Source organism: Papilio machaon, chromosome 13, assembly GCF_912999745.1.
Source record: "Papilio machaon chromosome 13, ilPapMach1.1, whole genome shotgun sequence".
Classification (NCBI taxonomy): domain Eukaryota; kingdom Metazoa; phylum Arthropoda; class Insecta; order Lepidoptera; family Papilionidae; genus Papilio; species Papilio machaon.
Window position 1 is genome coordinate 6,034,648 of NC_059998.1, and position 144,179 is coordinate 6,178,826.

General features: G+C 32.4%; 9 protein-coding genes across 9 annotated transcripts; 5 read left to right on the forward strand and 4 right to left on the reverse strand.

Moving 5' to 3' along the window:
- Nucleotides 1–1,840: 1,840 nt before the first annotated feature.
- LOC106712022 (cuticle protein CP14.6) lies at nucleotides 1,841–3,767 on the reverse strand. Its single transcript, XM_014504462.2, has 4 exons — nucleotides 3,673–3,767; nucleotides 3,133–3,324; nucleotides 2,297–2,401; nucleotides 1,841–2,075 (listed from the first exon to the last, which is right to left on the reverse strand). The coding sequence occupies exons 1-4, from the start codon at nucleotides 3,673–3,675 to the stop codon at nucleotides 1,962–1,964; spliced, it is 414 nt and encodes a 137-aa protein (XP_014359948.1). The 5' UTR covers nucleotides 3,676–3,767; the 3' UTR covers nucleotides 1,841–1,961.
- Nucleotides 3,768–10,429: 6,662 nt separating this feature from the next.
- On the reverse strand, nucleotides 10,430–19,392 carry LOC106712023 (larval cuticle protein LCP-17). Its single transcript, XM_014504463.2, has 8 exons — nucleotides 19,309–19,392; nucleotides 17,693–17,869; nucleotides 17,307–17,411; nucleotides 15,382–15,482; nucleotides 11,713–11,740; nucleotides 11,399–11,593; nucleotides 11,073–11,177; nucleotides 10,430–10,685 (listed from the first exon to the last, which is right to left on the reverse strand). Exons 1-8 carry the CDS (start codon nucleotides 19,309–19,311, stop codon nucleotides 10,575–10,577), a joined length of 825 nt encoding a protein of 274 aa, XP_014359949.2. The 5' UTR covers nucleotides 19,312–19,392; the 3' UTR covers nucleotides 10,430–10,574.
- An 11,463-nt stretch (nucleotides 19,393–30,855) lies between these two features.
- On the forward strand, nucleotides 30,856–31,611 carry LOC106712020 (uncharacterized oxidoreductase TM_0325). Its single transcript, XM_014504460.2, has one exon. The coding sequence runs from the start codon at nucleotides 30,856–30,858 to the stop codon at nucleotides 31,609–31,611; it is 756 nt and encodes a 251-aa protein (XP_014359946.1).
- A 4,975-nt stretch (nucleotides 31,612–36,586) lies between these two features.
- On the forward strand, nucleotides 36,587–45,677 carry LOC106712024. Its single transcript, XM_045680548.1, has 4 exons — nucleotides 36,587–37,696; nucleotides 44,429–44,579; nucleotides 44,907–45,470; nucleotides 45,543–45,677. The coding sequence occupies exons 1-4, from the start codon at nucleotides 36,994–36,996 to the stop codon at nucleotides 45,667–45,669; spliced, it is 1,545 nt and encodes a 514-aa protein (XP_045536504.1). The 5' UTR covers nucleotides 36,587–36,993; the 3' UTR covers nucleotides 45,670–45,677.
- Nucleotides 45,678–45,896: 219 nt separating this feature from the next.
- On the forward strand, nucleotides 45,897–50,598 carry LOC106712019 (potassium channel KAT1-like). The gene is made up of 8 exons (XM_014504459.2): nucleotides 45,897–46,137; nucleotides 46,377–46,548; nucleotides 47,457–47,762; nucleotides 48,149–48,350; nucleotides 48,860–48,951; nucleotides 49,074–49,259; nucleotides 49,575–49,764; nucleotides 50,273–50,598. The coding sequence occupies exons 1-8, from the start codon at nucleotides 45,929–45,931 to the stop codon at nucleotides 50,596–50,598; spliced, it is 1,683 nt and encodes a 560-aa protein (XP_014359945.2). The 5' UTR covers nucleotides 45,897–45,928.
- A 1,300-nt stretch (nucleotides 50,599–51,898) lies between these two features.
- On the reverse strand, nucleotides 51,899–64,145 carry LOC106712018 (PAN2-PAN3 deadenylation complex catalytic subunit PAN2). The gene is made up of 21 exons (XM_045680490.1): nucleotides 63,976–64,145; nucleotides 63,684–63,844; nucleotides 63,331–63,500; nucleotides 63,031–63,151; nucleotides 62,495–62,694; nucleotides 61,706–61,931; nucleotides 60,702–60,838; nucleotides 59,168–59,317; nucleotides 58,534–58,630; nucleotides 58,370–58,465; nucleotides 57,993–58,109; nucleotides 57,413–57,494; nucleotides 56,512–56,666; nucleotides 55,906–56,143; nucleotides 55,268–55,410; nucleotides 54,593–54,819; nucleotides 53,943–54,024; nucleotides 53,221–53,312; nucleotides 53,020–53,134; nucleotides 52,407–52,597; nucleotides 51,899–52,210 (listed from the first exon to the last, which is right to left on the reverse strand). Exons 1-21 carry the CDS (start codon nucleotides 64,025–64,027, stop codon nucleotides 52,084–52,086), a joined length of 2,979 nt encoding a protein of 992 aa, XP_045536446.1. The 5' UTR covers nucleotides 64,028–64,145; the 3' UTR covers nucleotides 51,899–52,083.
- Nucleotides 64,146–64,776: 631 nt separating this feature from the next.
- Nucleotides 64,777–66,381, reverse strand: LOC106713263 (dynactin subunit 5). Its single transcript, XM_045680659.1, has 4 exons — nucleotides 66,225–66,381; nucleotides 65,963–66,150; nucleotides 65,617–65,728; nucleotides 64,777–65,045 (listed from the first exon to the last, which is right to left on the reverse strand). Exons 1-4 carry the CDS (start codon nucleotides 66,270–66,272, stop codon nucleotides 64,842–64,844), a joined length of 552 nt encoding a protein of 183 aa, XP_045536615.1. The 5' UTR covers nucleotides 66,273–66,381; the 3' UTR covers nucleotides 64,777–64,841.
- A 1,597-nt stretch (nucleotides 66,382–67,978) lies between these two features.
- LOC106713262 (alpha/beta-gliadin MM1-like) lies at nucleotides 67,979–71,649 on the forward strand. The gene is made up of 7 exons (XM_045680739.1): nucleotides 67,979–68,073; nucleotides 68,455–69,144; nucleotides 69,361–69,474; nucleotides 69,685–69,767; nucleotides 70,231–70,339; nucleotides 70,455–70,593; nucleotides 71,446–71,649. The coding sequence occupies exons 2-7, from the start codon at nucleotides 68,490–68,492 to the stop codon at nucleotides 71,591–71,593; spliced, it is 1,248 nt and encodes a 415-aa protein (XP_045536695.1). The 5' UTR covers nucleotides 67,979–68,073; nucleotides 68,455–68,489; the 3' UTR covers nucleotides 71,594–71,649.
- Nucleotides 71,650–72,076: 427 nt separating this feature from the next.
- Nucleotides 72,077–84,951, forward strand: LOC106714457. The gene is given in 28 exon segments (XM_045680709.1): nucleotides 72,077–72,735; nucleotides 72,848–72,990; nucleotides 73,299–73,463; nucleotides 73,733–73,931; nucleotides 74,191–76,353; nucleotides 76,446–76,586; nucleotides 76,811–76,951; nucleotides 77,110–77,231; nucleotides 77,479–77,549; nucleotides 77,655–77,746; nucleotides 78,224–78,484; nucleotides 78,848–79,036; nucleotides 79,133–79,257; nucleotides 79,338–79,499; nucleotides 79,580–79,666; nucleotides 79,747–79,945; nucleotides 80,075–80,200; nucleotides 80,437–80,559; nucleotides 80,667–80,870; nucleotides 81,223–81,429; nucleotides 81,699–81,801; nucleotides 81,916–81,993; nucleotides 82,500–82,639; nucleotides 82,929–83,169; nucleotides 83,848–84,015; nucleotides 84,242–84,329; nucleotides 84,418–84,523; nucleotides 84,823–84,951. Coding segments are annotated over 28 exon segments (6,156 nt in total). The 5' UTR covers nucleotides 72,077–72,552.
- The last annotated feature ends 59,228 nt before the right edge of the window (nucleotides 84,952–144,179 follow it).

A 144,179-nucleotide genomic window follows, 5' to 3' on the forward strand; every position in this document is an offset into this window, starting at 1 on the left:
AGTACCTAATACCCTGTTACTGAATACTTGGGTGTTGTACTGGAAACCAAACTTAAAAAAATACCTAAAATTACATCATAACGGATTTTCCTTTTTAATTTGTATTCACCTTATGTTCCGTGAGGACGTAATCAGAACGACTGCGACGGTCTTAAAATAACTATTAGCACACTATAATTATTATTAATAATATTTATATAAATTCAAATAACATAAGTTAAATATGAATTTTAGTAATCACGCAAGACAGACAAAAAGTTTACATAGAAATATAGGTGATTACGGTACATATATTTTTTTAAGTTTTTTAATATTTCACTTTTCGCTTCACGCAAATCTTTATCGCACTTCCTTATTTATTTTTATCTCATTGTTTAAGATACTAAAAAAACATAAAAAAGGTCTTAGCAGCTTCGTTGGAAACTAACTAGGTGTTAGTAATATTAATAAATAATGATGTCCTTCGCAACGTAGTTTGTCAATGGCGAGCCTTGGTATCGCCCTGAGTACGACGAAATTGTGTGATTAACTTTTAATAAGTTCTAATTAATTAAACGAATGTGTTATATAACAGCGGTAGACGCCAGAAACAACAATTTCTGTTGCATGAATGGACAAGCTCGCCCGGTGCAATACGACAACCACACAGAAGACAGGCGTCAAGTGGAAATCATTCCGCGTTTCATCTGATGAGTGTGCGTTCCGGAAGCCTAATTTTAATCCTCTTTCCCGTCTCAACCTTTTCTTATAACGAAGAGATGGTAAGGGGAAGTGGTTTTGGCTAAGGATGAGTCGCATAAGAAGGTGTAATATTCTCTTTGTGTACGTCGTCTCCTCCGTCGATTAAAGGTAGACAACACACCTGCAGTTGCGGATGTTTATGGGCAGCGGTCGCTTTGCCTTTTCGGCGAATTCAGTAGACCGCTCGCTTTTTTGCCACCTTATAATATATAAAAATTCGTCGGTGGCTCAGGGATTAAGCACTTGACTTGCAATATGCAGGTCCAGGGTTCGAATCCCGCCATGTACCAATGTGTTTTTCGATTTTCGATTTACATACATATGTACATATATCCGACATTCTTACGGTGAAGGTAAAACATCGTGATGCAACCTGCACATATCTGAGAAGAAATTCAATGATATGTGTGAAGTCAACCAACACCCGCAATTGGCCAGCGTTATTGACTATGGCCTAGTCATCCCTAACTTAGGGTAGGCTCTCCCCCCTCAGTGGGACATAAACTGAGCTGATGATATGAATATATAAAATGTATATATGTTTATTATAGTATACATAATCTCAACGTATAAAGTGAAAAATAAATGGAGGCGCAAGAAATGTCTCCCTAATATCCCGACGTATTATCCAATTCAAAACGACGGAAATAAATTGAACAGGTGCCGCTAAAATTCCATTTCTATTAATTTCCGTTCATTCGATGTATCGACGAAATCTCATTCCAAGAATAAGACAAGGTTTTCTTTTAATATTCGATTTAATATCGTAGGTACAAAATACTTTACGGTGTTCTTTTAATAAAGATGTTTTTCTTCTTGATACTTCTACTATTGCTTAATATACTTTTGTCTATCCATTTCATAAGGTATTCTAGCAGCCAATGACAATCTATATTTTTTAATTGTTTTAAATTTTTCTAACGTTAAAGTTTCGTAAACGTAATAGATAAATGAATGTTCGTAATATAGGTATGTCCAGAACAACTGCATGAAGAACACATAGACTACTAATTAAGTAGTTAATTCCGCGCGGACGAAGTCGCTACCTTGTAAAAAGGAAAACACAAAACTGGTTAATAGTAAAAAAAAAAACAAAGAATAAATTGTGGAACTTTTTTCTTATTAAACTCTTACGGAACGACTAGACATATATTTAATAGGCAGTGTAATTAACAAGATTATAGTATTGAGTATTGTAGAAGGTAGAGTTCATATTGTTCTTAACGTCTTTGGCCGTCAATTGTTTTTGGGGCATGAACACGGTTGTATTCAATAGAGCGGAGGATGTAGTCGGGGATTGGTTGAGGTTCGGGAGCGACGGGAAGGTGAGCACCCTGGAACAAAACAAAAATCATTAATTAATGATAATCTTGATAATATTAATAATTCGCAATAAAATTTTCTTAAGTGAAATTAAAAAGTTTGTTGTAAAAAGACTTTAGCAAATGGAAAGTCATGACTACCGATGCATATTTTTCTTTGTATGATTTACTGAAGGAAAAGTACGGATCAGAGTAAGAAATAAAATGAAAGTAGTTATATACATGTAACGTACCTGAGGTTGGTATCCGTTCTCGTTGGCGATGTAAGTCAATGTGTAGACGGTACCGTCAGGTGCCTGGTATCTGTTTTGGCCTTCGACTTCCAAAGCTTCGTCCTCCTACGAGACAATCAAATTAATGAATTCAAAATTGCATGCATTTGTCTCTAGTGGTGCTAAACTTGACGATAAATTAAAAATTGTACATAAATAAACTACGAAATTATACATATATCAAAATGATTTCAAATACTTGAATATTAAAACAGTTTTTGAAACAAGTTACGTTATTTGAAGTATATTTGAATATTTATTAAAGCAAATTGAATACAGATGAGACTTTTTATTATCATGCTAGGATAATCGGAATTCGTATTTAACCGCACCTATAAGTTAAAAGATTTTAACCTTGAAGAAATAACAAGGTCTTTAATTTAAGAGGAAAATGTGTTAAAAACTATTTTTTTATTGTCATTTTTTTCCAATTTTTGATCATCGTTAAAACATTAAAATCCTCAATAAGTTTCACAGTTAAAATTAATGCTCTGCAGTGTAAGTCTGAATAAAAGACAAAATTTTGATGATTTCGGAGAACACCAAAGGGTTTCAGATAATACAAACGACGATGCACCTTCAATAAAATACTTTTCAAAGATACGTTGATGTCTTTCTCCTATCGGCTATAATTTCTTGTCTTGTTTGTAAGAGCAATTGTAATTCACTGTCATAACACTGCTTTGAGCATCTGACAAACATGGGTAAATGCCTTTCATAATAGGGTTTAAATACTTAATTAAATCTATATGTAACCGCAAATACTAGTTGAAACTTTAAAAGAATTCTTTACTTACGCGACCAGCGTTCTTCAGTACTCCAGATTCAGAAGCGGAAATACCGTTACCGGTCTCATAACGGTACTGGTATTTGTCAGGGAAGACATCAGCGTCTTGGCTGATGATGGGAGCGTCGGCTTCGGGAGACCGGAGCACGGGACCGTCGGCAACCACCACTGCCACAAGGGCGAAGAGAGCGATGAAGGTCCTCTGTAATAGAAAATTTGAGATTATTATTTCATCTATTTTTATGTGAAGATCTTTTCACACTATCGGGAGAAGCAATGCGACTATTTCGTGCAGCTAGACGCGCTAGTGGAATAAGTCTTCAGGTCAACGCAACAGTGTGGTTATGATAATGTGGATGGATAAAAGACATGTTAGAACTTGTAAAAAATATATAAAAGTGTATGAAATCTATTTAGTAACGCAGTTAAATATGATCGTTACAAAAACGAATTTCTTAAGGCGATTGCCCTTTAAGTTTGATTAGGACACTGACTATCGCTGGAGGCTGAATCTCAATTATGGCTGACGCAACTACTGGCTCGGACTCACCATGCTTGTGTCAAAGTTAACGTATTGCGTGTAACTGTACGTTAGACGAACGAGCCGACGTTTTTATACTCCCGTCTAAACTCGACGGCTCGACGGATCTTAATTTGCATGATTTGGCAACAAAGCTCTGATCTTTAATATGGCTTGTGGCTTTTCGCAAGGTGATTACAGTTAGTAAGTTAGATTTTTTGTCTGATTGACAGGAGGGTTATGTTTTCGGGTTCATTTGTGTATTTTTGCAAGTGCACAATGATTTGTTTCTGTTCCCTTAATCTATTTTAAAGTGAGCATTGTTCATTCATTCGATTTTTATTCTTGGTTCAGTGTACTATAGGGGTACACTGAGTCAAGCTTTTTCATGTTTTTTTTTTTTAAATTAACTACCACTTGCACCTTTAATAGACTTAAAATTTAAATAAAGACTTAGGCAAATCACGTGCGTTAAATATCCTTGACCTTTGACATTGGTCGTCCGTTGATGTTAGGTTATTCTTGATATAACTAGCGATGGTCAAAAACTGGTCCCATATTTCTTATCATTTAAACATTTTTATGTTACTGAAACTTCGTTGAATTATAATGGCCATGGTTTAATTTTTAAATAAAATTTATTGGAACTATTTATTTTTATTCTTAATTTATTTAACGAGAAAAAAATCTTTTATTTTGAAAAGGTAAGAAGTTACCGCCTATCTATACATACATATTAATAAAAAGTGTTTGTATGTAATACGATTTTGTATCTAAAAAATTATATATTTCATACAGCATGTATTTGCATTGCGAATAACGATAAAATAATTTTTAAAATTTTTGTCAGTCTGTCTGCAAGATCGCTTTATCTCCGGAACAACTGGTCCGATTTTGATAGGATTTTGAAGGGAAAGTAGTTTTTTTAATCCTACGCTGACAAAGTCGTGGGCGACTGCTCGTATTGTATAATATTGCATTTTTCAATCAAAAACAATACAGATAATATAAGTAACAGCGCATATTAAATTAATTACAATAAGTGTGAGAATTGCTGTTGAGTTTAACTTACAATAATCTCTTATTAATTTTTCGATTGTTACTAATATTGTCTTATAAAAGAAACTTGGAAGTCAGTTATAATTTTAAAATGACAATTACTTAGTAGATGCATGGTTTGTTTTCTTTTCGTATTAAAAAGGTGTCTGACAGTTTTATTTAGAACTAATTTTTGTTGATTGTTTCTTCGTCTTGCTCACTTCTAACTTTGAATACTTTTTACTCAATAGCGCGGAAACGCTTGTTGCTTGACAACAGAACACATTTAATATTAGGTCCTTACATATGAAATTGGCGTTTTTCGTACTGGCCACTTTAATCACGAATTTCTCCTCTTTGGTAAGGAATTCCAAATTCAAATTTGTACAGCTATAGACTCATGTATTTGTGGTTCGATGACCGTCATTCATTTGTTTTTTTTCTTCTGTTTTTTTCTGTTTGCGTCACTCATTTTACAAAATGGAAAACTTAAAATATCGCATTATTTACGAGTACGAGTTCCGCCGTGGCACTAGTGCTGCGGAAACGACTCGAAGGGTGAATGATGTGTATGGCGGTCGTGTTGCAAAAGAAAACACAGTTCGTTTTTGGTTCCAACGTTTTCGTTCTGGAAATTTCGATCTGCAGAACAAGCCCCGTGGACGGCCTGAGACTCAAGTTGATAATGAAGAGTTGAAGGCTATTGTGGAAGCGGATCCATCGCAAACCACGTCCGAGTTAGCTGCAGGATGCGATGTTAGTGATAAAACTGTTTTAATTCACTTGAAGCAAATTGGGAAGATTAAAAAGCTTGAAAGGTGGGTACCTCACGAATTGACTAAAGCAAACCGGCAAACGCGCGTCGACTGTTGCGTTACATTACTAAACCGGCACAATAATGAAGGTATTTTAAACCGAATCATTACCTGTGATGAAAAATGGGTTCTTTACGATAATCGGAAGCGCTCAGCGCAATGGTATGATCCTGGCCAGCCAGCCAAATCCTGCCCCAAGCGAAAATTAACCCCAAAAAAGTTACTTGTAAGCGTTTGATGGACTAGTGCCGGTATTGTTCATTACAGTTTTCTCAAATCTGGCCAGACTATTACGGCTGATGTCTATTGTCAGCAATTGCAAACCATGATGGAAAAGCTAGCGGCTAAACAACCTAGGCTGGTCAATCGCTCCACGCCACTGCTGCTTCACGACAACGCTAGACCACACACTGCGCAACAGACGGCTACTAAATTAGAAGAGCTTCAATTGGAAAGTCTAAGACATCCTCTGTACTCCCCGGACCTTGCTCCAACAGATAACCATTTTTTTCGAAATTTGGATAACTTCTTGCAAGGGAAAAAATTCAACTCCGATGGGGCAGTCCAAATCGCCTTCAAAGATTTTATTGATTCCCGTCCGACTGGTTTTTTAGTAAAGGGATCAATGAACTACCTATGAGATGGCAAAAGTGCATAGAAAATAATGGTTCATACTTTGATTAATTAAATATATTATATTAAAAAATATTCGACTTTTTGTTCCTCCCATACAAAACGCCAATTTCATATGTAAGGACCTAATATTTCGAAAATAAAATTTAAAAAAGTAAATTTTATCAAGACTGGAACTGATGTGGTTTTAAATTAGTGTTATTATTTTAACATTTTGCAGATTAAAAAAAAAACGAGAAATACAAAAAATTAGGGGAGTGAAAAAATCTAACAAATTGAGGAAGGACCATGAAATATTAATGAAACAAAAAATATGTTAACGTTTTTATGATTTTATGCACAAAAATACATATAATATACGCAACATAAATATTCTGGAACTGTTGCGATTACAATCAATAATAACTATAATTATTTTTGTTTCCCTGTATAAGGTCTAATATAAATCTATTATTCCGTCTAAATGCTATTTGTGAATTTCTAAGACCAAAATCCCCGTTTAAAACATATTGCTATTTCTGTTTTTTCAAAGATAATGACAGGGATGGCCGGAGGGTTGATTTTAGTCCTCTTTCCCTTCCCATCCATTTCTTAATAGGAAAGGTTAGGAAGGGGAAGTGGATTAGGCGGAAGAGGGGACGCATAGGAAGGAGAAATATCCTCTTTCTTTGCGTCCCCTTCTCCTTTAATTAAAGGTAGGCAACACATCTGCATTTGCGGATGTCTATGGGCAACGGTCGCCTCGCTATTGCGGCGAATTTAGGTGACCGTTTGTTCGTTTGCCACCTTATGATATAAAAAAAGGGGATGATGATAAGTTTGCAGAGCTTTTAGTCTCAGAAACCAACGGTAAGTCTTAATTAAATAGATTACATTACAATGTATTCTAAACAAGTGCACAAATAAAAAAAAATCGTGATTTAATGAGTTTCTTTTTTAGTTTTTAACTAATAAAAGTCATGCTACCTTTACGTACAATTTGTATTCACATTTTTTAATAAACATATGTTCACTGAATGTTTAATACCGTATTAAGTTCGAAAGTTCATGGCAGGAATCCGTCAGTTCTATGCAGATTTAACAATAGTCTTTACAAATGTGGGTAGATAAAAAATATGAATAATAAACATGTCAGATACGTATATGTATACACCACAAGGTTATTTTGCGTATATTTCTATTCATACTGTTTTTGATCACCAATATATTTTGTCACACTTTCGTTTTTAATACTTGTTTATTTACTAGTAAAATAGTGATTTTAAATGCCCTATAATTTCTTTTTTAGCTGCAATTTTCAGTCGAACCAATTACAGTCGAACCTGGATAAGCGAGAAACCTCTGTAATCGGGAGCCATTGTTCTCATATGTACATTTATCAGACTTTCTTATAATGAAGGAAAACATTCTGATGCAATCTGCATATATTTGCGAAGAAAATCAAAGACCACTGGGCCAGTGAGGTTGACTATGGGAGTGGGACTGAAGTAACAGCCCGAGCCGGGGCTCCTGAGGGAGCCCTCGAGCCTAGTTACTCTTAAACGAGGTTTAGGCTAAGCGCCATCTGCGCCCGGCCACCTCAAGCCCGGTGAGACTGTAAATGTCTCCTTAAGGCAAACAGTGACTCTCAGTCACAAAAAAAATCCTGAGTGGGGACGCATAGTGAGCTGATTATAATGCGACTGTTGACGTATCAAAATTCGTAATATCTGCCTTTTCTTCTAAGTCGTGGGATTATGGTTTAATTTTTATTTGTTGCGTATTGGTTTCAAGTTTACCGTGTCACGAATGTATGCCAAGTCATACCAGTTACCAGTTCGTTTGAAGTTTTTATGCTTCGTCAGGGTCTATGACCAGATTAATGGAAAGTGAAATAACAACATTTTGTGTATACGAACCAAATTTGATGTGTGATAATTGAAAGTTGGAGATATAAATATTAATTTTGAGCGCCAAAAGTAATTAAATATTAACATATATAACATTGTTTTCTAGCTTACTGATAGTATTTATTTTCGTACGTACTACAATTATAATTGAGTACGTACAAAACGTATTTAATTTTTTTCTACTTATTTTATTTAAAAAAAAAAAAACTCTTAACATGGATAGACAAATATAGTAGTCTTAGGACCATCGTGTTCAGTCCAAGTAATTGGTCAATTAAATAAAGGGTAGTGCAACATCGCCCTTCACTCGTTATAAAATTATATTCAGGGCACTGTAACCTCACTGTTGGACTCAAGTAGATGTGCTAATATTGGTTCGTTTTTATTGACACAGTTTGTCTTTTAATGAGGTATTTTTTTAAATTATTTTTTGTTGATCTACGCCGGGTCAAGTGAAGACAAGGGTTATTACAGGTAGGCCTAGGAAGAGATGGATGGATTGCGTAAAAGGTGACACGATTAAGAAGTGACGACTGACATGATGACGGAAGATAGATTGATCATGGGGACGAAAACTGGTGCCTCGACCCTATTTGAGTGGGATAAAGACGTCTTACGACGTGATATGCCAAAACATACAGTTTAAATGGTAAGCTAATAACGTCATATTTTTTCAACACATAAATGTATTGGCAATATTCATGTTATGAACTTTAGAAATGCCTACATGTCAAGACCTGAATTTTACGACATCAAACTGGAGTCTTGACATTTAACATGAAAATGTACCTCAAAGTAAACCGTACGTTTTGCATAAATATGATTTGTTAATTCTAGATTTATTTATGACATTAGCATTGATAAAAATAAAAAATTTGGTATGATTTTTTAACTTAATTCTATACTTTTTACTTATACATATAAATAAGTAAGTTAAGTTAAAATAACAGAAACTCTATGAAAAAGTTTTCGCTTGTCTTAATTTTTTTGTTAATTAATTAGTGCTTTGTCGTCATTTAGGTTTCTATATAAAACTAAAAATTATTTTATCTTCCGCTTATCTTATAGTCATGAAAATAACCTAACGTAACCTTAGAAATAAAACTGCACTGCCATGACACCTGTATTGATATACTAATTGTCGCCCGCGATTTAATTACGAGATTACGATGAATTAAAAACATACATATCTAATATATAAAATTCTCGTGTCACAGTTTTCGTTCCCATACTCCTCCGAAACGGCTTGACCGATTCTCATGAAATTTTGTGAGCATATTCAGTAGGTCTGAGAATCGGCCAACATCTATTTTTCATACCCTCCCCCCCATTTTTTAACTGCGCGCGGACGGAGTCGCGGGCGACAGCTAGTATAATATATAAATAATTGTGTACATAATATCGAAAACGAAATGACTAATTTTTACATTTGCGTTGATGATAACGAACAACCAATTAAAAAAAAAACTGTCTGTCTGTCCTCAAGGCCGCGTTTCTTTAGGGTAATAAACAGGACAACTGGACCCTTTTTTTAGAGACTTGCGACTTTAAAAGTTAGCTGAGGCACTCGGGGTTATAGGCTACTTCCTTTTGATTCAGCACTCACAAAGTCAAGGGCGAGTACCATTATTAGGTATTTTTTCATTACATATTGCAACTATTCCATATGATGTATGTGATCATTGTATTTCTTTTTTTCGTTCTAAAATTAATATATTAAAATCATAAAAATAAATATTAAGGTAAAATTACGAACACGATACCATGAGAGAAAGCTAAAATGAATCTACGATAAATGTTTTTGTATTTGATAGTTACAACAAAAAACGTACATAAATATAAAAGTCGTGAGTTCTCTATATTTCACATTAAAACATTATATTTGTTACTTCTTAAATTTTCTTTAAAATAATTGAATTGGTGTTTTAGATGTGCTATGGAAAAACACGAAGATGCATAATCAAATAGGATGTTATATCTGATTTACATAAAAATGTCGTTTAAATTTATATATTTTATATTGTCTAGCCTTGAAGTTTGGACAAACAAATTAGTCGATTTTAAAGTTCAATATAAAGTTGAAATTAATTATTCTCTTAGAATGTTGACGGAATTGAAAAATGAAAGCTTTTTATTAGCAAATAAACCAAAGCATAAATGCTACAATTAAAATAGTTACAATATAAAAAAAAATATATAAATAGATAGTGTTTTAAAAAATACTGTTCGCAATATTGAGAATTACGAACTTTGAATTAAAAAAGATTGAAGTTTTGATTGACTTTAATATTCCTAAAGTAGTATTTAGCAAAAATGTAACTGTAAATATAAAGTTGTGTTTAAATTAATTGTTACCTTACTCTGTGGAATACGTGGATAGTTATAATAAGGTATGAAATTAAAGATATCAAATAATTTTCTATAGTGTACTTCATTTCAAAATCCATATCGTTGTTACAATCTTATAAGAGAAAACAAAAACAAAATAAACATAAATCGTGGTATAAACAATTTTCTACAGGCAGTGTTGTTAACTTTGTACTAGGTCGGTATTAACTTAGACGACGGTCTTCTTAATGTATTCCGCTGGGGGTGGGTGGTCAGCGATGTACTGGAGACTGCGGAGGATCAGCTCTGGGATTGGTGGGGGCACGGGGATGTGGCTTCCCTGTTAACAATAAACAAAATTAGTATTAGTAACATTCAAAGAGATCGGGATTCTACGATGTCATTATGTTTCTTGATCAAATATCCATACAACGCCATCTATGGAATAGTTCGGTAATACTTGCGTTATTTTTATGCATTTTAAAAGTTGTTCACTCTCAAATTTAATGTAGTAGCTGTATGATACAATGCAAAACTTTATTCAAATTTCAAATTTATCAAGAACGATATCGTAATCAAGTCAATTATGCATTGATGATACCAGTCTAGAATTTTAAAGATCAAGGACTCGGATGATAGACGATAAAATCTTTAATATGGTAATGAGATATTTTGAAATTAATGATGTATACGTTTTATTACATTTTGTTGAATATTGAGTATTTACCTGAGCTTGGTAACCGTTCTCGTCAGCGACGTAGGTGGTCTCAACTGGGGTACCGTCGGGGGAGGTGTAACGGACTGATCCCTTAACTTCAAGAGTAGCGGCTTCCTGTTATGAAATAAAAAAATATGTTAATTTCACATTTAATTTCGTCTACTGTGTTGTCTTTCTTTAACATTTCAACTGTTTTTTTTCTTCATTTGTATTTTAATTTGTGTATTCAATTTGGATTATTTAAATTAATCAATAGTCTTGTAAATTTTCTGGTATTAAAATTAAATTATTTTATAGAATATATTTGTATATTTTTATAGTTTTGTTTGACTTACGGAGTTGGGGTTCTTCACGATACCCTCAGCCTGGGCGGCGATGCCATTTCCGGTTTCGTAGGCGTATTGGTAGTTGCCCACTGGGTCGCTGTTGTAATCTGACTTGAGGATGGGAGCCTGGGACTCGTCGGTTCTTACGATGTGAGCAACATCAGCGCTGGCCAAAGCCACGGCGGCGAAAAGGACTAGGAATTTCTAAAAAAGAAAACAATTATATTATGAAAAACAAAACGGTAATTAATATCAACGTTTTAATATCTGTACTTAAAGACGAGATAGTTGATTTTTTTCTTTTTAATTTTTTAATGTCTTACCATTTTGATTGAAGTGGGCTTACTGAGTCTGAATCAGTGACAGTCTGATTTGAAACGGTGATCCGATGTCTTTATATAGGTAGGTTGCGTCCAGAATCGATATGCGAATTCATTATTTTCTTGTTTTTTCTGTGAACTTGTCGCGTCGCTCGGACATTATTCATTTGAATACGAGCCTCATTATAAATTCAATCAGGAGGCTTCCGGATGGACACAATAATTATTATTAATTATTAATTTCACTATCTTAGTATTTAAAAGCAACTTTTAATGTTTTAAATTTTTCGTTTTCGAGAATCTTCTTTAGTTATTTTTGTTATTGGTAAATTGTTCACTAAAATATAAAACTTGTGTATCTACGATATCTGTACAAAGTACTTTACGCATGACTTACAGTAGATGAATTGCTTTTAGTCAAAGAAACATTAATCTTTCATCGTTTTTTTTTTTAAATCTTTCATCGTTTTTTTTTGACATCTGCAATACCAGAGGAATCGCAGATGCGTTGCCGGCCTTTGTTGCAGAGATGTAAACATATAGTTCAAACTATTATTGTAAACTTAAGATTGTTTAGTGTCTGATTGTATAATATGTATTTGAAAAAGTTTGGTTGTGTGAATAATAAGTATAAGTTGTATGAAATGTGAATGTTTAGATGAATGGATGGATGGATATGTGTTTGAAGGTATCTCCGGAACGGCTATATGGATTTTGATTAATATTACCACAGATGTAGAACATAGTATGAACACATAGACTACATATTAAGTTTTTTTGTTAATTTCGCACACATGGAGTCGCGGGCTACAGATAGTACGTTAATATTTATGAAAACATAAATAAAGCTGTTGCAAACTTTAATTAGAAAATATATTTTAAATAAACAAATCAACATTAAAACTTTGTTTATGTAACTATTTATCTTGTTATTTTACTGCTACAATTTATATTATTTAATTATATTCGTGTCGTTCGTTTTTACTAGTAAACTTTTCCAGCCATAGATTGGTATGAATCTTTGAGTAACATTTTCTTGCCTTTGCTAAACTAAAACCCACTCTTTTTGTTTTGATTGTGAAATATCACTCGAGATAAGACATTCCTAAAGGCACTTGTGACCCTCCGAGGACATTTTAAAGAAATGAAAATCAAGTAATAATAATTATCAACTGTCCAGTTCTTATTAATGTGAAGGGTCACAAAAGATGACATCATGAGATTGCCTACGTCACCTTTAATTCTATAAAAATGGTCAACCTTCGCCTCACGAATATAAATTTAACATTCGCAGACCACAAAAGGTTATTATTACCTGATATGTGATATTTTTCTATGTAATGTATTCGAAACGAGTAGTGAACGCTACGCTTCTTAATACTTGACAGTCAAGGCTGAGTTGTCGCGAATTCTATATAAATTAAAGAAACGACTTATCTTGTTTGCATTAGTAAAAACGAAATCATAATATACGGGCTTAGATTTAAAAAAAATCTTAATCCAAACTTAAACTTAAAGTGGAAATTTTTTTAGGTTATATTCTTTCACTCAGAAAGTTGCTTACTAGTAGAACAAAAGCGTTACTCAAATCACGGTTTTGACTGAGTTTAACCTTGAACTAATACATTTTTTTCGTAAAAGGTGATCTCGTAATTATTTTTGAATTCAGTGCCGATGCAAAGCAACTACGAGTACAAATTTGTCAACATTTTTTCATTTTATTTATGATTGGTTAATATAAATTACATACCTAGCTAAAGTAAATATAGATACATGTAAACTTAGGCAAATTTGTTCTTTTTATGTAATAAATAAATAAATAAATTAAAATTAAAATATATACATAAATCGATTGCTAACTTTAAAATTGAATTTTTACAAATTTCTTTGGACAATAAGAGAAAATAGCATATTTAAATATTTAAGGCTTTTAAGGTTATATTTAAGTAAGTACATACGTAACTAACAACATTTTCTTATTTACATTTTTATTACATAAAAGATATTGCCTACTAATGATAATTGTATTACATGAAAAAAATATCAACGCGCAATATCTGCTGCCATTGATTTGACTAATTAATAAAATCAAACTTATAAAGTAGCTATATATTTTATATCTTAATATAATTCTAAAGAAATGACGTATTGTAACGATATATATGTACACGAATTTTCAATAATAATCACTGGTAAGAATATATCGGTAAAAAGCTTCATCATTTGTATTCCGATGGTACATATTGAAGTTATCAGCTGTATATAAAAGAGGTCGATTACACCGTGCACTAACGGTACAACAAACACTTCTATGTTTTATGTATGGAAATAAAGTATATTATGATTTAGGATTACATAGGTTAGATAACCTAGGTAACTATCAGTAAACCAGTGGCAGGTATGTTCTAGTTTTGCATAGTTTTTGATAGTAAGAGCCAATCTCCTTTTTTCTATCCCTTTTACCCTACCACTTCTTGTTTACGCAACTGAGACTAATACTTAACATCAGGTAGGATTGCGGTCAAGAGCTCATTTTTACATCGTATAAAGATCTTTATACTAAATACTCGTACTAGAAACCCAATCCAGTAATGATAATGAAGTAAAAGCCCGAGCCGGGGCTCCTGAGGGAGCCCTCTAGTCTAGTTACTCTTAAACGAGGTTTAGGCTAAGCGCCATCTGCACCCGGCCACCTCAAGCCCGGTGAAACTGTAAATGCCTCTTTAAGGCAAACAGTGACTAGTCAGTCACAAAAAAAAAACTAACAAAGCAAGCGGTAACATTTTGAAAAAGAAAACGATTGTCAGATTCTTCACAGTTCACAATTCTTTATTTTATTTTTAAATTGTTCACGAGTACTTTAGTATTGACTTTGTCGTGGTCTCGTTCACATCAGCATTTTAAATATTTGACTAATATTGATTATTAGCTTGGCTTTATAAATATTGTAAGACGACATACACTAGGCGTAATTTCTTAACGTGTACATCTTGAACTTTAACGGTAAATGGTTACGAACTTACGAACATAGCATAAAATATAAACCTTTTTGTCGATAGTTCAAAAATGGTTATTATTTCATAAATATGACTAGATAAAAAAAACAAAAAAAATAAGTCTATGAAAGAATTTTTAGATGGCTGACAACAATTGCTCGCGACTTTATCCGCTCGGAATTAAAAAAGGATTAAGTTACAAATATAGCCTATGTTACCTGTTCAGTAATTTCGTAGCCTATTTAACGCAAATAAACAATAAAATCATTCCTCTTGCATGCAACATGCAAATATTTCTATTAAATTATAATTTGCCTACTTTCAATTTCATATTGATTTAAAAAAATATAATATTGGAAATTAATTTAAGACCATTACATACAACAATAATTTGTTGAGTCAGTTCTTGTAAACATGACTGGTTTATATTTAAAAATGCATGTTGCATCTCATCGGAATCTTAAACAAAAAGGGTAAATAAAAAACGTGTTTTAAAAACAAATTGCACATTTTATTGCACAAAAATGCATTGATGAATAATTAAACAATTATTTTATCATTTCATTAAAGTATTTAATACTTATTTGCCTTGTCAACATTTTGAGCAGATTCGTCATATACATTAAGTTTAACCAGAATTCGTTGGGTGGAAGTTCCTCGTACATATTAATTCTTTGAAGTGGGTTCTTTGTAGGGATGGGTCGCGATCCATTCCAGAGCACGAAGGATGTAGTCAGGGATCGGCATAGGCGGCGGCGTGGTGGGAAGATGATCACCCTGTAAACAAGATTTATTACTTTCAATACTAGTTTTACTCAAACTTTAGGTCATCTATTAGTTGGTCACGACAGGCTATTAATAGTGATATTTTGTGTTAATTTGATTTTCGAGATTTTGGCGCTGACTGTTGCAGTTGGTAGCGGTGGCGAAGATGTATACTAACGTAGATATAGAATTAACTCTCAGAAACGTCAAGAGGCGAATTTAAGTCGGAACGAAGCATAAGTTATCATTACCATGCAGTGACCTATCTGTAAATGGAGATCAGTAGTCGCGACCAAATAATATGACGATCATTAAATACACAAACAGATGTTTGTGTAGAAATATATTTATTGAAGTTAGATTATTCAAAAAACTGTATTTTCATTATATTGAAACAGTACATAACAGTAAATAATGCAACGAATTATAACAAAAAAAAAAATGGGACCCATCTGCAAGCACTTCCTTTCGATTAAAATATTTTTTATCAAAATCGGACCACCAGGGGCGGAGTTTCGCGGTAACACACATAAAAAAAATACAGTCGAAATGATAACCTCCTTCTTTTTGAAGTCGGCTAAAAAAGAAAAAACGTTTAAACTACTTAATTTCCAAAGACATGGATCATTTTTAGACCAAGAGATAGATCTTAAAATTGCATATTATTTGAACTTTGAGAACTATTAGTCTATTATAATCATTATTCACATCTATAATGAAACAGTGACAATGTTATTATAGTTAGAAGATGGATTACGATGTAAGCTTCTAATCTATTCTCAAACTTCGACCGACTATAACACTGCATACAAATGAAGTAAGGGACTTTACATATATTAATACTGTAATGTAAGATAAGTTTCACGTAAGATATGCCTAATAATTTAATTTCGTACGATATAACTTTTTCCACAATCTTATATATATAAAAGAAAGTCGTGTTAGTTACACTATTTATAACTCAAGAACGGCTGAATCGATTTGACTGAAAATTGGTGGGCCGGTAGCTTAGAACCAGGAAACGGACATAGGATAATTTTTACCCTGTTTTCTATTTTTTATTCCGCGCGGACGGAGTTGCGGGTAAAAGCTAGTCTATATATATAAAAGAAAGTCGTGTTAGTTACACTATTTATAACTCAAGAACGGCTGAATCGATTTGACTGAAAATTGGTGGGCAGGTAGCTTAGAACCAGGAAACGGACATAGGATAATTTTTAACCCATTTTCTATTTTTTTTTTTCCGCGCGGATGGAGTCGCGGGTAAAAGCTAGTATCTATATAAATAAAAGAAAGTCGTGTTAGTTACACTATTTATAACTCAAGATCGGTCGAACTAATTTAGCTGAAAATTGATGGGCAGGTAGCTTAGAACTAGGTGACGGACATGGGAACTTTTTTATCTTGTGTGCATTTTTTTTATTCCGCGCGGACGAAGTGGCGGGTAAAAGCTAGTATGAGATATATTTGCTTGCAGATAATGAATAAAATATGTCGTATCAATGTTTCGATGCTTAGTTTGTATCGAATCAAATGCAATTAAGTAATTTTATTAATAAGAAATGATTTGAGAAGAGAAAATAATCAATAAACCAAAAACAGACTATAATTCAATTCTATAAAAGCTATGAGCAAAGTAACTTTAATGCTACGGATAGTTATTTTGGATAGTTTAAGATCTGTCTAATCTTTGTTTTGTGAAACCATAATCTCTGTATGAATTATATTGCTCTCTGTGTTTTAAATAATGAGAGGAATAACAATATGTTTTATATAGTGATTTTGGTAACAAAAACCAAAAATAAGTAATTTGTAGTTAAAATAATCTTAGCTTACCGTTGGCTTGTAACCGAATTCATCGGCTACGTAAGAAGTCTCGATCTTTTGACCGTCAGGTGCAATGTAAGATACTGAGCCCTGAACTGTGTGGGAGACCTCGTCCTGAAACAAAGGAAATAAATAATAAAGCGGCATAAGATTAAAAAAATCTGGGTATAACTTATGGTAGTATAGACTTGAAATATTAAACATTTGGTTAATTAGTAGGCTTATTGTATTCATGTACACACTTCATGTTCTTACTTTATCAAGTTAAGTGACTACTGCATTTACAGCTACCCTGGTGATGGCTATTTAGCAAGAAAAATCTTCACTATAAGTGCTTTTCCTGACTAAAACCTATGAGTACAGCAGGTTGTCTATGAGGGCTATTTTTTGTGTACCTTGTTCAAAGTCTTGATAACTCCTTCAGCGTGCGCTGAGATGCCATTCTCAGTTTCGTAGACATACTGGTAGCCCTCAGGGCTGTTCTGGTAGTCGCTGCGGACGACGGCTGCCTGCTGGTCCGGCACCAGGCCGTACGCGCAGCCGATCGCGCATAGTGCTAATAAAACGGATTTCTGAAAGAAACATGTTTAAATTACAATAACATGCAATGGAATTAAAGAACGACATTAATTTTATTTTTCTATAAAACATTATGATAAATAGTTTAATATTAGGTATATCTAAAAATATAATATCATTAAAATTTTAGAAAATTTGCAGTAATTTCTTTACAATTATTATTAACTAGAGCGTCGGTGGCTCAGGGGTTAAGCACTTGACTTGCAATCTGCAGGTCCTGGGTTCGAATCCCGCCATATACCAATGTGTTTTTCGATTATCGATTTACATATGTACATTTATCCGACGTTCTTACGGTGAAGGAAAACGTGATGCAACCTGCACATATCTGAGAAGAAATTCAATGATATGTGTGAAGTTAATCAACCCGCACCGGGCCTGTGTGGTTGACTATGGCCTAGTCACCCCTAACTTTGGGTAGGCTTCGAGCCCCTCAGTGGGAACGTATAGTGAGCTGATGATGATGAATTATTATCTTAGGTTTAATACAGTCTTAACTTCTTTATGCCATTTGCTTGCATATTTAAATTTCATTAGTAATGTTAGAAAGATAAATTAAATTATTAAATATTTTAAAATAAACATACAATATCAGCTTTACAAACCTTAATCAATTTAAATACTTTTTTTTGTGAATAAATTAAAAAAATAAATATAAAATTTAATTTTAAAAGTTCAAAATACAATAGTTTCGCCGTAAACTAAATCAACTTAATCAAATTGACACAGAAATAGTATAAAGTGGGAGTCTACTTTTGATATAATGCGAAGAGAATTCGCGTAACACTTCGATGCAATCTGGCATTTTACTTTCGTTATGTAATTCTAATATTATGCAAACAACACAATGCTTTACAAAGCGTTTAACCAATAAACCACATAATAAAAGTGATTGCTTTGATAGATTTAAAAAAAAAGTAATTCCATCGAAATTTAAATACCGACTTAATTATGATGATTTTAAATTAATTTAATGCATAAATTAAGAGTCCATCAAAGTCAATACATTAGCAAATACTTGACCTTTAAGACTATCTATAGACGAACATTTAGCACTAAATATTTGTAATTTCTTGCCTAATATACAGTATAGATTAGCAAAGAAATGTAGACAAAGACTTCTGTTTGAATACAAAATTGTTTACCAATGTATTTTACGATTTTCGAAGTTAATATGTACTTAGATCTTACGTTTTATAAATATATATATACATAAAAGATACAACATACAACCTGCTCACATGTGCCAAAAAAAATATATTAAGTCAACCAAACTGCGCAAGGCCAGCGTTGCCTTAAGCCTTAACCTCTAACTTAGGGTAAGGTACGAGCCCATCGGTTGGGACTAAATCTATTCATATTAAAATTAAAATTAGTTGTAAGTAACGTAAATTATGAAAAAATTATGAATATACTTAAATGAAACGCTCACCATTTTCAAGTACGTTCGCGTTCCAAAGACGAGACACTATGATTATGTTTTAAGGATTAAAATCCTTTTATATTACTTGTAGTAAACAAATACACTACGATATGGTCAGTTAATGATAGAAAAGGTCAATTTTTTGTCGTTTTCTCAAAGCTTTTACATGCTTCGGTGCTTGACATTTGCCCGACCATCCCAAACACGTTTAGGTCATTAATTTCTAGTTTATTATATTGATTTGGTTTTACTTGTGTATTATATTCGGCAAAGAATTCCCGGATCGATAGTTACAATATTAAAATATAACGAAATAAACGATACATTTCTCCTTTATGCAAAGACATAGCAATCTTAATCCAAATATAATTTTATTATAATATATTTAACAACGCTCTGAATAAAATCTAATTTATTATAATTAGTAACGTTGACATTTATGTTTGAGGAAACTTAAAAAAAAATGTTGAATTTAAGTCAATTTTAATTAAGTGTACTAGAAAAGTATACAGGAAGGGGAGAATTTTTTTTATTGTAATTTTTTTCAACGTCTGAAATTCAAGTTAATGTTAAGAAAGTTTTAAATGGTAACATACTAAATCAATATTTCTCAGAATTTGCCGCACTAAAAAAACACATCCTTTATATAATATTAACTTACTTATAAGGTACAAAATAAACTATAACTGAGAATAACGCGTAACCAACTGCTGAACAAACGTACAGTGTGTGTTTTAATTTTTATTTGCCTAGTCCGTTTTTACCAATGTTTATAAAAAGTAAAAGATATTATGTAAAAATTAACATCCCACGCGGGGTAAAGGCCTCATTCAATTTGAACTTATAACCTATTAATATAGTATTTTTCCAGACTTACCACATTATTTAGCATATAAATTACAAATAAAACTATCCATAAGTAATCGCAGGTGATATTTGTATGCTTAAATATTTAAACAATTTATAAAGATGTAATTAATGAAGCAATGTTCAACAGAAGGAAAGAACGATGCCAAGAATTTAAATCTCTACAACAAGTATTTTAATTCTAAAGCTTAACGGTTTAAAAAGCTGTCAAAGATCATATTTAGGAAGATATATTTAGGGAAGAGGATTTCATGGAAAAGGGATAGCAAAAGAAAACAAGGATTGTAAGTACCATAATGGGTAATGGGTCATTATTTATCGTGTCAGAAAGGAGAGTATACAGTTACAACCTCATCTTGTGTACTGGGCACCAAACTTCTTAGAATATACTAAATATTGAAAACAAACAATCATTTCGATTTTGTAAAAACATATTATTGGAACAGTTTTCGTAACTATTTAACTTAAACGACTAGCTATTGCCTGCGACTTCGTCATCGCAGAATTAGAATAAAAAGTAGCCTATAATATGACCGCGAGCGTAAGCTACCTTCCCATCCTGTCAAAATCGGTCTTGTCATTATGGAGATTACCCGGAACAAGTCGGTCTTGCGGACAGACAGACAGACAAATATTTTAAAAATTGGTTTTTCGTTATCAGTTACTCAAATACATCATGTATACGATTTTTTTTTATACAGACGTTCCAATTTTATTATATATACATATATATATATATATATATATATATATATATATATTTCAATTCAAACAAGCAGATGGTAAAATATTGAACAGGTACAAAATAATTTACAATTAAAGATGTTGCTTGCCTTTGGTGAGGTCAGACATTTTATAACTCGTCGGAGAATCTCGCTCGTACAATACACACGCATCAAACGCGTGGTGCATATTTAAATAGTTTATTTTTCATTGACATTCTTTAGGTATTAAAGTATTTATTAGTACATCATTAAGTTATAAGGTTTTTTGGTTAATTTCGCATGGCTCAAATCGCGGGTGACAGCTAGTTAAAATTTTTTAAGATATGTGTAATTTTGAATTAACACGATATGTGCACAAGTTTGTGTGCATGTTTGTATGTATATGTGCATTTGTAGCCTTTAAACTTGACTTGACTTTAGTTTTTTTTTTACTTATTTGCAATGTGTGTGTTGTTTTTATCACAATATTGCCAAAGCACCTATGACCTTCTAGTTTACATTACATAGTTGTACCATTTTTTTTTTAAATTATAAGGTGGCAAATGAGCAAGCAACCTAAATTCGCCGAAATAGCGAAATGACCGTTGACCATAGACATCTGATATTGTCTACTACGTTATTTTTATTGTAAGTTCTGCCTAATTTTCTGGGCTATTGGTTTTATGTTATCTTTATACATAAATTTTATTAATATAAATGCTAATGTTTCGATGGATGGATGTTTATGTGCCGGTGTCTCCGGAACAGCTCTTGATAAAATTTAGCACAGATATAGAACATAGTCTGGAAGAACTTATAGGCTACTTTTTACTTTTTTTTTAATTCCGCGCGAACGGAGAACTTTTTCGTGAAAACTTTTTCTTTCTTTCATCGATATTCCGATCGCATGTAATAACAAATGTTGTTATAAAATGTGTTTTATTTTAAAAATTGCTAAAATACGCTAATGGATGTCTGCATACAATAAAACATCGAAAACCGGTCGAAGCTAATAATTTTGATTTCCCTAATAAAATATTTTCAAGGTTAAAAAACTTGTCTTTTGGCTGGTCCATTGAATTGTGGATAATAATGTAAAAAAAATGCATCTGTGTGAAACTTCATTGCCTATTTGTATTATAATATTCAATCTTTATAGCAGCTCTATCTGTGAGCGTATTTTTAGACAACTGGATGCCAAGAGACGCTACCGAAAAGCACTCGCATCCGCAACATTCCGCTGACATACAAAATTGTGTCTTGACATATTCTGAGCAGCTATAAAGTTTGGATAGCATTATATAAAGTATCAGTGACAAGCAAACGAGTTGGGGCCATCGTCTATAAGTATTATTCTTATGGAATAAATCGACATTTCGTTTCAAATTAAAATAAGTAATAAGAGGTATTCTACACTCGTTTTTATGTTTGCTAATTAATTATAAGTCGTTTGACTACATTTTTTAATCGAGTTACAAGTAACTCAAAAAAAAAAATACTAAGGTCCAGGTTGTGATCAATTTTTAAAATACTATTTAAGTCTCTACCGCACCGGTGAAATGATAAAAATTATTATTTTTTAAGTCACACAGAATCACTTTATTACTTGTATTATTTAATTTCTTATTATGAGTTATCTTTCTTTCACAAATACTTAAAACAAAAATGGAAGAAAAAACGTCTTTGTTTTATTACTCTGCGGAAGTAATAATTGCAATGAGCAAATAGCGAGGCAATTCCATTTTCCGATGAAGAAAGCCAGACACGGGGACGTCCATTTTGTTATTAAATCATCCTTAGAACACAACCAATTGTCTTCATACAAAAAAAAACAAAAAAAACATCAACAGAAAAGTTAAAAGTTAATCTTTTATATAACTTATTCATGGCCAAAAAATATAACATTTACTGTTTGTTTATCAAACCAAAATCTCCGACCAAAACAGGGATGATTTTTTTATATGGACACATTGATTTCAGAAACCCAAGGTTAATCAGGTGAATTGGATTTTTTTTGTGTTGATAATATTAAAAAAACACTTTTACAACAACTAACCTGTCCTATTAAGCTTGATTACAATTTTAAAAAAATATGTCAATTACCTTTTATCTCTGTACGCACCATTTGGTATTTATCTAGTCGTTAATATTTTAATTTATTCTCATTTCATATTCATGTTATTAGTTCAAGTGTTTGGAAGCTTAGTAGTGCCCATTAATAACTATTTACTATTCTAATACATAAACATAAAAGAGAACAACGATATTATTATTCTAAGAGAAAAAAAATCCCCAAAATGTCACAATGTTACACGATAACAAATACGTCTAAAACACATGCATTAAATTTGATTGAAACCTGAGAATGGCTATGTACAATTAAGTATGTAAAAGCATGTTCTTTAGTCTTGATAATATCTTACTAATATTATAAATGCGAATGTTTAGATGGATGGATGTTTGTTTGAATGTATCTCCGGAACGGCTCAATGGATCTTGATGAAATTTGGCACAGATGTAGAATATAGTCTGGAACACATGGGCTACTTCAGCTAGTTAAGTTAAAAAGGCAAAGTTTTAAGGTTTATTAAAATATCCTGGAACTGGAAATTTAATTTTAATGGATTTCTATTCTGCGACACTTGACAATGTCTCAGACTTTTACAGAAATAATTTATTAGCCTCTGTAAAAGTTGTTGGCGTAGCGCCATCCTCACGTTATAAAAGCTTTCAATTTTCTACAGCTTTTAAGGAATAATTTGTTCAACAGAATAGCGCCGCTGAATTTCAAAATTACTTTTCCCATGTGTGAAACATAAAATTACGATTGTAAAAAAAATCCTTTGTTCGCTTTTAAACTTCTGGACATTTTTCTTTTACTTTTGTGGTAATTTCAATCCGTCTCTATATTTTTCAATACATACATTCAGAAATGCCTGCTGGAATTAAATAGCAATTATTTCAAATTACTTATTACTAAATTATATAAATGTGAATATTAGTGCCAAAATATATGTGTTTACATTTCCTTTATTTACCAGAAAACAATAAAGGAAACACCGACACTGGCGAGCAATTTATGAACACGCTTGGCTAAGGGAATGCGCCTAATTACGATTATAACTCGCAAAATGCGTATAATTCTACAATAAAGCGTAATCGCGCGCTTCCTTCGTAATTGCACCTTTAATATTAGGGACATAATCTAAATGAAATATCTAAATATTTCGGATATGAAACGACCTATTTACCTATAGTAAAATAATTTAATTTTAACAAACAAAATATACTGGATTGAAAAAATGAAATGTTAGTTAAATGAAGCTGAAACGGACCTACAATTATTCTTCTTTACAGATTATGTACAAGTATATCGGTCGCATAATCTACTGCATACATAACCTCCTTCTTTTTGAAGGTTTCTAAAAACCATACATAACTATATTAAGCACATTTTAATATATATATATATATAATAATCTTTATATTTTCATAAAACTTTAATTAATAAAAAAGATAATGTTGTAGATACTCTCGTTTTTCGTTCATCGATAAGGAAAAAAATATTTAAACGACCATCAAAAGGACAATTTATGAACACGCTTAGCGAAAAAACCGCTTTATTAAGAGAATAATTCATGAAGCCGGCTTTAATGGAAATATTCAGCAAATATTTCATATCGCGCCGCACAAAAACGCCTCTTGACAAAAAAAAAAAGTAATATTAGCTACGCTATTGAAAACAGTATGTTTGGTATGTTATGTTATTCAATTTTTATCTTTCTCTCGTCTTTTGATACCCGTATTAATATTTATTTCAGAATAGATACTTTGATATGTATTAAAAATCATTCCGTTACTACGGATTAGTTATTAATCTAGGTCTAGGGATTGTGTCTAGAAAGCATTGGCGCCTACTATTTTAGTATAGCATTAATTTTATTCAGGATATAGTATATTTATTTGTCAGGCGTTCTGATATGAAATAATATAAATTAGGCAGAGCTGGGCATTAACTCGTTAATCCGTTAATCGTTAATTAACGAAGTTAACATTTTGCTTAACGGATTAACTTTTAAGTTAATTTCAAAAAGTGTTAACGCTTTTGTTAACTTCCGTTAAACTCAACTTCCGTTAATAAAAGTCCGTTAATCGTTAAATTAGAAACTTGGAGACATGCTGTCATTTTGTTTAAATTACGCGCCACGCCACGCTCGTAAGTTCAGCTATGTTGGGCGACTGTCGGCGACTCGAATGGTGAACGAACGAGTTGATAATTGATATATGTGAAGTTCGCGTGCAAGTGTGATGCATCAGAACGTCCGGGAAAGGACCAACAGGACAAAATCAAAAGAAGGTTCGAAATTTCATTACGAGTATATAAAAGCACGAGTATGTCGAGTATGCCCACATTCCGAACGCTCTTCGTCACTGCAATACGCCACTTTTTGAGCAACTGTATTAAAAAACTTTTTTACTTGTGCTTTTTCTTTAGCTTTTCCAAACTCGTGCGTTCTCTTTCCCAACTGTCAAAATAATGTCTGTCATAAAGAAAAACAAAACCACGAAGTTTTTACAAAAAAAATATCATTGAAGTTTTTATGATTCATGCAAATATTTCTAAAAAGAAGCTCCTAATTTGTTACAATATCAAATTTAATGATTTGATTAATTAAGAAACGGCTTAACTCACGTTTGATCATCCGGTGCCGGCACCGGATGATCATAATTAATTATGATGTCTCACGAAAGTTTAAACAATTTAATGATTTGACTCAATGAATTAGGTTAGGTTTCATTTTATTTCATCTCATTAAATTTAATTTTTATTTCATATCAATAAAAATAATCTACTGAAGACTTGGCTGTTTGGGCATAGTTCCCTTTGCCTACCCAGAATGGGTGAAGAAAACAAAAAAAATCTCTGTTTGTATTCTTTTACGGTTGGCGCCATTTTCCAAACATTTTAGTTAGTTGAGTTTATTGTGTTTTTATTATTCTATTAAAATGCTTAATTTTTTCGCAACTGTATCAAAAATGGTTGTTTAGTACACGTGTCATTACAACTTGTTCCAACTGTCAACTTGTAGACATTTGTCGGAACTCTTTGCAATGACAGGCTTTCCGCACTCGTAATGAAATATACTATAATGCATTCATGCTTGTCTCTAATACTAATGTGTTATAGAATGTATAGTCAAATTACTATTTTAAACAAGTGTCGTCACAAAAGTAAAATTAGTATGTATAATTTTGGTATGTTTAACTGTTAACGATTAACTTTAACTTGCGTTAAATTTTAGAGAATTTAACGCTTTAACGATTAACGAAGTTAATTTTTTAATTAACGAATTAACGATTAACGAAGTTAACTTTTTGATTAACTGTGCCCACCTGTGAAATTAGGTATATATTTTACAAGCTCTTTTGTAAAACAATATATAAAAATTAGATATTCAAGTAGACTCAAAACCAGTGTGACTGAAAAGAATGATTAAAATCAAAGTTTCTAATATCTTTTAATTCGTAATATTAAATTTTTGTTGGCTACAGTTAGTTTAACTTACGCTATTCCTGAGGGATTACTACTAAAACAAGGCAAAGTGACCTCCGCATGTTCTAATGAATAAGTTACCAAGATCGTGGGTCCCTGTGTTCACTTAGCTAAGTTACGAGCATAATTAATTCAATGCGGATTTTAGAACATTGTAATTGAAATTGTAATTTATAATTTTCCATTTTTTTTGGTCTTCTGAACAGAGCTTTAAGGTTAATAGTAGAAATCTAAGTAGAAATCAGGATTAAATAACCTTGCATTTGCAATACATGTCTCCATCTCTTACATTCGCCGCTTCATTACGCGTTCAGATTCAAATATCAAAAGAAAATATCCCCACGCCATTTACGGAATACGATTGCCTATTGAGATTCCCAAGTCGGACGACCTACTAAGATGGAATTTATTGAATTTCCTTGTGTAAAGACAAAACTTAAACCCCATTTTTCTCTTGAATATTTAAATTTAATGCTTAGAAAGAACCCATTTTTATTTTATATTCGCCCGCGACTCCAATCGCGCGCTATTAAAAAATAGCCTATGTGTTCCTTCAGACTATTTTCTACATTTACGCCAAATTTCAGCGAGATGAGTTTAGCGGTTCTGTAGATAACTTCTAACAAACGTCCATACATCCATCTATTCAAACATCCGAATTTATAATATTGATTAGATCAATATCAACGGTACGTATTATGATAAGTTTTAATGTGAGTATTTAAATAATTAAAAAAACAATTATGTTTATTGTTTTAACAATTATAGCTAATGTTGTTTATGAAATTATCTAAACATAATATGCTAATGAACTATGTATACAACTTATTTGTAAAATAGTAATTTTATTAACAGAGTCAAAAGCTATTTACCATGGGTTTCCAAGACCAAAATCTCCGTTTGAATCATACTCTATTGTTCATCATATATACTATTGTTATCTCTGTTTTGTCAAAGATAATGACAGGAATGATGATATGTTTTATACATATATGTTGACCTCAGAAACTCTCGATAAAACAAATAATTCCATTAAAAAAATGTAATTATAATAAAATTCCGTAGTAGTTGCCATAGTTAACAAATATAATGTTTTATGTTGTTTTTACTTTATTTAAAAAAAAATCATTCGTAGTGTAAAAGTACAAAAGTATTATCTCCGATCAAAACTTCTCTTAAACAAAGATTTATGATAACGCAGTCATTCATTTAACTCACGAATAAACTTGCAAAGTAATGTTTTCATTATGTTGTATAATGGAAAAACTTTTCAGGCTTAAGTCCAAAAATTATGTATATTTTTAACCTTCATTATCTACCCTTTAAATGACAAAGTGTTTTATTCTGACTTACTAATGTTGGTTTTAAAATAATATAACCGTTATTAAAAAAAATGAAGTAAACTTTAAGTGGTTTTAAAACACGGATTATTTTACTCAAATTAATATGGCAAAATTATAAAAACGTTAATACGTAATAAGTTTTAATAAACTTCATGTTATTTATCAGTCAAACAACTGAGGTTGTTTTCATGCCGAATAAATACGATAATTCCTAACACATAACTTTTTGCATATTTAAATGGTAGTGATACTACGGTTAGTTATTTAGTCAGTTAATAAAATAAATCATACTAAAATGATAAAATATCTTTTAGTTAGATTTCGTTTAATAGCTCTTATCTATGAACGTACCTGACTATATAATAAATGGGCCACTACAAGTCCCCGAGAACGCTATAAATTGTGATCTCACTCGATACGGAACCATTTGTCAAACAAATGCTCCTTTGCCTAAACAAATATACAGCCATGATAAGAAAGAGCTATTCCAAAATGTTATAGTAAATGACAAGATCTAAGAGTAAATGCAATAAAGGATAACTAAATTGGAACAATCCAATTTAATCCTTGTAATTTGATTTGATTTTATATAAAAATTGTTAAATGAATCAATAAACAAAGGATAACTCAACAAATAACAAAGTAGCAAGTAGTATAGCATTATTATAATTAACTTATTTATGTATCTAATTAAGAAATTGTAGCGCAGTGAACTTTTCATGGTTGGAAATATAATAGTGTTCCGAATATGCCTACCAATTTTCAGCTCTATGCGAATTATTCTAGGTAGGATTTTTCTTCACCAAAATTAATGACTTAGTCTTCTTGACGTATTATTTAGCTATTATGTAATATTTAATTTTAAAAATTCCTCCCAATTAGGGTTGGCGACAGGCAGGCGGCCAGCCGTAAAAACTTAAGCCAAAACTTAAATGTTCGTAAAACCTTGTGTGCCGACCCCACGTAAGTGGGATAAGGCCAGGGTGATGATGAGTCTTCTTGACATATTGCAATCTCAAAATAAACGTCTCTAAAAGTCACCCCTAACTTCCAACAGTTAAATTTTGCAACAGTTGCTGAAACCACTATCCCATTCTCCGGTCCGTTTACAAAGTTACTTTTGAAATTTTAGAACAAATCATTTCAAATACCCTCAAAGACAGAAATGCGCATCGAGCAGTTTGAAGTCGGTTAAAGTTACGAAATGCTTTGAGGCAATTTTGTTACCGCCGTGGGGTAGTTACGGTCCGAATATCCAATTCCTTTTCATAAATCAAACTGATAAACGGTGACAGAGAAAATCAAACTGTCATTAATGTGTACGAGATAATACTGGCCGTTTCTATACCGAGCACGAGTACAAAAATATATTGTTTTCTCTTTATTTTTTGAAGCAAAAGTAAGGGATAACAATATGAAAGCAGAAATCATTAGTCACGAACACAACGTCGATCATATTTTCTATTTAGGACGACTGATAGAAGAGTAACATTTTTCATTGGAACGTATGTATTTGTATGTACTTCATCGTGACTGTAGTAAAAAAAAAATACATGTTAACTGACTTCGTAGGATGAGATGTTATTCGAGTTGTATTAATGTCCTTTTGAACTGTCTGTCCAGCTTATCTATTGCTGGTGTATCTAATGTACCACTTTCATACATTTTAACATAATTGATTTTCCAATTTGTAAGTGATGGGTAAAATTTATCTGACGGCATTATAAATTGTCCACAGGTTATAACCACAGCCGTTTGCGTTGCTCTCAGATGGCCTGAGAGGGCCTAGCACGATTATTCGTGAGAAAGTTATCGTAACGACATCAACAATAATATTCAAATTTGTGTCACGCGTCAGGTGTAAAGTGCTCCAACAAATTTTATATTTTATCAATGCCTTACGAAGACGCGTGTCGCAAATATTCGTGATAGGTCCTCGGATCTAAGTTTATAACTGTATTAATAGGCAGTAAATTGAACTACTTACATTTTTTTTAAGTTACACATATATATTAAAATCACATACGCTAAATTTATTTACCTTATTTATTTAAGTATTGTACGTTATTTTTAAATAAAAAAAAATATTTAGTCTAAAAATATATTGAAAAAAAAAAAGAATATATAAAATGTAACTTAGAATTGAAATCAAAACCAGTATTGAAATTGAATATCATGAATGAATAATTCATTTCTGTAAATGGAGTGGTTAAAGAGGCTATCTCTGTAGTAAGCATCGGAGTTCATTAGAGGCAAGGCGGGGAGCTATTGAAGAATCCCTTTGCGGTCCTCCCCTTTGCGGCGTACAAATCAAAGACGCCTAATAAATCGAATCGAATGCTTTGTTTGTTTCTAATTGTATTATTATTGAAAGAAAATTAGGTATTGGTTGTTTAAAATTCTTATTAAAATATAATTTCAATAAATATTTTTCCTTCATCTTCAAGTTATAAAAGCTAGAAGCAATTATGTACAGCAATGTCTTTGGAAGTAAATTCAATTATACTTTTTTAATTAATTAACTGTAGGTTTCTGAGATTAAAAACTCCGTTTAAAACATAATGTTATCTCTGTTTTGTCAAAAAAGACAGGGATGACGATAGGATTTATTTTAAGATTTTGATCTGAGAAACCTACTTTAAGTTGCATTATATGGTTGAAACATGTATATTACGAACGAAAAAGAACGAACGAATACTCAAAGTAATTACAAATGTAACATCGAAACAAAGTCGTCTGTTGCCACACCGAAGTATTATTCTGAGTTTGGTTGTATCAATATTGTATGAGAATATGTTTTAGAAGCTTGTATTTTATCGGTTCATTGTATCAAGAACATATATTATAATAAAGAAATTATAAACAATTATTACAATATTTAATTTAATAACAATTAACAAATGAAGTTAACAAAATAACGATGTAATTGTAATGGCCAAGTGACCAAAAACACGTTTGGTACAACTTAATGACATCTTAATAGCCACACCATTAAATTCACACCATTTATAAGCGTTCTCCGTACTGGTTGCCAACAATATTTCTTCAAACATTCGAGTGCATCTGTGTCTCGATAGGAATTTTCAAAATGAGTTTTGAAAACAAAGTGGTCATCGTTACTGGAGCTAGTTCGGGCATCGGTTCATCAACTGCTGTCCTTTTCTCTAAGGAAAAGGCTAACGTAGTTCTCGTAGGAAGAAACGAGACGAAACTAAATGAAGTAGCTGCACTTTGTGTAACCAAAAGTCTCATCGTCAAAGCCGATGTTTCTAAGGAAGCTGAAGTTAAGAACATCGTTGAGCAAACCGTGAAGGAGTTTGGCAGAATTGATGTACTAGTGAACAATGCTGGATTCGTCCGCTATGGGAGTGTTGGTATGGGCAATATCTTGAGCGCGTACGACGAAGTGATGGCGACGAATGTACGGGGTGTTCTCCATTTAACCACTCTGTGTGTTGATCACTTAATTGAGAGCAAAGGTAACATTGTAAATATTTCTAGTATTGGAGGTCAAATACCACCGAATAAGCCATTATTGATGCCTTATTGTATATCGAAAGCGGCACTGAATTTTATCACTCAATCAGTTGCTTTGGAACTTGGAGAATACGGTGTTCGGGTAAACGCTGTTAGTCCGGGACCAGTTGTGACGAACATTCTCAAGAATTCTGGCATACCCGAGACCGATTTCTCTTGGAAGGATTTTGAAGCTAGCACACTTTTGAAGAGAGTGGGTGAGCCAGAAGAGATAGCTGACCTTATCATGTTCCTCGCTAGCGACAAAGCGAAGAGTATCACCGGTTCCAACTTTGTTTCCGATAATGGATTCCTTTTGAAGCATTGAGTAAAATTTATTTTGATGAAGTTTTTACAATTCGAAAATTATTTTCATTATTTTGCAAATCAAAGGACTTTTGCACATCAATTTAATTCAAATTGATCACCTGCTCTTGTCAGACAGATAGATATACCGTATTTGATTTGCAAAACAATGTTTTTATGATGAAAATCCGCAATTTCAATTTAAATTTTAATATAACTGTCCTAAAACTATGTCCTTGTTTCATTTAATAATGCTCCCTTTTCAACAATTACTATTGATTTATTAAACAACAGTACACAAAAACTGATTTCATGTGTTACCATTGTGTGTTACAATAATTTTGCATTCGCAGCACTTTACAGTTTACTGCATATTTTGGAGCGAGGCCGGATGCGGCGTGGCATGAAATAGAAATCCTTCCACATTTTCATCCTCTACTTGCAGCGTTAAATGCTACTTATAATTATATAGTAAAATATAATCTTTAATAGTACTGTAAAAGTAAATTTTCATTGCCGAAAAACTTGTATAAAAACATATAGTTGGTCAAAAAAATTATCAGGTACAATTATTAAATACTTCGAAAATAAAAAATAGTCACGCATAAGCATTTGGTCTTTCATAATCAGCTATCGATATGTCCCCACTGAGAGTCTCGGAGCCTACCCTAAGCTAGGGGTCTGGGCTATAGTCAACCACGTTGGCCCCTGGGTTGGTTTTACACTTTCAAAATTGTGCCACATCGACCACTTACTTCAAAACCTTCAAATTGACTGTGACCCTTATTCATGAGAGCCATCGATATGTTATCTTCGTCATCATCAGCTCATAAATGTCCTTACCGAGTGGCTCAGAGCTTACCCAATTAAGAATGACTAAAGCAAACACACTGGCCTATGCGAATCAGTATTTACAATACATGGCTCAGTTAGTTTTAATGACGTATAGAGCGTGTATACAAAGCAAACCTGATAAAATAACATCATTACCAGAGTATTTATTTGCCTTTGAAGTCTTTTTGTATTTATATTTTCCAATTTGTGGAAACGAAGCAGCTCACTAGAGACGGATTTATTGAACAAAATATAACAATTATTCCATATTACAATATTGGAAAATATTGTCATTAAATAGTTTATTGTAAGACGAATTTTGTATCAAAAGAGTAGGACTAGTGTCTCAGTTACCAATTAAGACCAGGCACAATTTACATTGTGCATTTTTAAACAATTTTGTTAAGCATTTGGTTTTAAATATTTTATGAATCTAACAAAGTGCCTCTCTAACAAATAGCTAAAAAAAGCGTAACTAAAATTGAAATACAGTTTAATTTTCTTTTTTAATTTTTATCCGAATTTTTTTCAGGAAATATGTTAAGGGTTTAGGAACGAAAGATGGGTTCAATTGATATAGGAACGCATAGAGAGAAGACAAAAGAAAATAATTATTTACATTTCTTTATGAGAATAACTAAAGCTCCAATTCGCTGTAAATACATTCAAAGAAAAAACTAATAATAAACGTCTCGGCAACGGGAGCCATTGGCTAATATCAAATAAGAAACTTAAAACATCTTCAAGAACCATCTTATTAAATATGAAAAGAACTTCCGCAAATCATGCACATTGAAGATTTCTGATCAATCACTGAATTAAAATTTTAATAGAAAATTCATATTGAACTGTAGAAGAAACATCTCTCATTTTTTAAATAAATAAATGAAAATAAAATTAAAACTGCTATTTACTTGTGCTCTGCATCTACATGTAACAAAAAACATTTATACTTAATTGAAATAAAAAGGTTTTTTTTATAGTTTAATGGCATACGAACAAGCGGCCATTTAGTTTTGCTAAAATAGGGGCAGAGGGAGGATTTACAGAAATAAGAAATTTCTTCCTCCTATACGCCACTTGCCGAGTCAATTTATCCTTTCCATGATTTTTTAATAAGAATAGGACTACGAAAGACAGAAAAAAAAGAAAAGGAAGAAAAAGAAGACTAGAAAGGGATTAGAATTCAACCTTTGGCACTTACTCTTCAACTACTTAAATTATATTATCATCATCATTAACAGCGTGTTTCTGCTCATCGCTGGGCATAGGCCTTTCCCAAATGATATGAATTTATAGAAATTATAGCAAAACAACAATATTCAGTTTTGCATATCATTTACGTATAAAATGGAAGGATTTGTAAGTATGCAATGTACGAGTATGCATATTTCAATATGCAACTGGATGTGGTGAGGCGCGAAATGGAAATCCAACTGCAGCGCAATATCGAAATGTTATTTTTTGTCATCGCGTCGCATCGGGTCGCGTTGCGTTTCTCGTATTGAAAAAGTCGATTTTAATCAAGTACACAATACGAAACAAGATTTAAAAAAAATGATGTGACTGTTTTATTTTGAAAAAGGAACTGTGTTATTTTATCGGGTAATTAAATTTAAGTCAATCTTATTAATCTTACTAATATTATAAATGCGAATGTTTAGATGGATTGATGGATGTTTGTTTGAAGGTATCTCCAAAGCTGCTCAACGGATCTCGATGAAAATTAGCATAGATGTAAAGCATAGTCTGGAATAACACATAGGCTACTAATTTTTTTTTAAACCGCGCGGACGGAGTCACGAGTAATATTCTAAATTTGCATTTTAATTTTTTTTATTTAGTAAGTTGTTTCAGACAAAAACCACCTGTGAGTTATTCAATATTCACCAAGTCCAAAAATGTATCTTCTGTCTATCTTCATGACTTACTAAAAATCAGTCTTTTTATTCTTTCTTTCATAGGATTGGGAACCTAAATCATTGGACAAATTTTAATGAAAGTGTGGTAAGATATTCTGAGGACACGGAAGAAGGTTTGGTCAATAAAATGTAAAAAAGAAAACAAAAGCATTTTTCATTTTATTAAGTAGCTGTCGTCCGCAACTTTGTCCGCGCGGAATTAAAAAAAACTTGATAAGTAGCATATGTGTTCTTCCAAACTTTGTTCTACATCTGTGCGAAATTTCATCAAGATCCGTTCAGCAGTTCCAGAGATACCTTCAAACAAACATCCATCCATCCATCTAAACATTCGCGTTTATAATAATAGTAAGTTTTAGAATTTTAACTAGACTTTTACTTTTTTAGTTCAGTTAGTATTAAATAAAGTTGATATCTCCATTGTTTGTTATTCATTTATGTTATCACGTGTTATCCTGACACATTCAATCAATGGCCCTTCTCACGTCACTCAAGCGTGCACTTATGCATTAGCTTAATAAAAGTCACAATTGATATTACAAAAGGCTTATTTGAGTCATCTTTATTAATTAATAGAGACGAAAATGGGTTGCTAAGCCTTAAGTCTAACCTTTTTCATCCAAATTATTCAATTTAGAGTCGTATTTTTGCTAACGAAGTTATCTATTCTAATGCTTTGCTAACCTTTTCCACGTACATATTAAAGATAACTCCTATAAAACATTTTTACAAAACCTCCGAAATGTAAGTGCACAATACAATAGAAAATATTGCAATAAAGATTAAACAGGCGCCGTAGTTTTACACCACGGGTTTCCTTATGAGAGAACTACTTCTGCAAAACACTACTTGAAAATTATCTATACATCTATGTCTATTTGTTACTATGTAATAAGGGAAAACAATAGAATTGATCGTGGATCCTTACGAGCTAAGTAAATTCTCAAATCTTCATCATTACGTCCCAAAACATTTAGAGATGATCCCTTTTTTCGCTTATTTCCGACTTTGCGAGCGATAGGAATCGAATTGCCTTTGAGACAAAAAAAAATGATTACGGATATAAATCTTTATGTTGCTATTTGTAAGTTTTTTTGGTAACATAAATACGAAAACGTCTACATTTTACTGGCTGATTATTTATTTTTTTAATTATCATCTAAACTGTCGTTTGACAATTTTTATATTATTGGATATATTTAATGTCAACCTGATAAAATATATATGTAGTTTTCACTGGTTTATGTTCATTTTCCGGATTTAATTTCTCATTGAATATAAAAGACTTTTTCTAATGATTAATTCAAGAGAACAAAACCACAATTCTAGTTTAACGCCCAACCAAGAAACTTTAATCTAGCCTATTTCTACTGACTAAAGTAGCTTGGAATTTAAAAAGTACGTTTGTAAATACAAATATATTGGTACAAAATGAAAAGTAAAAAAAAGTTAAATTGTCATTAGTAATAGAAAGTAAGTAGCGTAGTTAATCTTATCAATTTCGACTAGAACAGGAAAACAATATCAGTAAATATTAAGAGACAAGAACGCATAGAGCGGATGCAGATAGTTACGGGCAGCGCATTCGAAATTATCAAATAAAAACAATTTTTGTACGCACTATATCGGGGAAGTCGAAACGCTGCGAGAACCGAGACAAGTCGTTTTTATATCCGCTTAGTGTGCATTGCCCTTAACTTGTCACGTCAAATGAGGGTATCTAAATAAAAGTAATCTTAACAAACAATATACAGTGACACCACGTCTTGATAAGAATTTATATGACGTGAGACCACTCAATGTACAGTCATTCCTGTAACGTACTATAATATAACTATATCTTTTCAACACGTCTGTATTTAAAAATGAGTTAAATTTAGTGTATTTTTTTAAATAATTCAGTGTAAATGTTTTTGGATGTAAAAAGGAACGCATAAATTCTGGACTTACTAAGTATTCGTTGAAATAGATTTGTTTGTCTTAATTTATCTCTCAGAATGGTGAAGTGACAACCTGAATATTCTTCAGTTCTAACGGTTTAAGTAGTATGAAAAATTAATTACAAACTAACAAATTTATATTAGTAAATGATAAACAAGAGTGTTTGATATATGTTGAGTATTTGTAAGTACGCATTTCCATTAGTAACATATAAGATAATATAACAAAAGGGGCGCTAATTTAATACTGGTGATTAAAAGAAAAATCTACTTGAATCGTTAATTTTCAATAAAACAGTGTCAGAGAAGTAGGAGAAAAAATTGCATGAAAGATATAAATATGTTGTTTTGTTTATAAACATAAACAAGTGCATTTGCTGTACAATATGTTTTCCTAAACTGTTGCTATCATAGTTGTGTGCAGACGTGTACTGACAGAAGCCACTACAACGAAAACGACCCGACCCGGCCGAAAGCCGCACATGCGCACGGGATAGTGGCCGCCATCCGCAAATTAAGACCTGACGTAGCACAAACTCTGCGCACTCGGAATCACGATAAATAAATCAGAAGAACGAAAAATAGAAAAGAAGTGCGAATATACGTAACGATTGCTACCAATACCATACGATACGTCGATTGACGTGTTCAGGAGAGAACCACCAGCCGCGCTCTGTCATAACAAATCGGCGCTTTTGCGATGTAAACATGAACGAACGTAAGATATTGTTTTTCATTTTTTCATTGTTATTTTACTGTTTTTACTGCGTTAACATGTGGTTCATGACATACAACGGGAACAAGGACGCGGTGGATGACAGGAAAACGATTAAGTCTGTGCCAGAAATAATTGAGAACAAATCAGAAGCAAAGGCTGTTTTGAAGACAAAGAACATTCCATTGTTTGTGAAAGACGTGTGCAGTACGTTGCAAGTGTTTACGGAAAAACCATTAGTTAAACGAAAGAAAACTAGCAAAGAAAACAAAGAAAATATGGAACCTGAGAATAATACCATTACAGCTATAGGAATTACTACATTTCTTATTATATTAATCTTAAATGCTGTACTAGATGTTCTTAAAGCCAAAGAAGAAGAGAGAGCGAGGATGAAATTAAATCCTGACGGTGGACGAAGACATTCTTTAGCGGAGTTCGCTAACAAGAAGACATTGAGGAGAGAATCGAGCAAGTTTGGTCTCCAGCTATTTCAGATAGCAGAAACGGTAGTCTCGGACGACAAAGGAGAAAGTAACAATGCAACCCGTCGTGTTCCTTACAAGAGAGGTGAATCCATCAACTCTTATCTGAGTGACAAGAAAGGCCCAGTAGAATGTTCAGCGCCGGCGTCTGTTGAGACGCCAGTTTCTGAAGCAAAAGCTGTCAAAAGACAATCCGTTGCAAAACTATTTGGTACGTACTTTAACTTTTTTAATGCATTCTAACTGTGACAGCACCATAAATGTGAATTAATCCTGTGCAAACTGTTTTCCTTTTAATCAAACTCGCATATTTCATACTTTTAAATTTTAATGTCAATTAAATTCCATAAAATGCTGTGAATGTAAATGTTTACTTATTTTACTATCTCTTCTTCTATTGATTTAAAATATCTGTTTTATTAATCAAGGCTTGCCAGATGAATGAAAAAGACTAAGGTAATGTTATCTTTGAACAGTTTTCCTATTTATTTATTTTATACTTTTATTTTAGTTAGATTGTAGCAAATGCATGAAATCCTTCGTTTGAGTAGTTTGTAAATTGCACAAGTGTCCAAGAAAGATGTTTCTTATGAATCCAAATTTAATTTAAACTCAAGTCTATCATAGGGCCTTCTCCGATTTTGAACTTGAAGGTTTTAGAATTATGAACTGACCCGAATTATATGTTATTGAGTTTGCTATTTCTAGTCCCGAATTCTAAAACCAAATAAAATGGCAAAAATTTCAGTACTTTGGCATCCTCATAAATTGGTGAATCATAACACTCTTTAATTTTTACGGAATGCTTTTACATTTTTTCAGACTCAAGCCATAGTTCAACACCATTCGTTTCGCAAATAACGTGTCGTAGCCCAATGCCACTGAAGCTTACCAATTCTTAAAAAAACTGTCATTTAACTTTGTAAGACTGGTCCCATCATTTCTGATCCCCAACCTCCAAGTTGCGAATTAATTAATATCTCGCCTGGCCATCAATTACTGTATTATCAACAGATTTTACAGCTCATTAACCATTAGAGATTCCGAGCTGTTAGACACAAGCATCTAATGTGTCAATGCAATTACGTAGTCAACTAGTTACATATATAGGTAGATTTGTACCGCTTAAGTCGTATTCAACGTATGTGTGAATATGTAGATTAGATTCCTTTTAATTAGATTTTGCAAAAATAATTATATTTAGCAATTCTCTATTCCTAATAGCATTAAAGAAACGTGTAAGCAAAGGCACTTGTCAATTAATGGATTAGAATAATACTTGTACCAAATAGGTGAGTACTTCCAAATAAATATATGCAAAACTCTTTCAGTAGGTAAACAGTAAAAATGACTGAATCTCATATTATACACGTACTATTTCAGATTTAAAAGGTAACATTTAGTTTTGCTTGGGTTTTGTATCCAACCGTACCAAACCTGGCATTGCTAGACCAAGCTCCAGCCTTTTTTGTGTGTCCGTTAAATTTTTTTTACTGACAGTAACCAGGTTTCTTGTTATTGTACAGCTTCAGACGTTTTAGCGAATTAGTAAAAAAACTTGTCACAAATATGATCTATGTCTGCGATAAAAAAATAGTTTAACATGTTACGGTTGATAAGAATGCGAGTGAATAGTATTTTGTACCAAAAAGGACCCAAGATTTTGAAGATGAAACTCGCCAGAAAAAATATTATCTCGATAGTGACCATATATGAGCCTAAATCAGCAACGAATGTGTCTTTCCAGGAGGCAGACCAGTGCCGATGGTGCGACGATCGTCCTTCCCCGTGTTACCTCTGAACCCTGAAATCCAAGCACTGATGCTGAGCAGCCGACAAGCGTCTTTTGACAGTGATGACGAGGGAAATAAGAAGAGACGTCGAGTGCGCATCTTACGTAGATATTAAACAAGTCTGCACTGTACTTATTATTTAGTCTTCGGCGAGTCTTCGCTGTAACACCTGTTTTACAATATTGCTATCTCTTTCATTCTCATTTAGAATAACAGAGATAACGATGCTGTTCCTAAACATGTGTTGAGAGTTTAAATTCAAGGTATGCACTTTTTCAACGAAATTCAATGAAAAGTTATAAAATTTTGTGATATATATTGTACTTCGTAGTGAAGTTTGAATTTTAATATATCTATTAAAGTAGATATTTCACATTTTTTTATTATCACGAAATATTTTAATACGAAACAATGAATTTACTCTTTTTCATATTAAATCAAGTTTTAAAATCTAAGTAAAATTGAATTTGGTTTTTTGATAATGTTATGATATTCACGAAATTATTTTATAATTAGGATAATTTCTAATGAGTATTGAATATTAATGTCACTTTTTGCCTTTTAACTATCAAATGCATTTCCGCTTTAAGTTAGTTTTATCGGTTGATATAAAAATCTATGATAAAATTATAAAGCAGTATTTTTATGTCTAGTCAGATAAATTTTAATCAATCTAGTCAGTTGTTTAATATTCTGCCATAATATTATAATAAAAAAAAATCCATATTAATTCTTCATAGTCATAAATAGACAAGATATAGAGAAATACGCAACCAATTAAATTTTACCGCGTTTTTTTACCCATTGACAAAACATGGTAAGATTATCTAAAGGTGGGTATAGACTAGAGTATTTACTTGTAACAAAACAACGATGCTCTATGATATGTTGTTGTGTATTAACCTTTCACGAACCAGACGTGCTTTGGAAACTGTGCTTTCACCTGTATCATATCATTCGTTAAAACGTTACATTACATAGAAATGCTTGAGAAAATGCTCTAGTGTATATTCCCCTTAAAACTTTTAAAAATGTGATTAAATTTTAAAAATGTTTAAAAATTATTATTTGATAAAAATAGATTACATTATGTTCGTGTTGAAAAATGTTCGTTAGAAATCACTTAAATGTATATGATTTGTTACGTGTTTATGGTTGTATTCATTCCGTTACTGATGAAAGCATGTTAAAAGCGAGATCTATATTTGATTTATAGCAATCCAAGTCGAAGCGTAGAGTATATAATATTGAATTATTGATGACCAATAATGTATGTTGTTTCGTTTAAAATCAACACCTGGTCTATAACGGTTTATATTGCCTTAGAGGGTACCAACTGGGATCTATTATGGTTGGAAGCGATACTGCATCCTATTTTACCCCAGTCATTTCAGGCAACTCGTGTATCGGATTAAGGTAAGTACGTGATAGTGGGATTGCCGAGCGCAATTGCTTACCCACTTAAATTGACTCACGCGCATATGAACTTTGGCCTCTTGATCAGATCAGATATTGAGGTCATTATTGATATGCTAGTTTTTTGTTTTACATCCTAAACATGATTTTCCACTGCTAAAAGGCTCTGGGAAAACATATTGTAACTAATCCTCTTAATATCAGTAATGAGTTGTTGACATGTTTATATACATGTTTCATAACAGTGGAAACTATTTACCTAATGATAATAAATTTCAAAGTCTGATTTATTGTTAGTGATGTGCATTGTTACGTGAGTTTTTTTTTTAATATTTCAAAGTGTTTCTTCAACGTCTCTAACGTCAGTGAACCTGTGCAGTGTTCATAGACAAAAATTTCATTCCACTGTTGTAACAATCAAAGCACAATATGCTATTTCTCTTATTTTCTTTTAAACAACTTGGAATATGGGAATATATCTTGTACGTATATATGCAATGGTAAGATATGTACAGTTGATTTTAATAGAAATGATAAATTAACACATTTCTCTGTCTGACAATGTCATTTGTTGTCTACGGAATTTTTAAGTATTTAAATCTGTCTGTTTTATTATAAGTCTATGAGTACAGCCTTATAAAGGTGAAATTTTTACAGTATCTCATTTCTATTGCATTCAACTACATATTATAAAGTACTTCACTAATGCTGCCCTAATTTTCTTAAGTCGTTGGCAAAATTCGTGCCGACGTTTTTTTTTTTGTGTACTTTATTGTACTTCTCTTTTTTATTGTATTTAGAACTAAATATATCTAAAATTTAAGTAATATTTTATATATATTATATATCTATAATAAATCTTCCATAAAATTAAATATTTTTATCTGATAACATTGTTTAACTTCCTCTTAAACTTTATTTCTTCAAGTGATATCAGTTGAAGAAAGACACAGTACAATACCGTTCTAGAGTTACCTGATAAAAAATATCCATACATTCAAACTTTCGCTCCAATTAGTTAGATAAAAAGACAACATTTCATGCGTGGCTGTATTAAAAGCACTAAAATGAAATAACACATTTCTTTTTTACAACCAGATGACGTATTCTGATTGTTTATCCGTCCAGTTGAAATTGCCCTCGAGTTATTTGGACGGCCGCCAGCGAGTGGTGGTGCATCACTCCTGATATTGGTTCCCGATATTTTTGCGTTAAATATTTCATGCAAATAATAAACTTTTTCAGCGAGCGTTAAAAAAATTAAGCGTTTTAGTATTGACATTTTTTATTTTAGACCTTTAGGTCAATACTTTGTTTACTCCGTGCCCCCAGGACATGGTAGTTATGTCGGATTCTACCCCCAACCCTCAACTCCTACTGGGAAGAGGACAGGGAGTATACATACAAAACCACTTATGGTTCCTCCATCGTCTGGTGGCGGGGTTACGGGTACGCTTTTAAAGTACTCCACGACCCGGCTTGCACCAGCCACGGAAGGTACTCCTCCTTTACGTATTTTGTGTGGATCTACGTACTTTATTATCTGTCTCAATCTCTTTGAAAAGGTTGTTTGTTTTGGCAAATATATAAAAAAAACATTTTTTATATATTGAAAATCTCTCTTCTCCTCACAATCTAATTATAAATGTTGGGCAATTGAAAGACCTTGTTCCTGTTTAAAAATAATCCGCGTACGCCCGTTCGTGTTATAACGATTCAGTTTACAACGGACGGGAATATGAAAAGCTCGTATCTATGATTAACTATGATCAAATTTTTTAGTTTGAAATCTTAGTGATATGTTCGATTAGAAAAAAATAATAAATGATAACAATGAGTGCTAAGTTACTACTTTAAGTGATATATAATTTATTTAAAAAAATATTCAGATGGTTTACTAATGTTAAATAGAATACAGTTTTAATAATATTAAATAGAAATATTTCGTCTTCTCGAGTTATATTTACTCCGTGAGTGAAATCAGATTGGATCATTAAAAATGGATTGCGAAAAATCTAGCACAGTACTCCACTGGAATTATAGGGGATTCACGAAATTTCCAATAGAGCACTTACGTGGCGAGGAAGACGATGTTACAGATATTTATTTAAAGGAAAATCTAATATCGCGTGTCCCGAACGATATTGGCAAACTACGGAACCTGGAAAGTTTGTATTTAACCGGGAACGATATAACGGAACTGCCTCGAGAGATCTCTCAGTTGCGACGGCTCAAGTGTCTTGATGTAAGCGGAAACCGATTGCGGGGAATTCCCGACGAGATCGGGGAACTTAGGGAACTAAAGTTCCTCATACTGGACGAGAACGAGCTACGGGACTTGCCTTTGAGGATCGCGGAACTAAGAGCGCTACGCTATCTTTCGGTTTGTGGTAATCTATGAAGTAAATTATTCGTGTTTTACTAATACATAAAAATATTATATTCCTAAATATGTGAACTTTCATTTATTATTTCTGACTAACGATGTGCAAAAACAAAATCTTCCGAAGTGAATAAGAGTTCAATTGCACCGATTAATAATAAAAACAAACGTTAATAGAAATAAAATAAATTCAAAATATAATTATAGTGGATCCAATATTGTTCAAATAACATTTCACATCAGGACCGTCTAATAATGTGTTTTGGCATGTTTGTTCGCCCGCCAGATATAAATATTTAGGTGTAAATAAAAGATTTTACATAATGCTAATTTATGCTAAATTTTATTAGATGTTTAGTTTTCAATTTATAAATAAATGTACATTTCCACTGCACATCTGTGGAAAATATAATATGCTTAAAGCTAACAATATTGTAGTAGTAAATATTATCATTGTATTGGTGTCAATTAAAAAATTGATCGTATCGTTTTTTATTGATGCCCTTCAGTGTGTTGTCATCAACAGTTTGTCTTGAAATGTATCTCCAAGCCTTTAAATCAACTATATTTATTTTTTGTTTACAAACATTTCTGAGTAACAATTTGTAAGATATGTATTTTTATCAACGGAAGATAATCTAAAATTAGTAACAACAGTGCGGTTTTTTAATTCGTAGTTTCGTGTCGCTCGTAAATTTGTGAAGACCTAGTTTCTATTAGCGACTGCAGTAGCATTGCTTGTGGTATAACAATTTTTATGTTTCCTCATTAGATTTGGTCGAACTGCTTCGAGCTTTCTTGATTTATTCGGTAATGCGTGTTTCCTAACCGTGTAATAATACCAGAAAAAATAAGTATTCATATAGTAGTTAAATAAGATTGAAATAATTTTAATCAATAGATAAAAGATATCGAAGGAGCAAGGAAAGTATTATAAAAACTCGTGAACGTTTCTTTTTATATTATTAATAACTAGCTTTTGCCAGCGACTCCGTTCCCGCGGAATTAAAAAAAAAGGAAACGGGGTAAAAAATTATCCTATGTCCGTTTCCTGGTTCTAAGCTACCTGCCCACCAATTTTCAGTCAAATCGGTTCAGCCGTTCTTGAGTTATAAATAGTGTAACTAACACGACTTTCTTTTATATATAAGATAGATGAAATAAAGGCATAACTGACACATTGTCTGGTGTTATTACCGGTTAATACAACAGACAATGCGTCCGTGAGCTGGACTGGGGTTCTAGGTTAAGGATCTTCTCACACTGAGTTAGCGGTTAAAAGGAGATCATGAAATACTACTTCATTTTATACGATTTCTGTACAATAATTAAATATCGTTCTTTTCACCAGATAACAAGTTGCAGTGGTTGCCACAAAGACCCATCTATAATTATTTCCACTGCGAGTTTAAATTCTGGCGAAATCCTGACTTGAAGACTATACCGTATTCACTTTGGTATCACATGTTTCGTGACCAACAAACAAGAAGCCTTAACATAGGGTAAGTAAAAATGAAAATACTACAAAGGATGTCAAAATAAACCATCATCTTCCTGACCTTATACCACTCACGTAGGGTCGGTGCACCAGGTTTTCAGCCTCCAGATCAATCTTTCTTCCGTCATCTCAGTCGTCACTCCCTTAATCGTGTCACCCTTCACGTAATCCATCCATCTCTTATTAAGACTACTCCTACTAGTATACCTCACCACATTCATATTTAAAGTAGAAATAAATAGATTGGCTTAGAAGCACGCATAGGAATCAATATTATCAAGATATTTATTTACATATTTAATAATAATTAATGTATCGGATTTCGTTTCAGATGTTTGAACATAACTGAGGACCACCGTGTTTCAAAGAATAGGACATGTCGCTTAAAAATACACCAGGAATGTGGGGAATATGAAATTGATATTAACTGTCCTCCACAACATAACAATATTGTCGAAACTGGATCTCAATTACCACCAAGCCTCTACGAACTAACAAAAAGAGTCGCCTATCAAATGATTTCAAAAGCTATCACACAATACACAACATATTTTAACATATATTCAGATAAGAATAGTTATTACTTAGACAATAATAAAAGCTATGATGCATTATCTAACCTCGAAAAAACTTTCAACAATTTCGAAATTGACAATAATGTTGAAACATTTTCTGTAAGCAAAAATGAAATGAAACCTGCAAATTGTACTGAATATCTGTACACAAAAAATGAAAGAAGAAATTATTACGTACCCAGAGATATTATAGAAAAATGTTATTCATTTCTACCATATTTCATTAAAAATGAACTGTCTAATGGACCTATTTCTAAATGTGATAACGCGTACTGCAAGAAACCAATTTTCGATTATGTTATCTACGAATTTTGCATAGAGTGAGTATTATATTATTATTATCAACTATTTATGTTCCAATTATTTTTTTTTATTATTTTTCTATTTTACAGGAAAATTATACTGATCGAAAGCATTGCAGATGTTATATTAAATGCAAACTTTTGCTCAAAATCCTGCGCTGACTTTTGGAAATTAGGAAAACAAAATATGATTTCATGGAGATTGTTAAATCAATAAAAAGTGTGCGAAGATAAACGTATTCTACTCATTTTTCCTTTAAAAATGTCGATTTAAATTCAAAAGTAAACAACGAAACATTACTATACTTTCAGAAGTGCAACCTTCTTGTTACCATAATCGCTCTGAAACTATAATTTAAAAAAAAAAAATATTGTGACAGTAGATAAAAAAAACTTTTATCTTTTATTGTTCCCATAATTCCTTAGTAGATTACTTACAGAAAAGCAAATATTTTGTTAAGTAAATTTAATACATAATGTTCATTTCGAGATATTCTAAGGTTGACGAAGCGACCGATGGCGAAATAAAAGCGGATGCTTCGCACGGCTACTTTCAAGGACATAAGTGTCTTCTGCCACCTGACAAGATATCCACTTACGAAATACAATGCAGTCGTCTTAGGAAATTTATTCTTAACCTAATATCGGTACACGAAGGTGACGTCAGAGCCAAAAATATGTTCAGGTAAATTGTCATTAGTATGAAATTTTAATAACTCCTAACTGAGAAGTCAAATAATTCACACTGGGCCATCGTGGTTCACTAAGGCCTCGTCACCTCCAACATAGGGTTGGCTCGAGCCCGTTGATGAGGACGTGTATAGCTGTCAACTAACCATTGAATTAATCAGTTTTGAACCACATCTCCTGCTCATATAAAGTATAATATTCAAAATTTTCATTTTTTGAAAACGTCTTTTCAAGGTCTTACGCAGCTTTATGCATGGAAAGACAACGACAGTGCAGGCATTATCCGTTCTCTATTCACCCGTATAGTAGGATGCGACTTTGGTTGGAAGCTTTATTTGTTGTTATCATGCTATTGTCTAACATCGGCCTTGCTGTTTTGATCAGCAGAACTGAACCTGACTTACATGTAAGTATGTGTATTATTGTAATCTGTGGTCTAGTACGATAGTATTAATATCGACAAAATTTGTCGATGTACTTTCCGCCCGACAGGACAGACAAGAAGCAGCAATAATATCATATAAATATTGTCGATATAGATACCCGTTGCAAATTTTCGTGCTAGGCCCACTGAACCCGAAAAAGGCGTAAGTATGATGTGATCTGATAAACTCGATTCAATCTGAAGCCGACAAAATCGTATGTCTAGACCGAATAACATCATTTGAATCCAACAAAGACTAAGACGTAATAGTTCCATAAACCCGTATTTAGAAAATATTGTTGTGATAACAACTAAATAGAAGAATTAAATTACGCTGTCCTACAAAGATCTAGAAGTAAATGACTGCTAAAATATCGGTGCACAAAAAGTGTAAATTCCAAACTATGTACCTTTGTCAACATAAGCTTACGATACAAAACTGTTATACCTAATTTACATTTAAATTTGAAACACTAGCCGTAAAACAAATCAGCAAGCAGTATTGTTCGTCACGATGTACCGCAGCGAACAAAACCCCTATGTTTTGAATATTTAGTTTGGTCCACAAATTGCAATGCAACGAACTCGTTTGTAGTACAAATGCGGTGAATGTTGCTACCACAATGGATCGTGTTGGTGCGAAATATTATTTTATTGATGTAATATATTAACATAAGTGGCAAAATTCATAATGTAAAACAGATATTGCTGCCTTACGAGAAGCAGAGAAGGAAGGAATGATTAAAGGGTGGTACTTAACAAATTAAACCAACACTTAGTGTATCACCTTCACTATGTTAATTTACTACAGTATGTTTAAATAATAGTGGCATTATAAAATTGTATTATTTCTTTTGTTCCATTGGTCTCACAGTATTTTTATTTTCCAGGATTACTTTAGCACTACAGTCAAGGCTTTAGATTTCTTATACATCTTTAATATCTTCTTCAATTTTTTTACCGGCTACATAGAAGGCAATACTTGTCAACGTGTGGTGTTAGACCTTAAGAAGATCGCTTGGAAGTACGCTTGCACTTGGCTCATCGTTGATGTTACTTCATCTTTGTCTTGTCTGGATTTGTTCTACGAAACCCATGACGCCATAATCTGCCTTGTGTTTGGATCTCTCAAGATATTAAGAATGCTCACCCTGTATATGTACGTGAAAAATTTAGTGACAGTACTGAAAATAGGGGTTAGTTTCTTAAATTAAATAAAGAACTTCTCAAACACAATTTGCTCTTATTGTGTAAGCATTCATAAATATAAGAAGCAATTTTGACGTAATTTATATTCTTGAATTTTAAAACACACTCCAAAAATTTTGGACGTAATTTAAATGGTTCCATATTATTAATACAAGTAACGACTTGACGTTTGTTTGAAATTCATAAAAAACAAATCCCACTGATTTTTTATAAAGCTTATATAAAACAGATAGAAGTACATAAGCAAGGTTTGACATTGTATTTTACGTAGGTTTTAAGAAAACTGGCTAGTACAAAAAATAATGTTCGACTCTGTTTCCGACCAAGGACAGGGCAATTATTTAGTCTAAACAGTTGAAGCACATATTTTCAGATCCTGTCAAAGACTCTAGTAGAATCAACTCTATTTATTTTGTCATATTTGACGTGGAACGTGTATTTCCAATTCATGGTGGAGTATATGCAAGAACAAAGCTATACGCCCGAAAATCCGAGGAACTGTTCTTGGTTGTCGATAGGAAAACTCTGGAATCAAACATCTACAACGAGATTCGTTTACTCCTTCGATCGAGCTGGTGAGTATGGTTTATTATAAAACTAGCTGTCGCTCGCGACTCCTTCCGTACGAAGTTAAAAAATCTTAATAAGTAGTCTATTATGTTCTACATCTAAGCCAAATTTCATCAAGATATGTTGAGCCGTTTCGGAGATACCTTCAAACATCCATTCATCCATTACATTCGCACTATATAATATTAGTAAGATAGCAACCTTGATCGCATAACACATCATGTTCTTTTTAGCCGACTTCAAAAAGTAGGAGGTTATCAATTCGACTGTTTTTTTTTATGTGTGTTACCGCGAAACTCCGCCCCTGGTGATCCGATTTTGATAAAAAAATATTTTAATCGAAAGGAAGTGCTTGCAGATGGGTCCCATTTTTTTTTGTTTTTTTTTTTTTAAATAACTAGTCTATGGTGGTAAGTTTAGGATCTTCGGTCACTCTACTGGAGCTCAATCAATGAGAATGGAATTGAATATTTAGATTTCTTTTCTATTGTATTTGACATGTTTATGTGTTCAGTGGGCATGTTACGAGGCAACGCCAATTTGAATCTCTTAAAAACCGAAGGATGCTTCGAAAACTTTTTTATGGTGGCCTGGGTGATTGCTAAGGTATTATTTTTAACTTTCATTTAACTCCAATTAAAAGAATCGTGCTGAAAATTATGGTGTTTCCTCAACATTTTAAAACTAAATTTTGCCTTTGCCGATATACTTGTTTAAAACAATTACAGATTATAGTTTTACATTGCGCTTTCAAATACATAATTGCACTCTTCGGGTCTGAGTCCGCGCGGGCCAAGTACTTCATGATGCAGCAACAAATCGAAACATATATGAACCAAAGGAAATATCCCTCGAACATTAAGAAGAAAATCATGAAATTCTACTCTCTGAGATTTCAGTCACATTTCTTTGTTGTAAGTTTTAAAACATTGTTTGAACTTTCTACCTGATTTGATATTACACTATGTATTGTAAAATTGTAAACAAGCAAGTGCCACGAAAGTTTAATAGATACCGCTGTATTGAAAAAAGCTTAGTTATTTTTGAGAATTTGCTTGAATAACTATTGTAGGTATTTCCCTTATATATTATGACATGACTGCTAGGCTTCATGCGTTAAATTCCACAGAGTAGTAATCTTCTCCGATGTACTCGTACGATAGAAGACAGTTGATTTTTATTTAATATCACTTTGAGAATTTTGTAAGATCAATTATGTCATTTCGCAGGAGTCTCGTATGATGTCATGTGTGTCGGGACAATTGCGTGAGGACTTGATAATGTACAGCGGTCGTCAGTTGATGAGAGATGTGGCCTTTCTGAAGCACATACCGCGAGCTTTGCTATTGGAAGTGGGCCTGAGGTTACAAATGGTATTATTTATAGCAGGCGATGTTATAATGAAGATAAATACTATTGGTAAATAATAATTCGAAATCAAATTAATTAGATAAGACTTGCAGCTACACTGTCACATGACTCATTATTTACACTGGGTTTCCGAGACCGAATTATCCATTTGAAACATATTGTAATCTCTGTTTTGTCAAAGATAATGATAGGGATATGTTTTATGCAGAGATTTTGGTCTCAGAAACCCATTGTTGATGAACATTAAGTGTAGAGATTATGTCAAAACTACGCTAAGGTACTGCCGAAGTTGTCGTTAAACGGCGGCCATATTTTTTCTAGTTATAAGTCATGTAGAAACAAAATTAGTAAATCGTAAATTTTTCATACAAGTAAGAATGTTACATCTTACTAATATTATAAATGTGAAAGTATTAATGGATGTATGGATGAACATCTGAACATAATGTAGAAAATATTGTAGATCGCATAGGCTAAAGTTTTTTTTTTAATTTCGCGCTAACTAGTATTTATGTAATAGAAAGAATGATGTGTGCTATATTTTACACTTTTCCAGGTGACTGTATGTTCTTCATTGACAAAGGTACAGTCGCGATATACTCTGAATCTGGTAGGGAAGTGTGTCATTTAGAGGACGGGGATTTCTTCGGCGACATTGCTCTTACAATGAAACATAAACTACGTACGGCAACTGCAGTAGCGGTGACCAACTGTGAACTTTTTAAATTAAATAAAGAAGACTTTGACAGTACAATTGCTTGCTATCCAACTGTTTATGAGGAAATTGAGAAAGTTGCAGCAAGTAGGTTGGAAAGAACTCATGTCTTGGACGAACATCATAAGGCCGAGAGTAAAATGCTTCATGGTTACGATACCATGTAGTAAGTTATTTGTTTAAATTTAATAGTTGTACGATTATTTCTTGTAAGTTTTCATTTTAATAAAACGGATGCATAAATGATGGATGATTTAATTCATTAGTTAGTACCTAGAACTTTGTCAATACTCTCAACGTATAAATATACATTACATATACATAATACATATTAATAAAAATTATCGTGTCTGTATGTAATGTTGGAAAAATTTCATATTTCGTACTCGCTATGTATTTACGTTGCTGGTAATCAGTTTTTAATATTTTTTTTAATTCTTCGCTGGCGAAGTCGCGGGTGACTGATAGTATGAAACTGAAATCGCAGAAAAACTCACCACAATATTAAGAAAAGGCAACAAAATGAAATACGGATTTATATCAAAATAAGATTTTTATTTAAATTACCAATAGTTTAATTAAAAAAGGTAACAAAATAATAAGAAATCGATACTGAAAATAGAATAAAGTTCAGTGCAAAGTTTTTTATTTGTTGGAAATAATATTAAAAAAAAATTTGGAAAAATTATTTTTATGTAAAAATTATTTAATAATTTTGTAATGATATGAACTTAATTTTTAAATAATATTAAACTTAAATCCTAATTCCACAAACACCAAACACAAAATTTTATAGCAATCACATTATCTTAAAAATAGTGGAATAACTCCTTAAATTAATAATTTAATGCAGTCACGACAATCGCATTGACAGTCGTATTCAATGAATATTTTCTATCTCTCTACTTGTCTCTATTTCTTTGTCACACACGCACAAGAAAATTACTGATTCGTGCTTTTTATGTGGCACCATCACTTCAAAATTATCAACATTATATATGTGAATATACTTTTATTTTATATTTTTCCTGACTTCATTACATCTACTTAGGGTTGCCAGGTTCAGAAATCGGTAAATCGTGGGTTTCATATAAACATATACTAAACAAATATATTATCTCTATTCTCTCAAAGAGAGTGAAAGAGATGACATTGTTTTTGTACAGTAACTGTGGGTAGATTCCGCAACAACATTTGTTGGGGGCAAGATTGTGCCTTGACCAGTGAAATACTACCACCACATAGAAGACAGGCGTCAAGTTTAAGCAATTCCGTATTTCGTTTGATGAGTGTGGTGCTAGAGTCCTAATTTTAGTCCTCTTTCCCTTCCCACCATTTTCCTATTAGGATAGGATGGGAAGGGGAAGTGGATTTAGCGGAACAGGGGACGTATAGGAAGGGGAAATATCCTCTTTCTTTGCATCCTTTTCTCCGTTGATTAAAGTTTATGGGCAATGGTCGTTATGTTAGCAAATTCAGGTGGCCGTTTATTTGTTTTTCACCTTTTGTTTAGAAAAATAAAACATGTAGCGTTTTATTCAAACTGTGACTCTAATGCGATGTTTTAGTTCAAAAACTATTACTATCTCTATTCTTCGACGAGTGTTAGAGGGATGGTAATATCTTAACACAGATGTAAATGAGATTAGACGTTAGGGGGTGTGGTTTGTGTCAGTGGGGGGGCGGTAACGTGCGCGTGCGGCTGTATAGAACAATACACAGGGGGATTTCCACCACGCGCTGTATTCAACCACCTCGTCCGCGCTCACAGGAACGATGCTGAAAATAATTTATATCAACAAATGTTTTTTTTATTATTTATAGAGCTTTAATTAATTATCATGAAAATTTAATAATGTGACTCCATAATTATTTTGACAAAAATTGTTTCGGGAATTTTATAAAGAAAACAATGTAATACAACTTACGTACTCCAACATGAATGCTAGAAAAAAAATAAACGAAAAATAATCACCTTAAGTCGTTAAAAAGATACCATTTAGGTTCATTATCCTTGTTGACTTGTATGTACGCGACTAAATTCTTAGGGTTGTCTTCCACGCACACAACCGCCGCGGACAGAGTATATTCTTCTTCTGACCGAGTCTTGTATTTCTTCTTCTGCTTGTTTACGTCTAGACGGTTTATTTCCGTGCTTAAATCCTTCTAGAAATAAAGCTTCAAATTGTACTTCATACATTGCTGGTTGTGAACGACCTATAGTAGGGGAAGCGAAGCGGAGTTTTTGGGATTTTCTCGAGCGTAGGTAGTTAAAGGGGGAACGTTGAACCCACTCAAGTAGTCCCACCATAAATAGTACTCTCCATATAGGGCCGCTTTAAAATGGTCTAGCTCATCAGTTTAAAGCAGTGTGAGTTAATTACCTATAGAAAAGTCTAAAATACTCTTATCTGACAATTTGCACGTTACATAAGAAAATGTGTCACAAAGTTGCAAGAAAAACGTCACCTTTGACGTTTTAGAGCGCGATAAAATTTGAAATGATTTTTTTACGCTATCTTTTCCGCAAACTCTTCTACGTTTAGAAAATTGAGGTATAGATTTATTAATATACAGGAATATTTTACCTTATCATTAATAGCAACATCGCCATCCGATTGTTGTCTGATCACAAGATGGTGTGGCAACACACAATTAGATTCCTGCGGACTCTTGGCTGATCCACTTTGAGATGATGTCGGTCTGGGAAGAAAAAAAAATGGTCAAAAACAGAAATTGCTCTTTATTTACTAAATATTTGTTTTTAATTAAATAAGAAAATGATTTACTTGTCCGGATGTTTAAAGCGACATCCGGCGCGTGCGCAGTGCACTCCGTAACGACACGGCTTGCCGGTGCTCACTTTCTTAGAAGCGTCCACCTGAAAGTTTAATATATAATAAACTAGCTTTTACCCGCGACTTCGTTCGCGCGGAATAAAAAAAATGCACACAAGATAAAAAAGTTCCTATATCCGTCTCCTAGTTCTAAGCTACCTCCTCATCAATTTTCAGCTAAATCAGTTCGACCGATCTTGAGTTATAAATAGTTTAACTAACACGACTTTCTTTTATATAATACTAGCTTTTACCAGCGACTCCGTCCGCGCGGATCAAAAAATAGAAAACGGGGTAAAAATTATCCTATGTCCTTTTCCTGGTTCTAAGCTACCTGCCCACCAATTTTCAGTCAAATCGATTCAGCCGTTCTTGAGTTATAAATGGTGTAACTAACACGACTTTCTTTTATATATAGATATAGATAATAAGTTTATACAGGTTTTGCTTGCTTTAAATCTCATTAATACTATAAATACGAAAGTTTAGTTGGATGGATGTTAAAAGGTATCTCCAGAACGGCTCAATTTATCTTAAATTTGGCATAGATATAGAACATAGTCTGGAAAAATACATAAGCTACTCTATTAGGTTTTTTTTTTAATTCCGCGCGGACGATGTCGCGGACTACATCTAGTATACAATATATACATCTGTATTATACAAATTTTTACCTCCTTTGTTACTCCTTTTGACCAATAAGCTTTCTCATGAGGCGTCACACCGCCACAGTTGATAGCCAATATTGGTGGTAACCTGAAAAAACAACCATCTAAAAGTGGAATACCTAATAGGAAATTAAATTACTCCTAGATTCTTACAATTTAATTAATAGATAAAGTTTTTGATACCAGAAATCAAAGAGCACCAAAGAAACATGGCCGATTTTGATAGGTAAAGTCTAATTTGATTCATATTCCCGTATTATTATGTACAAGTTGGGTCTTAGTTTTAATCCGACTAACAAGAGGGTAATGTTTTTCGCTCGTATATAACTTTTTATCCATATGGGTTGTATGTATGTATTCCTTTGACTCCTAAGAGCTTAAACGGTGTTGATGAACAATATTGATAATCAACAATTTAAAATCTATGTCCCCTTGGTTTGTTGTAATGGCGGACTATACTGTGATTGTGCTGTGTTGATTCTGTTAAGAATAATGGTACCAAATAAAACAGTTACTTAACATTTATGTTCCTCTTATTTATACACTACCAATATCTGCTCTAATAAACGACTATACCAATTTAATCGAGTGAGGTGTCAATCAAGCATTCGCTTTTTTTAATTTAAAACTAAATAAAAACAGTTATTTTCTATGACCTGGTGAGTCGTCCGCGCTGCGCGGTAGGAGTGAACCGCGAGCAGGTATCGCACCAGGCGGGCGTGCTGCGCCGCGCCGACAGCGACGCCTGCACCAGCTCCGCGAACCCCCCGCCCGCACCCACCGCGCCCCCACCACCCGCTGCACCCGCCGCACCCCCTGCGCCCACCGGCTGGGCCTCCCCGTATTGTAGCAGGCACGCCAGTGTCACCGACTCGCGCTCCTCCTGGTGTTTGTAATGCGGTAATCTTTAGCCACCTAATATTGCGATAAACAAATCAACGGATGTTTCCTGTTGGGCCGTTCGACATATTTCAATCAACGTTCAATCGACCTAATGGAATTTTATTTATTCTATGCACTCAATACAATGGTAAATGAAACAGATCAGTAGGTCGATGGGAAAAAAATCCTATTGGGCCTATTGTTCGATAGGCCGATTGGCCCAACGGGAAACATCCATATTAACTCGTCTAGTCGGTTCTATCAGTATGAAAAACCTACTTAAAATGACACACAAACATGACATAAGATAGCTTCAGTCCGACAAGGAACTAACTTATGAACTGCTGTAGATAAGTTTGTCGAATCATATTCACTTAACACTACGCAATCAGCTTGCTAGTTTGACTTAAGACTTAAATATAAGACTATATTAAACTATGTATACTCACCTCTTTGTTGCATTTTAGACATCTATTTAGCTGATGTCTACCGATCGCGAACAACTGCGAGATCTCAGACTCCTCGCGTTCCACAGAACGATTGTTTGAGAATGTCTGCTCGCTGAGTTTTATTTGTTCAATTCCGTTTTTAACTAAAAATCACGTTGTTTACTAAATTAGAAATTCTACGCATATCTAACAAAAAAAATAGACAAAAAAAAGACCAAATTATCCTTATAGGTATTTTAATAGGTCACATTTGCGACTTGATCAAAATCCAACAACGTACGTAACATTGTAACGGCGGGCATTTTTTTTTAGTTTCACAGCCTCATAATTGCTTACCTATTTTCAAATGTCGATTATATATTTAATGTAATAATTTCAATCGAACGTCGTTACAATGTTACGTCAGTGAACTCTTTTTCTTTTTAAACGCTAAGGATGTTACAAAAAATGGTACGAAAAACATGAATATTACATGAAAACTGAATTGAATCGATTCATTCACTTGAATCGATGTTTTTAAACATCTCACATCACTATGAAATTAAAATTGACATATCAAATGTGACCTATTAAATAGACACCTATATGACATGAAATTTTAAGCTTAAATTCTTAGAAATTCTGGATATTTGACAAACCTTCCTTTGTTATTTTTGCTGAGTCCGTTTCTTTTTCATCATCATCAAAGTCGGCAACAAACTCTAATTTAGTATATTGGAATGCCTCTTTATAAGGTCCGTTTAATACTGCTTGCATCTTAGTATTTACACGACCTTTAGGCGGACTAGTTTTACTGAGTTTGGCCAATTCCTTTTCTTTCTTACGCGTCTCTAATATTTCTGAATGTATTTGATGCAAGATAAAACGATTCCAACTCTACAAAAAGAAAAAAAGTTACGTAAATTATAAATTTTTATAATTAGTTGTTAATTTTGTATTATTTTAGAACGAATTTCGTGACGTCATCGGCAATATGTCATGTTACAACCGTGCACTATTCATATGTTTTGTGGTTTTGTGACGTCATTGGTGTTAGGTGTCATGTTATCGCTCACGTATACATCGGTGAAAAATCAATTGACGCACAAAAATACGTGCTAAATTATAGCTCTTATAATAATTTGACAGCATTCTACCCTGCGTTTCAATAACCCTTAACCACAGACAAGCTAAACAATTTTAACAACATAACTGACAAAGCGTAAAGACTTAGAGATTCCTGTATAAACTTAATTTAGGTATACCTGAATAAGTGCCAGTAAATCAGGTCTGGGGTCAGTAGTGTCTGTAAGTATTAGACCAAGTGCAGCCGCCTCGGGCACAGTACGGAACGCACGCAGGAAGTTATTTGCCTGACATGCCACGCCATTAGACGTGTCTAACATGCGGAATAGGAAGCCTGAAATTTATATTATATTGTCGATATCTACAACACAACTACTCTTGTAACCTAGAGGGGTAGGCAGAGACTAGAGGATTCCATTTGAAGTGGTCGCCTCTTCCACATTCATACATCTACGAATAAACTCTTATTTGCAATGAGTTACTATAGACCAGGGATTCCCAAACTATTTTGGACAAGTGACCCCCTTTTCCAAAATGAACTGTTACCTCAGACCCCCACATGGCCAAATTACCTACTTTAAAGATCAATTATTGTTATTATTATTTTTTTTTCATTCTGACTTAGGACAATAGAAGAAGACAGAGTGAGAATAAGCAATACTATAAGTTCGATATCCTTTAGGTCATAAGTGAAACTAATTTAAAAATAGCACACTAGCGCCCTCCTGACAATGTCTAAAAAGTGTCACAAGATCGAGACAAGATTTTATGTCATGTACTATGCCTATGTAGATTTTAGATATTTTCTGACAGAACTAACTGCGAAAGCATCGACTTTATGACCGAGTCAGATATCCTGGTAATATAATTGAAATGAAACCGGTCTGAAAAACAGTCTCCCGAATACAAAAAAAAAATCACATTCATAAAAAAACAATTTTTTGTTGGAATTGCAGATTTCTAACGACTTTACACGGATCGAGATGTTTAAAGATTTGTATTTGAAAAGTATTAGTTCATTTCATTCGATTAAAAATGAAAGCAAATGTATTTAAAAAGTTAAAAATATAATAAACTTACCCAATTCACAGCTTAGACAGAACTCTTTAGCACAAGTGTGCGCCAAAAGAGTAGCTTTTAATGGCGGAATATAATACAATACCTGAGGAGAAACATGAAACAAAGATTAAAAGCAACACTCAAAACTTACTAACTAAACTAAGCAACAATAACAACATTACTAACGCCTATGACCCAGAAGGGTAGGCAGAGACTACGGACCATTAGAAACGATTCTAACACATATATTTTTATAAAAAAAAATAGCCTAAATTGCTCCCGCATTTATAAACTACCTTCTAGTTAAAGTCCCGTCGAAATCGGTCCAGCCGTTTTAATAATTACCCGGAACAATCGCGAACTTGCTGACAGACAGACAGAAAAACAACCCAAATATATTAATCACTAGCTGTTTCCCGCGAATGTACGCGCGGAATTAAAAAAAACTTATTTAATAGCCTACACGTTCTTCCTGACTATGTTCTACATTTATGTAAAATTTCAGTGAGATCCGTTTAGAAGTTGTGGAGATACCTTCAAATATTCATCCATCCATCCATCTTAACATTCGCATTTATAATATTAGTAAAATATAAATTACCTGCAGCATTGGATTACAATAAGAATTAGGTATTGTAGCCTCCAAACCAGGTAGTTTAGTTTTATTATAATTTTCCAATTCCTCGTTCGATCCATGTTTATTATAATGGAGATCCAACTGTTATAATAAAGGTTAGAATTAAAAAATATATATAACTAGCTTTTACCCGCGACTCCGTCCAAGCGGAATAAAAAAAAATTCACACAAGATAAAAAAGTTCCTATGTCCGTCTCCTAGTTCTAAGCTACCTCCCCATCAATTTTCAGCTAAATCAGTTCGACCGATCTTGAGTTATAAATAGTGTACCTAACACGACTTTCTTTTATATATATAGATATAGAAGATATCTAGATAAAAATTAATTTTAATTTTACTACCTTCTGATAATGTTCAGGAATAGGCAATGTGCTGCATTTATTTTCATATTGTTTAACAACACTTAAATCTTCCAAAGTATCTGATATATAAGGCATCTGAAATTTAATATAATTATTAATTCAAAAGCTACATAAAGAAAAATAGCTATCCCGTCCTTGCATACCTGATTCCTTCTTGTTGTCTTCGGATTGGGAGCATAACCAATGGGTCCTTTCATCTTCATTGTAGAAAGTAATTCGGGATCAATTGGTTTCGGTTTTCTAAATAATTAAATTAGATTAATTATATGTAACTATATTAAGGGCAATATCTAATATATAAAATTCTCGTGTCACAGTTTTCGTTCCCGTACTCCTCCGAAACGGCTCGACCGATTCTCATGAAATTTTGTGAACATATTCAGTAGGTCTGAGAATCGGACATCTATTTTTCATAACCCCCCCCCCCCCCCCATTTAGTTTTTTTTTTTTTTACTGCGTGCGGACGGAGTCGCGGGCGACAGCTAGTATAATAATAAAAAAATATAATATCGCATCAATGTTCACACAAGTATAATAAATAACTTTCGTTTAATTGACAGGAGGGTATTGTGTTAAGTCTAATATACATTGTTTGTAACCGCCTGTGGTCTAAATTAATTGACCGATATTAAAAAATAATATGTCATTAGATCAGTATTCTTTCCTATATTGTCATAAAAGTAAAATCCAGTCCAAATTAACAGAAATTTGCTAGAAAATGATGTATTAGGTAAAGATTCTTATACAATAACATATGAGTTTTATAATAAATCTGACCTGTAAGCTTTTTTAAAGAATTCCGGTGGTAATTCATTACACCATTTACCATTCGTCAGTTCTGGTAATTTGACAGAAGAAAACTTGAAATTTTTGTCTTTCAAACTAGCCGTTGGCAAAGTTGGTAATTGATCTGCGAATTCTGTTTCTCTGTGAATTATGGAAAAAAGGACCAAATGAAAATATTGATTTTATTTGTCTATATTACTAGTAACAAATTATATTTTATTCAAGGGTTTGAATTATAAATAGTAAATAAAATGATACAAAAAAAATTTTTTTTTTTCACCACTAGTTTTCAGAGAAATTTCAAAACTTATATTTTTTTAATTTCCTTAGTATTACATCGTAAGAGCGTCGGTAGCTCAGGGGTTAAACACTTGACTTGCAATGTGTTCGAATCTCGCCATGTACCAATGTGTTTTTCGAGTTTAGAAATACATATGAGCCGCTCAGTGCACACATCGATTAACTCCATAAAACAAAAAGTTGAGAAACGCGATGATGTAATGTATATTGTTTTTTAAAATTCCTCTGATAATATGAATTCAAATATATAATGTAGAATGCATAATTGCAGATATAGCTTTCATCTAACGGTGTATAAAATTAATAAGAAAGAATAGCCAACAAACAATCGTCAGTAATGTTACCGTTTTAAGGTGACTGGTGGAGTTAATCGATTTGGCAACTGAAAAAAGTAATAAAGTTAAATTAAGTCTTTACATTTTTAAGTTTTTTACTACAGAAAAAGTTTGTTATTATACATTTTTATCACAGCTTTTCCATAAAAATGTATGTTGGCAGTTCTGTTGTAATATAATTTTTGTAATTAATTCATAGCAGTTTTATGTTAGCGGCATTATTCTTTGGGATGATTCAGCAATATTATAAATAATTTCTTCATCAGCTGTATGCGAGGATTCGTCATTTCGATTTGTTGACAAGTTCTTATAGTAGTAGTAGTAGTAGTTTACCGAAGCGATTTTGTTACGAATATTATTGAGAGGGAGAGAGCATCTTTCGCTGTTTACAAACAAATAAGCGTCGATGCACCGCCAGAACAGATACAGCGTTACCGAAACGATTTATACATTAAAGTATGGAGTTAATCGAAATGGCTTCTGAAATAAATTACTTATTATTCATAGGCCAAAAAAAATTTGCCATTTAAAGGTGCTAATCTTTATTATTCAGGAAAGTTATTATAAATATAGAAAGTTATGACTTTACCAAGGGCTTTGACACTTTGACGCTTTAAGATTTTTCAAAAAGTGGAGTTGATCGATGTGTGCACTGAGCGGCTCATATGTACATTTATCCGATGTTCTTACGATGAAGGAAAACATCGTGATGCTGCACATATCTGAGAAGAAATTTAAAGATATGTGTGAAGTCAACTCGCATTGGACCAGCATGGTTGACTATGGCCTAGTCACCACTAAATTAGGGTAGGCTCCGAGCCCCTCATAGGGGACTTATATATATATGTGTGTGTTTTAATTACTGTAGAATTTAACAGCTGAGAACTAACCTAGAGAAGTTATTGAAGACTGGTTCATTGTTTTGTCGCGGTGAGAACAGATGCAGATGACCTCCTTGATCACCAAACACTAAAGCCTGGCTCGTTGCTGACACATCCATTACACTCATAGAACTTTGAGTGTCCACCTTTAGTAATACAACAGGTTTTACTAAACATTCCAATACCACACAAACCTTATGTTTTAATTAAAACATTCTTTTTCCTTTCCCACCATTTTCTTATAGGAAAGGGAAATGGGAAAGTGGCTTTGATGGAGGACTCCTCGATTAAAGGTAGGCAACGTAATTGCAATTGCAGATTTCTACGGGTAGTGGTTGCTTCACTGTTTCACCAAATAAAATATGAACATGTGAAAGAGTGTATTTCTCTAGGCAACATTTAGTCAAGAGTAAAAGTTTGAGTAATTTAAGAAACCTATTAATTTTTGAAACGCAGCAATTTTTACTCGACAGCGAAAGTAAATCAATTAGAACAAAACATATTCATAAGGTAAGAAACAAAAAGTAAAATACCATTAAATAATAACGTTGTTTTTTACAGCCAAATCACTCATCAACATTTCTACGACCCCATCGAATAATCCTGTAACGCACTTTTACCGGGTTTTTGCTTTTCCGTCGAATTCGGCATCTAAAAGTCCTATTACACGTTGTGATTTTTTTTATATTCTTAATGTTAATGACAGACATAAAAAGTCATTATTGAAACAGATTTTTTTTATTTCCGGTATTATAATTTTTCCTTCATAGCACAGAATACGCCCGGAATACATGAATGAAAATTAAATACAATGAAGCTATAAAAATTAGCTTTGTTTTGGTATGTAAAAGATTCTTGTACAATAATTATTGATGAAGTTATTAAAGAAATACGGTTGTTTGCTTCTCCTGAAAAATTTGATTTTTCCTATTACGGGGTTATTCGGTGGGGCGTCGATATTATCAACCTTCTCAATGACACATTCACAGTGGAAGTCAATGCTTATATCTTACCTGGAAGACAGACTGCTTCTCCTGCGGGGCATTAACATGCAGCAACGCGACATGTCCATCCCCTGACAGTGCCACCGCACGGCCAGAGAAGGCAGGTAGGAAATGTAGCAACAGTGGTGCAGCAGCTGTATGTATGGACCTTGCTCGGTCAACTGTAGATGTACCCTTGAGGCAACGTAAGTCCCATACTACTACATATGGCTCAGCTACTGCCACACCTCCAGCTCTGAAAATTATTGAATACTGTCTATATATCTAATGATCAATATACTTTGGAAGTAGTCACTTGGCAACATATAGTAAATTTTTATCTATACATCCATAGGCGTTGTAGTTTTTTTAACTATTTATTCCACATTATTTAGTCATACACATATTAAATAATTCGATGGCTCAGGGTCTAAGCACTTGACTTGTTTGCAGGTTCAGGGTTAGAATCCCGCCATGTACCAATGTGTTTTTCGATTTAAATATTTACATTTATCCGAAGTTCTTACAGTGACCGGACATCGTGATGTAACCTGCATATATCCAAGAAGATAACTGTGAAGTCAATCAACCCCAAACTGAGGGTATGCTCTGAGCCCCTCAGTGGGGACGTAATGAGCTAATGATGAATTAAATGCAAAATAATTAAAGAGATTAAAAATTATTCTACATTCTCAAAGTAATGCAAACAAAACATAATGCGAGATTTCAATACTAATATTTTTGCTGCATTCAACTAAAATCTTATTTTTTTTTCCAAAACAGATACACAAAAATAAGTCAAATGTTACTTATACATACGATTGTGTGAATCCACATGATATAAGCAGGTCTCCTTGCATATCCATATCAGACAAAGAATTAGCATGAGCTCTGAAAGTGTGTTCAGCCGCATTCGGAGTCCTAAGATCACGAAGTGACACTTGCCCGTTTGCGCTGCCACACGCCAAAAGAGTAGCACCACCACTACGCATCACTACACAACCATCTTCTTTTATAGGCTGGAATAAATATAAACAGTACAAGCTTTCGTCCTAGACTCCATCTACACAGAATAAAAAAAAAATGTGTGTCTATGTGTTATTCTAGAATGTGTTTTACATCTATACCAAATATCATTGAGATCCATTTAGCAAACATATTAGGAAAATTAAATAGCCTAGGTAAATAATAACATTGTAGTGGTAAATAGTACCCTTAGCAATTACTAGAGGTTCCTTTTGCCACTATTAAATAAGGTTTATTAAATCCCACCCCATGCAAGTGGGATAAGGCCAGGGAGATGATGTTTTGGCAGTATTAATCAAGAGTATTATTAAAAAGTTCGTCCAACTTACTATAACAGTTTCTGTCATTTTTGTTACATCAAACTCCAATAATTTATTTTGATGACCTCCCATCATAAGTTTTGTTGGATTGACTTGTAACAAACATTGCATATCGGTCATATTTGTTGATCTGTAAGTGAAGAATAAATGTAGTAAAAATTACGATAAGCTGAAATAAATATGATTTTTGCCTCTTTTTATTTACATCTCTGTTTGTTCAGAGATTATTAGAGGGATTACATTGTTTTATAAAATAATTTTGACATCAGAAATATGCCTTATTAATACTGTTTTGATTGAATTTTTTACCTGTACGTATGTTTCGGTATTCCTCTACGTATTTGATGACGGAGAGTTGTTTTTGTCAGTGCATAAATACCTATTTCATCTGTTACTATGTCCCTAACTTCTTCTGAATCGTGTATTTGAAAAGATGTATATTTCTGCATACCGGGACCATAATATGATGTAACATGACCCTAAGAAATGAAGTCAATGTATTTTTAAAGATTAAGAAAGTGTAGATTTATACTTTAAAAAATTACATTAAAACAAATTGTATGTATGAAGAATCCAGTTATTATTTAATATATTTGGAAGAAACAATCATTCTGTTGAATAGAATCATTGTGTTTTTTTAATGAGTACTGTGTTTCACTTACACCTTGGTTTCCCATCCATATCAATTCTTCATGTTTATCAAACACCACAGCAGACACTCCAAATCTATCCCCTCCGTCCACCAAAACACTACTCCGCACCTCATATTCCCCTTCCTTTGTTGGTACGAGGAATTGTTGCGAATAATCACTTGCGTATTCCTCTGGTCATCAAAAACATTACGAAATAGATATTAGAAGTTCTTGGGTAAAGAAAGAAATAAAATCGGCACTATTGTGACCGGCGAAACTTTTGGAGAAAATTATCTTTGCTATATTTTGATTGTATACTAACCAGTCAACAGATGTTCGGATTGCAAACAATGATCCGAATAATGATATTCCATGATTGAGAATTATTACTCTGAACGATTTTATGTTTAGTTTATATTACTAACATGTCAGGAAATGTTTATTTATATTTTTTAACCATTAAAATATTAAATGAATTTTCAAAGCTTTCAGTACATAAGAGGAATGGCGTAAATTTTCATCTGTCAAAACAACGCTTTATGGCAAGTATATCGGTATACGTCATTTACGTGTCAATTTAGGGTTGCCCAAATAAAATATTAAACTTAAAGGAATAGCGGTCGACAATTATTTTTTAAATCAAGACAAATTAACTTTCATTAGATACTTTAGGTTTATGTTTTCGGGGTTGACTCGATACAAATCTTGTAGAACTTTATTTACCATTAGATCCCGACTATTCGTGGTCAATAAAAACTTACTACGTTCTATAACGTAAGGATCAAAACTATAACACATTAGATGTCGATACCGGTGCGTCGTGTCTCATTTGCAAAGTTCTATTGACTAAATTATGATCAAGACCACGGATGAGAACTTCTTCGATCAAAACTTTTGCCTAATGCAAAAGCTTTGATCACTTTGATATCTATGATTTGATTAAAGTATAGTATTTTAAACCTAGGTCCAAAATAAGGAGGTCTTTTTTTTCATACTATTACATGTTTGTAAGCACGGGCTCTCTTGCAAAACTAAGGAAAAACAAAAATCCAATAAATTATTTAATCAGCTTATTTTCAGTGCAAACTTAGTAGTTACATGTTTTGTAACAATGAAATAAAGCAATAATCATGGAATATTTTTCTTATTAATAAATAAATATATTTTCCTTCTTATTTATATCAATAACTATCCAGTAGCTGTTATTGGAACAAAGTGTTGGTAATAACTCTTTGTAAATTCTGTCATAAGATCAGGCATGGCTTCTGGTAATGTTGTTATGTGTCGTGCCGGGCTCCCTGAATATCTAGCAAATGAAGGTACAACTGTTTCTGCTGGCAACACTGAATTGTCCTCAATCATACAGCAGTCTTTTAATACACATCTGCGGCCCTATAAAATAAATTCACTTAATTATTAAACTGAAAACACAATGTGATATTATTTTATAAGAAAGAATTGATATTTGTAATTTTAAGTCTAATACAGAAATGAGGATTAAGTCATTAAATTTCCGTATTATCTGCTGCCCTCAACTTTGTCAAAACTATCATGCTTGGCTGTTCCTGTGGTCAGCCAGCCATGACCTACATACATAAATTTATTATTTATACATTACTATCTGCATAGATATAAGAAATAGAGGTGCATACAGTACTACAGTATCTCTTTAACCCTATTGAGTCAAATTCTCCAGTATGTGGAAAAAGGCCATTCCTGATGATCCCTCAAATCTTGAATAATTTGGTGTTTGTAACTCAAACAAAATGTTATTTTCCTTCAGGAGTACATTTTATACAATAACTCATATTTCTTAAGTAAGTCAAAAATTTGTACTCTGTCAAATACATCATATCTCAAATTTATTGTTGTATTCTCAATAAATGGAAATTTTTTGCATTTCCTTTGACATTCAAGGTATAAACATTTTACTGTATTTTCTGAAGTATGTTTATTCACTTACTATGACCACATTTTTCCCAATATATACATAGGAGCCAACAACTGCTGCATTTACAACTGTATTTTCACCAACAAATACATGGTCACCCATTTGAAGTGGGAAGAATGCCACTCTGTAATAAAAAACAATTTAACTTAAATTACCATGGGAAAAAACAGTTGACAATTAATAAAAATAAATAAGCCTCTTTAACTTTATGTCTATAAACTTAGGAAGAATATAATTCAAATAAACTTACAAACTCACCGGCAAAAACATTATTACATCAACAACAATATCAGTTGTATGAGAATTTGAGAAACAAACTTAAACTTGTAAATGGCCATATATGCACAAAATTATTTACCCTTTGCTAAATTTCTTGAATGGAGGACGTATGACAGATCCTTTACTTATGATGCAAAACCTGCCAATTTTAACATTCGCCAGATCTCCTCTTATAATGGCATCACTTTGTACAATAACTTTCCCATGTAAAACGATGTTCTGAGATCCGCAGAGAACTGTTTGCCGACTAACTTTATTCCCAGATGCCTAAAAAACAATAAGACCAACCTTTATGAAGCGATTTGAATTGAAATTATAAAACTTAATAGATATCTGCTAACAGTTTCAACGTATTCCGATTTATTGTAATAAGTATCTTGGAGCTCCATTACTGATATTAGATTTAAAGGATTTGTTTAATAAAACTCTTTATACGGTACGCCCAAATATAGCATTAATAATTTTTCATTTGATTTGATTTGTCAATGTCAATGTTACAGTGACAATCGCTGGGAATGGTTGAAATATTATGCCCAAAAACTATTGCACAGAAAGATTTGAAAGCTAAGAGAAAATTAATTTCTTAATAAAATTATTCTTGATAAATCCTATTTTGAATATTATTATTATTAAGATTAATAGCCACTGTAAGATTCACTGTGATTAAAATTTTAGATAAGCCGTAAGCCGAAAACACATTTTGCTTTGTCCAAATCAAGTTTAAAAAAATATCTATAAAAGCGGGAATTAAAACCGGTATTTCAAAATTTTTAACATTTTGAAATTGATAAAAGTTGCTAAATACATTGTGTTAATATAAACATTGTTCAATTAAATATAAATATATTTTGTTGAATTTTATTATAATTTAATCAATGGATCGATACGTGATCGATAGGGAACCGAGGCTTGGTAAATTTTATGATGTTGTATTTAAACATTCATATCGTGGAAAGTTACAAAAATCTTGTTATACAGTTAGTAGTACTTATGAGTTTTTTTTTTCGATTGCATTATTAAAAATCATCTTAAAACTTTTCAGGGAATCCACAGCCTAATCAAATGATTGCGTTGCCATCAACAAGTACGGATGGCAATAACACAGCTCTGTAAGTTATCTGAATTATTTTCTTACATTATTATGCATTTAACATGACGTGTTGAAGTGTTAGAGGCATGCTACCATATAGCCATCTTTAATTTTTGGGTCAATTGCTATTTTAATTAATCTAAGTGAAGGTTCTATATGTAAATTAACTTGGGTTATTTATATTTCATCTAACAAATTACTATATTTTGGTTCTCTTGTTACAAAATTAAAAGTTGTCTGAAACTTTCAGAGGCGAAAACCACGGCACTTATGAGCCGGTTTTCCCAAACGCACAACAAATAAATAATCCGAATATTGTAAGTAATATTTCTCGTTCTACGTATGATTTCTTTTTAACATTTAAACAGTCACGTTTTTTGGGTTAGTTACAAAAAATAGGACAGGTTCTAATTCTAATTACATTTTTAACATTTAGAGTATTTTTTACTTTCACATTTTGAGTGATATATTTCAAATTACTAATTGTTTTATCTGGAAATGCATGGGGAACGCTTTTATCCCTATTATCAGGAATATAATTGAAAATGAACGCCATCTAAATTTTATTTTAGTATTGTTTAGTTGTGCGTATTTATAAGCCTTGTTTTATTAATGGAATAGCTCACAATTCTATTTTAACATTGCCCTTAAAAATTTACCTCACATTTTCTACGTACTCAAATTGTTATTCTAATTATTCTGAAATTAAAAATATGGAATTCATACGAAATACTCGAGTCGTAGCTCTTGGACAAAAAGATCCAAAAAAACTTAATTGCCTTGTTTTAAACTCACCAGGGCTTCTTTTTTTTTAATTCTTTTTCCATCTCAGCAAAGCCTCGAAAACTCCTAACATTTTAATTAAGGTTACTTCAACGTCAAAGGGACGTTGAGTTTGTGGCTGAAGCTGAGGTATTGTTTTAAGAACAAGGGATTAACTTTGTTGTTTGCTTAATCATTTTGTTTTGTATATTTTTAAATATTTTTTTCTTTCACATAAAACATTCCTTCGTAGATAATTCAAAATCCTGGACAAATTCAGTCTGGAATCGATCCTCAGTATTTAGCATCGTATCGTGGAAGTAGCAATTTTTTAGCAGGTACCATTTTATAGTAATTTAGAAAGAAATGATCAATGTACAAACAACGATAAACCATGAATTAGAATTGGCCAGTTTCAAAACAATTTGCCCGCGTTATATTAAATAAATTTGTTCTGAAAAATCTATTTTTGAGACCTTTGTATTCAAAATAAAATGACGAATTTCATGATTAAATTTTGCATTAGTCTTTTCTTTCTTTTTTTTTACTTTCTTAATATCCAAGAAAGCTCTTGATGATTAATAATATATAAGTTAAACATGAATATCAGAAATAATATTTCATAACTGAGACTAGTAGTAATACGTAAACAATATACATGTCTAAGTCATGATAAATAAAACAAAATAACTAGCATATTTTTATTCGCTACTGAAAAGGACAACAGCAAAACCAGGGTCAACATTTAATCCCAATGCGAAGAGATATTCATGAGCCGCAGTACATTCAAGGTCAACAAAACAATCCAGATCAACAACAAATTCATGGGCAATTGTACGTGCATGGACAACAACAAATTCCTGGGCAACAGTACTTGCATGGACAACAACAAATTCATGGGCAACCGTACATGCGTATGCAACAACAAATTCATGGGCAACAACAAATTCATGGGCAACCGTACATGCGTATGCAACAACAAATTCATGGGCAACCGTACATGCGTATGCAACAACAAATTCATGGGCAACCGTACATGCGTATGCAACAACAAATTCATGGGCAACCGTACATGCGTATGCAACAACAAATTCATGGGCAACCGTACATGCGTATGCAACAACAAATTCATGGGCAACCGTACATGCGTATGCAACAACAAATTCATGGGCAACCGTACATGCGTATGCAACAACAAATTCATGGGCAACAGTACATTCAACCTCAAGAAAATATTCAACCGCAAGCTTTTCAAGGTCAACAACGCTATCAAGCTGATCCAAATCTCCAGAATATTGTCCAAGAAACAACAGAGGCATTATTTTGCACTAAATACTTGAATAAAATTTTTACTGGTGCTGTCAAAACTACGAAGAAGTATGTCAATGAGCCGCTTTCTACTACAAAAGGTATTTATGTATTTTATTTCAATAGATCTTTTACTAACTTTGGCGGCTTCATACTTAAATGTCTTGGCGTTATAGAATATTTCACCTTAAGAATAAAATTATAAGCTTCTTGATTATTATTTTCTTTTATATTCCCTTTCGTAACTATTTATTTTTCTTTTGATTCTAAACAGACTCTTTCTATTTCTATGAACTAGTAATAATGACGTATTTCAGGAAAATCTCAAACGCAAGCTTATCAATCAAAACAGTTAAATTTTTCTGGTCATGCCTCAACTTCTACGACAAACGAAGAATCTAGTTTGCAAAATGTAGTTATGCCATTAAAAGGTAATATAGTGTCATAAAACTTCGTATACTTTAATAAAAAATAAACCGATAAAGTTCAGTTTTTTGCGATCTATTCATTGGGAGCTTAATGATATGCAATTTCATGTGAATTTTGATATTATAAAATAAATGTTTTTTAATAGTTTTTTTTTAATATTTCATCACTTTAGTATAGCAATTTACATATGCTAGATATTGTTTCATTTTTAGAAGTAAGGAGCAAGTCAACGGAGATTATTGTACCGGAAAATGAAGCTCAAAATTTGCGAAAAATGCGTTTAGATAAGCTTCAAGTATGTTCCTTATCCTTGAACTTTTAAAAAAATCTTTTTTCTTTAACCACAATCAGCTAGAAGTTTTGACGATTCTTAGTTTCCAAGAAGCATAATTATAAAACATTTGTATATTTTCAATACCAACTACTAGTTTAAACGTTGGATTTAGAAAATACTTGTGGTTTTTGGTTTAATATTACCTGCAGAGTGTGGTTTTAACGTTAATGTCACCTTCTTTTAACCTAGACGAAATGTGACCCTGTCTTGTAATTCATTTTTATAAAATCTAGAACTAAATAAACATTGACATTTTTCCTTTGTTCTATAACGCTTTTAACAAATAAGTAAAGTCATAAAAATAATAATAACAAATATTGTTTTTAGCAATGGGAAGCCTTTCATATTCTTTCATTTGTACAGCCTTTGATCTAAAATATAATATACGCGTGTTAGATTTGTTTACAATGTACAATTTGTTCAGGCGTTACATAAAAGCGGACCGCGAGCATTTTCCGGACCCGTGGAGAAAGTGCTCAAATGGCACAAGGTCCTAAAGGAAATAGGCGTTTTGATACTTTACGAAATTGTCGGTGAGTTATACACTCGTGACTATAATTTTGTACACACTTTTATTTTCAATGCACTTCAAGGAAATTGTTGTGTGTAATTAAACGGATTCTTTGTATAATTTCTATATATTTTTAGCGAAATGCTTAAGCGTGAGAAAGGGCAAACCTTGTGAGAAGATTTTAGTGATAAAAGATGAAAATGGACCGGCGATGGAAGTTGTGTACTATGAGATTGATTTTCTTTTACCTGAATTGATATTACCCTGTACAGTTAGGTAAGTGTTTGCTATTATAGAATGTAACGAAAAGATTATCTTATAGATATTTTCTCTGTTAAGACTTAGACATACCTTCGGCACTTGTTTCATACGTTACTAAATGTAGAAGTTTTTTTTTACAATTTCTGAATCAAATTTAAAAAATTAAAAAATCAAAAAAAAATTAAAAAAGAAGTACAAAAAAAATGATTTTATAATTTTATACTTGAGTATTGACTAGCTGTAGAACACAACTCCGTCTGCGCGGAATTAAAAAAAACTTTATAAGTATTCTATGTGTTCTTCCAGACTATGATCTACATCCGTGCCAAATTTCATAAAAATCCGTCCAGCCGTTCCGGAGATACCTTTAAACAATCATCCATCCATTTATCCATCTAAACTTTCGCATTTATAATATTAGAAAGATTATAGAATTATGTTTATATGTTTTGTAGTTTGTATGTATATATTGACGCTTGAAAGCGTAAACGCTGTAACCTCGAAAGTATGAACTTTACAGGAGAGCCAAAAAATGATAACTCGTGAGCTGATACGCCTACAAGCATGCGGTATTTAGCAATGTTGTGTAGTTTGTGCTAACATATAATAAAATCATTATGGTTTGATAATGGTTGAAATTATTAACGTGTGAAAAACAAATTCGCGATTTCAAGGGTTACAGCGTTTATGCTTTCCAGCGTCGATATATAAATATAACCACAAATTTAACCTTCTATATAGGCATAAGGTTTCAATTGCTTTTGACAACTTTCGCAGTTTTTCCTTCGTGTCAATAGTAATTAAGCCTTTTAATCGACAACTTAGATTAATTATGTGTAGGCCCTTAAATGAATTCACGTTGCACAGAGTGGTAGGTCGCATGATGTTGGGCACGTGTCGTCTGCAGGCGTTCAGTGTTCGCGCTGCGACCGGCGACGACATCACCACACTGCCGCGTCGTGCCGCCATCGCGCAACACCACGTCTCTAAACTAGCTAAGGAATATACTCAATAAATACTATTAGATATATAATATGTACTTGAATAACTATATATGGTACCCGGACCTAGTTTTGGTACTTCGGGTAGAAGAGTAATATTGTTACCGACGTGGCCAATCGAAATGCACATACTATAGTGTCAGTCAGTCAAAATTGTTAACTGATTTTTATTGTTTAAATTTACGTTAAAAATTGACAAATAATATTGTAGCTAGTATCCAATTGTAACTTTCTAAATTATCATTACGGAAAAATACTTGAATTATATAATTCTTGAGAATTGAAATGAAAAATGAAAATGAAAATCTTTATTATTGCACACAAAGTTTACAATATTCAATGTTGCCTTGGCTCCTTAACTAGTTAAAACTGTATTTAAGGAGCAAAGGACTTCCCTTATGTGAAATTACATTGTTCTTAGTGAAAATAATAGATTTAATTAATACAAACTATAATTTTGAATAAACAATAAAAAATCTCTATTTTCCTTTCCTGTGTTTATTATTATTATTTTTTTTGTTGCGTGGGTGCTTAAGTGTGTGTATGCATAAGTGTGTTTCTGAATGTGACTGGTGTGTATGTGGATGGGTGTGTGTGTGCGTATATATGCATGTGTGTGTGTGTGTTGTATGGGTGTAATTAAATAATTAAACGTTTTCGTAATTGATTTAAGCGATATTTGCTCCCAAATACACCTGTAGCTAGTATATTATGAGTAGACTTGTGTAGTATCTTGTTTAAGTATCTGAACATGCGCGTGCGCATTGTTTCTTCACCGAGAAATGCTGCCCAGGTTTTTCTCTACAAAATAGGCAAATCCTTATGACATTTGACACACAAAACGTAAAAATCTTATTATTGTTACTGTCCGCTTACATTTCTGCTTTGAACTGCTTTGAAAAGATGTCAATATTTGACATAACACTTCATGATTAATTAAAAGTTTAAAGCTGTAAGTATAAAAATAAACATAATGTATAAAAGTGGAAGCTCATCATCGAAATCAGTGACACACATCTCTAACTACGACGATGATGACGACGAAGACGAACCTTCAGAAGAATCTGCCATAAACTGGAGCAATTTGATATTTCTTCCATTTCATCCTGTCTTCAAATTTATGGTTCTATTATCGGTAATCGCGAAAAGCACATTCGTAAGTCCTGTTTGATTTTTTAAATGACACAGAACTTATCTAACCATATAATAAAATTGAGCTGTTCATGGGTTCTATATTCCTTATGTTAATGAATGATATTTTTTTCTAGGGCCCATTACAAGCAGTATACCCCGTTATATATTGTTCAGATGTGCTGGATTATAATAATTATTTTTACATATTAAAGTTTTTTTATATGTATTGTTCTGATGTCATCTATGGTATTGATACTTGTCTGCATATAATGCATAGGTAAGGTATACAATAATGGTTATCGATCCTTAGTAACACAACCAAGAGATTCGTTGCAAATATCGCGCAGCGCTCGCCCTCTCTGTGGATGTCGAGTGGTTGCCGTGGGACTAGAGAATGATCTCTTTAACAGAAATATGAATAAAACTAAGAACTCTACTTATGTTATCTTCTTCTTGTTTATTACCCGTTAAAACTTTTAAGTGAAAATCCATCTATAAAGATTAGCAAAGACTTTGTTTTTTTACACACAAAATTGTCACATTCCATTATCTATTAGGTCCTATAGTTTTTTATTTTTATTTTAGGCAAGTTACGGACGAAGCAATGAGACGAGAATTTTTGCCTAAATCAGCTTTTTTGCTTCTGATTGATATATTGTGTATCATACCATTCTTTCATCTCATGAGCTATAATATTTGTGCGGTAGTGGCATTCTGGCCCAATATGTTGTCTTTCATTGAATTTATAACGTGAGTAATCTAAAACAATAATAGAGAACAGTTTACTGGCTAATTCTTGACAAGAGATTACTTCTTTAGATTATTCTTTAAAGAGTAATCTGTGGATTCAAATTAATAATATTCTGATACATTCTAAAAACTTAAAACTACAAGCTCGCAGAGCAATCATAGTTCAAATAATACGGATGTTTTAGAAAATAGCGTGATTAGAATTACACAATTATGTAATCTTGTGTTATGTCGTTCTTATATGTGATGTGTTTTGTTTCTCATTTTAGAATTTATAGGGTGGCAGAATATTTTTCTCTGCTCACCACACATGATAATATTAAACTGTTTGTCGGTTTTACAATAATGAATGTTATAACTGTCAATTGTATCACATGTGTTTTAATTTTGATGACATACATCGGGCTCTGTGATACATGTACCGGTACTGGGTATTACAAGGACTGGAGGAAATATGTCATGTATAAGGTACAACTTTGGTTTATATTTTGACATGATTTTATTGTAAAAGTCAAAGGTTAAATTACCGGTTTGAATATTTTATACACTATAAAATTTAGTTCTTAAAATTCATACCTCAAAATACTTAATATTTTGTTTCTCTAAGCGCTTGATACATAATAGCTATTCATATTTGTAACCTTTTTGGTGAACAGCGGAAATTAGATTGCAGCTTAAGGTCAATATTGTTTTTAGCATTTAAATAATGTATTCATTTTCATTTCAGTTGAATGAAACAAATGAAACGTTTACAACTTATGTTTACGGAGCTTCGTTTATATTTTTCTTTCCCGTAAATTATATGTTTGATGAAATCAAAGCTTCCACTTTAGTGGAATATGTCTTCTTTAGTACACTCATGATATTTTTCTATCTTATTTCAACTTTTGTTATCTTTCCTAAAATGATAGCTGAATCGTTGTTAAAGTTACATTGTATTTTTTCGTTTCACCCAATAGTACAGATTATAATTGGCGAGGCAAAGAGAAGGAATCCTTCGCCAAAAGCATACGTTGACGTGAAAAATTTTTACGAGTTAATGTGGAAGAAACACGATGGTATAACACGACTTCCTAATATAATGTCGGAATTACCTCGATACCTAAGAGTGGAAATAAAACAGGATCTAGTTTGGGCCGTGTTTTACCATAGTCCAACTTTAAGAAAAACATCTCGCGCGTTTCAAAGGTGGTTATGTGATTATATACATTTAGATTACAAATTACCAGGTTCAAGGTTTTTTGTTGGGCCCCACTGTTATTCACATTTGTATTACATAAAATCTGGTATAGTTCAACTGATATCAATGGACGATGGGATCACTCCTATAATTTCATTCACGAGCGGTACTATCATTGGGGACATAAGTTTCTTCCTGTCACCTCTAAAACGAATATCTATGGTTCGTTGCCTTACATATTGTGAAGTATTTTATTTACCCCGTGCAGATATTCTGAAAGCTATGCATAAGTTCCCAGTAGACAGTAAAGCAATCTTACAACGCGTGAAAGAGAAAATCAAGCATGCTCATACTCTTTATTCGTGTAAAAAGCACGTAAGAGGATTGGACAGGGCCGAAGACGAAGGTATCGCTTGGCTAAAGAAGCGATGGTGGGAGATATCAGAGGTTGTATCACATTTCAATGTGCCGGAGGATCAACACTCCAAACCATGTTTAAAGTTAGTGGAGGAAGAAGTCGTCTACCACTGCCCGAAATATCTCGGGCAATTAGTTTTGTGCACAGATGGAGAATTGCGGAAGCATTCTTTGTTCGCAAGCGTTCGTTTTCCATTACTTCTAGTTCCAAATTCTAGTTTTAGTGTGGTATGGAACAGAATTGTTGTTGCTACTGTTTTCCTCGTTCTAATATTTTATCCACCAAATATTACAAGGCCAGATGTACCAGTTTGGTTTAACTTTTTTCAATTTTGGGCTGATATTGTTTATTTGGCTGATGTGTGCGTGTCATTAATAACAACTATGGAAAATCAGGAAACGGGTCGAGTTTACTTTGCGTCTGTGATGTTTGCTCGCTTTAAAAATGTCTGGTTTTTTATTGATATTTTGTCAGCGACATGGTTCGAGACTTACACGAGGCTTATTGGAATGCCCCAATACTATTACACTGTGCAGTTCAATCGACTATTAAAGATATATGTCCTCTTTCCTAATTGGAGTTTTGGAAAAGATCCTTTGATTCATGTAATTGTCAAAGTTTGTTTAATTCACTTGATATTCGTTTATATAACGAGTTACTTGACGCTTGCATTAATTACGATTATTCCCGATTTAAGTCCTGTTAGTTTCTTTGGCGAGATATTTTGTAATCGGGGAGTTCCTAAGAATCAATGTATTTACAAAGTTCATCATGTGTTCGAAATATTTCTAGCGTGGGTTTTGGAATTTCTTTTTTCGCACAATACTACTCAAAATTTAACAGATGTTTACGTGTCAACTGTGACTGTTTATTTTGGATATTTAATCTTCATCTATTGTAAGACTGCTTTGATTGGAATATTTCACGCTTGCAATACGGGAATATCGAAGTATCAATACTTTGTGATTAATATTACGAACCATTACAAGCAATTTAAAATACATCCGGAACTATTGAGACGTTTAAATCGGTACATGAAGTGCCATTGGAAGTATTATAGGGGAATGGATGTTTTATACCCCAATGTATTGAAGAATGAGCCCTATGATATCTATTGGAAAGTACACGGGGAAGTGGCAGAGAATATAATAAGACAGTCTCCGCCTTTTCTGTTGGCCGATTACGGCCTTATCAGAGAACTTGCCTACAACGCTAAGTTTATTTTGCTTCCCAAACTATCTACTGTTATTATTTTTGGTCTCCAACCGAAAAATGTAACATGGCTTGTGCAAGTAAGTTTTGGAAATTAGTTCTCTTATATTTATTTTTTGTTTTTGTGGCAATAATCGAATATTTCTTTGAAACATGTTTTTTTTTTAACTAGGGATATATTAAAAGTGAATATCATAATAAGGAAGGAGAACTTATTAGAAGTATGTATAAGCCGGGTGATTTGCTTGCGTTCACATCGGTTTTTTTCAATAAACCGCCACTTAGAACGTACATGGCTTATACCGAATGTGAGGTATTTATTACATTCCTATGTAATTAATTGCTGGCTGAATGCGGCATTCGATGTAATTCCAAAATCAAAACAATGGCATGTTTTAAAAAAAAATCAAAATTTTAGGACAAAAACCTTTTCCACATACTAAGAATTACCAAAATTTCACAACAATCTATTCTGCGGTTTCATATTCAAACACACATTTTCGTTTTAAAGATTAAAGTTGAATTTAAATTCAACAGGTTCTCTTCATAAATAGAACTAATTTCTTTAAAATCTTAAAGCGTTATCCGCTTGAATGGTCGCAATTCAACCAGTGTTTGGAAGAATTTAAGACGAGATTTGAAGAAATGACACAAGGTTTTATTCAGAAACATAGAGATGTAAGTGTTAACTAAGTGTACTGTCTATTTTAATGCAATATTTACCATTACGTTATTCACAAAGGTAAACCAGTATAAGAAATTGCTTTAAGAGAACTAGCTTCTAAGATAAAAGAGAAATTCTGTTTATTTTGATTATTTAAACATCTTAATTACAGTATCAGAAGAAATTACGTCATCGTGTTTTTCATTCTAAGCATGAAGAAAGACGTTCTAGCCAATTAGGAGAATCAAGTGTAACTCAACACTTAACGTTTATTAGTATAACTCCTACGTCACGGTATGTATAAAGCACGAATATATAACAAATTAATATACATATTTACATTATTATTTTTTAATTGTCAATAGCGAGTGTTGTCATTCACATCTTTTAAGAAATGCGAAGATATGCTAAAACGCAAAATTTTGTATCTATTCTATCCTCAAGTTATATCGCGTGATATTAGGGGTTTTGATTTTTTTTTCTTTACGTGACGACAGAATTTTTTCCATGCTATAAAAGTTAGCACTTATCCTACTTACAGATTCTGGCATTACTGGATGCTCATTCGTGTTGTAATTGTGTGTATATCAATTATTTCGAGATCTATACAAGGTAAAAGACAATGTTCAACTATAAAAAGAAAAAACAGATAGAAAGATATATTTTTGATCATATGTTTTGGCTTTTGTTTTGAATGAATTCGATTGAATTTTAAAGGTGGTATTGGAGCTTACTGGAGGTGGCCACTGATGATTGCAGGAGCATTTTGCGATAGCATTGGATTGATCGATATCGTTTTAAAGCTTTTTGTAAGTTATAAAAAACATAGGTGTTTTAGCAAGTTTTTATGCGTGCATCAAAAAAACAGTCGACCTAACACTCGATGATAGAGTCTGTTAATAACGCGGCAAGTGATACAGTTGGTGACCCCGACGTGATCAATGTTATAGACGTAATTAAAATTGCGTTTTTCTTCTTAAAATGGACTATGTTTATAAATTTGCACATTTACAAAAAACACGTTGTTCTTTCTAATTGACCACATTATTCATCTGACGTCGCGGGCGCACAGGCGGGCTCCGATTCGTCTCCCCACTCCCGCTCCCGCGTCTCACTTGCCGCGTTATAAACAAGTCCCTACTTCGTCTCATAGAATTAACAATAAATATCCAGTACATTAACTTATCACGGTTTAATTTTACCAGAAAATGACATTGATCTTCTTGTACTGACATTGATAGGCCTATATAGTTCAATTTTAACTTTGCTTAACGGGTTAATTGTAGATGCCGTATTACGATGACCGAGGTATTCTTATAACCGATTTAAGATGTTGCCTCAGACATTATTTAACTGGAACCTTCCTGATGGATGCTATTGGTGTTCTACCAATCTATGAAATATACATCGTGGTAATGAGTAAAGTTGTTGAAGATGAAGATGCCTTGATTATTAATACATTCAGTCGATTTGCACATTTATATATAGTGATTGGATACTTTGATTACTTGGCCGATAATCCAACGGCAAATATTGCTTATATTATGGTTAGTTTTATTTTGTCTCTTAAAAACATCTCACTGATAAAACCTCTGTGCACTGTAACATCCAATATGAAATCTCCATAAATTTTATAAACAAGAAATTATTGTTAAGTTATTTAAAATTTCGCGAGACATTGTATATAAGTGGCTAAACAGTCACGTTTTTGTCCGGTATAGGCACAAGAAAAGTTTGTTTACATAAAATGCAATGACTAAAGCAGCAAGGAGTTTGTTTAAAAAAACTGATTAGGGGATTGGAGTAGGAGTGCGTCAAGTAGAGGTCCGTGGTCTCAGCCTACTCCTCTAGATTACGGGCGTGAGTTATGTTGTTGCAGTATGTGCATGTACAATTTTGTCCTTTAACAGATGTTTAAGTGGCAATTGATATCAGTTCTTTTGATGTTCGCCGTCAGCCACTATTTTGTTAAGATATGTATCAAGTTCAACTGGGACGCTAAGGGACAGTTCATCAACGCTACTCTTATAAGCAGATGCTGGTTACCTAGTCACACTGTATTTGATAATAATACTGTAACTTACGAAGGTATTGGCATGGTAAGTATTTATTACTCTAGTCATTAAAAGCCAATTCAAAATAACCATTGAAAAGTAGTTTCTATAATACAGTGCATTTTCATGGTTTGTTGGTAGATATTCGCACAAAGTTTAAATTTCGCTCAAAATGGACTACTTAGAATTGATTTGGGAAATTTTGAAGAAACTAGAAAAGATATTGGAACGTCTGTTGTTTTGTTGTTGCTTGGATGTAGTTTTTGGTGCGTAATAAATATTTTGTTGATGTTTTTAGTACACCAAATAAAATAAATGTTACATATTTATTTGCCTTTTTTCTTAGGTTCGTTCTTTGTTATAATCTTACCTTATTAGTATTACACTTCCGCGGGAACACAATATATCAACATGGAGTTTTTCAACTAAAAAGATTTTTAGTTGCTGAAAGAGTTGACGAAAAACTCATTGATTATGCCCAAGAGCATTTCAAGTATATTTGGAAAAGGTAGATTGCTTTACGTACGTACAACTGTAACTTAAGTTTCCATCATCATTACCATGAATAAATTTAAATTTGACATTTAGGACCAAAGGAACCGATATCCAAAATTTAATGAGCGATCGTATTGGTGTCGCTTTCAGGCAAGATTTGAGTTATTACTTTTATAAACCGTATGTATCTAGGTATTCAATCCATCTTTCGATTTTTTATTTTATTTTAATGGTATCTTCCATTAATATGTCTTTCGTAGAACATTTACAGCACTTAATAGCGTTCTACAAGGTGGTGAACAGTTCGAAAGAAGTATGGCAGCTGCATCTAGGCAGATGCACTTCTTGCCGGGACAAGAGTTACTAAGAGAGATGGACTTGACGCCGTGGGTGTGTGTGGTGCACCGCGGAAATGTCATTGTAAAGAGGAACGAGGAAAAACTGGCAGTGCTGGCGAAGGTTATAAACGTTGAAATTGAAGTTGTTCGAATTGGTGACACAAGAATAGAATCATCAAGGAATAAATATCGAGAAAAACGCTATCTTGTTTACAAAATAAACAATTTTTATGAGGTTTTTGTTTATCAGGGTGCAATATTTGGACAACTGGATGGTGTGAAGCCGCGACCAGTGCGTGTGTCGGCTGTAGCAGATGGTTATGCAGATGTACTAATAATACCCATTGCGGATTTCCAAGAAGCTCTCAATTATGAGGTACATTATAACAATGACATTCTAGATCTCACTAGGGCAATGTTACGCTGTGTTCAAAAAACATCGAACCACTTTAAGAGAATAAGGAATGTTCATGCTCGTGCTCGTCTTACCTCCCTTATTTTACCCTACCGTATTTTTATACCCAAAAATTCCATACACACCAATTTTACTTCTATTATGGAGTTGATTAGATTTATAATTAACTCTTACAAGTCATTAGCAATATTTTGTAGGCAAGAGCTAACTTGGAACGTCATGTAAAACATGACTTTATGCCACTAAAGAAGCCTGTGATCGAGGATCCATACAATACTGTCCAATATATACTACGTGGAAGAAAATCACTTAAACTTCCTGTAAGTAAAAATACAATGTGTAAAATAATGAATGCATTTGATGGTTTTAACATATGTTTAATATATGAGCTAGGAGTATGATAAGTTCCTGGTAAATATTCTTGCAGTGGATGACAACATACATGGAAGCGAATATCGGTACTCGATACGCCCAGTGGCTCTTCCTAACTTGGCTGATCGAGCCTGTGATTAGTTCCACAGTGGTACTTATTCTAGAGACTGTACCGGATGATGTTAAATACGATATTGTTATTCTTCTAGGCTTACTGGATATTGTTCATTTACTCAGTTTTCTTTCCAAATTTTTTGCAGTAAGTATCCATTTAACTCTTTGGTACTTAGTTGAAAACGCTTTCATTGTACGATTAGCAAAGTTTCGTACAATATTTTATTGAGCAGCTGGGATTTCCAAAGCCTTTTACCCTGCGAGTCGCACGATCGCAAAAATATGTTTTTGTGATGTTTCTGTTTTCGTTTGTTTTATTTTGTAGTGTTCCCCTTATATTATATCCTTCTACTAAGTAATTCCTTTGAATAACCTCACTGATTTTGATTACCATATTAAAAGTTCAGTAGAAAAAATCGTTCGTGAATCCAGCCATACAGTTTTTAAGATGATTTAAAATGTTTGAAATAAATTTTAACATATTGATGTTGCTTTAGGCTGAGTTAACGGTTGTTGAAGGTAAATGCGTAATGCGTTTAGTTAAGCATCGAAGGTTTCTGAGATGGGGTTGCTACTGCGACATGTTATCTCTACTTGTTCCTCTACTAACATTTGTGACTGGTAACTGGTGGTATCAATTGGTCAGGCTGCTTAGACTACGATTACTCTATGAGTTTCATAGTTACTTTTGTACAGGTTTTCAGGTAACAAGTGTTGTATATTTTTTGACTGTCTATTTCAAAATATCCTCAAAATAGAAACTCCTGAACTGTCAAGTATTCTGCTAAAAGTAATAAGATCTTGACATTACTTCCTATAAATCCATTATTCTGATTCATTTTTGGCAATTAGATAAATTATTTGGAAGTTACATGAAAATAGATTTTTATGTCTACAATTCGGTTTTTGCATTGCACGTATATAGTTAACTGTCACTTTGTTACGGTAGGGTAAAATTTAATAAATATTTCAGAGCAGAGTTGGACCAATTTTATTAAAGTTTTTGTCAGTGATATTGGTGCTTCACGCCATGACTTGTGGTTGGATGATAGTAGCATGTAGAGGTATTTATTAAAGTCTTTTTAATAAGTGAAGACTATTGTATAGTGAGCTTTGTAAGAAACATATTCTTAAATTTTTAGTACTGATGTACTTATTGTTAATTTTAGATGAAGTGTTTCCTATAAAAGTACCACCTATACCACCAGATGTTAATGCTACGATTGATTACTCTGAGTGGAGTCTACCTCAAGACAGAAAAGGTGGAGGTAAGTTAATATGAGATAGAAAATATCACATACGGGTATGAGATTTTCTACATATATACTCTATTCGTACATATAAATTACATATCTTTTAATCTATCCTTATGAAATAAAATTAGGATATCATCCTAATTTTAGTCCTCTTTCCCCTTTTACCCTTTTGTTATAAGAAAAGGATGGGAATGAAGGTGGATTTGATGTTGGAGTTGACGCATTGGAAGGAGAGATATTCTCTTCCTGTGCGTCTTCTACACCGTCGATTAAAGGTAGGCAATGCAACTGCACTTGCAGATGTCTACAGGAAGCGGTTGCTTCGCCATTTCGGCGAATTCAGGTGGCCGCTAATTCATTTGCCACCTTATAATATAAAAATAAACAATTTAAGGTTCATGAGGTTAAAATTGCAAGTTGTAAATTGATGTGTTGCATAGAATTATTATATTGGTTGAAATTGAATTTATAAACCTAGCATTAAGGCAAAATATTTGACAATAATTATTATAATCTAGGTTGTGCAAGAATGACCAAGTCCTTTATAGTGAATGGGAAAGTAAGATTCGGTTTTATTGTGCCAAAAAACTGGGCAGCTGATTACGTTGTATCAATGACGTACATATTGGTGTTGTACACGAGTACCGAAATGGAATCTGTATGTTTTTTTTTATTTATTTCATTAAAATCCGATAAGTTAAATTTCCATAGATATATTTAAATAGCACATTTTTTTTAACAAAATATGAAAAGCTATATGAATAAGTTACTGTAACGGTAGAGCTCCACTGCAGTGAAACTTGTATTAATACATAGTGATCCCTTCCGTTCATTTCAACTAAAGTGAGACTATATGTTTTAATACCTACACATTTCACAGCAGTGGAAACCATTCGTCAATGCAGTAAAATAGTATTAAAGTAACTGGTTAACTGTTTAAATTCCAGGTTGTATCTCTAAATGAGATACAAGTATATTACAAAATTGTCATAAACTTTGTCATATACTTAATGGATATTTGGATACTAAGCAGCGCAATTAGCGCTGTCTATACGAAGTTAAACGATTTGTATAAATACGACTACAAAGTGATGAAGTTTTTAATATTCTTGAGAAACACCGGCTTGTCGCCAACTCTCTTGCAGGGGGTGGACGATTACACGAGACATTTGTGGCAAAGACAAAGAGGTGTGATTGTGTGTTTATAGTATCTGTTATATTTATGAAAATTACTCATTTCAAAATTTGAAATTCAAAGTTAAAAGTTTTCTTAATATTTTAAAAATTTGAAAATCTTATAAAATGCTAGATTTTTTTTCTAGCTAGAGAATGTCTTGACGCATTTTTTTTTTCGATTTTAATTATGTCTCATTTTCCGGATTTAGACTTTGTGACGTTAAACAATTTTCAATTTTTAAGTTAATCTATACATTTAATAAAATTGGAGTGTCTGTACGTAATATTTAAAAAATAAAATAAAATAAAAGCTTTACCTATAACGAAAAAAACAATTTTTAAAACTTTGTATGTCTGTCTCTAAGTCACGTTTGTTCCGGGTAATCTCCGAAACGGATAGACCGATTTTGACGGGACTATGAAGGGAAGTTAGCTGATGCACGCGGGAATATTACATTTTTAATTTTGCGCTAACGAAGTAATACAAATAATAAATAAAATTTATTTTTAAATTTTACAATAAGACACTTTTATTTTGATTTACTTTCACTATAATTATTGTTTTATACTACATAAGTGAACAGTCCCGGCTTCGCATTCCAATTTTCATCATTGGAATGGAACCATCTATTTTGAAAATCAGTCTAGTAGTTTTAAATTTATTCATTACAAACATAAAAAAAATCACAGGCAACTGGTTACCAGAGCTTGTACAAAATGCACCACTATGTCTTCGTGAAGATATTCTTGGAGCTCTTTACCTTTACCATTTGAAGTTACCGCCGTTACTAAGAGATTTACCTGATTATTTCCTACGACAATTGGTGACGAGACTGAGCAGGGTTGTGATCTTCCCAGGTTATTATAAATTTAAACTTTTTTTGAATAAACCAACTTAAATTTGATACAACGATACTTAATAGTTGCAAAAATATGAACAACTATAAGTTAAATGAATCTTGAATGGCATATTCATTCTATTGGATAAAGTACTGCGATGTCACAGAATAGTGGCGTATTAAGTACAATTCAAACTATGAACTAAGTTTACATTGTAATCAAATTTATTATATTGTTGTATTAGGGAAGATGATTGTGCAAGCAGGGGACATATATCCTTGTATATATTTTATCCACGAAGGAGAAGTTGAGAAATGGGGAACAGATAAAAGGTTAGAGAAAAGCTTATATTAAAAGAAAGTGTTTTTAAATATATTTTTTTATTTCTTGTTATTCGAAAATGTTCTGATTTTTTTCCAGCGGCGAAAAAAAGTTGCTAAGCATATTGACTACAAACGATTACTTCGGCTTTATTCCCGGACTGTTTCCAAATTCACCATTTTTGTTTTCATACGTGTCACGAACGGTATGTACTTTACTAATACTAGCTGTCGCCCGCGACTCCGTCCGCGCGGTTTAAAAAAAAACAATTACTAGCCTATGTGTTCTACCAAACATCTATGCCAAAGTTCATCGATATCTGTTAAGTCGTTCTGCAGATACCTTTTAAAAAACATCCATCCAAACATTAGCATTTACAATATTAGTAAGATAAGGAAGTAGAAACGAAAAAAAAAAAGAAATAAGATAATTTAAGCTGAATATTCTTTTAATATATCTTTTATTCTTTAGTTTAATCTTTTATATCTTCTATTATTTTTTCAGGTTGTCGATATCGTTTCTTTGACGTATAAAGATTGGCAAGATCTTTTACAAGGTTATCCTAAAGTTAAATATGATTTATATACAGCGGCAAAACAACTGAAAAAGGAAATACAAAAAACTATCTTGTGAATAAAATGTAGTTTTTTTAAAATAAATTAGTCAACATCACCATAATCAGCCTGATTTCGTCCACTGCTGAGCGTAGGCATCCCCCATCGATTGCCACAATGCCCGGTCCAGAGCCGCCTGCATCCAGTGCACTCCCACAACCTTGACCAGTCTATCTTGCAGGAGACCTACCTACGCTGCGTTGACCTGTGCGTGGCCACCACTCTAGGACTTAATAAATTAATATAACTAATTTATTGTTTAAAAATATTAAGGATCCGATGTTCTGGTCAAGGTTGTGGGACTATCCTGGATGCGGGTTGCACAGGACCGATCATCGTAGTGATCTTTGGGGGAGGCCTATGCCCAGCAGTGGGCGTTACGAGGCTAAATGGATGGATGGATTGTTTAAAATATTTTACCTAGTGTTATAACTTTATACTATAGCCTAATTCGAAATAAAATATATAAATAAATATCGTTTCTTATAATGTTAAACGGAAATGTGTTTTTTATTAATAACAAATTGTAAAGTCATTGATAAAGCTGAGTTTAAATGGGAATAATTTGTGAAAGCGCTAACTGGAACTTTTACTAACGAGGTTAATGCGAGCTTATATTTAATTAAGATTCTGTGTGCTCGATTTCTTTCATGCGGTATTACAATGTAATAAAATAAATATGTAGTTATTTTTCTATCACAATAATAAGACTAGTTTGTGCTAGGACAAACTAATATTATTTGAAATGAATAGGAAAACCTACGTCCGCACGGTATAAAAAAAAAAAAACTTAATAGCCTATGTGTTCTTCCAGACTATGTTCTACTACTATGCCAAATTTTATCAAGGTCCGTTCAGCCATTTTGGACATACCTTCAAACATCCATTTATCAATACATCCATCTAAACATTCGAATCTATATATATAAAAGAAAGTGGTGTTAGTTACACTATTTATAACTCAAGAACGGCTGAATCGATTTGACTGAAAATTGGTGGGCAGGTAGCTTAGAACCAGGAAACGGACATAGGATAATTTTTACCCCGTTTTCTATTTTTTATTCCGCGCGGACGGAGTGGCGGGTAAAAGCTAGTTTATAATATTAGTATCATTATTAAAATTGATCGTAATGTTAACAGAAAAATTGCTAAAATAATTTTGGGAAAGGAATAACAGTTGACCATTAATTATCTGTAGAGCTCGGAGGGACACGGACCGCAAGGGCAGTAGTGGTCCCAACTTGAATGAATTAGTTTCATTAAGGGTAGAAACTATTTCAGTCTTTGTATTTAAAGTAATTATTATGTTGGAGATTGTTATAGTTCGTCTCGACCAGAATGTTTTCTGTTAAAATTGCAATTTTATTGCCCACTAGCTGTCACCGAATTGAACAAAATTTAATTAGTAGCCTATGTGTTCTTCCAGACTATGCCCTAACTCTATACCAAATTTCATCGAGATACATGGAGCCGTTCTAAAGATATCTTGTAACAAACATCCATCCATCCATCCATCCATCTATTCTTGTAATCATTGGCATTTATTAATAAGATTGTCTGAGTAATTCTATAAGCATATCGAAATATCTTAGCTGCATATTTAGTTTTCTTCAATGTTTGACAAACATTCAAACATTTGTCGTGTCTTCGTTGGCATATTGAAATATTTATTTGACCGCATTACTTATTGTATCGCCGATATTATCGACCCAAACCGGTTTGATTTCACTTGAAGACTATTGTGATATGTTTTTAAATGATAAACTGTTGTTTTTATTTCTAATTGTCTTTAAATTCTCCTACCCAAAACACACAAAGAAATAACTTACAAGGTAGTTATTGCTTACCTTTTTCTGCCTATAAGAAAAAAAAAAACAAAGAAAAGTTGATAATACGTAGAAATTTCCTTAAAGGTGCAAATAACGTTAATATCATTATCATTCTGTTTGAAAAAGTTGGGAAAGGTGAAGAAATATACAACATGAAAGTGAAACCCGCGCCCGTTTCGTTTACAGCAATAAAAAATAATAATTGGGCAATCTCATTTAGATAATGCGTTTCGAAGCGGGTTCAGCTAAATTGTCTCGGTTTCTTTACATAACTTATATATTTCGTTGAGTATCTACTTTATTTACTTTGACAAAAACGTTTTAATGTATTATTTATCTTTATATCAAGTGTTTATAATAACTGACATACGCTGTAAATAAGTATCTATATAAATTTAAATAAAGTGTCGTTCTTTTAGAAATGAGTTATTTGTCTGAGATAAATACAATACAAGCTACTAATCTGGTAAAAAATTATGTAATCTACGAAACAAACATTAAAGAAAAGATCGAAGAAAAATAATTCTTTAATTCCATCCATACATCCATTCAGTCTTGTTACGCACACTGCTGTTCATAGGCCTCCCCCAAACATTGCCACGATGATCGTTCCTGTGCAACCCGCATCCAGGATACTCCCGCAACCTTGACCAGATCATTGGTCTATTTTGCGGGAGGCCTGCTCACGCTGCGTCGACCTGTACGTGGCCGCCATTAATAAAATTAATAAAATGCAATTTAAAATAGTATACATACGATTTAATGATTGAATGTGGATGGCTATAAAGGTAGAGAAAGACCCAAGAAAGTATGGATGGACAATCCATACTTTCTTGGGTTTTCTTTCCAATGGTTTAAGAAGATATGCTTAAGAAGGGGGTAAATTCAGATATGACGGCTGATAGAGATGTATGGAAGAGTAGTACATACTGTGCCGACCCTCCATTGGAATAAGGGCAGGTTGATGATGATGATGATGCATACGACTTAATAATATGCTCCAAAAATATTAACTTATAAGCACTTGAAGAAAATTGCCTTTATAAATTCAATTTCGCACCCTCGCTCATAAAATGTGTGAATAATATCTACACCGGGTAACTAAATAGCTGATACAGAATCAACTTAAAGGACCCGTGTACGGCTTCAGAAAATGAGAATCAAATGTCGTCGAAAGAAAGCAATTTATGTGTTTGAAAAAAAAACTGCAGATCCATTCAGCCTGTTTGTATAGTTGTAATAAAAAAAACAATTGATTTATTTTTTGTACGGCCTCATTTTTGGAAAGGCTTTTTAAAGATACATTACGCGATTTAATAGAAATATTTTACCATTTCTATGGGTTATTTAGAAATCTTATGAAGTAAATTAAGAAGTTTAATAAATAACCATAAAAATTTGATATGAATGAATTAGAATGATAATACGTAAATTAATTAACATGTCCGTTATTATATTGAAGTAACATTGCTTACGTAATAATTTTTGATTTATGAAATCTTATGCTAAGTTATAACCCACCTTCTCTTGTTACTATTTCCTTCCCATACTGGCAACTTCTTACAGAAATATAACCCAATGCGCTTAAGAAAAAATTTTTCTAGAAATTTAACTCAGAAATTACCTGATTATCACTTTTTATTAAGTTTCCCACGGAATGCGTTTTATTCTTTTTTACGTCAGCATTTTTAGAGACAGTTTTATTTTCTCACACACAATTGTATTTTAGTAAAAGCGGCCACGACGGCCTTTGAATATTGTTGAAATCTCTTCCACTATAGTTTCGCTTGTTTTGTCATCTGTCATATACAAGGTACTGAAAACTTTATCTGTATTCTAGCCAATTTGTTTAACTTTGCCTTTTGCAAATTTGACAATTTTTACACCGTATTTTCTAACTTCATTGGATTCTCTTATTTAAATTAAGATTTACTTATGATATATAATTTATTTAAAAGCAACAATTTCGACATTTACGTATTAGCAGAGCATGAATTCGTACTGACGCTTGTCCACAAAAGAACAGCACAATTAACTTATTTGTTATGTATATTGTATTGGTGTTATTTTATACTAGCTGTCGCCCGTAACTCTGTCCGCGTGGCATTAAAAAAGAAACTTTATAAGTAGCCTATGAGTTCTTCCAGACTATGTTCTACAACCGTGCCAAATTTCAAAGATCCGTTGTGCCGTTCTGGAGTTACCTTCAATCAAACATCCATCCATCTAAACATTCGCATTTATAATATTAGTAAGATTAATAGTCCTATATTAAGAGTAAATGATTAATAAACTAATCCTTGTTAGAACAAAGAAGAGTTTGATAGTTCGGTTAATGATTATTATCTTCCAGCGCGTCGTGAAAGGTCTTCAACCGCAACAGTTTAAACTTGTACGGACAAGTTAAATGGTGTCCCATAACTTTCCTTTAACATGTTCTTATTATTATTATGTTAAAGTGGTAAGTTTTCTTAATTAACTCATAGTGTCATTAATTACAAGTTAATAATACTTAACAAGAACCTATTTCTAACTGCTATTAGAAATATTTTTTTTTTATTTATTTCAGTCGAACTGGATAAGCGAGAGTTAATATCTGGTCGCGTCGGACGGCCTCCATGAGCGAGAAACTCGGGTAAGAGAGAATACTCTATAAGCGAGAAAAACATCGCGGTCCATCGCTTATCTAGGTTCTACTGTATTAGTTATTTTAACCTTATCACCATCTGACAAATTACCATTTACTAGTACGTTAAAACAATATTACCTAAAAGATTCTTTGCCGAATTAACAGGGAACAAAATTTTAAAAAGAGCTCTCGTTTTTCAATAGGTACTAAAAACGATTCTTTTAAATGTCGATGGTAAATAAGACTGTGTTAAATTTAATAAACTTAACATAAATAACACGCACATGAATAACAATTATTACGTTTAATTGCAAGTCCCGTTGACAAGTGTAATTACAGAGTCCGTCTGAGTTGTGACATTTGTGGTTTGCGTCCCTCTGGGCCGCGCGGACAATCATTACGTCAAACTAATTACTTGAACTAAGTATATTAAATACTATGTGTACGTTTGTGTTAAAAGACCATTTCTTTACGTATATCACCCATATTTTTTTGTAAACAGTAGACGCGGTTTAAGCATAACCAAATATCTAATTTTTTTTTCTTTAAGATACTATTTTTGAAACGAATTTAGAAGATACATGCGAAGCAAATTTGTCTTGAAACTCATAATTACCTATGCACAATATCCTACTTGATACCGTAATCTCTTCGTAATTAGGTTTACCCGGCTTTGCTTAAATCCTAATACGTCTGCAACACCTGGTTGATTACACTTTGAGCCATCAACTAATATCAACACACTTTGAAGTCTCGTAGTGAGTTAATTTACATTTATAACTAATTTAATAATTTAGTTAAGAAGCAAATTATTATATCACTGGCTGTCGTTAGAAAATTCTTCAGTGCGGTTTAAAAAAAACTTAATTAGTAGCCCATGTGTTCTACGTCTTTACCAAATTTCATCGATACCCATGCAACCGTTCTGGAGATACCTTGTATCTTTCCATCCATCCATCTAAACATTAGCATTGATAATATTAGTAAGATTTTTATAGGCAACATTAAGCTGTCAAACTTGCTTTTCGTAACATGCTTAATTCGAAGATTCTTGAATGGTTAGAATATATTTTGCATAGGTCTTATATGTGGTTAACCTAGAAGGAACCAGCGAATTTCCAAAGAAAAAATGACAATTTGTAAAAATTCAAAAAAAAAAGCGAGTAACAAGATATGTATAAGTAGTGGAATGATTTCCGTATAAAACGTTGTAATAAAAATATCTTAGCGCATTAAATAAAATTAAGACTTCCGTCATTTTCCTCTTTTCATTCTTTCTTACCGCAGGCGGCTTTTGTTTTAAATGTCTTAATTATTTTGTAGCCCCGATGTTAAAACCAGGTAAATCAGAATAAAAAAAAACTTGAGAGGTGTCAAGGGACACCCGGATGGAACGAAGTTCCTATGAATTTTCGTTATATATTGTCACGTTGCCATGGTTACTATAGCAAAAAGTGTCGTGACAACTTTTCGTAAGAATTTTTTCCGTCTAGCCCCCTTTCACAACGCGCGATAAGGAACTTCGTTCCAATTATAAACTTATTATTTGAGTATCAACGTGTCACGTACTTTGCAAATAATTATGTATTAAAAATTTACAACAAAAAAAACTGTTTAACTGTCTTTTTATATTGATTTGAATTTGTAGACCGTGTTTTTTTTCTTTTTTGTCATCAATTACTTGCTGAATATGGCGTTTTTGACAGCATCTTATCGTTCCCTGTTACCTCTCATCTTCTTGGATTAAAACTAGGAAATATTAGCAACTAAGTGATATTTGGGAATATTTTGCAACACCAATGATAAAAACTGTAAAATAAGAATTCAAACAAAGAGCAAAACAACATCTTATGTACATAGTATTTTGCTTGTTTAAATAAATACGCTCATCGAAAAGCAAAGTTTATAGGCGAGCAGAAGCAGTTGTTAACGCGTGACACGTTCCCTTCCAGCAATTAAGTTTTGGCGTAGGTCCCGCAATCAGGTAACGTGCCCGTAAACTTGTTAGTTGGATTTACGAGGTGACGTAACAACACACAGTTTATTGTGACGTCATAAAACATACCTATAATCTAACCATTACCCATAGTAAGGAAGACGTTTAACCACCAACTTGAAATAAATATTAGGTCCTTACATATGAAATTGGCGTTTTGTATGGGAGGAACAAAAAGTCGAATATTTTTTAATATAATATATTTAATTAATCAAAGTATGAACCATTATTTTCTATGCACTTTTGCCATCTCATAGGTAGTTCATTGATCCCTTTACTAAAAAAAACAGTCGGACGGGAATCAATAAAATCTTTGAAGGCGATTTGGACTGCCCCATCGGAGTTGAATTTTTTCCCGTGCAAGAAGTTATCCAAATTTCGAAAAAAATGGTAATCTGTTGGAGCAAGGTCCGGGGAGTACGGAGGATGTCTTAGACTTTCCAATTGAAGCTCTTCTAATTTAGTAGCCGTCTGTTGCGCAGTGTGTGGTCTAGCGTTGTCGTGAAGCAGCAGTGGCGTGGAGCGATTGACCAGCCTAGGTTGTTTAGCCGCTAGCTTTTCCATCATGGTTTGCAATTGCTGACAATAGACATCTGCCGTAATAGTCTGGAGAGATTTGAGAAAACTGTAATGAACAATACCGGCACTAGTCGACCAAACGCTTACAAGTAACTTTTTTGGGGTTAATTTTCGCTTGGGGCAGGATTTGGCTGGCTGGCCAGGATCCAACCATTGCGCTGAGCGCTTCCGATTATCGTAAAGAACCCATTTTTCATCACAGGTAATGATTCGGTTTAAAATACCTTCATTATTGTGCCGGTTTAGTAATGTAACGCAACAGTCGACGCGCGTTTGCCGGTTTGCTTCAGTCAATTCGTGAGGTACCCACCTTTCAAGCTTTTTAATCTTCCCAATTTGCTTCAAGTGAATTAAAACAGTTTTATAACTAACATCGCAGCCTGCAGCTAACTCGGACGTGGTTTGCGATGAATCCGCTTCCACAATAGCCTTCAACTCTTCATTATCAACTTGAGTCTCAGGCCGTCCACGGGGCTTGTTCTGCAGATCGAAATTTCCAGAACGAAAACGTTGGAACCAAAAACGAACTGTGTTTTCTTTTGCAACACGACCGCCATACACATCATTCACCCTTCGAGTCGTTTCCGCAGCACTAGTGTCACGGCGGAACTCGTACTCGTAAATAATGCGATATTTTAAGTTTTCCATTTTGTAAAATGAGTGACGCAAACAGAAAAAAACAGAAGAAAAAAAACAAATGAATGACGGTCATCGAACCACAAATACATGAGTCTATAGCTGTACAAATTTGAATTTGGAATTCCTTACCAAAGAGGAGAAATTCGTGATTAAAGTGGCCAGTACGAAAAACGCCAATTTCATATGTAAGGACCTAATATTTGAACTAGAATAAACTATTGTAAGTAATTTATTTAACAGTGGTAGATCCCGCAACAACAATATTTGTTGCGTGTACGAATTAGCCGGGACGACCGGTGCAATACCACGACCACACAGAAGACAGGCGTCAAGTGGAAGCAATTCCGCGTTTCGTCTGATGGTACCGGAAGCCTAATTTAAGTCCTCTTTCCCTTCCCACACTTTTCTTATTAGAAAAGGATGGGAAGGGGAAGTGGATTTGGCGAAACAGGGGACGCATAGTAAGGAGAAATATCCTCTTTCTGTGCGTCCCCTTCTCCGTTGATTAAAGGTAGGCAACGCATTTGCGGATGTCTATGGGCAACGGTCGCTTCGCCATGTCGGCGAATTCATGTGGCCGCTTGCTCGTTTGCTACCTTGTAATATAAAAAAGCTATTTTAATGAACTCACTGCTTATCATATACACGTTGAAATTCAAAACACAATCCATTTTAGTACAACCATATAAATGTAGCTTTTTCTGGCCTTTGGTTTCTGATACCAAAGTCACCGTTTAAAACATATTATTATCTCTGTTTTATCAAAGATAATGACAAGGATGACGAAGTGTTTTACACATAGAATTGAAATGAGAAACCCACGGTTATTGTATTTATGTGTATAGTTCTTGCAATTTATTCTTATCAGTCTTGAGAGCGTTGTAATCCTTTTACTAAGATGTGGCCGTCATTCCTTTAGCTTAATATCCTAATGGTTATCGATCCTTTGAATCTCAAACCACACTGATCTATCCATGAGCTTGTATCTTTAACCGCAGTCAGACTTCTGAACTTCAAAGATTTTTTTCATAAAGCTTCTAAGCGATCTGTGCTTTTTAACTGTAGGATTCCACTGCCGTGACACTTGTATTAATTCATAATGTTGTCTCTATTTTTCCAAAGAGAATTTAAATCAAGGCAATATACATGTGTTACAAGTGTCATCGCAATTGTCACATAAAGAATCGATATTTAACGGCAACTTGATCTACTTAACGCCATATGTTTTCGTGATATGAATTTAATTTTGTTTATTCATGTGCGTAGGGTTCAATGTGGTGTACCACGTGATTAAATTATACGTAATTGCTAATTGGTAATGCGTATTAATGCTGATATGAAAATTATTATCACGAAACATTTCATTACAATTTTTTTCCAATCGAAGCTATCAAAATTTGTTACAAATATTAAATCACGTTATGTTATAATTAAAAAATCTTAAATAAGTTGTTATATTATTTAGTTAGTTATTTACATGTTGAAATGAGATATTTTATCTTTGGAAAGGTATATTCACAAGTTATAGTACTTCGTGAAATTTAAAGGGCTTTTAACTCAACCTTTATTTTACTCATGTTTCAAGGGATCTTTTATTAATAATTAAAATGCAAATTTATAACTTCAATTTTAGTGGAATGGAGTGATATTTAAATATTGTTATAACAGGATTAAATGGCTTAATCTCGAATAACCAGGACGTGTATATTAAACCGAGAATTTACTTACGTTAGAATGGGATAGTTAAACAAAGAACTGGCTACTTTTTTCAATTAACGTAATTCTTAATAATATTAATACTTGTTATTAATTTGTTAATGATCTGTAAAACATCCGTATTATGCAATTTGTTGTATGGCATTTGCAGCACATTTGTAAAGCGAACACTATCTAAATTAACTACAATATTTTTAATACAGAAACTGTAAATAGCAAGGCTGATTAGGCATGACTTAGATTCTAAGTTTAGGCGAACTTGAATTTTATCAATATACATAAATAATTCTATAAACCTACGTAACTTTCAGTTATAGAATAGGGTAAACGCGACAGGTTGCTCCGAGGGAATTACGTAATGACGATTTACCGCAGTCAACTCCAAACAACAATTAACCAGTTTACGAACTTGTCACTCAACGCTAACGTTAAATTGTGTGAACATGTGTTATTGTACAGCACGTCAATATTTTTGATGGTTATTAAAGGATATTAAAATAATATTATAGTATCGAAAAAAGTAATTGTTTTCCGCCTATTAACGTCTTCCACTTTCGGAAACTGACTAAAGAAAGTATCGCGACATATCCCCGATGGAAATATAATTGAATGTCAGTTTATTTTGATTTTATTTACCGTTAAATAAAATACATCGTAAATGAATTCGAGAAAATCTTAGTCTTTCTAATTTCATTTTGCACCCTCGCTCATAAAATTTATGGAAATAAAGGCGCCGCAAAAATTGCCGGCCGATCTGAACGTGGCTCATTCCCGGCACGTTAATAAAAATGATAATGGAAACGTTTTCCCTCAGATAAGATGATTCGGTTTTATTTAAAATGCGATATAATTTTTATTTCATGTAAAGGTGGTTATATTGAATGATATGAATTGCGTCGAATACATTGTCAAGAGAGAAATAAATTGCGAAGTCTTAGGAATACTAAGTTTACAGAACACTTACAATTTAATAACGTTATATTTAAAATTTGCATATCGTTGTCTACCCAACACATTCGATGATCACAACATTATTATCTTTTCTCTTATACCATTTAGATTTACATAAAATAAATACAAAAATACATCTCTTATGTGTCCAAAAGTATAACGTATAAATCTTACATGCGGTTGGAAACTGTGAAGGGTCGTAAACAAACCAGTTAGATTTATGAGATAACGTAATTCTTAAATTAGATTACATTGTACACAGCGTTTAGGTATAGCTACACAAATGTTCTATATACTCAGAAACTTGGAACTTTATTTCACACTGTTCATATACCTGTCATTTTCATTTTCATTTTTCATTGTCAGATATTTTTTTTAATTATGAACGGAAAAAGTCACAGGCAACAGCTATAGAGTAATAAAAAAGCATTTAATTGTGGAATATACTGCAGGGTTCCGATTTGATCTTATATTAGATGGTATATTTAAATTCTTGCAGTATCTGAACATGTCGAGGCATATGACTGGCAACATATTGCTGCATTCTATGCCTGTTCCAGACGCATTAAGACTCCCACGGGACGAGATTCCCAGTTAAATCGCGCGACGTTTCAGCTACTTACCGAAGTAAATTTGTTCCTTAGCTTTTTGTTAGTTGAAATAGTATCTATTTTATTTCCCCGTGGAGGTATTGTATAAGATCTTGTTTTTATTTCATTATATTACTTTTAATATGAAAATTATGTAATACCGAGCCTTCGTGTATTAGCACTAATACTATGAAATTATAAAATGATTAATATTGAGTTAACTCAATTCAACTATTTAAATAGATCGTTTTTCACTAACTTAAAATATTATTTCTTATGTTTTTTGATCTGTTAAGTACCGACGTTAGTGTCTTATGACATTCCGGGAAAGAAGACGAATTAAAAGACCTCATATGTCCAAATCGATTCAGTGGTTTGGGCCTTAGGCCGTAACAAAGGAATACATACATATACAATCCCTAATACATAAAATCAACCTTACATACTAGCGAAAAACCATAACCCTCCTGTTAGTCAGTTAGGTGAAAAGTTTTTATGGATTTGTTTAAATTTCATTATCATTTTATCCTAATGTTTGCTGCGAAATTTTGCAGGCAAAATTAATGTTTAAGAGACCTTTAAATATTTTCAAATAGCTTAATCTCTTAATCTTAGTCTTAAATTCCAAAAGGATAGACCCTTAAAACCAAATTATCTGAGGGTTTAATTAAGCTCAAATATTAAGTGGCAAATAAAGAAATGTTACAGCTTTGGTACAAGTCACAATATATGGGCGTAGTCATATAATTTAAAAAATATAGTTTGTTCTTCATTTTTTAATTGTACTGATATCGCTCTTTTAATGAGTAATGAATTTATTGATTGCTTCTGTTCTATTCTGTTCTGTTCTGTTCTGTTCTGTTCTGTTCTGCTCTGTTCTCTTCCCTTCTGTTCTTTTCTCTTCCTTTCTGTTCTCTTCTGTTCTCTTCTATTCTATTCTGTTCCTTTATGTTCTCTTCTGTTCTCTTCCTTTCTGTTCTGTTCTATTCTCTTCTCTTCTGTTATATTCTGTTCTGTTCTCTTCTGTTATCTTCTGTTCTGTTCTGCTCTTTTCTGTTCTGTTCTGTTCTGTTCTGTTCTTTTATGTATTTTCTATTCTCTTCTGTTCTGTTTGTTCTGCTCTGCTCTGCTCTGTTCTCCTCTGCTCTGCTCTGCTTTGTGCTCCTCTGCTCTGTTCTGTTCTATTCTATTTCATTTCATTTTTTTATTTTATATTATTTTATTTATTATTTTTAACTGAATCGAATCAATAAAAAACCACTTATACTTCACTAATAAGTTTAGACAGTCAATTTCTGAGTTATTTAATACTAATATTTTTTAAAATATAGTTGGAAGGTTTTCCTTTTGCTTTATAAAATCGTCAAACGCCTTATACGTTAATTATGTTAGTCACGCACGCACGATAATTGATGTTAGTTATAACAACTTTTGTTTTTTAACTTCAATAAAATCAATATTTGTATTCCTCCAGAATTTATAACTTGTACCAAGCCCTAAAATTCCTTCATGGAAATTAATTTAGCTTTCATAGCCAGTGATTTAATAAGAGAAAGTTTGCAATTCGCGAGCATATTTGTTTTCACTTGTAACTATTTGTTGAAATCTCGTACCACTGTTAAATAGTTAAGCCGTGGTTTGTTTCAGTCGATTTAATTGTAATTTGACGTTAATTAGTAATCATTAATGTAACAAAATTGGTTATTAAATTTAAAAATGAAATCTATAGTAATAAATAAGTTTTTCGATTTCCTATATTTATATAGATTTTGCCCGCAACTCTCTCCGCGCGGAATTAAAAAAACTTAATTCTTAGGTTCGTTCAAGAAGCGAGAGTTTCTTTCTAAAAGGCCAGTAAAGCATCTACGGTTCTCTTATGTTGCGTATTACCAAATATAAAAAATGTTAGCATTAATATCAGTAACACAATTTACATAAAAAAAGAAATGTGTAAAATGTTGCCTATTTGACAATGATGAATTTAACATTTACCTATTTTACAAACCTATGTCAGTTTGGAGACAAATTAATCCCTCGATATTCAATGTAACTTCCCCTCGTTTATTACCCCTTAACCCATAAATGAACATTCTATTTTACTGCGGGTTGTATTTTTTTTTAATGGGACTATTTTGAGAACAATATAATCTTACTAAAATTATAAAAGCGAATGTTTGGATGGATGGACGGATGGATGTTTGTTTGAAGGTATCTCCATAACGGCTCAACGGATTTCGATGAAATTTGGCATAGATGTACACCATAGTTTGGAAGTACTCATAGACTACTTGTTATGTTTTATTTTAATTCCATGCGGACGGAGTCGCGGGCGGCATCTAGTTAAATAATACATATTAAAACTAGGAAAGAATCCTAGAAGTCAGGACTTGTCGGAAGAAAACTAAGTTTTATAATAATAATTTCCGAGGAAAATAAATAATAAAAATGTGTGCAATATTGTGGTCAACAACTATTTACTATATTTATGTAGTTTACTGAATAATTTAAACTGTTCCTCCAAGTCTATTTAACTTCTTATAACGTCAGAACAATTGCCATAATTAAGGGTTTTGTTTCGCGAAGGAACAATAAGGTAAGCTTGAAAAGAATGCTTGCTTTTAATTATACAAATTCGACTTGCTTTATAAAAGCTTCCCAGCAAATCTTATTTCTTACTATTATTATAAATGCAAATCTTTAGATGGATGGATTGATGGATGTTTGTTTGAAGATATCTCCGAAACAGCTCAATGGATCTTGATGTAATTCGGCACAAATTTAGATCATAGCCTAGAAGAAAACATCGACAACGGTTTTTTTAATTCCGCGCGGACGGAGTTAACGGCGACAGATAGCAGTAACATATTCTTAAAGCTGTTTTGTGCATTTCTAAACATAAAAAATCTTTAATTTTGATCATAAGTTGACCATTAAAATAGTCAATTGTTTGTTTAATTTTCGTAGTTATAAGTTTTTAGTTTAAAATGTTTTGTTTGTCAAACATAAATTTAGATAATATTCATATGTATTAAAAATTGAGTGTGAGATAAAATATATAAAAATACTGTAAGATTTCTTTCTTTGTTTTTCTTCTGCTTTTTTAATTCAACGATTCTAAATTAGAGTACTATCATTTACATAAGTGATTGGGTCCACATTCAGTGGCTCTCTTTAAAAGCCGTTAAGAGTTTCCACAAATGACGAGAACTGCTTCATCTGAAGTACACTTGAGCGATCATAAGGGTCGCTTCCTTAATGTAATTCAATATAAAGTCACGAATTTGATTTTAGATTATTTGAACAGTGAAAACTTATTGTTGCAGTAATTTTCAATAATCAAAGTAATGGCCCAAATATATTTCATGTATATTTTCAACAAATATTAAATTTTATCAAATGTCTCGATAACTTAGATTCAACATAACGAAGCTTATTTTGTACTAGCTGCCACCCGCAATTTTGTCAGCGCAGAAAAAAATAGACCACAATATGACAGAGAGACATACATGTAGACTTACGGACATAAAATCAGACAAGAATTTTTTTTTTTTGTCATAAATAACACTAATATTGATGTAGTGTATTTGTTTACGAAATATGTTTTTTTTTCGATATTACATGCAGATACTCCAATTTCTTAATATGTTTATACAACACTAGCTGTCGCCTCAGACTCCGTCCGCGTGGAATTAAAATAAAAACTTAATAAGTAGCCTATATGTTCTTCCAGACTACGTTCTACATCTGTACTAAATTTCGTTCCGTACTATTATTGATAGGCACCAGTAGTAGTCAATTAAACGATAATAGTGCAAGAGTTGTTGCAGTTTCCATTTATCAAAGGACAATTGGAATAAATTGAGTAAACAAAAAGTACTTGAGATCGAACAAAGATTTACAAATGCATCGTTAGTGTAACAAGGGAAATCGGATTTGCACCTGCGACGCTACATCCAAATAGTTACCTACAGCCTATAATAAGATTTTTCTTTGTTTATACTTATATTATCGATTGTTAAGCACATGTTTAGATTAGACAAGTATTATTAGATTAGACAAGTATTAACTAAAAAATAAAAACAATGAAAAATATAAGAAAATGATTCATCTCTGTAAAGCATTAATAAATCTTTTGTTTTTGAAATCGTTACTTTCTTCATCCGAAAAATGTAGTTATCATCCTTCTTACTAACCTTAATTCTTACTAATATTATAAATGCGAATGTTTAGATGGAGTGATGGATGGATTTTCGTTAGAAGATATCTCCAGAACTGCTGAACGGATCCCAATATTTGGCATAGTAATAAGAAGTCTTGAATAAACTAGGCTACATATTACACATTTTTTTTATTTCTGCGCGAGCGAAGTTACGGAAAAAATCTAATGTAATATATTTTTACATATATGTTTTATTCGGAATTGTTTTCAAGTAAAGCCATGATTGATCTATGGTATATTATGTACTAGTTAAGTAGATATTAGGTATCAAGTAACAATAAAAATTTAACGACCAAAAATATTTTTTTAAATTCAATTTTTATCATCATTAATGACTTCATTGTTAATTGCGTGGAATTATTGTTGGTTGGATAAAAGATCTGAGACAATGAAGCTTTTAACGAAAACATTTCTTTTGTATTGCGGCCATTTAGGACCATTGTTTCATAACCGAGATTTTTGTAATTGGATAGTTAGTGGCTTCACAGATTGTTTAAAAATGATTACAATATGAAGCGTTTTTTAAGTCCGTATATTCATTGTTACTAACTAAAATTTCTATCAAAATTAAATACCAGAAATTTTGAATATTTTTATTTTTATTAGAGCGTCCGGGGGTTCGAATCCCGCCATGTACCAATGTGTTGTTCGATTTTAGTTTTACATATATACATTTATTCAGCATTCTTATGGTCAAGGAAAACATCGTGATGTAACCTGCACATATCTGAGGAGAAATTCAATGATATGTGTGAAGTAAACCCGCACTGGGCCAGCGTGGTTGACTATGATCTAGTCATCCCTAACTTAGGGTAGGCTCCGAGTCCTTCGGTGGGGACGTATAGTGAGCTAATGATGATGATATTTTTATTACTTTTATTTCTATTCTGTGAAATATATTATATTTATCTACAGTTTCTAGAAGTACTTTGAAAATGAAGTCAATTTTTTTTTCTTTTTCCAATACAAATATAAATAACGCTTTGTGTGAAATATTGAAGTAAATCCGACGTTGCCTTTTATCTCATGGCCGTTGGGAAATCAAATCGTTGTCTATTCACCTATTAAAAAGGGGGATGTTTCAACAGCTTTGGTCGCAAAATACTAAGTAAATAAAATAATTCTGTAGTACATGTATGAAAGTGAGTGTGGGATAAACATTTTTTTATTTATTAAGGATCTTATAAATAAATCATAATAAACTTTCCGATTATTTTAGAGACTATATGATTTTTAAATTCGTATTGAATGTTTTTACTCGATTGTGTCATATAAATCTTTAAGCAATAAGATATTTTCTTTCGAAAACCCATACTAATACTAAAGTTTCAAGGAAAAAATGCAGCATTTAAAATGCAGTCAATTCAAGTTATCTTAATTGTTGATAAAATCTACAAACGCATTTTGTTTTGCTGAAATTTCCATGCAAGAATTTTATTCAATAGAACTTGTTGGTTACAATTTTCGATTGGTAGTGGAAGTAAATCAATTTCGCCTTCAAGTTACGAGTAACGCGCTTACTTCGCCTTAACGCTGATATGAATCCTTCACTACTGCCTGAGTTTTGCCAAATAAAGTTATCCCATATTAATTTACTAAACAAGTTATTATTTGAAAATATTTTAACACATTTAGTACCGATTACTAGGATGCGAGCGAGCATCTTGTACATTTTGAGAAATTTCATCTTTTAAAATTTGGTGCTCGTAATGTTTTTATCCTTTATAAAACGGTGAAAGTGTTAAATTGCACAAAAAATACAACAATGTCGATATCCAAAGTCTATGTTTTTAGTGTTTTATTCCAAGAAAAAATTACGGTAGTGAAATTTCTTATGAACGTCAAAAATATTCAAGATCATTTACTGGTGGAAATCGCTTTTTAAAACGGAATGACGTATCAATTGCAGAAGCAATCAGCAGAGAGAGATAGTGTTATTTCCTTCAAGCTCTATGAGATGTGGGAATACATTTACAATACTCGTATACACGTTAACTATAAAATAATAATATTTACATAACAATAAAAAACCATGTCAACAAAAATGCCAGTTAAAAAAATAATGTCAATGTAAAATATTACCACTATAAAAATGTTCAGAATGTGAATAAAAAAATTTACACTTATTTACTGTAGTAGATAATGATTTCGTACAAAATTTGTTTATTTTCTCTGTATTTGAACAAATTTAATATGTATATAATTAATTTGAAAATATTTCAGAAAATAAATAATTTTTTTTATATTTATTTAATTTTATATAAATTTAAATATCCCGATATTTTCACACAATAGTTGAAAGGTTTAAAACTGCAACTATTTAAGTTTTAATTATATTATTTAAAGTTTAAGTGTCAATAAAGCAATTTTTTTATAACTTAACCTTATAACAATTAAAGATTGTATCGCGACCAAAGCGCAATTTATGTACATGGAAAATACAGCTTTTAAAATGTAAGTGGTGATTTAGGCTCAATAACTTAATAACAGCAACCATGAAATTAACATAACTGCACCTTTTTTCAAGCTACCTCACTTTGTATTTTTATAGTACATTCCAAAATTGAGTTGTAAAATGACTGCGATAAAAATCTTAAAGATAATGAAAACTTTTGTAAAATTAAGGACACATAGAAATCGAAATAGAAAATTAGTAAGAACGTAAAAAATAATAATATCTTGCTTTATTTCAATGTGTTTTTTTTTCAATTTTATAAAAATACTACCTGTCGCCAGTGACCCCGTTCACCTGCAGTTAAAAAAAACTTAATGGCGGTATGAAAGTAGATAGCAGCCGATTCTCAGATATACTGAATATGCATATAAAATTTCATAAAAATCGGTCAAGCCGTTTCGGAGGAGTACAGTTACTAACATTGTGACACGAGAATTTTGTATACAAGATGCCGTTTATTTCGTTATTATGCCACTTTTATTTGAGAACTTTCATGTGTTGTCATTAGAATGTGTTATGTAGTTTAGCTAAAAGGAACAGAAGAAAGTCACGTATCACATTTCTGTGTTAATTGTAATTTTGTATGTGGACTTCAACGTAATAAGATAAGTGGCTAATTTCTTCATATATCTTAGGTTACCATATGTTAATATTATATGTAGGTGCCTCTGAGTACTATATCTATCTATTATTTTCTCTAATTCATTCAACATAATATTTCATTTAAATAAAAGAGCAAATCTTGTCTTATGTATTTTATAAATCGCTGTTACTATATTTGTATGTAATTTTGTATTATAGTTTGTAAAAAATGTTATTTGATAACATTTTAATTAGTGATGAATAAGATTGCCGTTTATTTCAATTACTCTAATTATTTATAATACATTTAAGTGTGAAAATGAAAAAGATTTGTATTCATTCAATACAAATACATTTAAAGCAAATTAAACAAGTCATTGAATAAGGCTCTAAAAGCTCAGTAACACATTGAAACGATCTTGAAATTCTGTACAAATCCAATTTCCCTTTCACAGTGGTTTGAACGTCTCCGTAGAGGTTTGCGAATTTTTTTCAAGTGCTTCTTAAATCTGTTTCTTAGAAATTCGACGCTTTGCGACACGTTTTTAAACGTTGAAATTGCGCTTTTAAGTAGCACTTACATACATTTGTAACCAATGTTTGTATCAAAATACATACTTAGAAAGTGTTGACAGAACAGAAATAATTTCGAATTCTTTAGTTTCAATGAAAATGGTAATTTGTGTGTAGAACACTAAGGAAAAAATCAGTAATAATACAGTCATAAAAACAAAGTTATTGATAACATGAATAAGAAGGTAAGTCCTGAAATGAAGACATATTGCTTCGGAAACCTGTTGTGCTGACCTTACATAGAGTAGGACAAATGATTATGAACGATGTATGTTACAATTAATATTTGGATGGATAATAATAAAAATTATTATTATTATTTAATAAAGTTTCGTCGTTCATATAAATGCTTAAGTCTTATAACTCAACTTACTTAACCTCAACTTTGAATAAATGTTGTACTTTTAAATTTTACTAAACTATATTTTTATTCAGTTTTTCTGCACCACATTTTAAATAGGGCTACGTTGGTAAAGTAAAGATTAATGCGGCGCGGGTCTGTTGAGAGCTACTTGGCCACAAAAGCGCCGAGCACACCGGATTTCATTTCCGTTATTAATATTAATGGGTTTTTCCTCTAACTTATACAGTTTAAAGTTAAAGTCACTATTTACCGTTTTATAACATTAAATACATTCACTTTAAAATGTTAGAATCCTTCAAGTTGTCTTATACTTTTCAACGCAATTGCCACAGACAACATTAAATTAGGAGCGTCGGAACAAAAACCGATAAATATTTTTCTTTTATGATGCCAATTGTTTGTGGACCTTGAACTTGGCCATATTTTTGCAATTTTCCACAAAAAGAAATACAGCAATGTGATTTATCAGTTTTTTTCCGACGCTCCTCAAATATTCTCACTTTTTAAGTGGATTTCGTGATAGCTAACATACAACTACATTTTAAATATCTTTTATATATGTTTTAATAATAACAACCTTTAGCTACTTGTGTTTTAGATATTTTCAAGTCATTTTTGTAAAGCTTTGAATGAATAGTGTCACTTGATGAATTTTTCATAAGCTCCATGAAAGCTGTTCAAAATTATAACTATCTCAGAAAAATTTCTTAAGGCAAACTTTATTTTACCTTAAGAAGCTGTTCTCTATTCACGTCTTTTTATCTGAAATAACCATTTTAAGATTAGCATTTTACTTAGGTACTTATTTTATAAGAAATATGTAAAAAGCAAAAAATAACTACATTAAAAAATACTTGTTCATTTAATTAAAAAAAAAGAAACCCAATTTGCCTTATCGTTCTATAACAGATTAGCTAAGAAGCTAAATAAGCCCAAATTAATTAAACGGATTGAGTTTTAATGCTCGTAGGGTTGTATGACGAGATGTTATCAAATTATATTCTTTGTTTACTACGTTTTGTACATTTGCAATGTGCATTACATGTATAAGTACATTTATCGGAAGATATTTGTAATTTTTTTTTAAGGAAAAGAGTTTTAAATTTTCTTTACGCGATAATACAATGAAATACATCTACTTTTAAATATAACAAACCATTTTTTTTTTTATTATTTAAATAAAAATTAACGCTTACTAACGTATCTTTATAAAATAAAAATAATACTCAAATTAAAAATCTATATATATAAAAGAAAGTCGTGTTAGTTACACTATTTATAACTCAAGATCGGTCGAACTGATTTAGCTGAAAATTGATGGGAGACTTAGAACTAGGAGACGGACATAGGAACTTTTTTTTATCTTGTGTGCATTTTTTTTTATTCCGCGCGGAAATAAGTCGCGGGTAAAAGCTAGTACTTAATAGTTAAAGCAATTCCACAAAACGAATTGCAGTGAGTTCAGATCGAGTAAAATTTTCGTTATAGATATTAATGACTTTCCGCATAAGCTACGGACTGTGAAGATGGTTTTTACTTAATGTTAGCCTCTTCTATTTGAATGAGAAGATAGTTTATTAATTGGGAAATTTAATATGTACCTATGTATCTACTATAATAGCCTTAAGGTTTTGATGAGTGATTTTTTTTTTTTTTGTATTACGAGGTGGCAGAATCACAATCTTAGATGTTTTACGCTGAAGGAAAATATCGAGATGTATCCTTATATGTCATACACAGAACTCTATCAATCCGCACTAGGACAGTGTGGTTAACTAAGTCAGTACAAGCTTAACGACCAACGGTATAATTTTGCTCTCACTTCTTGAAAATCTTAGCGAATTTTCTCACGACGATCTTGACAAAAAGTTTACGAGCAATAGGTTAGGGCGACGAAAGAACAAAATCTCGGCGACGGGTGCCTGTTTACGAAACTCTATTACATTGTATTGCACAAGTCGCTTAGCGACTAAAATCATCCGATTTCTAAGATTTATGGTGCCTTGAGAAAGAAGGGTTCACTACTTCAAAATGTCATTTCTCACTTGGTCAACTGTTTTGTCAAGATGTTACTAATAATGCCTTATGTTGTTGTTATATCATAATAATGTTTGAATATAACGCTTTCAGTGTATAAGATACTCTTTAAATAATCTAATAACGCATCGATCAGGATCGCAATAACATTATGACGGATAGGCTTCCAATAACTTCATTTCGTATTGCGTAACTTAATACCCACCGGGACGAAGCGGTGTTGGGAATTTGAAAATCAACTCGACAACCTTTGACGAAAGTTAGCAAATATTGATCTTCAGTTTACTATGTATACAAATATTTAAAGACAAGTTTAAGATTAAGTATCCTGTTATATCGTAGGAATGAACTCGAGTTATAGTTGGCCAAATTCTCAAATGTTTGACCATAGTATCTTCGTTGTGACTGCTTGTGTATACATTATTGAATTAGGAATACGATACACTGTTTCTAATAAACCACCTCCTCTTCTAATATTGTCAATTTCATTAACGTAATAAGCATTACCACTGTTTTTTTACATCAACTTTTCGCACGAATCACCATAGCATTTGTTTAACTTTAGTCAACTCACAAGTGTATATTGTCTTGTTTCAGAAAAAGATAGCCCTCAATTTTCATAGCTCAGTAGCAATCATGCGAAATCACATATCAGACTCCATCAATATTATATCACGACTGTGTAATAAGATTTCTCGCGAAACATTTTACGAATCGCAATACATATAGAAAAAAAAATGTTTTTCAATTCGAATGCATAACGAATTATCAATTCCACATATTATTTTGAAATAATACTATTAATTATAATACTTACATTTTATATTTACCAAATTAATATAGACAAGTGTGTTTAATACGAAACAGATAACTTTTTTTACCTAAGAAGTAAAATAATATTATAAATAAATATATATTTATAAAACATAACTTTTTAAGGTATATTGTGCAGTAGACCGAAATTCTTGTACCTAATATAATAAGCTGTAAAATTACAAAACTAATAATCACAATATTTGTAAACAACAAGGGTTCACACGCCACAGACCTTATAACGGGCCATTGCCAATTATGTTAAATCAAGTTCGTGACTCCGCATTTAAACAACGTAGACAAGCGACATTTAATGAAGCTCAGATACGTAGCAATTTTATTAAAATTAACTGAAGTGTTCATTGAATTAAAATAAGATGTATGAATGTGGAAGAGAAGAGATAAGTGTTCCAAAAAACTAATCAAATGTAAATCTTACTAATATTACAAATGCGAATGTTTAGATGGATGGATGGATGTTTGTTTGAAGGTATCTCCTAGTCGCTTCGCTGTCTTGGTGAATTCAATTGCTTGTTCGCCACTTTTTGCTATAACGATAACAGTATTATTCACAGGTGAAGTTTATTCCAACTGAGCTTTTCGTTTAAAACCTTATAAAAATACTTGAAATAGCTATAAACTATTTTCATTTTTATAAAAGACTAAACTCTAATGTTTAGTTTATATTTTATCGTAAAATGAAATTAGTTTTAACAATTAATTCCACTAAAATGTAATAAGCATACATTTAATAGGATAAGTAAAGCCACCCTACCCTAGCGGATTAATTATCTAATTTGATAATGGGCCCATATACCTCCTCTCAATTGTGACTGTAATCTCATAGTATTGAGGACATGTGACTTAATACATTCAGATATGAAATGTGCTATTGAAGTCGAGACTTCGTTGAAAACAAGGGCTAAAATTAACAAGAGCTTAAGTAGCGAGCAATCTTACTTATATTACTAACGCGAATGTTTAGACGGATGGATTAATTGATGGATGTTTGTTTGAAGGTATCTTCAGAACTGCTCAACGGATCTTGCTGAAATGTGGCATAGGTGTAGAACATAGTCTGGAAGAACACAAAGGCTACTAAGTTTTTGGAACGAAGTTCCTTATCGCGCGTTGTGAAAGGGGGCTAGACGGAAAAAATTCTTACGAAAAATTGTCACGACACTTTTTGCTATAGTAAGTATGTTAACGACAAATGAGCGCTACTTCACCATGGCAACGACGTGACAATATATAACGAAAATTCATAGAAATAAAATGTACTTCTTGTGAAGACTTAAGTTTTTTATTCATAGAATAAACATTGGTTCCTTCACTAATTAATCGAAAGGAACTTCGTTTCATCCGGGTGTCCCTTGACACCTCTCAAGTTTTTTTTTTTATTAGGCGCGGACAGAGTCGCGCTTGTCAGCTAGTTACATAATAAATACTAAGTAACTATATAGAAAAGAAAAGACAATCCCAGGAATCTTGGATATCCATATGAAAATGGCTAAGTGCATGCACGTCATTATATTTTCATTTATTCAGTAAATATATTATTATATTGTAATATTTTTATTAAAATTTTTGTGTAACAATAATTCCAATTTTTTTACACACTTTACATAACATGAAAGAAAAAGTTGGGAATTAGAACGCCGATCTCAAAGTTTGGGGCAGTTGAACCAACTTTGTACGAACTTCAGATGACCAAGTTAGCGATTAGCTAGGAAGCAATAATGTTTCTTTTTCTACTAATGAATTGTAATTAAACGCTATACGATACGGAAAAATTGCATACGTATTTTTCATGTTGTTGTAAAATTTTAATTGTTCAATAAACTATTATTGAACATCCATCGATTAATTTAAACATTCGCATTTAGAGGTATAATGTTAGTAAGATTTGTTTTCTGAATGGCATAATTTTGTTGTAAATGTTTAACTGTGCTGTTATTTATCATTTTCACATCACTTGAAATAACTACCTCTACGAATTTAAAAAATTTGATCGTAGACTTCCTACAATGATTTTACCGGCTCGACCTGTGGAATACGATAAACGACAGGAGTGAAGTGGAAGCAATACCGCGTTTCGGCTGATGAGTGTGCGTGACAATAGCCCAATTTTAGATGATGTTTCCTTTCCACCTTTTTCTTACAAGAAAACGATGGGAAAAGGACGCATAGGAAGAGGAAATATCTTCTTCCTGTATGTCCCCTCCTCCGTTGACTAAAGGTATAGCATCTGTGATTGAAGTTGTCCATGGTCTCTTTGCTATTTCGGCGAATTCAGGTGATCTTTGCCATCTTATAATATAAAAAGAAATTATAAGATCATCAAATACGTTACAGACTTTAACATTAATCGTATATATAACTTACCGAGGTCTAATATTATTTTACTAAGAGCGTTAATTAAATGTGATCGCGATACCTGTGACACTGAAATGCAATTAATTTCAGTGAACAGCAATCCATTGTGAGTATGAGTAATTATTACAGTATCAGGAATGTAAATAAAGCGCAAATGAACATACATCGGTGATATAAATACTAATTAAAATTAAATCCAATGCTTTAGCGTATAAAGGTATATCATCTCGTGGAACGCGGCATTGGCAGCAGACGGCAACGGAATTTGCAACGGCAGACAGCTTTACTTTGCTGTATTAATTTGTGTGATAACGAATCCATTATAATGAAATTTTTTGGAGTAAAGAGCCAATAGACTGAATCTTACGGGATCAAACATCCGATCACAAGAACCTACTTTCGAACCTCGTTATTCGTAGATTCGTGAGCCATACTTTAGCACAACTCCTTAGCTGGAGTAACAAGAAATATTAGTAAAATACAAAATAATATATTTACATTTTAAACAAAAAAAGTTCTAGGGATATTGTAAACTGTCGAAAAATACTGAACCGGAGCGAATAGCTTTAAAGACTTCACAAATAGATCAATTTAAATGCACAGAAAAAATAAGTCGAAATAAAACAATATTCGAAGAAAACACGTAAGCTATTTTAATGGACACGAAACATACGATTCAGTTAAACGTTTTCGGGTTCCGTTTATAGTTCCCGACGTTCTACGGGATCGCAACGAAAGCGGTATCGCGTGACGTCACGAAATGGCAAATGTGGAATCGATTAGATCTATTAGATAGTGTTAGTCTTTTGAGTTTCAAAAATTTGTTATTGTTCTAGTTTATATCAAAAGAAACTACATTAGTTAGCTTAATTTATAAGCCGGAAGACCATCAATGATTGTTTCCGTAAAATTGTACAAAATCAATCAGTTTAAATGTCTTTGACATTGTTAAATGAATTTCTAGGTGGTTAAAATCAAATATGAGCGTTAACTCGTCTCCATAATTCGATAAGCACAATATCTTTACTATAATAATAAAGAAACAAATATTTAAGAAGTCATTCGATAGCTTTTTGTTGAGAATAAAACTGAGCATACTGGATTAATTTAGAATATATGTTTAAATAGATAGAGAGAATAGAAACTAAACTGTAAGTTATAAAGATTAATGCAATAGGCAACAAAGAAATAAATTGAATCGATGCAACGTCAACTTTAATATGTGCGTCGGTATAAATATGCTCGATTTCCTGCCTATTTCTTATCATGTTTCCAACCTAATAAATCCTTTGAATCTATGCAAGCCACTTCTGTGTTCTACTTGATTTAGAATAAATAAAAATCACAATTTTTATGACTGTATTTACGTGAACAAAATATATAAATTCAGTTTGAAGGCGCATGAATTTACATTTTTCTTTTTTATAGGATTTCTCCTATAATAAAACAGAAACATGGAGGTAAACGAGCAGCGGATCTTCTAATATATATATTTGTATATCGATCCGACGGCCATAGACATCGGCAACACCAGAGGAATCACAAACCGAATGCTTTTAATTCTGGATAAGATCTGTGTTTTCAGTTAATTTCAAGAGGTATCTGTTTAATGTTATACTCGTATGTTAAAAAATATTCTAAGTTTCTTTGAAATATAATTTAATTAAATCAAATTGTACAAGAATTTGTAGAGTAAATTTACTTTACTTTAAATTAATTGAAATATTGCAGTACTTGAAAATTAATCTTCGTTTATAACACCATTGCTACTCGGCAAATTTCCTTCAATAGTATATTAAATTTTCATTATAATTTAATCAAGAACAGAAATATACATACCATTCCTTGCCTTGGAATATATTATTTAAGGCAGCTACAAATTTTATACATACGTTCGTATCTAGTACGCAAAGTTCTGCACGTTTCATTTTTTTCTTAACACACTTACAGTTTTCATCACCAAAAAACCTACACAAAAAAAATGTGCTATATCAATTTTTTCAACGCGAAGAAGAGAGATGTCAATATGTTTTTATCAAGTCTTTTTGCAGTGGGAACTAACAATCGAAACGCTATATTGACAAGTCATAGGTTTAATTTCACCAAAAGGCTGTTGTTCTGACATAAAACATTCTACGTTACAATGTATGATTAAAAATATAGACGTGAATATTAATGTTAGTGAATAATACAATTCATAGGAAAGATATCAGCATAATAAAGTTTTTGTCATCGCTGTAAAGTAATTATTACGAGCATCAAGGAAATTGCGACGAATAAAAACATTTCGTATAATAGTCAAAAGCAATGGTTGTTATGTCTACTATGAAATGAAAATTTCTTTATATATCTTATGTTATAAAACTTTGAAAAAATATTACCACTTAATAAACTATGAGCTTTTAAAGACAGTTTGTTTGTTTAATATGATAAAAAAAAATGTTCGCTTAATTTACCTTTTTCTAAAGTTAATATGTTAAAAGCTTACGTGTATTATGTAAGCTAAAGTTTTAACGTTTAACAACCGCGAAGTTTTCGTGTTTATCAAGTTATTTGAGATTAATTAATACTTTATTTTTAATGACTTTGGTAGCGCAAATAACCTAATGGTTAAGTTTACGGATTTTCAATCACGTAGTTGTATGTTCGAACCCCACCATTCCACTATTGGAAACCATATCCATGGTAGCGTCGGGGGCTCAGAGGTTAAGCACTTAATTTGTAATCTGCAGGTCCTGTGTTCGATTGCACCATGTACCAATGCGTTTTCCGATATACATATGTACATTTATCCGATATTCTTACGGTGAAGGAAATTATTGTGATACAACCTCTATGTATCTGAGAAGAAATTCAAAGATAAGTGTGAAGATAACCAACCCGCATTGAACCAGCGTGGTTGACTATGGCCTAGTTTGCTCTAACTTAGGGTAGGATCCGAGCTCATCAGTGGGGACGTATAGTGAAAGAAGGAACTTAATTTGCGTATGAGGCTCACTACATATATCTCCATTTGACTGTTCAAGGTATTGCTAGCAGGATGAGATGGACGGGGATCTGCAGGAGCACTAAGTATTACACTGAGCCGAGATCGCGCGAGATCCTTATTATTGGAGGCCAAGGGCGACTTTGGGTCGATGCACCACTTTAGTTAGTTAAAAATCTTGTTATAAATGTATAGAAAAGATAAAAAGTGCCTGCTTGATACATGAGTTTGATATGACCTTAAGCTTTAAGTTATTGGAGCTCAAATTCCTATTATTTTGTATGTCTAATGCACGACCCTATCGGGATATTTACGATTGGAATTCTATAAAGCTGACCAATATTAAAAAGAGAAAGGACAACAGGGGTGTTATTATTTATTACGTTCATACATTTCTTCGAAAGGTTCAGGGCTGAATATGTCAACGTACAAAACAAAACATTTTTTATATATGTACTTTTAGATCCAAACATGTGATACGTTGTTATGAATTTCCGTCAGATTTTTTATTTGCAGTCATAAATTCAGATTGTTATTATTAATCTCAGGGTTAAAATTACAAATCCGATGATTAAACAGAATATATGTCGTAATTTATCGTAATCTTGGAGGATACCCTGTTAAAACATAGAGCCGAGAGTTTAATTTGGCTCAAATTTTAAGTGGCAAATAAAGAAATTTTACAGTTTGGCACACGACATATTTTTTTGCGAATTAAGAAAATTTTATACTATGTATTCTATATTATTAATAACCATTGTAAAACGATACTGAGTTTCTTTGTTATTTCGTGTACTAAATCAACTTATTTTTTTTTTAGGTAATAAGAAGTATAGGAACATATTTATGTTACAGGTGTTCCTGTAATGGAAATAAACGGTTTATTTTCTGTTTTATTTAATAATTACTAGCTTTTTCCCGCGACTCCGTCCGCGCGGAATAAAAAAAAAATAAGTAGAAAACGGGGTAAAAATTATCCTACATCCGTTTCCTGGTTCTAAGCTACCTGCCCACCAATTTTCAGTCCAATCGATTCAGCCGTTCTTGAGTTATAAATGGTGTAACTAACACAACTTTCTTTTATATATATAGATAACTCAAGTATTTGTCACTGACAGACAGTATATAATCAGGATAAAAACATATTGTTATATACACGCATAAAGTTTATAACTTGTACCATACCCGAAAATTTCGTTATGGAAGTTAATTAAGCTTTCATAGCCAGTTATTCAATAACAGAAAGATTGCGATTCGACGCATATTTGATTTCACTTATTACATAAAACAAATACACGGAAACTGTTGTTTAATATCTATATTTATTTAAATACCGTATGTAACTTCATATAATAACTTATTACATCTTATATATACTCGTACTACTACTAACGATATATGTGCGTACTACATCTTGTTAGATTTGTTTAAAAGTATGAAATGTAAAGTTTATTTTGTGTATATTATACACAAGAAATACTAAAGATTACATTTTCTATCGTTTCAGTTAATTCGAATAGTTAATGTATACTATAGCTGTTGTATGTCAATTTTATTTTGAAATTTGACTTAATAAAATACTCGTAATTTATATTAAGCTTAACTTTAACTTTGTTGTCGTATTTAAATTTTTGGTTAACTATAAAATAATAATTTAAATAGCATTATTGAGTTCCCATTAATTATTTTTCCATTAACTCTTTTTTTAATTATTTTTGTTTTGAGCATTAAACCTATGTATGAATGTTTTCATTATAATTTAGTTTCCATATTGACCACTAGAGCATATTTTCATTATTTTAATTTTTAAGAGGTCGGTGGGTTGTGAGTCATTTGCATGTTAATTATAATCATGTACTGCCCCGTGTTAAGTTTAAAAAACGCTGATATTTTGTATGCATATTTAAATTATATATGCTTCCGCTGGTGGAAAATTTATTGGTACAATTTTAAATTCACTGGCACAAAAAAAAATAACTTTTATGATTGTCCACACTATTTTAACCAGATATTTTGTATTAAGATTACTTTATTATCTAATATTATCTGTAAAATAATAGAGTGAGCAAAGGTTATTAATCAGAAGTTTTCTTTTAAACAAGTTGCTGCAAGTCTTTATCTAGGGCGACGTTGAATCAAAACTGACATAAAAGAAAGGTCACGGAAATTGCATCCGAAGAACAAACTGGTACACTTCCCTCAATAAACTTCATTTCTCGAACACAATCTCGATGAAAATGCATTGATAAAGAATCAACGTTTACATAATATCTCGGGTTAAAATAGTTTTTTTTTTAATATGAACAACATAACATCGAAATTTTAAAACAGCCAGTAATATTACTCTAGCTATATAGAGATAAATTGATGAAAACTATATTTGCTACAATATTTGCTACGCCGTAGCTACACTACGGCGTAGAAGTGTACTAACTTTTGTAATTCAATATAAGTATAGTGATTTCTGAAAATAGATCCTCATACTAATAATAAAATTAATTATACAAAAAACGTACTTCAATTTAGTACACTATTATTTTATTCCATCCGTGCCTAAAAGGTAACGTTTCTGCTTATAAATTATCCATGAGGCCATTGTGCGCTACGCAGGACCCTAATGAAATGTACAGCCGTAATGCGACACCTTGCCCAACGGTCGAACTCAAATTTTTAGATTAAACCAAATGAAAAAAGATTCTTACAAGTGTATGAAAATTAATTTATGTATGTATTATGTACTTTATCTCTATTTTAGAAATGAGTGTATGATTTGTCTGAATTAAATTCACTGTTTTAAATTCTTACTTAAAGTCGAATTTATTTGGAACAGTTTGAATATGATGTTAGGTTAAGTCCGATATACATATTCAAGTAGTTTATTTCAAATGTTGTTTTAACTTGTATGACTATGAGATAAGACCATGATGTCATGAAACTGGTATTAATGTTTCCCGTTGAGACGATCTACAGATCAATCGGTCCAATGGGAAAAAAATTCAAAAATTCAAAAATTCAAAAATTCTCATGTATTATTTTATTCTTTTAAAAGTCTCAAAGTCTTTAGTAAGCCACTCTATTAAGAGGCAACTTTCCTAAAATACCTTTTCAAATTATTCTGCCAATGTCTCATAAGCTATAAAGTTTATCGAGATATAAGATTCGAGTTCATTTTATTGAAACAAATACAAACAAATTGAATTTTCCGCAACTCTTACTTTTATTTGTTTCTAGTCAAAGATATATAATATATCACAGAAACTCGATTCTTTGGTGATTTTTTATAAAAAAAACTAATGTACTACAACTAGTAGAAGTTAGAATTTTTTCGAAGAGTTAAGATAAATTTTTGTAAAAAAGTTAACAGATATAGTATTGTATTCGAAAGTATGAAAGTTTATCATTAGCAGTGTACTCTTAACATCTGTTTAGTTCACTAATAAACAATGTCACAAGATTGCAACGAAGCGAGATTCTAAGGCGATTGCATCGATTGAAAAGGCTGAGCCACTTGACCGCAAAAAGCTTAGCTAAGGCTTCAATTTTCGCAAAACATGTTTTTCTTCTAATTATCAGTACAAAAATTCAGAGTTTTTATATCTACATTAAATACTGGCAACTTCCCTCGGAGTCTCATCATCAGAATTTTATGTATAACCGACATGTATTTATGTATAATATATAGTCAAAGAATTAAAATCATTTCCCACATTGGTTAGAATATCGCCATCATTAGAGCTATAATAATGCTATGACAATGTAGATACCTAATGGTATTCTGAGCGTTAACTAAATTACTCAACGAAATGGATAAGAAATAAATTGCCGCGACTTTGTACGCACATTAGAAGAAGGAGAACACCATTCTAGCATCTACAATTAATGAAATTATTCCATTTATAATGGATCAAGGCGTTTTATATTTTAGAAATCGACACCGCATCAGTTTTTACGAGTATAACTCGGAAGCAATCATGCGAAAGAAATCGCGCGATCTCTTGAGACTCCATCAATATTATAATACGATTACGTCATAGAAATTTCTCGCTTATTTCGCGTACGTATGATTTATGATACCACTTCAAATTTGCTAATATTGAAAATTATTTTCTATTTTCTTGGGCTATTTGAATAAATAATAAAAGAATTGTTGCGAAATTATTAAGGTAAAATAGGCTTTCTAACAATGTTGTAAGTTAAGAGAAGATTTTTCAAGTGCCACCTCTTTTTGTAATTGGACTATGATTGATTCAGTGATTTTTTTTTATATAAACCCTACAATAATTTACTCTGCCTACATAGAGTAGATTGCTGACGCGGTTCTTATTTATTCGTAGTAATTTCCGTAGTGTTACTACTCCCTTTAGAATTATTTGGAATAACATGTATAATGAAAGTTAATTTGGGCAACAATAGCTAATGCTGTGTCTAAATGTTATAACATGTAACAAAAAATGTTAATATACCAATAGCTGTGAATAGTAACAATTTTATTGACTGTTTTTACATACTAAACAAATGTAGTTTCAATTTACGTCTTCACCAGTTCAAAAAACTAATTAGGGTGACGCAGTGACCCGAAGTGGGCCTTGGCCTCCGACAACAAAAGTCTCCACTTTCTCCGATCCCGCGCCGTCCCGACCAAGTCTTGGACCTGCAGGTTCCGAAGATCCCTATCCACCTGATCCACCAAGCGATACCTGTGATGGCCAACTGGGCGCCGACCACTCTGTCTACTCAAGTATGCGCGTTTGACATCACGAACATCATTCATTCTTTCTAAGTGGCCGAGCCAGCGGAGTCGTTGTGCTTTTATCTTCACATAATTTTTTGCTACTCAACAAAGATAAAGGTAATAAATTGAAAAAATAATGGACACAGTTATAAAAAAAATACTATTAATTCGAGCTTTGTTTTTGTGTGTGACTCTGAATATTTATTGTAATCTTACAAATGTTATAAATTTAAATATTTGTATCGATGTATACCTAGCATGGCTGCATGAATCTGAATGTATGATATAGATGTATAACACAGTCTGAAAGAACATGTAGACTACTATTTTTTTTTTTAATTTTGCGCAAACGTTGTCGCCAGCGATAGCTAAACGAGTGTGATTAGGTTTCTTACAGGATAATTTTTCGGTACCGAACATAAAGATAGTATGTGTGGTAACCAATCCCACTAATTGGTTATTAAAAATAAACTATCTATTATTTAAAAACCAAACGGATATTCTTTTTATACAATATAAAACCAAGAACCTACCTGCAATCAAGTTCTCAAAACAGTAAATTCTCTAGTAGCATACTATTTAATTTGAAATTTTTTACGATCTCCAATTCACAGAATACTCGATAATTTTTATCGGAATTTTTTATTTATTTATCGTTTCGTAGATTTCGACTACATTCGGAAAATAGTCCAATTAATCCAATAAAAAAATATTGATTTCATGTCAATATGATATTTTTTTTTATTTTCAATGGATAGTAGAGAACGTTTTCGGACGTGACTAATAATATGAACTTCTTTTATTGTTGGTTATATATAGGTCTTTTAAAATATCCCACTAGGCTATGCTACACTTATAATTGTGTTGTGTGCAGTGACTTGCACGAAATTAAGAGTAGCCAAGATATCTGAAAACTACTACACCACGGTCGAAACGGCTGTGGAGGGATACACCGGTAGTGGTAGGCTAGGGAGAGTGACATAACTAAGGAGGAATGACGACTGAGATTTTTTTGTTACTGCTTGTCTTAAAAAGGCATTTACAGCTTCACTGGGCTTGAGGTAGCCGGGCGCAGATGGCGCTTAGCCTGACGACTGAGATGACGGTAGATAGATAGATATGAACGACAGAAACCTGGTGCACCGGCCTTACGTAAGTGGAACAAGGACAGGGAGATGATAATGCTTGTTTTTGTGTTTTGTGCGAGTAAGGATTGCAAAGTTTAACACTTTATTTCCTTCGGAATAAAGTTGTCATGTAATCTCTGAAGAGTTTACGTTGTTAACTTAAAAGGGTTCAAGTTTGGTAACTTTGACGGCGTCTTGAAACTTTTAATTAAGACTAATGTGTTAGTCTTCGGAGATACTTACTTAATTAAACGAAAGGTAAGATTAACTTGCTTTCTCAAAAAATTTGATACTTCTATTATTTTTCAAGAATTCCCATAGGTTTATTGATTGTCATCAGTTTTATCAGATTTAACAGCGGTAGACACTAGCAACAATTATATTTGTTACACGAATGATCCGGCTCAGCTGGGGTCGACACAGAAAACAGACGTGAAGTGGAATACCGCGTATAGTCCGATGTGTGTGCTTGCGGGTGGCCCAATTTTAGTCCTATTTCCTTTTCCGCTGTTTTCTTATAAGGATCGGACGGGAAGAGGAAGTGGATTTGATGGAAAAGGGGACGCTTAGCAAAGAGAAATATCCTCTTTCTGCTTATCACCTCCTCCGTCAATTAAAGTTAGGCAACCACAGACAGCGGTCGCTTCGTTATTTTGGCGAATTCTGGTGGCCTCTTGTTCATTTGCCACCTTAAGATATAAAAAAAATCTTTGAAATTAATTTCAATGTACAGTATTCGCACGCACTTGAAAATGCTCACAATTTCATGCGCTGCTTTCTCTAAATTCTGTCTACCACTTACGGTGGTTCGTCATTTTCATATTTTTGTAGTGGCCTGTTGTCTATTGCAAATCCGAGGAGTTAAACACCTTGGGTCTTCGCATTTAGTTGACAAAACCTCAAAGATGAAGGGTTAAGGCCGGTGAGTTTAATTAACTCGACGTGGTCTTATTTCGGTCTCTTGATAAAACCGTTTACCCGCCGCCCGGGCTGAGGAGAATTAGATTTCTTTTTGATCTCGCCGCGCGCTTTGTCTGACGTTTCATTTGCTGTACGCTGATTGCGTTTTCAGGAATAACCTAACTGCTTCGTTAAGCTTTCAATTTTCCTATCTGACAGGCAGATTCGGATTTTTTTTTTCTTCTAGAATTTTACAAAGTTTTCAATACGTGCATTTTTTTGCATTAAGTACTAGATTCGACTTGAAAATCGACTGATCTACGACGAAAAATATTGCTATGAGTACATTCGTAATATTGCACTTCTGTTCATAACAGGGCTAAGAATGAAAATTGTCAAGTGAACAAGCAGTTTAAAACCATTTGAATTTAACTCCGTTATAAAAGTTTTGTTAGTAATTAGTTGATTTACTTCATAAGCTTAAACTGTGGTAGCGAGAAGTACTTTTCATATTTTTAATTCAATTTTCTTGTGGACTGCAATAAAGTGGTGATAAAAATTACTCTTAAAGAAATTTTGCCGAGACTTATTTTGCCTTTGTGATTAAATCAGTAATGTTAGGACATAAAATGAAATTCTCCGATTTCGTGCAAATAAATTTTACTGTGAAAATAAAAACAAACTGAATGGGCGGTTTGTTTTATTGGCGCACCTTAAAAATATGCCGAAGTATTGTCGCCCATTGTTCAAAATTCCAACATAATTAATTTAGGTTCGAACTTAATTTAGGTAAGGTTTTTTAATATTTATGAAAAAAATATGTTACGACGGGATTTTATTACTAAGAAGTGTTCTATCTCTATTATTAATAAATATTTAATAAATTATTTATTTAAAAATAAAGAAGTATATACCTATTTTGATTGTTTTATTACGCGAATCCAAGGAAGCGTAATAAGTTAGAGTCAAATTTTGTGACCAAAAAATTATTACAGTTACCTATTAATTTGACAATTTGAAATGATTCACAGCAATATCTCAAATAGCAATTTATATAAGCCAGAGCAGAGGTAAATTTAATACGCATCTTAATTTTATTAATTCACTAAATTCTCTTTATGTAAATGATACAAACTGAAATATCATAAACTTTAGTATTAAAGCGTAACCCTTTCCACTATTAAAACGTAAGTATATACCATATTGTCTCCTCTTTTTTTTCAAAGTAAATGAGAAGGATGACTATGTTTCTGAACATGTGTCTTAATAGATAAAAGATGTTTCTTAAATATGTCATTTATATACAAATTTCTTTGATCAATCAAACCCTTTACCATTGTTATTCTTGCAAAATAAACTTAGTACTTATAGTTTTACGCTATACTGTTACACTATCATTATTAAATATATATTTTAATAGCTGCCGCCCGTGACTCCGTCCCTCCATCAGCGAAAAAAACTTTTTAGTAGCCTATGTGTTCTTCCAGACTATGCTCTACATATATGCCTAATTTCATCAAGATGCCTTGAGCAGCTCCGCGGTTACCTTCAAACAAATATCCATCCACCGAAACGTTCGCATTTAAAATATTAGTAAGATAACTGTTGCGAAATAATTGTCACGTAATAATATTCTAGTTTATATTAGGTAAATAAATATGTCACCATAACCCGCACAATAAATTTAAAATTTAAATTCAAAGAAGGCGGATAAATGGCAAATTTTCAATAGAGGATGAGAGAAAAATTGTATTTTATTTTCTTTTGAGCGTTGTATCAAACCGCCGGTATGCAGGGAGCAGGCAATTTCATGGCATACCGCGGTCATTGCCTGCCACTGACAGTTACCTTGCTGTTGATTTTTCAGTATCTTCTTAAACATAAAAAAATATTTAAAACAAGAATTAAAAACATATAAAAATATTGTGTTGAAATCATTTACCATGTATCTATTGTACTATTAGTTAATTGTAATAATTACTTTGTATACAATTGGATCAAAATATATTTAATCGATTTAAAAATAGATTATGTTTTTCAAATGCTATTGTGATCTATAGATTACTTAAATTTAAATTAAATGTATAATTAATTGTAATTTTTAATGTAATGGAATCGAACCTAATTATTCCTAATATACTGTTCGTAAGAAACGGGATTCTTACCATTAGGCTGTTTGAGCTCCCGATATTGTGGTAAGAATCCCGTTTCTTACGAACAGTATATTAGTAAAAACCACGAAAGTCTGAAGTTATATAATTATTCCTAACTAGCTTTTATCCGCGACTTCGTCCGCGTGGAATATAAAATAGAAAACGGGGTAAAATTATCCTATGTCCGTTTCCTGGTTCTAAGCTACCTGCCCACCAATTTTCAGTCAAATCGATTCAGCCGTTCTTGAGCTATAAATGGTGTAACTAACACGACTTTCTTTTATATATATATAGATTTCCACAAATCTTTTTACCATTACAAGTGGAAACATTTATCTCTTATCAGTTACAAAATCAAACATGTTTATGAGTTACTAAATTCAAGTTAAAGTTCATCGCCTTCTGTAAAACAAACTTCATGTCGCTGAAAGTTAAATCCAAAAGTTTTATTACTTTCAACACTCTGTCAAAGCAGTTACAGAAACGGCACAAGTCTCCGCAATACCAATGTTAACTTGGATAGAGTTTGATGATTAATCTAAATATCTATCGAAGGGAATTTGCTCGCTATAAAGTTATTTGTTAATTCCAATCACTGGAATGACTGTCAAAGATTAAATAGCTATAATTTTTTTTATACAAAATAATAGTAAGACGTCATTCACACGGGCGCTTTTTTAACGCCGCATCAAAATCACTCTTCTAGCGTTCGTCCAAATGTAATACTGCGATACTGTATAAGTGCCGCGTTTTAAAAGTACTGTCGTAACTATGACTTATGAATGCATTTTTTATAATTCAATGTTTTTTTAACACGCGATAAAAAGCGTTCGTGTGTATGACGGGTAAGTAATATTTGAACCAGGCAATTGGAGTATTGAATTTTTTTTTTTAAGTTTTCCGATGGTGGGAAGGACTAGTTTCTGAACTGACGAGGGTTTAACTTCAAGGCGAGCGGTTCATTGGTGACCAATAAATGGTTTGATTTCTGAAATATTGTATTAACAGAGAAAAGTGGTACGATTTTCTTATGTAACGCGATATTATCAAAGGAAATGCAAGTTTTATTGCACTTATTACGCCAGTGACCCACATTATTATTAAGTAACTGGTCTAAAAAAAAAGAAAGCTAACTAAAAAAAGAAAACTAGCTTTTGCCCCCATCTCCGGGCGCGCAGAAAACAAGAAAAAATCCTTTAATAGTAGTCTATGTTTTCTTTCAGACCATGTTCAACTTCTATAACAAATTTCAGTGAGATCCGTTTAGCTGTTCTGCGAGATGCGTAATAACAATCTTCCATCTATACATCTAAACATTCAATTTATAATATTAGTAAGATTAGACTTAAATAATAGGTTAAGATTATTTGCAGCAGACTTAAGCATTCTACTTAAGTATTCGCAACGCATTTCAAATCTTGTAAGTAAAAACGGGAATCAATTCAATTGAATGCAGTACGCGTGAACTATTTTTATAGGAACGTGAACATAATAAAACATGTAGATTCCGCCCCTGTCCCCTGGTACTTCCTTATGAGAGCACTTGCGCGTATAAACATGTGCCAACAAAACTGAATAGGAAGGGACGTGTTGGATTTTTTCGGGGACCGTACTTAGACGTCGTAATGTATTCTACTGAATCAATGTAGGGTTTTATGGAGGATTACATTTTCTTAAAAAATACTAAAATTGTTTCTTTACTTAGTTTATTTTGTATATTTGAATGCCATTTTATTGTTTTCGATTTAGAAATTGTCGAGATACTATAAATGTCCCTACTATTATTCACAGAATATTTACCATCTATATATATAAAAGAAAGTCGTGTTAGTTACACTATTTATAACTCAAGAACGGCTGAATCGATTTGACTGAAAATTGGTGGGCAGGTAGCTTAGAACCAGGAAACGGACATGGGATAATTTTTAGCCCGTTTTCTATTTTTTTTTCCGCGCGGACGGAGCCGCGGTTAAAAGCTAGTTGTAAATATTTAATAATACAAAACGTGTTGCATACTTTTTACATACAAAAACTAAGTAAGTATAGTCAAACGAGGATATCTGGTCACATGAGAGAGTCGCTACTATCGCGGAAAGCCTACCTAGACATTGAAAATTACATAAAAGAATAAAATAACACGACAGCTACAGTACAAAGAGGATCTTGTGACGTTTTTTGACGTTGGCAGGAGGGCGCTAGTGAGATGTCTACTATCTGTCTACCGAGTCTGATAGTCCAAACTTTATAGAAAACTGAACTGATGCTACGCAACATACAAGTATCAACCACATCCATAAGTATCACACAAAAAAAGAAAAAATGAGATAAGAAAAAAATAAATCCTTGTATTATGAGATGTGTAAATAAAGGACGCTAAGGACCAAACGAGCTAGTAATTCATTCACGCAATGATGAATTTAATAAATAAAAAAAGTTTTTTTTTATATTTCTTATGAAAATGTAAACCGTCATGGGACGCCTGGCAGATGTGAAACATCGTGTGTGTACAAGTAATATGCATAAAATATTAAATGTTATAATTAAATAAATAATAATAATGATAATGATAATAATGATGATAATGATAAACATTAACAATAATAATAATATATATATGTATACCTCACTATAGTGGGGCGACCCGTCGCCACGGCAAGCGTCGCCACGCCAACAATTCGGTTTACAAGTGATCCTATAGATGTTTCACATCAAAAAAACTCTTAAGAAGTCGTGTGTACGTAAGCTATACCTGTAACTCTTTGCGTTTCATAAAGCTTTTACTGAAATTAGATTTATTAAGCGCGCAAAAGAAGTTATAACCTACAAACTTTGATCAATCTTTAGCAAGGTATAAACTTACTGCCAATGTAATGTTCTGAATAAAAGCGTCAATGTATTTAAATTGAAGAAATATCAAGTAATTAAGGTTATAGCAAAAACGTAACTTGTTATCGGTTTTACAGTCCGTTAAACTAAAACGACTTTCTGCGGTAACAGCAATTACATCAGAAACATTCCTTTGAGAAGAAACTTAGATTCCATAAAACATTAACGGTTAAATGTGATAATAATTAATAAGACAGGTAATTAATGAGATGTCCTATTTATTCACATTTTTACGCAATTCCTGAAAATATTGAAAAAAAAATTCTTACAAACACAGCTTAAAATATTCCTTCCTATTAGAAGTTGGGTAAACACATCAAAGTTATACGTGTCAACTTAACACGTACTTAATAATCGTACGTGTTCCCGAAGCGAGCGTACTTAAGTAAACATTTCAAACACAAACTCGTTCAAGTTATTATGAAATCTTTATGACGATCTAAACCGTAATTTGATGGTTATTACGTAAACAGCCCTAAGTAAAAAAATCAAACTTTACTCGTCACCTTACTTGAACTGATCATATGATTGAGCTTTATACGTGACAAATGTTGTTTTCCATCTAGACTTTTTTCCTGTTTTTAAATATTACAGCATATGGAAAAATAAATCCAATATCTTAATAATTGGAACAAGGCCTAAGCGGCAGGTCCGACGTTGGATTCATCGAATAGTGGATTGTGAATCTTACTAATATTATAAATACGAATGTTTGGATGTATGCATGGTTGTTTGAAGGTATCTCCGGAACGGCTCAACAGATCTTGATGAAATTTGGCATAGATATAGAGCATAGTCTGGAAGAACACATAGGCTACTAATAAAGGTTTTTTATTAATTCCGCACAGACGGAGTCGCGGGCGACAGCTAGTAAATAATAAAACTTTTAATTCCTTACTGAGTGAATCTAGTAAATATTGTAATTTACTGTGCACGTAGGAGACAAATTTTAATATCTAAAGCGTGTCATTTATGTCGGAGTGAATTGCAAAACATGTCGTCACCGGAGCGCGTATAACGAGTACTAATGCGTCTTCTATTTAATTACTATAATGTAAGCGCATGAGGGCTTTACATTTACCGACAGTTAGTCTGCTACAGGAATTGTTTAGTATACATTTATTATAAACTTAAAACTTCAAATAAAATTGATAAAAATTACGAATTCCAACAGAAAAAAAAAATTAAGAACACGGAATTTTATTCCTAATTTATTAATTTTTAATGCTTCTTGATTTCCAATTTGTTGATTTTGAATTATTTTGAACAGTATGCGTTATTACGGTAAAGTGTTACTTCCACTGTTTCCACACCAATACAAAAATATAGTAATTTCTATTATTTTTTTGAAAAATAATGATAGAATTGGCGATTAATTTTTACATTAGTATTTCTTCAATGGGTTACGGTAGCTGTGTGTAACTCGGGCTCGTAAATCTAACTAACTAGTTCACGGTCTTGTTACCTGATTGCGGGATTGGTAAACGGTAATTGCGGCCACAACGTGTTAAGACTTAACAACATCCAAATTTACCTGATTCGCCGCTGATGACCATAAAACATTAAAATCCTTTCATATTTATTTAATTACCAAAAGCCATTTTTTATGACGTCTTTGTATCCCTTTTTATTATTATTCATAATTCGTTTTAATTTTAATAAAGTAGTAAAATCAACAATATTTCAAATAAATAGAACATTATTATATTATAAATAATGTGACACAATAACAGGTCTTATTCTAAATATTTTATGTGTTTTAAATGATTTTAGCAAAGCAATATCCCCGATTTAACTTCAAGATTAAGTAACACCTTATTACATTATCAATCTGAATGTAAGAGTAGACTGTGTCTCATAACCACGCTCGAAAATTTAACAACAATGCTAGGTGCTTCAGTATCTGATTTTAATACAATTTCTATACATTTTTTTTGCAAAAGATACCGAAGTAATCGTGGATTTCCACTGTCGAAACTCCTACAAAAACTTATTGTTATCCCTATTTTTTTTAAACAGAATGATAGTGATAGTCAAAGGTTTACTACCAAATATTTTAACACTGGAAACCCACTTTAAAATTTACGTGATAACATATATTTTTATTTGGGTTTCCAGTTAGTATGTCCTAATGGAAAACATATATATCACATCAAATTGGAGTAACTTGTTTGTAAATAAACTTTTAATATATATCGTCCAGAGTATATTATGTTCTCTATATGTGATATAAATTTCGTCTGTTCGCAATGTAGCTTAGCTTAACTTTTAATTGCACACGAAGTTAACTGGAATAGCTTAACTCGGGAATTTATAATTAATGTATCTATAAAACAAATATCTTTTACATAAATAATATTAATATAGTATCCAGTAATTATTAGTAAAAATTAGATTTTTACATAACCGATGTTTATTTATAAAGTATAATTATATACAGGGTTATGTGTTATACTAAGTTATTTATATAATCACGTAAAAACTAACACGCTTTAGAAACTATATGTCTCAAAAATATTATTTAGTATTATTTGTGAAAATTCATATTTTAGTACAAAAGGTTGAAAACAAAGTCACTTTCTTTTATATGGTTATACTTGGAATATTAAAGGCCAACTTGCAACAAAAAAAATAAAGTTGTTACCCACGTAAGCCGCATAATTAGACTAATTACATATAAGTATTCCAGTATTTAGCAGTTATGTGAAAGCTTAAAGGAACGTTTGCCTCGGCATGTAATTAAGGTTTCCTAAACGTTTCAGTTTAAAGTTTTTGCTTCACTTTGTTTCGATGTTAGAGTGTTCTTTATTTAAAAACATATGGGAGCATTAAATTATTATGCTAAGATGGAGATTAAAAAAAAAATCTCAAATTAAAAATCCTAAAACATAATATTAGATTTACTTCTTATAAGATGTCCAGAAAGATACAACTCCTCGCCGTATTGCGGAAAACCTACTGAACTAATTTCTTGGAATTGCAACATTAATTTCTTGCCATAGCATTGACATTGTTGATCGTAGTCGAGTTGTAATCATATTGATTTTTAAGTTTATTATAAACTAGCTGTTGCCCGTTAATCCGTCCGCGCGGATTAAAAAAAACATTATAAGTGGTTTATGTCCTTCCACGCTATGTTCTACATCTGTGCCAAATTTCATCGAGATCCGTTAAGCCGTTTTGAGATACCTAAAAACAAATATCCAAACATCCATCGATCCAAACATTCGCATTTATAATATTAATATAATATTTTATTTTATATTATAACTTAACGATTCTCTACTTCTAAGACGATAACTTTATCAGGAATATGAAATAGCAACGGTCATGGATAAGTTTTAATTGAATCTCGACCGGCGTTGATTGCGGCCTTGGAGCTTTGAATGAAATAAAAATTACAAAATTCGCATAAATTTTAATAAGATACTCTTCTAGTTTATAGATGTAACGATATAAGTATTAGTCTTATCGGTGGTTTCTGAGACCAAAGTCGAAAACAATACAGAGATAACAATATGTTTTATACTGGGATTTTTTTTTCAGAAACCAACGATTAGTCTTATTTTAAACTGAAATAAGCTAACTTACGACTTTTACATAACGGAAAAAACTTGAACTTAACTACTATAATAATGAAGTCCACTTTTTTTCCATTAGTTCGCCAATTTCGCATTTTACATCATGAAAATACATTATAATTTAAGAGCTCGGAAACCTCATTCTTTTTTTGTCAAATACGTACACGTATTCGTCAAATTATCATTGATCGTGTGGCTTAAAAATCCGTTGTTAAAAATGTTATACCGGGCCGTCTCAATCTTATCAGAAAATATTTAATATACGAGTATACATATACGGTATATTTATGTATATTAGATACTAGCTTTTACCCGCGACTCTGTCCGCGCGGAATAAAAAAATAGAAAATGGGGTAAAAATTATCCTATGTCCGTTTCCTGGTTCTAAGCTACCTGCCCACCAATTTTCAGTGAAATCGATTCAGCCGTTCTTGAGTTATAAATAGTGTAACTAACACAACTTTCTTTTATATATATAGATTATATGTACTTAAGTTAAAGTGAATATCGGTAAGTATTCTTTGCTCAGATGCAGTAAAAGCTGAATTAGACGCTTCATTGGATTTTAATCAAAAGTTACGTAGTGATGGCTGAGCTTTGCCAAGTAATCAACTTTATCAAATGAAATATTTAAGCATAGCGAAAATCTTGAAAGATCATATTTAAACACGATTTATTTAGTTTGAGAAAGGATAAGTAAAAGCAAATTTCTATTTAATTCTTACAAGAAAAAATGTTTACAAATGTCATAAAAATCATTTTTTTTTTAAATATTTTAAGTCGTTTTATTTAATATGTGCTCCAACTGTTTAAGCCAAGCTTTTCCTAAATTGCGTGAATTTTGTGTTATTGCGGAATATTGCTGTTAAATTTCAAAAATCACGTCACAATTTCCTCTATTCTCTGACTGTACGCTCAATTCTCTGCGAGCTCAAATTTTAAACTCCCGTACAACAGCTGAACCACTAAGGAAAGTAATTCTGTTCTTCGCAGTAATTTTGTACCGCATTTGAAGCACTTGACACAGCATCTGTTTTATATTTCTCGACATGTATTTCCAAATTAATTTGTTTTAAATTAGGTTTTAATACCAAGCTAGTTGGTAAAATTTTGATCATTCCCTTTATTATTTTAGACAAATATGATAATTTTAATCGTTCGGATTAATAAAAAGTTGAAAATGACTTTGGTACTTGATATAATTGATATAGTTTCCTAGGATGGCTTCATATTACATACCTATCATCATCATCAGTTCACCGAGCCCCTCGGTGGGGACGTATAGTGTTACCCTACCTACCTACCCTAAGTTAGGGGTGAATGCCATAGTCAACCACGCTGGCCCAGTGCGAGTTGGTTGACTTCACACATAACATTGAATTTCTTCTCGGATATGTGCAGGTTGCATCACAATGTTTTCCTTCACCATAAGAACGTCGGATAAATGTACTTATGTAAATCGGAAATCGAAATACAAATTGGAACATGTCGGGTTTCCAACTCAGGACCTGCAGATGCAGGTCTTGAGCACTTATACATATGTGTGAGTAAAATGCCTTATATAAAGTGTCTATTTTTGGGTAACTAAGACCTTGTCGTGTTTTATTTTTGTATAAACATGTATTCGAATTGAATTTTAATTAGAAAATTTTTATTGTATTTTTAAAATGCATTTGAATGAATAAAGTTTCCATATATTGATAAGAACGTTAAAAGGCTTTTGATTTGTATACATGACGAGGTAATATATATTCCAACAGATAAGGTAAAAGCTTTTAAAATACGAGTGAAACGTCTTACTCCTATTTATTATGTATGATAATTTAATTCTGCGTATGGTAAATTTATTTAAGATACACTTTATTTCATTTATCCTTTACTTTTACTATTTTTAATGCATACCATGCTATGAAGATAGGCAATGTATTCGTAGTTCAAATAACCTCTAAGCGTGTGATAGTTTCACTCAATAGTCAAATGGGATTGCAACCCATAACCGAAATATTGGCAGACTTTACCTTTAACCATTAGGCTATTGTCGCCTATTATTGTCGCTCCACTTAAATATTTGTCAGCCTTTTGTATGAAAAATTTAAAATCGATTTCTTCAGGTTTTAAATAATTACTGAGAAAATATCGTACCGTACGCTTACATTTTACGTAAAAATAAAATGATATTTTATTTCTATAAAACTAGCTGTCGTCCGCGCGGATTTAAAAAAAAATCGTAATAAGTAGCCTAAGTATTTTTCCAGACTATGTTTTACTTCTGAACCAAATTTCATCAAAATCCGTTCAGCCGTTCCGGAGATACCTTCAAGCAAACATTCATTCATACATCCAAATATTCGCATTTATAATATTAGTAAGAGTAGACGCAAATATGAGTGTCTAAATTAATGATGAACTACGTGTTTTGACGTACTCTTATTAAGTCTGTCTTACGATCTTATAAAATGTGGCAACATAATTAGGTGAATGAGATGATTAACCTCCATTACGTGTTTATTTTAGCGTATATTTTGCATGTATTTTTAATTTATAAAGACAGCTTTTGTTTACGATGTTATAATTTATTTCTGTGAGGCATCAAACGGTAGAACCCAATTCTCTATTTTATAGATAGATTCTTCGGACCAGAATATTTAATTTCTTTGTATGGGAAGATGCAACAAATTGATCAACCACAGTTTAGTTTGTAAGTGGTAGACGCCAGCAGTAACAGTATTTGTTCCATGAATTGGCTGGTTCGCGTAGTTAATACCACGACCACACAGAAGACAGGCGTAAATTGGAAACAATTCCAAGTTCCGACTGACGGGTGTGTATGCCGGGGGCCATATTTTAGTCCCCTTTTCCCTTCCCCCATTTTCTTATAAGGAATGGATGTGAAGGGGAAGTGGATTTGACAGAGGATGGGACTTTTACGAGTATATTCTTCTTCTATGTGTCCTCTGCTCCGTCGATTAAAGGTAGGCAACGCATCTCCTATTGCGGTTAGCTATGGGCAGCAGTCGCTTCACTATTTCGGTGTATTTAGCTAGCCGCTTGCTCGTTTGCCTCCTTATGATATAAAAAATCACCATGTAGAGAAGGAGTATAGATCACGTTTTTCACTGGCTATTGCATCTATTTAATTTTCTTTATTTAAAATGGCAGCTAATATTAGATAAACACATTTCTGTAAAGAGTTTATTAAAAAATTATCCGCGCGTTCATTCTTAAAGTATTTCAATTTGTTATTATTTAGGTTAAGTACTTGTAAAATGAAATTAAATTTAAGATTGCTAAAGTCTCGCGTCTTAATTAGATTCTAGACTCAAATTATGCTATTTAGATTTTAATATGACTTACAATATTAAGATATTGTAAGTCATCACATAAAATAAGCACTTAACTTTATTAATAATTAAATGTAAATTAGTAATGTTGAGTAATTGTGCGTTTTTCATTTTCTCACTTTCTCATATTCGCATATTGTTCGATAATCTTTTTATATTACATTTCTACTAACACTTTCTAACATCAAGGTATTTAAATAGCATACAAAAGATTTATTACGTCCGCGTTAGAAAGCGTCTGAAAAACTTTGATAGATGCGCCTTTAACAATGGTTACCTGCGGGTTTTTGCACATTTTTCAAGTAACTTCGCATCCATTCAGTTCTTTACAAACATGACAAACACATCAATTGAATAGATAATGCATAAAGGGTAGGATGTAGACTGACTGTGCAAATAATTCTTTGTAGGCTTTGGTCTTGGCTATTTTTTTTAACTTGATTCAGATCTGGGGGATATTTATTTATATTATTTGATCAAATACAACAACAATTACTAATTGGAGGAACAATTACCAATGACAACATATTATAATTTAATAACATATCTGTGCCTATTACTGATAGGTGATTTATTTAACTGTGAAAGGATATTTGAAATCAGTTCAGTAGTTCTTGAGTTAATCTTTAACCAGAAAATAATCTAATATTTTTTTAATGATTGCAGACTTGAAGTAAAGTTTATATTAAGAAAGTTTTAAGTAGTTAAATAATGATTAAAAATGTGGTGTGAAACCTTTGCTGACGGGCAATTTAATTACGTGGAAGGCGGCGCGGCGTGAAGTTTTAAACTTTTCTTCAGTCAAGTAAAATTGATGAAAGTTTTGATGATAATGTACGTAATGATTGGGAAATTTTAAAAGTTAAACGTCTTTTTACACGTTTGAAGATAAGTAGGTCACCAGAGTAACATCTGTTTTGTTTTTTATCTAATCTTTATAATTATTTTTAAAGAAATAGAGCAAATGGATGAAAGTTACCTGCCCGAATTGTTTTTCGTTGGACCATTAATAATGCGATTATTTTTTCCTCCATTGGGTGGATCGAATCTACCGTTTCCTGTTGGGCCATTTGGCAAAATAGGTAAAAAATTCCAATTGAGCCGAATAGTCCAACGGGAAACACCCAAAATATTATTAAATTCCTATTAAATTCCTTGACTGTATACGTGCAAAGGTACCTATCACCTATTTTAGGTGAAGAAAAATCCTACTTAGTAAAAGATGTGTTGTTGTGAAAATACAACAAAAACACTTGTAAATCTTCACTCACGAAGACGTAACTCGTGAAAAACTTTGATCGATGCCTTTCTGAAGACCGCCACCTGTTATTGACGTTTTGTTATTTTTTTTTAAAGTCTATTTTTGTTTTTGTTTTATAAATGAGTAACATGAAAACAGTAATACAAACAATAAAAATTGCTATGTACAGTTTTTTATTTCGTTTTTCAATACAAGGAAAAATCCATTAAAATTTTATTGTTTTATTTAAATATTAACCTCGGTAGAGATATTTATACCCAATTATTAGCATAAAAATTCTATCAAAGTGTCATTAAATCGTTCTGACTGCTTAAAGGTAATATAAAATATATAATTATTTTTTTAAGAGGAGGCGCAAACGAGCGACGGGAACACCGAGGTGATCAACGACGCCCTTGGACATAAGCAGCACCAGATAAACTACAGATGCGTAGCCGACATTTAAGGAAATGGTATGCTCGCTTTTTACAGACTTATTAAATTCTAAAAACTTTTAATATAATTAAAAATAAAATGAAAGGTAAAATTAGCACTTTGCAAAAAGAGATTACACCTCTTAACACTTGTTAATACTTTTGAAAAGCGTTTAAAGTCCGAGAGATGTTGAAATGAATGTTAAACATAAACTTTTTAATTTTATATTACTGTTTTTCTTTTAATGTATTTGGTCTCTCCTTATTTCTCCTCCGTCTATTCCTAGGATTATAAGATTTTTTTTAAATAAATAGAATAAAATAACTTACTAACATACTATTCGTATAAGTAAAAACGTTAGGTACTAATTTTAATAATTTATTGTTACTTCAAAATCTCTAAACATAAGACCAACTTGTATTAGTTTAGACATAGAAGTAAGTGGGCACTCAGAGAGACCCTTAAGGGACTGCTTAAATAAACCTTAAACGATTCTGGCCGCAAAGGTTAGAGTACCTTTAATGGTAAAGAGAATTGCAAGCTACCCTGATTTCACTTCATTGAATCTCCGCTACACAACTTGGTAGTCGCGAGAAAATTTCGACACTATTTGAATTTCAAAGCGGCGTGATTGCGAACCAGAAGATTTACTTGCTACGAAACAAGTTCCAAACTAGAACGACTGTGACACCGTATCTTGGCTAAAAGTATAGCATAGAACATTGGCTATAAAGAAACGGACTAAGCAAAGACCTGCCATTGTGCTAAATAATTTCTGCCAGTTTACGCGAGTGGTAAGTTAAAGATGACAATCCTGACACTTACGTCTTTACGAACGATTACTGATTCAATAATTTACACACATAAAACGAGCACAGTTAGATTTTAATGATCGTTTTTAATTGTCAGAGAAAGCGCGCGTTTGAGAAGTCCTGTCACTTAAAACTCTAAGGTATTTTACATACCGTATTACATTTTATAATTATTATTTTTATTCATCTAGTGGAGTGTACATAAAAATGCAAGGTGTACACAGATTAAAAATTTATTTTGTACAAAAAAATTCGAAATATGTTTTTGTAGTAATTTTTGTGATCAGGTTAAGTTATTCTTTTTTTGCTTTGGACAGTTGACAAGTTTAATAATGTATTATTGACTATAAGAATTACAGAAGACATTTTGTTTATATTTTTCTTTCTGTAGTATTATAAAATACAAGCATTTTAAAGAATAATTTTGATTGCAATTCCGCAAGATTGGCCACAGAATAAGTACTGTAATCAGAGCTAGCTGAGACTCCGTGCCTTATAAAACTTAGAATAGAAATAAATGGTGACTTTAAATTGATAGAATTGAGGTGATTAGGTTACTTGGTAATATAAAAATTACACAATAGTTTCCAAAAATTTGATTCACAGTCGATGTTAATACTTATCTTTGGTTTCTGAGATAAAAATGTCAAACATAATGAGAGGGTTTTTTACAAGAATCTTGGTCTCAGAAACTATTAGTTAGGATTCTTAGTTTTATTGTTTAAGTCATAAGAAAATTTGGTTTTTATATAGCTGCTGCGCAAAGTTTTTAAATATTTCTGAGGTTCTTAGAGTAGATTTATTTCCGCACTCAGAGTGTAAAGGTTATCTACAATAAGGGTACATCTAAGTAGCGTTAAATTACTCATGGTATGACAGTAACTAACAAAGCTAGAAATTCGATTGAAGATACGCGTTCATAAATGGTATGAAAATGGTAAGCTTTCCAAATGAAATACGGTTACGGAGTAAAATTTATCTACCATTTCAAGTGTAATATATCACGTGCCTGTGGGATTCGGTATTGTTTTAGAAACGATATGTTAGAATATTTTGGAGAAAGTCTTCCTCTTGTTCTATTAATCTATGTGCTTGTTGAGTGGTTTTCAATAAAACGCCTATATTTTTATTAAGATGTATAGTACTAAATGCGTTAATGGGTTTTAAAATTCAGTATCATATCGTAAATAACATTGTATAACTAAAATTATTTTTTTCTTCATATGGAAAATCCTTAAAACCAGTTGTCAATCCATCACAAGTGCTTCATAGATATTACCTCAAATACGTCAAGCTAATGCGATTCGCTCAATGGCACGGCATTCGATATGCCAAGAGATTGGCAGTTTAATCTCAATCAAGCCCACAACTGATCATTACCAGATGTCCATTTGCGTAAAACAAAAAAAAAGGTAACAAATAAACAAGTCAAGTTCTACTTAGGTTGGCAAAGAAAGTGCCTGTTAATTAAATTTATGAGTTAATAGCTCAGAGAAATTTAAATAGTTCACTACAAGATTAAAAAATGTAGGGGCTTTACCATAAAAAAACTTAGACAATGTTTCAAATACATTTCGGGTTAAACATACATAAACCCTTTTATACCGTGACTCTAGCGCCCGGCGCGGATATATGACAAATCATGGTTATTGATACATTATTATGCGTGACTAGCGAAGTGCGATCTTTACTTATTGGTAAAGATCGCACTTATAATGAGGTACTTATACCAAAAGCATTGTGGTGAGATATATTTATGGTGAAACATATTACCACGTTGAGATCAATAATATGTTCATAGGCGGTCAAAAGGTTAAAACACGTGTTTAACTAAACAGTGTCTAACAATGTCTTATTGGAGTAATACACACATGTTTAAAGTTTAGTAGAGTAATAGCATTAAAATTATTTTCTTTCCGTATTGATAATTTTAACAAATACTTGTGACTTTTTTGCTAGCTTATTCAAGTGTAATGTTGTAGAAAACTGCAATTTTCACTTTCTTACTATTCAAGCGAACTTTTTAGATCGCAATCACATCGCTTTGAAATTCAAATAGAGTGAAAAATATTCTTGTAACTGTAAATTACAGGGTAGTATGATTCAGTAGCTGAAATCAGAATAACGATGGTCCCTGAAAGCTGTGCAAACGGACGCCGCAATATCTAGTTTTTAATAAAGTTCACCAACGTCGCTCTGTAATGTACCGAGAACTTTTTTTTTTACTTTTTGAATAATTTTATATACCATAATGTGACAAACGACTAAGCGACCAACTGAATTCGCCTAAATAGCGAAGCGATCGCTGCCCATAAACATCAGTAAGTGCAGATGCGTTAGTTGACAAAGGAGGAGGCGCAAAGGTAGAGAATATATTCCACCTTCTATGCGTCAAAACCTCTTCCCTTCCCATTCTTTCTTTATACGAAAAGGTTGCGAAGGGAAAGGGGACTAAAATTAGACAAAATTAGGCACAACATTTGTAACATATATTTATTGTTAATTATATTACTTGCTATACTATAATTTGACTATGTACATAGAGAAAAGTTAAGTAGCTAAGAAGATTAAAATCGTAAAAATATTTTGAAAAATTTAAGAAAGGCAGAAAGAAGAAGAAATTTAAGAAAAAAAATTTAGTTTTTGCGTAAATAAGTCACTCCAAAAGAAGTAGATTTTATTTCATTTTTGCACATGTATTCGATAAAGCTACCCTTATACAGAATCAAATCATGTTAGTAATCAAAACGACACTTGTCGAGCTGTCGACAAACGAATGGATTTCCATCAGGAAAACAAACCATTTCGTCACTTCTCACTACCGCTAGAGTGAATTCGGTTAACATGGACCACATTTTTAACAGTTTTTAAATTAAGTTACTACTTGTTTGTTTATATTTCAGTTTGTGTTCTCGTTATTTTGGTCGTTATGATTACAGTGAAACCTGGTTAAGTGAGACATCAAGGGACCTGCAATGTCGTTTCGATTATAGAGGTATTCCACTTACCCAGTGTCTCAGATATACAGGTATAAATAAATATCTGTCTCATTTACAGAGGGTTCCATTAACGATTGTAGCTTTCGTTTTGACATTTTTCTAATAAACATCTGTATGATAGTAAAGCGAAACTAAAACTGAAGGTAATTGAAGCTCAAAATTTGTACTTACGTACTTGGAATTACGTGTGGAATTTGTCGGTAGAATAAGAATGAGTAAACAAACAATGTTATCTCAGTTACAGAGGTTTATGCATATAAAATTTACTCGCTGTCTCAGTTATAGAGGTAATTATGATGATAAATCGAAAGAACAAATCCCAGATATAGAGGTTTACCTCGTCCCACTAACAGAGGTAATTCAGTGCCAAAGTGTTGGGACCTCAGCATGAGTTCCAGTTATGGAGGTTTCTCACTTATCCAGGTCCCACTTAACCAAGTTTCACTGTATTACCTGCCACCTATTAAAATTGGACTAAATATAGGTCTCGACCTTTTTTCTATTTATGTATTTCTTGTTTGTATAATATTTTGTGTATGTTATATCGAAAAAAGTCACATTTCATACATCAATAATTTTTTTTGTATGTCTATATGTCTGTCCGCAAGGTCACGTTTCTTCCTGTTCATCTTCGGAACGGCTAGACCAACATTGACGGGACCTTGATGGGAAAATAGCTGATGCACGTAGCCCTATTATAGGCTACTTTTTATTTGCGTGTGATCAGAAATAGTTAATGTAATATATAAATCACATTGTGTTGCAATTAGCATCCTTAACTAGTTAGCTGTTTAAAAATACTATATTAATCGTCCACACTCACCACTATTGCAGTAGTAAGATGACAATTATAATATCTGCAATTTCAAGCAGTTAAACGAATAATTTATTTCACTAGAATTGGACAGGTATTGTTTAAATTTTCCTTAATATAATAGAGATTCAAATGCACCACCTGTTTGCATCGAAACTCAATTAATCTGACAGACAATGACAAATTGTTAAAATAAACTATGCTATTGTATAAATGTAAATAACTTTTTGCAATTTATTAATAAAACCAGATAAAACAATTTCGTAAAATAAAAGCAAACAGTGACAAATAACAAAAAAAATCTTATCTTTTTAGATGGTGGTAAGATTATCAACGATATCGATCTGCCAAAAATAAATTACATTCAATTTAATAAATATAAAAAAAATACAAAACAAATTGTTATCTCTGTATTGTCAAAGATAATGACAAGATTGATGATATGTTTTATACAGAGATTTTGATCTCACAAAACGAACAATGACCCAATCTTGACTATTTGGATGTTATGAGAATAGCTAGGTAGCATTCCCGCAGTATGACACCAAATGCCATTGTCAACATACAAAGCGAAGCATTAAACACAAAACGAAACTATTCAGCAAATTTTATAACATCTTCTTATCTATATATATAAAAGAAAGTCGTGTTAGTTACACCATTTATAACTCAAGAACGGCTGAATCGATTTGACTGAAAATTGGTGGGCAGGTAGCTTAGAACCAGGAAACGGACATAGGATAATTTTTACCCCGTTTTCTATTTTTTATTCCGCGCGGACGGAGTCGCGGGTAAAAGCTAGTTTTATATAAAAAAATTATATAACCTTAGGTACTGTAATTATTTATTCATGTTTATTTATTCAAACTTTAACTTTAAATTGTTGTAAAGTTTATTTGAAGTTTTGTTGAAACTCTCCGCCGGGGTCCGTTTCCGTGCACATAAATCTTTCAGGCGGACTTTGTAAGCTTTTGGTAAAACAAGCTTTTGAATTGTGTCCTCATAATAACTGCAGCCTGTTTAGCTTTAATATTGAAATTATAGTTATGTACATATACTTAAAAATGTCAAGCCTTTCTTGGTGATTTGGAAAGTTACTTTACATCTTGATAGCTTAACTAGTTTTTGCCCTTGACTACGTCCGCGCGGAATCGAAAAGAAAAACTTAATTATGTGTTCCTCCAGACTATGTTTACATCTATGCTAAATTTAATTGAGACTGGTTGAGCTGTCTGGAGATACCTTCAAATAAACATCCATCCATTTATCCATCCATCTAAACTTTCGCATTTATAATATTAATAAGATTAATATTGTTATTTTAATTTAACTGCCTGTAGCTTCAAATAGTCACGTAAATGAACCGTTCAACTCTATTTCTGCAAAGGTGGCTATCCAGTTAACCGAACGTGTTAACTTCTATTGCTATATTCTTCTTGCTACTATATTTCGAGACGAGATGGCGGCACTGAATGTGTTAATACGGTTAACAAGTTAATTCGAATTAAAGTCTAAATAAGTATTGGTTTATTAACTGTAACGATATTTTCAATCTTAATTCAACTTGCAATTATAAATTAAAACGCAAAAGTTAATATGGGTGTTTCCCGTTGGGTATACCGATCAATCGGCCCAACGGATAAATTTCATTGGGCTGATTGTTCCAAACTGATGTCATCCTTAAATATAATAAAGCCATTCAGATAAATGGGAAAATTTTGTTCAGAATTATGATCCTACCATAGATAGATACAGGTGTATTTTTCAATTGTGAAAAAATAAGACAACATAATCATTTTCTTGAAAGCAAGCTCGTTTTGTGAATTTTTCATCGCAAGTAATCCATTACAGTCTATAAGAAACGCGAGACGTGATTTTACATCAACAAAAATACAATCAAATCAATTTTAAGTGACTCTCTTTTCCTGTTTTTTTTTTCTTTTTTATAATATTATATTCTGATTCATCTCTTAAATATTAAATTCCAGACTATATTCTACATCCACGCGAAAAGCTAACGAGATCTGTTCAGCTGTGATACTTTTTAACAAACATCCAGGTATTCATCTCTCTAAACTTTGCCATTTATAATACTACTAACTTTTACCCGCGACTCCGTCCGCGCGGAATAAAAAAAAATTAAAAAAAATAGAAAACGGGGTAAAAAGTATCCTATGTCCTATTCCTGGTTCTAAGCTACCTGCCCACCAATTTTCAGTCAAATCGATTCAGCCGTTCTTGAGTTATAAATGGTGTAACTAACACAACTTTCTTTTATATATATAGACTAGCTTTTACCCGCGACTCCGTCCGCGCGGAATAAAAAAATAAATAAAACGGAGTAAAAATTATCCTATGTCCTTTTCCTGGTTCTAAGCTACCTGCCCACCAATTTTCAGTCAAATCGATTCAGCCGTTCTTGAGTTATAAATGGTGTAACTAACACAACTTTCTTTTATATATATAGATATAGAAAGATAGATTAAAATTTGCTTATTTTGTGGATGCGATATATTTTTTATGTTATCCTCGCATTACAGAATTAAAATAAATGAAATTTAGCGTCTTTTTCTACCATTTGATGATTTTTTTTATTTATAAAAACGTGGACGTATTGCTTACAATAATTTTTTGCTCGTTTCTTCCTTTTGTAATACAAAAAAAATGCTATTACTTTTATGTATATAAATGACCGTTTGCGGAAGCCGTTATAATCCGTTTAATCGACGTCAGCTTTACGTCATTTTAACTCTAACAGGCTAATTCATTTAATGCACACTGAACACGGATTTAGTTAATTAATCCGGCATTTTTTTGTATTTTTTACCAATCTTTTTAGTCGTGTTGAAAACAATTGCAATAGCGTGACGTCACGACAGTACATAATACGAGTTTCATTACATTCTAAAAAGTCGAATATCATTTTGACCAAGAAATTTAATATTTTGATTATAAACAAAATTTCATTCGCACTGTTTATATGGTATACTAGCTTTTACCCGCGACTCCGTCCGCGCGGAATAAAAAAAAATAGAAAACGGGGTAAAAATTATCCTATGTCCGTTTCCTGGTTCTAAGCTACCTGCCCACCAATTTTCAGTCAAATCGATTCAGCCGTTTTTGAGTTATAAATAGTGTAACTAACACGACTTTCTTTTATTATATATAACTAGCTTTTACCCGCGACTCCGTCCGCGCGGAATAAAAAATAGAAATCGGGGTAAAAATTATCCTATGTCCGTTTCCTGGTTCTAAGCTACCTGCCCATCAATTTTCAGCTAAATCAGTTCGACCGATCTTGAGTTATAAATAGTGTAACTAACACAACTTTCTTTTATATATTACTAGCTTTTACCCGCGACTCCGTCCGCGCGGAATAAAAAAAGTAATAGAAAACGGGGTAAAAATTATCCTATGTCCGTTTCCTGGTTCTAAGCTACCTGCCCACCAATTTTCAGTCAAATCGATTCAGTCGTTCTTGAGTTATAAATAGTGTAACTAACACGACTTTCTTTTATATATATAGATATAGATAAGATTAAAGTAGTGATGCAACGGAAGTGTCTTACCGGAACCAGAAACGGAAACAGATGTCAAAAATAAATTTTAGCAGAAACGGAAACGGAAACGGAAGCGGAAACAGAAGTGTAAATAATAATAAAAAACATATTTACAAAAATATTTTTTTCGGTAAAAACAGTTTGTATTCGTTTTTAATTTATTAAGGCATTGGATATCGGTGTCCTTTAGCCTTCAATGTATGTATTTTTACTGCGCTGCAATAAGTTAAAATACGCGTTTTTTTTAATTTATTTTCAGGAAACAAAATTACACTATTTACAAATTAAAGTTCGCCAAACCACTCGTGTTGACAAACGACAAATATATTTCTAACTATATAATGATGATGATATATTACATGGTTATCACTTATTCAAAAGTACATTTAATAACTCGTAAGTATGAAATAGTCACATTTTGCCAGTTGTCAAATTTTATATGGACAACAACTAGACAGTTTACTCCAGCAAGAGAAACTGATTGTTTCAAACAGCAGCAGAAAATATTACGCGCTTAAATTCACAAAATAATACGTAAACAAACAAATGCGACAAATGCCGAAAGGCCGCGCACGGACTGCCCGTCTAGCGCCGCGCATTTGGATCTCTCAGCCGTCGTAAAGTTCCGTTTTATCTCCGTTATAAAAGTTGCGGAAACAGAAACAGAAACGGATGTTGAAAAGCATGCGGAACTTCCGCACTTGCGGAAACGGAAACAGACATCCGTTGCATCACTAGATTAAAGCACGAATTTCTATAAGTAGCCAATGTTTTGTTACATAATATACGAGTATGATTTTCAAAAAAGGAATAACGTGTAAATATTTAACTTACACAAAACAAATGAGCTGCGTTTTATTTCTTGTTCGTCTTGATTTCGCAATTTATTCAAGAGAAATTAGAAATAACATCCGTTGTAAGGAAATAAGCGGGTATTAAATATTAAGTTAGCGTTTAGGCAATGGCCGTGAGCGAGAAACGAGCTCGGATGCTTTGCAACACTAATTGAAATCGTTTCGTTTTACTCCGAGACAGATAATGACATGTAGGTAGACAATAATGAGCATTGTGGTACAAAGATTGACTTGTTTTTTGTCCGACTAGCGACAATTTTTTGCAGTTATATTCATATTCCTCCTGTTCTAAATCTATACATATAAAAGAAAGTCGTGTTAGTTACACTATTTATAACTCAAGAACGGCTGAATCGATTTGACTGAAAATTGGTGGGCAGGTAGCTTAGAACCAGGAAACGGACATAGGATAATTTTTACCCCGTTTTCTATTTTTTATTCCGCGCGGACGAAAACGGACGGAGTCGCGGGTAAAAGCTAGTTGGTAATAATCATGAAGACACTTACACAGTACTATATTCGGTATATTCAAGTCTACAAAGGTAAGACTATATTTTTTATTTATATGAACAATTTGAGTTTTTTTTATTTGATTGTACTTGTTACAATTGTGTATTTTGACAAACTGAGTTACCGTGGGTTTCTAAGATCAAAATGTATGTTTAAAATATAAATAATGTAAGCTCCGTTTTATCAAAGTTTATGATAGAGATGACGTTACGTTTTATACCGAGATTTTGGACTCAGAAACTAATAGTTGATAATTAAGTTACACATTTTTATTTATTTATTTAAGCTTTGTACACAATATAATTTTTGTAACATTACATTATAGAAATGCGGTGACGTACTTAGCTTAGTACGTAGCTTAACTCTAAGAGTTCTCTTACAGCTGACCACACTATAAAGAGAGGATGTTTAGTGGGTAATAACTATATGTGTGTACAAGTCGTCATAAGTACACATATGTCGTAATAAGAAAAAAATTGTAAAATGTTTTTTGAAATGTCATCACCAATCCTCCAAAGTGTCGTAAGTCGTAAAGATTACAACTCCTGCGTACTAACTGCGGAGAAAACTTTGAAGATGTAAACTTTATGGATTTGTGCGACGCAATGAAAACTTTAAACTTTTTAACGACATAATATAAATCGCATATGTTCTTAAAGTAAATGTTTAATTTTATATTAAATTTAATATCTAAATATTAACTTAATAAATTAAATTTATTTGTAAAGAAGGAAGTTAATTAAATTATAAGAAAAGTGTTATGACGTATGCACATGTTATCACGTGGTCGTATCTGAATTTGCCATCGACTATTATCATAAACCATATTCTCGTATAAGCTTTAAGCTTAGTCGCCAAAAGGTATATTGGTATTTTTTTTTTTATATTCCGAGTTAATATTTTACCTATAAAAAACAATATTCTCCAAATAAACAACTATTACTAGAACCTTCTTAATGGTATGAGTAAACTAAAAAAGTTTTACAGCATAAACTTTTGAAAGTTTGATTCCTTTGTCATTCGTAACGGTAGCTTCAGTTCCAAGTTCAAAATAGTTTTGTCAATAAATCAGTATTGTTAGAAAACTGTCCTATGCTGTACCTTTTGAATAACAAATCATACTGACGAAGCCTGGATATACTTGGATTGTTCAATAAGAGTAAAAGAAAACATTTTGAAAACACAAGTTCAAAATCTTTATAACTAATAATGCATGGTACCACAGAGTACCTATACGAAGATATTTTTTTAAGTATTACTACAGATGTGTAATCTGTCGAAAGCCTTGAAATTTTAATGTTAACATAACGCCTCTTTACAAGAACAACGTGATAATTTGTTAAATGACAACTTTACAGCAGAGCAATTTTAAACATTACGTTGATAAATTGTTGCAGTGGTTAATATGCTTTCTGAAACTAAACAAAATAAATAAAACTCAGTTCAATATAAAATAAGAATTAATCAACGCTTAAATGTTTAAAATTGCTCTGCTGTATGATTTAAAAACATTACATTGTTCTCGTAAAGAGGCGATAAGCGTATTTTTTTATTGATTACAAATACGACATACCGGGATGGATGAAAAGAACATACCGTGAAGGAAAAAATCGTAATGCAACCTGCACATATCTGCGAAGAAATTCAAAGATATGTGTGAACTCTACTAACCCGCACTGGGCCAGCATGGTTGAATAAGGTCCACTCACCCCTAACTTAGGACAGATTCCGAGCACCTAATGACAATCCAGTACTTTCGTGTTCTAAAAGAACTTAAGCTCTTATCTATCGCATTTTTATGTTTTATATTATTATATTATATTTTATATTTTTATTCAATTATTAACAAAACATTAATGTCTCAAGGTCACAGAGTTAATTCAATCTAATAAAATGACTTTAGACAAAGACGAACCTTTTTAAACTTTTGTCTCCGAAGTTTTGAGGTGACAACATTATCATCTGAAAC

Excerpts from the sequence above, each read along its gene's own strand:
- LOC106712023 (XM_014504463.2), bottom strand. Across the intron at positions 17,412-17,692 it reads TTATCAAGACTTTGAACAAG|GACGAGGTCTCCCACACAGT; the intron begins GTACACAAAAAA and ends CCTTTGTTTCAG. Across the intron at positions 15,483-17,306 it reads AATTCGGTTACAAGCCAACG|GGTGATCATCTTCCCACCAC; the intron begins GTAAGCTAAGAT and ends TCTTGTTTACAG.
- LOC106712019 (XM_014504459.2), top strand. The coding sequence starts at position 45,929 with ATGTTCATTTCGAGATATTCTAAGGTTGACGAAGCGACCGATGGCGAA. Across the intron at positions 47,763-48,148 it reads TGACAGTACTGAAAATAGGG|ATCCTGTCAAAGACTCTAGT; the intron begins GTTAGTTTCTTA and ends ACATATTTTCAG. Across the intron at positions 49,260-49,574 it reads TTCAGTCACATTTCTTTGTT|GAGTCTCGTATGATGTCATG; the intron begins GTAAGTTTTAAA and ends GTCATTTCGCAG.
- LOC106712020 (XM_014504460.2), top strand. The coding sequence starts at position 30,856 with ATGAGTTTTGAAAACAAAGTGGTCATCGTTACTGGAGCTAGTTCGGGC.
- LOC106712018 (XM_045680490.1), bottom strand. The coding sequence starts at position 64,027 with ATGGAATATCATTATTCGGATCATTGTTTGCAATCCGAACATCTGTTG. Across the intron at positions 58,110-58,369 it reads TTCCTGAACATTATCAGAAG|TTGGATCTCCATTATAATAA; the intron begins GTAGTAAAATTA and ends TTATTATAACAG. Across the intron at positions 54,820-55,267 it reads GTCTAAAATGCAACAAAGAG|GAGGAGCGCGAGTCGGTGAC; the intron begins GTGAGTATACAT and ends TACAAACACCAG.
- LOC106713262 (XM_045680739.1), top strand. The coding sequence starts at position 68,490 with ATGCGAAGAGATATTCATGAGCCGCAGTACATTCAAGGTCAACAAAAC. Across the intron at positions 69,475-69,684 it reads TGTAGTTATGCCATTAAAAG|AAGTAAGGAGCAAGTCAACG; the intron begins GTAATATAGTGT and ends TTTCATTTTTAG. Across the intron at positions 70,340-70,454 it reads GATACTTTACGAAATTGTCG|CGAAATGCTTAAGCGTGAGA; the intron begins GTGAGTTATACA and ends ATATATTTTTAG.
- LOC106712024 (XM_045680548.1), top strand. The coding sequence starts at position 36,994 with ATGAACGAACGTAAGATATTGTTTTTCATTTTTTCATTGTTATTTTAC. Across the intron at positions 37,697-44,428 it reads ATCCGTTGCAAAACTATTTG|ATAACAAGTTGCAGTGGTTG; the intron begins GTACGTACTTTA and ends TCTTTTCACCAG. Across the intron at positions 45,471-45,542 it reads ATCTACGAATTTTGCATAGA|GAAAATTATACTGATCGAAA; the intron begins GTGAGTATTATA and ends TCTATTTTACAG.
- LOC106713263 (XM_045680659.1), bottom strand. The coding sequence starts at position 66,272 with ATGGAGCTCCAAGATACTTATTACAATAAATCGGAATACGTTGAAACT. Across the intron at positions 66,151-66,224 it reads AATCGGAATACGTTGAAACT|GCATCTGGGAATAAAGTTAG; the intron begins GTTAGCAGATAT and ends ATTGTTTTTTAG. Across the intron at positions 65,729-65,962 it reads TTCAAGAAATTTAGCAAAGG|AGTGGCATTCTTCCCACTTC; the intron begins GTAAATAATTTT and ends TTTTTATTACAG.
- LOC106712022 (XM_014504462.2), bottom strand. Across the intron at positions 2,402-3,132 it reads TACTGAAGAACGCTGGTCGC|GAGGACGAAGCTTTGGAAGT; the intron begins GTAAGTAAAGAA and ends ATTGTCTCGTAG. Across the intron at positions 2,076-2,296 it reads AGAACGGATACCAACCTCAG|GGTGCTCACCTTCCCGTCGC; the intron begins GTACGTTACATG and ends GTTTTGTTCCAG.